The sequence below is a fragment of the Cnephaeus nilssonii genome (genome assembly GCF_951640355.1).
Source record: "Cnephaeus nilssonii genome assembly, chromosome: 18".
Lineage (NCBI taxonomy): Eukaryota > Metazoa > Chordata > Mammalia > Chiroptera > Vespertilionidae > Cnephaeus > Cnephaeus nilssonii.
Window position 1 is genome coordinate 23,885,131 of NC_137089.1, and position 144,179 is coordinate 24,029,309.

Consider the following 144,179-nt stretch of genomic DNA (forward strand, 5'->3'; position numbering starts at 1 on the left):
TTGGGAAGCTGGTGTCTCTCAAAGGGAAGGCTCGGGCACCTCATACCAGGCTCCTGCGTAGGGGGCTCTCTGGACCTGCAGGGCGTCCTGTCTCCTCCCTTCTCCCTCCCTCTTCCTTTTCTCCCCACCCCTGCCCCACACTCCCTTCCTCCAGGCCTGGGCTTATATTTTTGCTGTGTCTGGATTCTCCTTCCTTCTTCATGACCTGTCCAGCTACCCTCCATCTCTAATAGAGGTGGCTACTCTAAAATAATTTATTGCATTATGTCTCCCCAAATCATCTGTTAACTGGGGGGAAAAATGATTTCCAGGCTTTATTTCACACCTGACTGTAAAAACGCCCCAGGTAATAATGACCCGAAGCCAGATTCAGGAGCCACTGTTCCAGAGCAAACGTTGGCAAACATCCAATCCTGGAGCGCCTGTTAAAGCACAGGTGGTCAGGCCACACCCTCCAGGCTCCCGATTCCCGGTCTGGGTTGAGGCCCAAGAATTTGCATTTCCTACAAGTTCATAGGGGATGCTCCTCTGGGGGCCGCTTAGAGAACCACAGGCCTCGGGGAAGCCCCTGGGTCAGGACTTACTGCCCTTTCATTCCTGATGTTTGTCTGCTCAATCACCACCAGGAGGTGTGCTTACGCTAACACAGTACAGAGGAAAACCCACATGCAGCACCATTTTGAACGGGTAGGTTTGTGATTCCACTTTCATTCGACAGCGATGCTCCATGTGCAAAGTTAGGGCCCACTCGCCAAGTTCAGCACAGACTCAGAAGTCATGCCACTCTTCTTGGATGGCTGGCTGACTTTTCTTCCTGAAGCCAGAGCTCTAGTACATAAGAGCATCAGGAGAAAAATCATCTTTTCATCACAAGGTGCTTTAAATTTTATAAAGGTGCTCAGGAAGAAATCCCTTCAGCAAATGCGGGGCATCTTTTGGGCTACTGCCCAAAATCCACGGAGGACTTCACAGCCAGCCTCCCACCCCTTTCCGCAGAGCACCCCACAAGTGCTCCAGTTCGCTGATACAAGACAGAAGATTGTCGTCTGAGATTTGCCACATCAGGGCTTCATCAAAATGCAAAATCAACACCTTCCCTTTCTCCCTCTTCTACCCCAGATGACTGCTGAGTTTCTGTACATTTGTGAATTCACAGAGCATGAACAGAGTGACATGAACATCGCAAATGCAAATGTCTTTGTTCCCAACAAATCGCTACAGCTCCCTTCCTTCTGTAAGTTGGGGAAGGGAGGGAATGGACTCCACACACCATCTCATTTCAAGTTCAGGAGGCAGAGACAGGTGAGTTTTCCAAAGCGTTTTGTCAGGAGTAGCTCTGACGCGCGCGCGCGCGCGCGCACACACACACACACACACACACACACACACACACACACCCTCCTCAAGTATTCTTTTTCCAACACTGATTTGTACTTTCATAAAACTGACATCTGCATCTCTAAAGAAATAACTTCACTGTCAAAAGAATCAAGCTTCATTTTATTTGCTTGAAATGTTTTCATCTCAGACCAAATTTAGAATCCCCGCCACCTGTTTCTACCACCAATCTCAGCAAAGCAGCAGGAGCTCACCTCTCACATCCACTTCCCTGCCGGGACGGTCAGGGTGACGGGGAGGCGGGAGGGGTTTTCATTAGCCCCCAACTCCTTGTTCCTTCTTGAGAGTGTGGAGCCTTTGTGCGCCAAATGCTACGGGGAACACACCTTATCGCCACGGCGCATCCATGAGCAGTGGGCATCTCACCAATAGAAAGGCTCAGCAGGTAAGGGGCAATCATCAAACTCTAAGAAATGTGATTTGTACACCTGCAACTAATACAAAATAATACTGAATGTAAACTGTAATTGAAAAATAAAACTTTGTCCCGTCAGTGTTGCTCAGTGGTGGAGCATCAACCCATGAACCAGGAGATCACGGTGGGATTCCCGGTCAGGGCACATGCCCAGGTTGTGGGCTCAATCCCCAGTAGGGGGCATGCAGGAGGCAGCAATTGATAATTCTCTCTCATCATTGATGCTTCTCTCTCTCTTTCTCCCTTCCTCTCTGAAATCAATACAAATTTTTTAGATTTTTAAATAATAACAATAAAAGAAATGCCGAGATGCAGAATAACACAAAAGAAGAGTAGACGATCTAGGCTATTTTGGAACCATTATTTAAAGCTCTCAGTGCCTGTTCCTATAGCTGTGAATGGGAGTGTTGGTGATGCCCAAAAGGTCAGGCTAGGCCCCCTTCCGCTTTAAAATTCTATTAACATAATTGCAATGTAACTTTTATTCTCCCATCGCCTCCTAAGGCTACACCTTCTCAAATCTCTTAAGGCCCAATAGCAAATAAGCCTGGGTGCATACCTCAGTTGGACTCAGTATTTTTGAGGATGAAAGCAACAGAAACCAACTCAAAGTGGCTGAAGGGGGAAACAAAAAGGCAGTGTTAAGAAGATTCAAATGTGGTTTTGTGAGACCCAAGGGCAAGAATACAAACATGCCTCAGAAAGGGACTGGAACCAGGAAATCCAGGCGTTAGGAACCGGGAAGCATTCTCTCACATTTACCCCTCTCTGCTTTTTCCTCTATGCTCTTCTCGGCTTCTCAGCCCTTTGTTACCAAGGGCTTAACCAGAGGTTAGATATTCTCAGGAAGCGAGCCCAGATGGACAACGGAATCCCTCAGTCTCAACTTGTGTTCACCAGAAAAGGGTTACTGATTGGGCGAGGTGTCCACCAGGGTCCAACGATACATGGACATTGGGAACTCATCACTGGGATCCTCTGCATTTAGGGGGTGGGGTGAGTTAGGGGGTCAAACAGTTCCCCAAATTGGTGGGGGGAGGGGAGACAATGGTTCACCACAAAAGGTATCATACAAATAGGAAGCTATTTTGAAACATAACTATTATTCTAGAGGTTGTGCCATGCACTGGGCAGAGAACCCAAGACCTGAGCTCTAGTCCTGGCCCTGTCTCCTAGGCGTGTGTTAGCTCTAATCGTTTTTAAAGTCCGATTTCACCGTCCCTGAGCAGTAATTCTCCTCCCTTTAGTATTCTCAGCACCAAGCACATTGACTACACAACACATTTGTGCCCCTTTCCCATTTCCTTCCAAATGAGAAAATATACAAGCAAGTGCTTTGTGAACTCTAAGATATTAATGTTGAAGATCGTTCTTAAAAGCCGCTTCAAATACAATGTAATTAGTCTATTCACTTTCTTCTCCAAGTATCAGGGTCTTCCGCCTCCGTAATAGGGGTCCCCCTTGGCAGACATGGAACATCAGAAACCACAAGCCAAAACAATGGTGCCCATCCATTAAGACCAGACTGGATATTTTACATAGGCAGCACATGCATTTTGTGTTTCTCTGGCCCATTGCCTCCTGAGAGTGCGTTTCTGTTATAGTACAGTGGCTAGAAGTGGAAATCACCAGCTGCAATTCCTCTCTGTATCTCATTAGAGGGCTAGTTTCCCCTTAATGCACATGAAGACCTTTCATTAGCAATAATGGGAGCTGCACGCATCCAAGAGAAAGAGACCCTCACCATTGTGATCTCGGAGATGAGGTTATTGGGACACTCGCCCGCCTGATTGCAGAATTATGGCATTCGGAGAGGCATGATTAGATCAGGGCAAAAAAAAAAATTAAAATCTTTGCAGCTATTTAAAAAAATGAAATGCAATTTAAAAACCTCAAAATAGAGAAGGGTAAGAATCAAAAATAAGGAAACACATGCAGATTGACTTTGGGAATGAGTTAAGCACGAAAAAGCCAAATGACAAGATAAACAAAGGTGGGGAAAGATTACCCAGGGGATTTGACAAAACAAGAACCGTTTCCAATACATACAAAGTAAAACGTTGGCAAGAGAGACTACGGTCCAGGAAGAAAAGGCGAGGACCATTTGCTGTCAGAAGCAGTAAACACTGCTGAAAGTTAAACAAATCCTCTGCCTCCATGTCCACAGAGAAAGATGGAAGATGACAGAAACGGCTGTGCCCTGGAGAAGGGTCAATGAAAAAAAATATTACGGAAGGAAGTAGAAGTGACACCTGAGTTTATGTCTTTGGGTTGACACAAATGCCAGAAGCAAGAATATATCCCTGCTGCAATTTGCGTTGATGGAGTTATTTTAAATAAGGATGCTTGGAAATGGGACACCCTGCATTGTTACAGTTTTGACCAAGAAATGGTAGAGCCTGGCTGGCATGGCTCAGTGGTTGAGCATTGACCTATGAACCAGGAGGTCATGGTTCGATTCCCAATCAGGGCACACACCCGGGTTGCAGGCGCGGGCCCCAGTTGGGGGCATGCAAGAGGCAGCAGATTTCCTCTCCCTCTCTCTGAAATCAATGTTTCTCTCCCTCTCTCTGAAATCAATAAATTATATATATATATTTTTTTAAGAAATGGTAGAGTCCCTCACTTTTGTCCAAATGTAAAACCAGCAATTTTTGGATTAACAGAGAAAGTCATCTTTTTCCTTTCTTTGTAGTACAAGATCAGTGGATCAGAATTTGCTTATACTTTTTTTCCAAGGGGACAAGGATGCACATGGAAAGAAACTATTAAAAAAAAACTTCTAGGAAGCACAGATTCAGCACCCCATCCACTATCCCTGCAGCTCACGAATGTTCCAGGGAATAAATTAGTGAGACCTGAGGCTGCATCCAATCTTTGGTAGACCGCTTACCACTGATTCAAGGATTGAAAATTGATGCCTAACTCACAGTTGTAAGAAATTCCAACATCAATCCCATGAAGTCAAATTGTGACTCTAAAAAACTGTTCATATGATTGATTAGCCTATGAGAACAAGGAGGATACAGGTCAAGAAATGTCTGGGGTAGACTAAATCCCTACAAGGTAGTCCACACTCCCCAATGCGGGAGTGGTGGCCCTGGGAAACCATTTCTGCATCCATGGACTGCATCCCTAAAATCACCATTGTGGGGTCAGTATAGCCATAGCGGGTACTGCCAGGAGCTGTGGGGCCAAGCAGGCTAAGGTGCATTATAGGGAGTGTCATCTATGTAAAAAGCAGCTCAAGGCAGTGGGAATGAGGCCACAACTGTTTGTTCCAATGCACTGTAACCTCCCAGTAGCTCTGGATCTCCATCTACTCGCGCCCAGTCTTGAGTAAGAATAACTTGGAGTCAGATTAACCCAATCCATCCAAAGAGGTTCAGACACAAGCAGGTTCTCACTACTCCAGTGCAGCCCTGGGTCATGGGATGCAGAAACCATCCACTGCTTTCCCCTCACCTTAGTCAGCATTATGATAGGCACACATCTGCATCCTTCCCTTTGTTACTTATCTAATAACCACTGTCAGCCCTTCCATACATCCCAAAGAAGGGAGGATGCTCTGATAAAACAAGCCCTATAGCTATTTTGGTTGGCCCCATTTAGTATTATCCCTTTAAGTACCCTTGCTCCATTTCTATGAAAGAACTATGATAGCAAAAGATGCCCAGTTAGAACAGAAAGGGAAACAATTGATAAATGGTATACTATATATTTAATTTAAATGAGGAATGTTTACTATAAAAATGGGAGTTTACAACTCAAATAAAAAATTATTTCATAACATCCTGATATCCATACCAGAGTTCTATGCCAGCACAATTTGAAAGTGAAGCCAATGTAGGTTTTCTAAAGAACGTTATAAAAAGCGTGAACAATGAAGTAACATTTTAGAAGACACTAAATATGAAATATTTAGATTCTGTAAATGAGAAATCACAACAACCTCCATTAATTAGGGTAATATTAGATAACCACATTTCAATTTCCAAAAATGGGGGAAAAAAGGTTTTACTTTACCTTGATATTAAAAGGATAAGGTATTTTGGGCAGTCTAAAGATTCATTCCCTCAGGTATTTTTTAATTAAGCATAATCTGTTTTCTAGAACCTTATAAGGCATTATCAATGATTACAGGGTTAATGACAAATGTTTTTACTTTTTTGATTCATAATTTTCATTTAGATTAACATACTAGACGTTTCTGTCTTTTCTGTCCTTGGGTAAGTGAATGATTTATTAGACCTGGTACTCAGTTTATGAGCTTTTCTCATTTCAACTTGAAGAAACTGCAAATATTTATAGAAGATGAACCACATGTATTTGTTCCTGAAAAATGTCAGAATGTAGCACTCACATCAAATGCAGAACAGAAGCTATTCCCTAACACTACATACTGTGGAGACATAATTCCCATTGACATGTTTTCCTAAACAGTTTTCCCACCACAGTAATTCCTAATTCAAAAATGACTGCCATCTCCCATTAAGCATGTACTCACGTATTACTGAGTTATGGGTATCTAAACAGTCATATGGAATTTACACCAAAAAAATTTTAAAAATCACACCTTTAAAAAACATAATTGAATTTTGTTAAATTAATTTTATACCAGGAGGAAAACAGTAATTAAGCTTACATTTTGAACTGATTTTTCTTCATTTTGCTCTGTTACTTGAAGGGTGCTTTGTTCAACTCAATAATATGTATTTCAAGTCCAGGCAATTAGAATGCAGGGAAGTTAATCAATAGAGTATACAGTCCACAAGGGCAGGGACCATGGCCAGTTTTGTTTATCGATAATAACCCTCTGCCTAACAGTAATACTCAAACAGGTGTTGATTCAAGTAAGAAATCACATGTGAGCAAATGTTTGGATTCTAGAGTGATCAAGGACCTGGGCTTTTTAAAAGCAAAAACCTGCTAATAACCCCATAGCCCGAATAGCCTTGAGTGTCTGCTACATACCACCACTGTGCCGTGTGCTTCACCCAGTAAGGCTAAGCAACTGGTCTAAGGACAGACACACTAAAGGGAAAAGAGCCAGATATTGATCAGGCTGCCTGATCCCAGAGGGCCCCCCCCCCCCCCCCCCCCCGCTTCCAAAACAAAACAATGTTGTTGAAAAGAGAATTCTCACCTTCTTACCCTTTGTCCGCTCCTTTTTATTATCATCTTCCAGGATCTACTTCTTCAAGGTGAAAATCACCACAAGTAGCACAGGCACACCACCACCAGCAGGTAAGTCTGACTGTGGAATTACACAAACAGCGGGATCTTTGATGATCTTTCAAACACAAAACTAATAAAAGTTTTTCTCCAATGTACTACTGTCTTCCCAAATCTTCCTTCCTTCCCCCAAACCTGCTTTTAGAAGAATTTATATCATGGTATGGAAAAGATAAACATGAAGTTCTAAATTTGAAAACAGACACAGAAAGAATTTCGTTTTCATACAAAATACAGTCCTTTGGTAAAGCGATTTCTTTCAAATACCTGTGCCCAATGGCCTATGGGCATGAGGACTGGCCAACCATCACCCGAGGAAAAACAAGGCAGGCGGACCTCTGGGAAGCTCCCTGAGCGACTCCAGCCCGGGGGATGGGGAGGGTGGGGAGGGGGGCCACGACATGGAGCCTGTGGTTCCAGGGGCTTGAGCGATGAAGTGCTAGGATTCACACTGGGTTCCAGGCCTCTGGGTCAGGAGTTGGGACAAGCAGTACTGGACTGTGTGGTTGAGAGGTGGCAGCTCAGGGGCAGCCAAGGTGATGGATGGAGGTCAGGGCCTGGTTGAAGTTTCTGGTGAAGACATTTATATTTTGGAAATTAATAGATAGAAGAAAGACAAAAATAAGCAACTAATATGTCTCAATCCAAATGAGCAAGCACTCAAGATTGTTTAATTAATATTTTATTATTGGCTAGAAAGACTTTTCAAGATGCAAACATATTTCTTCCAAGAGCTGCGCCACTGTGATCTCAAGAGTCCACATTAACTCCTTTTCTGGAAACTTCCTTTTCTTAGCTGTTGTATTCTTGGAGAGCCTGGGCCATGAAGAGTTTGCCTAAGTTCTGGGCAGTGAATTCCTTGATGTTCTGGCAGTAAGTGTTAATCTGGCCTGTGCATTTGGGAAAGTGAGAGAGAGAATTGTAATGTTCCTCAAATTATAAGATGATCTGGAACTCAAACAAGGTCAACACAACACAGAACCACCAGTATTTTGTTTTGTTTTGAGTTAAGAGGATATAAGAATCAATTCTATTTTTCCATAGGGATAATAAAGATTAGAAGTTCTTAAGCTCTCTTCTGCTCTTGGTTACATAGAGAAGAAAAATTACAACTTTGAAAAATATCATCAGCAGTTAAAAACATATTAGCTGTCAATCAAAATGTACTGACTATGCAGCTGAAATTAATGCTGTACACTGTAGAAAACAGCACTGGTCTTGTTAGCAGGTAGAAAGAACTGCAAACTAAGCCGACCCACCTGACCCAGGCCTGAGCGAGTACAGTGGTTTCCAGTCTGTGCTCTGGAAACACTGAGCTCTCCTCTGCCCCAAAGCTACCACAGAGCAGAGCAGACAGAATCCCCATGCAGAAAGGACACACACTGCGTTTAAGTCATAAAACTAATGATCTAATCTGCTGCAATAATTACATATCTTCTGAAAGTATGAGAAGTACAATTCTGCTTGCACTGGACCTTAAGTAAGGAATGTGTCTCAGTTTCTCAAATTTAGTTTATGTGGGTACAAGAAAGCTTTATAGAATTTAGATTTTCCTCCACCCTAAAAATAGATCAACAGAAATATATCAATGGGAACTGTAGAAGATCAGCTTTTCTTTGTGTAGGATTTTCAATCCAATAAATGCCTCAAATAGTATTTAACGTTTAGTATATAGAAATAAGGTATTTATAGCTAGTAAGATCATGAATGTTAAATATTCTAAATCAAGTCCTAGAGTAGGAAATAAAAACTCTGCCACTTAAAGGAGGTGTTAAATGTTAAGTACCCCCAGAGAAAGTCCATCCAGAATTGCATTCGTGTTGCTACAATTTAAGTCTAAGTAAGGGAAACACTGGCTGTTGAATCAGAAAACTCAATTCAATTCAAACTCCCACACAGACTTGGGCTCAGTGCTGTGCTCCAACAGGAAAAGCAAAAGGCTCCAGCTCAATGACCTGCTACGTTACGAGACTGTAAAAAGGTTTTCTTACTTCCCATGAAAGATAACACAAATAAAACCTTCCCATTTTAGAGAGTTTATAATGCCATCTCAAAAATGTTCAGAGAAACACAGTGAAGCACTGAAAGGACCTGGAAAATAAAAGACTGACAAATTCTTTAATTTCAGAAATTACAGGTACTAGACTCAAATTCGTCATTCAACCATGTTTAATGCATTAGCTTTTATGATGTACATTCTCTGCTTTTTCAAATCTCTAACTGCCGTCTACTTTCTGAACAACAGAGAAGACCGCCACATTTGCGCTGGCTGACAGTACCTGCGATGAGCAAAGAATCCATCCTGGCTGGGGGCTGCAGCGGTTTGAAGAGTTTGGAAAGATCCTCCTCCGGAAGTGGGGGTTCTCCTCGACTCTGGCGCTGCATGTTCTCCTGCTGGCGACGCTGCTGATACTAAAATTCAAGGGTAAAGGACTTGGTTATTTTTCTCTACCGGAGGAGAAAGAAAGCTCTAAATTCCAATCTGGTTTATCAAGGGTTAATTTTTGGTAACTCTTGCTTCTAAGAGACTAAGTATTGCAACCTTAGAAGAAAATTCCTTTGCTGTAAATTCCAGTAACTCTTAGCTTTAAGAATCTATGACTAGCGATTTGGAAAAACAAAACTGATTATGTGAGAAACAGGAGGCTTACGAGGCAAAGCAGCTCAAAGATTAGTTAGTGCAGTGGTCGGCAAACTCATTAGTCAACAGAGCCAAATATCAACAGTACAACGATTGAAATTTCTTTTGAGAGTCAAATTTTTTAAACTTAAACTTCTTCTAATGCCATTTCTTCAAAATAGACTCGCCCAGGCCCGTGGTCAGCAAACTGAGGCTCGCAAGCCACATGCGGCTCTTTGGCCCCTTGTGTGTGGCTCTTCCACAAAATAGCACGGCCTGGGAGAGTCTATTTTGAAGAAGTGGCGTTAGAAGAAGTTTAAGTTTAAAAACTTTGGCTCTCAAAAGAAATTTCGATTGTACTGTTGATATTTGGCTCTGTTGACTAATGAGTTTGCCAACCACTGGCCCAGGCCATGGTATTTTGTGGAAGAGCCACACTCAAGGGGCCAAAGAGCCGCATGTGGCTCGCGAGCCGCAGTTTGCCGACCACGGAGTTAGTGCGTGAAAAGGAGAAACGTGACCATTTATGACTATGGGGTAAATGACAACACTGTTAAGTACGAGTCATCTTAATTTTAATAACTAAGAAATGGAACTACCACAGTGGAAATTCTTTCAACTATCCCTACTGACCAAAACAACAATACTGATGATGTTGTTATTATACTAGAGGCCTGGTGCACGGATAGTATTTAACGTTTAGTATATAGAAATAAGGTATGCACCAGTGGGTCCCTCAGCCTGGCCTGCGGGGATCAGGCCAAAACCAGCTCTCCGATATCCCCCAAGGGGTCCCGGATTGCAAGAGGGCAGTTCTCGGGTGACACACCCCAGAATTGGACTCCCTCCTCTCTGGTTCCGGGTGCGTCACCCGAGAACCTCAGCTGCCATCACCGCAGCTTGGCAGCTCCTGTGTTGAGCATCTGCCCCCTGGTAGTCATTGCGCATCATAGCTACTGGTCGGACAGTCGCTTAGGCTTCTCTATATATAGACTAGAGGTGCACCTGCCTGAACCACTCTGCCTGCCTGCCTGCCTGATCCCCCTAACTGCCCTCTCCTGCCGGCTTGGTTGCCCCTATTAATTTTTTTATATTTTTTAAAATATGTTTTATTAATTTTTATAGAGTTAGAAACATTGATGAGAGAGAAACATCGATCAGATGCCTCCTGCACACCTCCTACTGGGGATATGCCTGCAACCAAGATACATGCCCTTGACCGGAATCGAACCTGGGACCTTTCAGTCCGCAGGCCGACGCTCTATCCACTGAGCCAAACCAGTTAGAGCCCTATTAATTGTTTTTTTTTTAATCGTATCCCCTTCTTACACAATTGTATTTGACTTCCTTATTAGCTTCTCCCTCTCACACAATTTTTCTCTCTCCTTTATGTAACACTTTTTCCTACTGACTCATCATTTATAAACTTTTATTTCCTACTTCTGTTCCATCATCCTTCTTCCCCATCTTTCTCCTACCTTCCTTCCCTCCCCACATTCCTTCTTTCCTTTATCTTTACCCCTGCCCTCCCTCCCCTTTCCCTTCCTTCCCACCTTATTTTTTTCTTCACTTCCTCCCTTGGACCTGCTTTGCTCTCTCCCCCATTTCTTCCTTCTTCCCATTCTCCTTTTAAGCTCTACTGGCTCCCCTTTAAAACTTTTCTTCCCTCCCACTTTCTCTCTCATCCTACCTTTGCAATACATTTGTCTCTACTTACTTCCACTGTTTTACTATCTATCTACCTGCCTAATTATTCACTATCATTTATTATCTTTCTTTTCTAACTCCTACTTTTAAAATCTGTCCCCAGTACACAACTATACTTGATTTTCATTACAGCTCCTACAGTTCACTCATACATCCTCTTTCTTTAACTCTGCTCTCTACTGACTCCTTTATAAAGTTCTTCCCTCTCTCCCTCCCTTCATAAAGCTTCCGTTGGGGGGGGGGGGGGCACGTTAACCCCCAGCCCAGGGCTCAGTCCCGGCCAGGTGTTCGCCGCCCCCCCTTCCCCGGCCTCCTCGCCGCTGTCCTGCTCCCATTCCCTGCCCGGGATGCCTGGCCCAGCGAGGGTGGCCGAGGCCCACGAGGCCCGGGCACTGCTGCTACCACAAAGCAGGTGCACCTCCACCCAGAAGGCCTCGGACCGTCCACTACTCCGTCCCGGACCTGTGGGTGCCTCCGCGCCAATGGCCTGCGCCAGGGGCCACCGCCCTCCTCCTGCATCTGAGCGGGGCTCCCACCCCGGCCCTCGCCGGGCGTACCTGCTTCCCCCTCCCCACAGTCGCCACCCCCTCCGGCGTGCAGCCCCGTGTTTCCTTCCCTTTTCCATTCCTGCGTCTTTTTCTTGTTCCCTTTCTGTATTTCTGTCTCTCCTCTTGGCCTGTCTGCATGCAGGCCTGCCTGCCTCTCCCTCTCCTTTCTTATCCCCTCCTATCGTATCCTATCCTACCCCAGGCCTTGCAGCTGCCTGAGCAGAGGGCGGGGACGCAGCCTGCTAATCCGGTCGTGATGTGACGCTGTAATGGATAATTTGCATATTTCTCTATTATTAGTATAGATTATTTTAGCAGCATCATCACTATTATTATATTAGTAACTACTATTAGTATTAACAACAGATAAACCTGTGCTTTAGGTCTATAGCTAGGAATGAATATTAGCTCAGATAATGCTTCCAAAACTTTCAAACTCTGGATTCCTATGAGTCTCTGAAGAGATGGTGGGATATAAATAAAGGTATAGAACACCTATAAACTTATGAATCAAATCACAATCAAGAGCTCATAGTTGTAGACTGCTTTCAAAAGCAGGGGGAAATAACATCCCACACACAGTCTTAAAATTTTAAGTTCTTGGAGTCCTACAAAACGAAGGGAAATGACAGCTCTTCTTAAAGTACAGAAGTAACTTGCTTTGCAGAGATTCCTATATTTAGTAGGGGTTATGAATGGTAAGAATAAACATCAAACACAAAAATTTAAGACATATTAGAATTCTGAAAAATATTTGTAAGATTGGTTTTCAGAATCAATAGTCGCATAGGTGACAGATTTTTCAATTTGACACCCCAGGTTGAGTTCTTTAATGAAATAAAGCAGGGTTTTTTCCCCTCAGTTATCAGATAGTTTCACCATCATCATCACCATTTTTTTCAGCTAAAATACTTTATAGATTTATATGCGTGTTTACAATTCTAAGTATGGCAGAAACAAAGAATTTAAATTTCACTAATCACTGATATAAAAAAATTTTAATACAACTGTCTCAGAACCACTTAGTTATGCTTAGAATTCTACTATTAACAACATCTAGTTTAAAGTGCATTTTAATGAATAAAAATAGTCATATACAAACACTTTCCCATATAAACATTCTGGAATCCACTTATCTATGAATCAAATATTAAAAACATTGTAGAGCAATACAGCCTCAAAACAACATTCCAGGAACTGTGAAAATCATGTGGCCTTCAGCAACGCTAATAAAGAAAAGGTTAAATGGCCATAACAGTATATGTGTATATGAGAGTCCTCAGGTAATTCTAGGGTTTTTATCTATATTATACCATCTATTTCACAGCAGTTGGTCTATTATTTCCTATCAAAATTGCTTGCTCTTAATCACAATAGCTCAGTTTTTTAAATGAACTGAAGATTGCTAACTATGCTGCAATGAGCCACTACCAAACCAATTATAGTTAGTAAAGAAATGAGCTGTGACACTCTAGAATCTCTTTGCCTCTGATTGTCTCAATAAATGTAACTCTTATTTGCATAACCTTGACATTACACTCTGAGCTTATACACTGGCTCTCTCTAAGACAGGTATTTTTAAGTACAACTTGTAAATAATATATTAGGAACATAATACATAAAGAATAATCTTTTTAAATATGATATAGAGCTACTAGCTTTATATCTCAATGCTTTATCAGAGTTAATTTAGGTCATTTTGAAGATGACTCTTGAAGCATCAAACTTAAAAATGAATTCTGTTTGTCGAATTTTTCGGTAATACCAACCTGGTGTTTCTGTTGTTGCTGTTTACTCGTGTTCCTCATGTATGTATTATATTTAACTATATCTTGGCTCATTTCATCCACTCTGTCCATCAGCAACTGTAGAGTCTTTCCCAAATGATTGCTGAAATGTAAAGTAAATATAATGACATGTCATGTTTTCAAGTTATGGCTCTGCCACTGCTCTGAGAGTTCTGAGATATTAAACTTATCTGCCATTTCCTAAAAGAATAGGAGCCTAGTACACCTGAAAGCAAGGGTAGAGGGAAGACTCTGAGTCAGGTTGGTATTTAACCTTCCATATCTGAAATAGCTCGGCTTCTTATTGTCAGAGCATTCGCATGCCAGGATAGGAAGTGTTCAACATACCTGGCAGGATATCGCCAGTGAGTTCTTTCTTTACAACCAAGTTTCAGTACTCCTGAGCCCTTTTCCTTAGCATCCCCTCCCCCAAACTGCACCAGAACACTTAAATCGGCAGCCATAGGAAGGAAGAACCATGCAAACAGACTTAACACTCCTGGCACACAACGTCTCTATCCAGTAGGTTCTAAATTAGCAGCAGCAGCAGCGGCATTGATTCTGTAAAGCCAAGTGCAGCAAGAAAGTGGGCTCCTTTCCTCTTGCCCTTCCTAGAATCTGTAGTGCAGTCACTTATACTTCTTTCCTTCTCCAAAAATTTCTACTGCAGCTCATTTACCAAAACTTTCTTATAACGTGATACTAATGCACATCACTTTATGTGCGTCACTGATGTCCCAGCTAGGACGGCGACCATCATACTGATTTCTGCCTGCAACTATCTCCTGCCATCGGAGGGCCTGCTACTACATGTGTGTACTATAAAGCAGCTAGCTGACAAACAGTACTCATTCATTCACTGAAGACCCATTACGTTCCAGTTCAGTGTTAGCAAATAGGGAGACAATAGTGAATGAGACATGCACGGTCTCTATCTTCACTGAGCTTGTAATTGATTGGGGGGGCGGGGTTTGAGAAGAAAGGGGGAAATAGAGAGACACTTTAAGTAGTACGGCCACAATATCACTCTAAGGAGATGACAGGGTGAAAGCAAAGGATTAGAGGAATCAGCCAGGCGAGAAGGAATGTAGGTGGAAGAAAGCACGTGCTGAAGGCCTGAGATGGGAGAGAACTAGACAGATAAAAGAAGAGGATGGCATGGCTGGAGGACAGTGATAGGGTAGAGAGCTCAGACAAGCACATATGGTAAGTCATTAGCTGCACCACACAGCGCCCATTAATTAACACAGTGTGAATGAGACTCTACACCTTCAGGTGGATGGTGCCCTGGAGTTCTACATGTCTGTGACGTGTTTTGCCTTAAATTTTCAAATGACCACTCTGGCCCTGACTGGTGTGGCTCAGCTGGTTGGAGCATCACCCCTTACACAAAAAGGTGGCGGGTTCAATTCCTGGTCAGGACACATACCCTGGCTGTGGTAGGCAACTGATGGGAGTTTCTCTTTCTTCCTCCTCTAAAATTTGGGACGGGACTGGGAGGGGAGGGGAGGGGAGGGGAGGGGAGGGGAGGGGAGGGGAGGGAAGAAAACCACTCTGGCTGCCATGCAGAGAACAGACTGGAGTGTAGGAACCAGGAAACCAGTTAAGAGTCTATTGTGGACCCTGGCAAGGATGTAGAGAAAATGGAACACTCATACATTGTGGTAGGAATAAAATAAAAATGTTGCAGCTGGTGTGGAAAACAGTTTGATGGTTCCTCAGAAAGTTAAACAGAGTTAATAGATGACCCAGCAATTCCACACCTTGGTATATACTCCAGAGAACTGAAAACATGCTCACACCAAAACTTATACATGCACGTTAATAGGTGCATTATTCATAACAACCAAAAAGTGGAAAAACCCCAAATGTCTATCAAAGGGTGAATGGATAAATTGTGCTTTATTTGTACAAAAGAATACTACTGAGTCATAAAAAGAATGCAATACTGACACATGAGTAAAACTGAAAAACATTACACTAAGTGAAAGAAGCCAGATATAAAAGGCCACTTACTATATGGTTCCATTTATATGTAATGTCCAGAACAGGCAATCCATACAGACAGAAAGTAATCAGTGTGGCCAGGGGATGGGGAAGGAGGAGTGACTGCTTAGTGAGTAAGGGTTTCTGTTCAGGGTAACGAAAATGTTCTGGAATTAGTGGTGATGGTTGCACAACACTGTGAGTACATTAAAATGGCTAATATAGAGGGTTTTATTCTATGTGAATTTTTTTAAAATATATTTTTATTGATTTCAGAGAGGAAGGGAGAGGGAAAGATAGAAACATCAATAATGAAAGAGAATCATTGACTGGCTGCCTCCTGCTCACCCCCTACTGGGGATCGAGCCCACAACCTGGGACCTTGACTGGAATCAAACCTGGGACCCTTCAGTCCACAGGCTGATGTTTTATCCACTGAGCCAAACCAGCTAGACACACACACACACACACACACACACACACGCCTCTACTGTGGTAGTACAGAGACAAACAGAGCTGGCTTGGCCTAGGGCAGGGCAGTAAGCATGGAGAAAAGTGTGCAGAACTGAGCAGGGCATCAAGAATCAAGGCGGACTCCCAGGTTCCTGCTTTAAGCAGTTGCATGGTTGGTTTCAGCATCAGGAACACAGAGACTGGAAATACTGGGAATGAATGAAAGTAAATCTAGTTAAAGTATGAATTCTATATGGATTCCATCTGTAACTTGAAGAAAATTAGAAAGTTTTTGGCTCTTTCTTAAATAGTAGAAGCACATAGAACTGGTGTGTCTGCTGGTGTATGTGTGAGTGTGTAAATAAATTTACTGTTTAATCCCAAGTCCGGCACTACCTACATAACCTTGACCAAGTGAATTAACCTGTCTAGGAATCAAGTGCTTTTTTCAAATTAAAGCTTTATTTCCTATTTATCTTATTTCATTGTAATTTTGTGAATCACTTTCAACTTTGTTTTCCCCATAGCTAATCAAATGTCCTGGTCCATTTCATTATATAGTCACACTGTTTTCCAAATAACTGCAGGGTTAAAATTTAACAATATTGTGTTATCTCCCATGTATCCTTCCAATACATGTTATCAAGTACATACTAACTTCGCCAGCACTGTTAAATACTAAGGGTTACACTCTGTAAGCCACTATTGCACTCAACACATTCTAGCGAGAAGAGAGGAAGGCAAAAAGATAAATATAACACAGTGGTGATAACTGCTATAACAGAACAGAAGCATAAAAGATAGTTTGGTAGATGAGATGAGACTTTCTGAATTATGTGACCGCTGAATTTTGAGATTCTGAAAAGGAGTTGGAAATGGGAGTTGGAGACAAGGCAGGCTGGAGGGGTCACTGCAGATACTGGGCACAGGCAGCATGTTCAGAGACTCCCATGAAAAAGCACAAGGCATTTGAGGAACTACAAGTAATTCGTATACCAGGAGAGCAGGAAAAGGGCAAGAATGGAGGAAATAAACAGCAATGAAACTAAGGCAGACAACAGTCACAGCGCTTAGAAGCAAGGACTCTTAGAAGCAAGGACTCTAATCCTCAATTGGAGGACAAAAAGTTTAAGCAAAGGAGTAAGAGGAACATATAATTTGCATTTAGCAAGATCACTGCAATGAAAAAGGAAAAGGTTAAAAGCAGGATGTTAGGAGACTGTGAGAGGAATGAGGAGCAGAAATAATGAGGTCCTGGCCTAAGGCAGAGATGTGGAAGTCAGATGAAGTCACTCCAGGAATGCACATGGGGAAGACAGACCCGAGGAACACGGATATTCAGGGATGGGCAAAAGAGGGCTCACCGTGGGGAACAAGGAGCTGAGGTTTCAGACTCCAAAGGTTATCAACATATTAAATGTTTAAGAGTCTGAAAGACTCTATGTTACATCTGGCAACATAGTGATAAAAGCATCTTCTGTGACTTTAGTGAGAGCTCCAACAACACAGAATAGATGGAGCACTAAGTGTTGAAGATAAGTGGGAAATGAGAAAACACACAACAACATGTAGAAAATTCTATTAAAAATTTTGACTATTAAAAAAAAGAAAATGAAGCAAAAGGTAAAAGAAACTGGATAATAATGGCATGCGGTCAAAAGATGTTCTTTTTGTAACTTCAATTTTAAAATGAGACAGACTTAAACAAGTTTAAATAACCTTTTTCTTAAGAGATGCACTTCAAATCTTTAGGGGTTAAGAGTCAATGTCTGTAATTTTCTTTCAAATGGTTGGGGAAGGGGAGAATACACATTTTTTATGTATGTAGATAAAGAGCCAGTGCAAATGTGGCAAGATATACAACTGGTGAATCTAGGTAAAGGGATATGAGTGTTCGTTGTATTATTTTTCTGAAGAGTTGAACATTTCCAAAAATTTCTAACATTGGGAAAAACAAGTCAATAAACATAGTAGAAAAGAAACAGCCCAGAGAAACTGAAGATATCTGAGGAAGGAGGGCAGTGGAAAAAATTTGGATACTGAGAGGGCAGGAGAGACAGGGCTGGGACTGGTCTAAGTTAATTACAGAATTTCTTGTATTTAATCTCATTTTAGAAGAATTGAGGCCCCCCAAATGATATTAAATGCAAGAAATGCCATAATTAACTACACGGTTAGAGTTGTTCAATACTAAGTAAGTCATTTATGTCTGTAAGTGGAACCATCAAAAGAGAAAGTTCATCGATCCTACGATCAGGGGAATGGGGAGGTGAGAATGGGGGTGCACAGTGACAGTGGAGAAAAACCATGAAAGCAAGTTACTGTCAGATGCAGAGGAAGACCTAGTATTTGTTTCTAGAGTTTAAATCTTGGAGGCTGACTACACTGTAGCAATGAGAAAGGTATTACTAGAATAGACCGTTCTGCTCCACCAAAAACTGTCTTTAAAGTACTATCATTATGTATTATAGGTAAATGTAATTATAGTGAAAGAACACAAACAAACAAAAAAGTCTAAAAAATCTGCACAATAGTCTTTGTAAGGCAAAAGGAATTAAGTGTAATACATAACTATTTCACAGATACCAGGAAATCACAGGTCCATTACCAAGGGCAATTTTATGGGGATCTTTTCAGTACTAGTTCAACTAGAATTCTGAAACAGGGAGTTATTGTTAGGAGTTTCAATAAAATAGCCTTTTCTTTTATTGCCAAGGAAACAAAGAACTGAACACAGATAACTTAAACAGATGTCAACCAAGACATGCAGTGATAAGTCGGCTCTGGCTACAGTACCGATTTATCTTTAATGTATGATGCCCACCCTTCATTTACTTTTTTAAAAAAAGGAACTAAAAACAATCATTTTTTTCATGTGTGAAAAGCTCAAGGCTTTTGTAACACATTTTTTAAAAAATTAATAAAAGCTGCTATAAAATAGCTATTACTAGAACTTTCATCTAATAAAATTAAAAATTAGAATTTTTTTAAATGAAAGGAACTGTAGTATGTTTTATTCACAGCACAGGCAAATTTACCAGGTAAATCAATGAACTGGTATCCACATATGGATTGTGAAAAGCAAGATCAAGCAAAATGTTTAAGGAGCTGCTTAAGAATAATTTCTGATGCGGTATCTTAGAAAAAAAATTTATGGCAACTGGCCTGATTAAGGTTATAAATTAAAATTTGAGATGAACAAAGTTTGTAAAGTAGTATTATCAATTTGGGTCAATTTAACAGTCCACTGATATAAACTTTGCTTCAAGTTTTCTCTCCCAACAGGAATACCAATTTACTCTTAAAATAACTTAACATGAAGAGCACAGGGCCTCTCTCCCTATTTCACATAAAACACAGAAGATAAACACTACCATGAAGTATTTGTCTAGATCTTAGCAGCTATGGAGAATTGGGAACGTTTTCTTGGCCATTATAGCTGACGCTTTGGATAAGCAAACATCACAAGCCACTGGTAATGTTAAAGCACAGAAGGGCTGTATGTGTTTTGTATGCTCAGTAAGGAAGCTTGGGAAAAGGTGAAGACATAAATTATATAAGCAAAAGCTTTCACATAGTAAATTTAAAATTTTTATATAACTATATACTTAATTCATCAAATTGTAACCCTGCTGAAAAAGGTTCCTAGCCCAAAGCTTTAAATACAGGTGTGCCGAATGGGTTTGTAAAGCAGTAAAGAAAAATACGACCTCCTTAAAGAGACGAACTGGAGAACTACCATGGCTATGTTTGCAGTTAAACGGCATATTCTTTAGTGCCAAATTAGTCTCGAAACCTGGCTGTCTCACCTAGCACTCGTTCACTATCCAGTTTCCTTCTCCTTCCCCTGTGAAGACTTTCTGGGCCTCTGTGGCACAGTCATGCAATGAAAAGTGGCACTTCAACCACAGTTCTGCCCATCCCAGACCCTGGAGAAGACACCGGGCTCTCTGGTCCTTCTGGGTTTATCCCACTTGTTTTATGACAAGGAATCTTATAGTGTTCTGTTGTACAAGCTTCTATCTGGGATAACTGAAAATCTGATAAATAATTCTGTCCTATAATGGTTGCTTAAGAAAATACACTTTTTTTTTCTTTCAGCCATTCAAACAAATGCATATTGATTGACTACTGACTCTGTCCATTTAATTTCACTCTATGTATCTGTGGTTAACCTCCACCCACCATAAAACAATTACTAATATCAAGCCTAAAGGGCTTTGAAGAGAAGCTATATATAGGAATCTATTCATATTTCTGTTAAGAGAATAAATGGGGGAGGGGGTAATTTCATAAAGGAAATGATCTGTTTTGGAACATTTCAGTCAGTGTTTTACCAATATAATAAATAATCTTAGCAACTAGATAGCCAAAGCAGCCACTTGAAGGAAATTATGTCACCACTGTCTAAGATAGCAAGAGAGTGTCAGGTCCAGAAAATTCTAAGTTTAGCTGGAAATCAAACGGGAAGCTTTCTACTAATAAAGTCTGCATCTGAACAAGGGCAAGTGCCACCAATAAAAGAAAAAGTGTTTTTTTTGTTTTTCTCTTGAGCATTATTAAATACCCAGACATAGTACCATAGCCTCTGAGGGCAGTGTACAATAAATAACTCTGAGCCAAATAAAAACCCTCCCCTATGGGCATTTACCTTATCAGAGCAAAAATGATCCAGCAGAGGCTGCGGACGGTTGCTAGAACAGGAACTAATTTGTATTCAAACACTGCTTCACTTTATCTGTTTGGCATTTTTCCTGGGATCTTAGCAAGCCAGGACAAGTACTACATGTTGTTACATGTCTTAGTAACCTCCAAATGTGCTTAAGTAATTCTTTTTTCTTGTTTGATAGGTTAGAGTCTGAATAAAATAATCTTTTGCAGCAAGTGATAAAAAGGCACTTTCATTAGGCAGGACCTCTTACCTGCTAGCAAGACTGAGCAATTCATGTTTATCTGCTACAGCTGACTTCTTCTCAAGCTCCCACATTAGGACGTTGATCAGATGTGAATTTTTAATTACAATCGGCACTTCTTCAAACATGTGCTCAAAGGTGATACTTCCCTTTTTCAATCTGTGAAGCGTGTTAAAAATACTTTAGTCTGGTGGTCAAAATTAAATGTTAAATTGATTATTTCATACATTTTCCTTAATTACAGGCCCTCTCCAGGATCTTTGTTTCATTAGAACTCTCTAAAAAGGGAGAGAATGTTTTAAAGTCAAGCATAACTCGAGAGATTTGAATAACTGAAAATGATCTGAGTTTGCGCTATAAGCCCAGAAAATAAGATTCTTGGCAAAAAAAACTATTCTCTCTTTGTAATCAGGTATCTTCAAAATTTACTTGATAATAAAATGTAAGTGTCATAGGAAGTTATGCTATATAATCTATCTCTAAAACATTTAAAATAGCTAGAAAAGAGAAATACTCAAGTTTTTGGCACGTTCACTTTAAAAGCCTACTGAAATGAGGAGATTAACAACTAGCAGAATACTACTCATAGAATACTGCACATGAATGCTTCACATTTGAATTTGCAAGAATGCAACTTCTCATAGTTTAGTTATAGCTACCATACCCAGAAACTCTTCATGAGTTAGCTTTTCTTTTTAAATTCTTTGCACCTTAGTTTCAAAAGAGAAACTAGCAATGAACTGTCTGTTGATCCTACATGAAGTTAAAGCCGCTATAATAAGAATAAAAATTCCTATAATGAACACAAAATGAAGAATTCTGATTATTTCTTAGAATTTAACATAAATAATCCAATACCATAGTGTAGGATCACAAAACAGCTTTATTGATTAATTCTATGCATACTTGCACCCGTATTTCCAGTAAGCCAAATTCCTTACTGAATCTTTAAAATGTATACACACACACCCCAAAAAACAGGAGCTCAGAAAATAAGACATACAGCACACAACCAGACTGACACAGAGTTTACAATCTGATAGCTGATGATCGTTCATTCCATCTCCCTTTATTTAATCATTTTTTCTTCAAACCCAGTAGCTAATTAATTCCCATTCCAATTGAATTCGCCAGTGGTGAGAACAACAGATGAGACATTCCATACAGAGCAGTTTAAACATGGAAAGGAAGAAATCAAGTGGCACTCGGCCATGCAGAAAACTTCTACCGTCGACATGGCAAAAACATTTCCATGCCACCGAGGATTCAATAAATGTGGCAAACTAAAATCTTAAATAAAAGAAAAACACCCAGTCCTTTACTGTGTGCCTTATAGGCCCCCAAACACTTACGCTTCGGGAGAAAAATCCTTCTCTTTGCAAACTTCCATCAGTTTGGGAGTCAGTCTGTATGCCTTCAGTGAGAGAGACCCTTGGGCAGTTTTTATGGGATCTCAAATGAGAAAAAGAGAGAAAAAAATTACTAAGAATTTTGTCAGGACCAGTGCTTGAATGACATTGGTTCTAGGCACATTCTGTTACTTAGCATATAATCTTTACAAAATGAAGATCAAAATAAATAATCAGAACACAGTTTGAAACAGATTCAAACTAGTATAGCAAATAGGAAGTGAAAATGGAGGAACTTATCCTATTTGTAACAGGTAGAATAATTTCCTCAGCTAGAACCAGCAATCATGATGAAAATCAAATATATGTTCTATACATTTTATATACATCTGTTATAATTAGAAGAAAAACACTGATGAATATTAAGTATTAAAATTCAGTGCACGCATCTGTGTGGTTCTTCGGTCAACTAATTTAGATGAATAGCCCTGCAAACAAAATTTATCCATATTAATATGCATTATTTAAATTTCTTGGTTAAAGCAGATTTTTAAAAAAAATCACTAAAGTCAAAGTGCTATGACAAAAGTGTCTTTTTAGTTTTAGAGAAACTCATTATGTCAAAACTAACTGCTTAAACAGTCCATGAGGAAGGGAGCTTAGCACTTGCTGCATGATAACGGCTCCGGCATGCCAATATTCGCCTAAAACCTGTGTTAACATTCATGTTGTCTGAAACTTAACACAGTGAAACTTTTAGCAATAGGTGATAAAATGAAAACCAAAATAGATTGAAACAAGTGGAAAATTCATCAAGGTCTGATGATGCAATGTTTCCAGCCAATATAAGTACACTTTAACAACTTGTTCTTTACTGTAATCCAATTGTTAACATACTGAAACAATTTTGGGGCAGCTCATAAGATTGATCGTATTCATTAGTATTTTTTCTGACAGATACTCAGGACGTTACATTTACTTCTCAGCTGGAAACTATATGCAAGTCTGCCAGATATGGCAAACTGTGAGTGTTTGGGGAGGGGGAAGGCTATAAAGCTGTTAAATTGCCTACAGTTCTGATACAGCACAGAACATCTGGTCTGGAGAGCTTGAGGAAACACCATTAAATAGGCCGAAAAGAAAAAAATCTTTGTGCTAAGAAACAGTCCAGGTTTTGTACGCTGCTGTCAGAGGTATAAAAAAAACTTGGCACGCTGTGTTATGATTGGTCAGTCACGTACAGAGCCAGACACTCCAGCAATCGGGGTTTGTTAGACATCTGGTCTAGTTCCACCAGCCCCTTCAAATGAGGGAGGGGAGATGGAGGAATAAAAATGAAGCAGCTACTCCAGCATTCCAAAATGTACACATCAGGGCTCTGATAGCAAGAAAAATAAACAGAAAGAAGGAAACCCTGTCTAGACTTAGCTGCTGCTGAGGCTGCTGCAGAAACAGGGTTGGTATTTACTTGAGAAGGCCTGCCAGGCTGCTCTTAGAGGCAAAAAGACAGAAAGCAAAAATAGTAGCAGTAATAATATTAAGGGAAGAAAAGAATAATAAAGGAAACTCCTACAAACCGTAAATGAGAACAACAGACTCTTCAATGGCATGCTGGTAGCTGAACTGAGAATCCAAGAGCGCCCTGGTGACGAACGAGCCGTAGTATGTGGACTGGTACCAGCCCACGTGGAGATGGTCAATGTTGACATGGCGAAGGCTGCGCATCATCTCCATCTGATATTGGACTAAACAATGGGGAGGAGGGGGAGAAGAGAGAAATTACTGAATGATGCCACCAATGTAATTTCTGTACAACTATTTATTAGCTAATGGGAACAGGTTTCCAGACTTAAAATTCATTCAGCTCGCATACAAAGAAAAAATTAAGCTTTCAAATCATTTTAAATCACTGGGACTTTCCTTTTTTAATCAGTGAAAAAACATTTTGTAGAAAAGGTATTAAAAACACAATAATACCTGTGCTAAACAAGCGATTATTTATTAAATGTAGTTTCCACTCCCCCTTTGAAAAAACTTAAAAATAGTATATGCTTAAGAAAAAAATTTGTGTAATTACTAAACTGGCTGTAAGAAATTTCATTGGAATCAATATGTGAGAATTGTTATCAATGTCTTCTTCAACACAGCTTTGAGAACTGAAAAGTTAAAACCATTAAGAAAACTAATGGGGAAACAATTAATTACCACATTATTTAAATATGAACAGGATACAAGCTGTAGCTGGCTTAAAAAAGAAGAATTCATTTTTGCCTTCATCTGGTGCCCCCTGCTGCATATGCTAAATTTAAAAAAGAATTCCTTTTTCTTGTTGCTTTGGGTTAAGTAATAGATAATATTTTTATTAGAATAGAGTTTTATTTTAATCTCCATGTATGGAATAAAAAGATTGGATGACTTTTGCTTTTGTCATATTAATAACTACAATGTATATAATAAAGCAGCATTACTAGAAAAATAGGTGCAAACTGACAGTAAATAAAACATTAGAAGAGCAATATAACCCAATAATGAATAGCAAATATGTGATACAGTAGAAAATTTTATAGTCAATATAACATCTAAGCTATTTCTATATAATGAAAGTATAACTATGTTGAGTAAATATATTTCTTAATTCAAAATCTAACCATTTCATTTTTAAAGCACAATCCAGTTTCAACAAAAGTAAGGTTATATGTCTATCATTTCCTTGGTTATAGCACTACAATTTCACAAAGCAAACAAAATTCAGGATCATAAAGTGTAAAAGAACCTCCCTTGGATGGATACAGTCTTATTCTTCAACACTTGTTACTAGGCAAAGAAATTATAAATCTGCTTATTCCAAGGGAGGTTCTATTTCTCATGATTAAAAAATGGCAGCCAACTCATCAACTACTCAAGAATTACACTGATGCCCTCTCCGGTTTGGCTCAGTGGATAGAGCCTTGGCCTGGGGACTGAAGCTTCCCAGGTTTGATTCCGGTCAAGGGCACATGCCTGGGTTGCGGGTTCGATCCCCAGTGGGGACATGCAGGAGGCAACCAATCAATGATTCTCTTGCATCATTGATGTTTCTATCTCTCTCTCTCCTTCTCCCTTCCTCTCTGAAATTAACAGAAATATTTTTTAAAAGAATTACAGTGTTGTTTTTCAATTTTTCCTTTTATACACAATATGATGGTCTCAAAAAGAGGGACAAAATTAAAAATAATAGTATTATATCTATCTTTCATCTTAAATTTTGGTCTCTTTAGCCACACGAGACCCCTTCCCCAGCTAGTTTAACAGATTCATATCAGCCACATAAATTTAGGACAAAACCACTGCTATGGCCTCTTACTGTTTTAAAATTCCGTAACTTTTTGAAAGTAAAGTAAAATCAGATTTGGCCAATAAAATTTAATCCAATTTGGCTTACAAATAAAGTTTCAATATCACAAGTAAAGGGAGAACCAGACAAATTACCATTTATTTTAAAGGGATAGGAAAGAAGAGATGGGGAGAGATTACCAAGCAATTGACAGTACAAACATGATTTTCTAGGATGATTTTTAAACAATCAATACTTCCAAAGCACATGTTAAGTGTACCATATAGCTATAACATAGACCGAAGTTAGATTCTACTAACTGGCAATAGTAGCAAAGAAGAAAAGAATTGAATCTAGAGATCAAGGTTCTCATGCCAGCTCTAAGATTTCTCCCGTGGGGAATTTTGCTGGCCAGTTAATGATCTTTCTCTGATGCTTAGTTTTCCCATCTCCAGAAAGATCTGAGCTCATCCCAGGCAAAATGCTATGACTCCACACTGTTCATCAGATATATTAACTATAAGTAATGATTTTTCTGTAAACTAAAGCAGGCCCTGAGGCAGCATACATTAACACTTTCAAAAGCAATGCATTTCTCTGAAAGATATTCTGTAATATCTTACTAAGTCTCCCCTTCAGTAGCCTAAATACAACAGATTTTACAATAGCATTTTCAGTATGCAGACCGTAAAAACTCTATGATCAGTAGCAAACCTCCAAATTCGTCTTCATCCAAAGTCTTACCTTCCTTACAGCCCCCTGGATAAGGAAAAGAATGAAAATGAAGTGTTTCTCTCAGCAAGGGAAGAGACTAAGGGATGAGGCCTGCCATCCTATGGAGTTACCTACCATCCTCCACTGTATTTATTTCTGAGAATCAGAATATAGAAATGGAGAGATATTACTGGGGACAGGGGGAGGCAATTCCACTTTCTGCTTCTACAGCTCAGAAAACCATGACACAGATTTTGTAAGACTTTATTAAAAACTTATTTTTAATGTGGTTAAAATTATCATATGTCCTAAATATTATAGATGAATATAAAAATTTAACAGTTAAGATCAACGAGAGGCGAGTTGACAAAAATGCTTTTGAAAATCTAAAATGCTATGGAATTTCGCTATTACACACACAAAAAAAATATGTGCTGGGCCTATTCTATGTGAAATTTCCAGACATTCTCTATTTTGGTTTGGAATTAACATCGCAATTTTAAAAATCAAACAAAACAAAAACACACAACCTTAAAAAAAAAAAAAAGATAAAATGTCCTCTTGGAGACCCCACACGGAAAAACAAGGACTGCAAGTGATCTGTGACAAGATAAGGATGGGGTGCTTGAGCTCCAAAGTAAAGTTGGGGACCACTGAGGGCCAGTCCTCTCCAGGACTATTCATATGAAGCGCCAAAAATTGCATGGTTTGAAAAGGTCATTTTGATTCAATAAAATTCTTAAAAAGTGATATTTTTTTCTATGTATATACAAACCAAGTAACAAGAAACAACTCACAAACAGCCAAGTGAATTGCTTTATCTCTGCAAACTTTTAGGTCTGTGTCCTTCTGATATATAGTCCTTGTCTTCCTTAATCCACACAGTTTTTTCTCCTCCTCCAACCCAAGTTTTCAAAAGTCCAAAACCAAAAACCTGCAAAAGCATCCTGGTAAACCTAAGTAGAGATAAGAAATGTAGAGCAGACTGTCCACTAAACCAGTGTCGCCAACTGATAGTCCACGGACCACTGGTGGCCCGTGGGGTCAGAAAGGTTGGTGACCACTGCATTAAACTGTCTCAAAACTGTGCTTCCAGGCAGCACCATTAATGAACAGATCTCAGCCACCACACCTACTTACCCCTCTGGCCTACAGAAGAGACAAAGAAAAAAATCCTGAAATGGTGACATGCCAGTAAATTTTACAAGAAAAATAAGGACCGGTCATTCCAGATTCTGATCTCCGGAACAAACGCCATTGCTTGTGTGACTATGCTAGTCTCTCTCAGGAGTTCTATTAAGGGTGGCTAGGTATACATACAAGAAACCCAAATGAGCTATAGCACTAATATACCAGGTACGGGGCACAGGCTCATACTATCTGGAAGTGACTGTGACAATGCTGTGTCAGCCCACAGGCTCTGGCAAGTGGGAGCTGGAGCTGTTTGCCTTCTCATGCCCAGCCAGCCTCATGTTCCTGGGCTGGAGTTTTATTTAATAGGAGGATATAAAAGATGTGACTAGACATAGATAAGGTTCACTCCTATCTAGGGAGTGCCTCACACCTAAGAACAAAAAGAATCTCTTCAAAGAAACAAGAGGAAAAGGAAAAATGGGGCCCCTTGACATAAAGTGCCTGAACTCCACATTGTTGAGTTAATGCAGATCAATGAAGTAAGAAACAAGCACTTATAGGCAACTTTGTAGAGCTGGTCCAGGTTAGACACGCTTTCATTTTCGTTCTAAAGTTCTCTTATTTAACAGAAACCCAAGCAGCAATTTCAACCAATGATACTACTTCTGAGTTAATGGCTAAATAATCCTGGGGAATTTCCCAAAGATGAATAGCAAGGGGAAAATTTTTTTGAAGGGGGGACTATTTTAGAGTTTATGATAATATTCAACAGAAGGGCTCAGAACTGCATAGTGAAAAGTTTAGAAAAGAGCTTTTTAAACATTTGTAGTTTAAAAAGCTAACACCCTATTGAAGTAGTACACAGCAAATGAAAATCAAAGACAAATTAGTAGTTACTACTAAGCCAATTCCATTTTCTACAAAAGCTACACTTAGATGTAACTGAGGTGGTGATACAAAACTTTGAAGGATTGTAAAAATGAGCTGAAGTTTTCTAAATCTCTCCAACCTTTACAATTGTCTTAATTTGTTAAGTCTCTCGCAAAGAAGAGTCTGGTTTACAAAACTAAATAATTTTCCGAAGTCTGGCATCAATATATTCACATTCACTTTTTCCAGATACCCTTTGCAAAATAGTCAATTTTAAATTGCTGAAAACTAAAACTGTCTTAACTGAGGCAGACTGCCCAATAACTATTCCTTTCAAAAATCCACCACAGACAGGCTCAGTGGTTGAGCTTCAACTTATGAACCAGGAGGTGATGGTTTGATTCCTAGTCAGGACACATGGCTGGGTTGCAGGCTCAATCCCCAGTAGGGGACTTGCAGGAGGCAGCTGATCGATGATTCTCTCTCATCGCTGATGTTTCTATCTCTCCCTCATTCCCCCTTCCTCTCTAAAATCAATACAGTAATATATATTTTTTAAATCCACCACATTTGTTGGGCTTTCTCTTGTTTTATCTCCAAATATGAAAACACTGAAAATAATACGTTGTCCTATATTTAAATGCTATAGAATTACTCTGCCAAATAATCACCAGGCGTTTGAGATTTGAGTTCTCCTGAAGATCACTGGGGAGGACATGGATTAGAAGCCTTTCAGTAGGAGTCGAATAATTAGCTAGCATTCTTTTCACCTTCAATTCCTCACTCTCATTTTTAAAGTTATCTTTTTTATTTCATTATTTTAAGGAAGCCCTCATGAAACAAAATTTCTCACTGAAAAACAGGAACAAAGAACAGCCCATAGTTGGCCAGGCTAGGGATGAGCAGAAAGTAGAAAGTTACTGGTACAGCTGCAGCATACTCTAAAACTCGAGCTCTCTCAGATCAAAGGGAAGAAAGTGTTTTACAGATATCTCATTAGGGAACTCTTAAAGGACAAAGTAACTTAATTTAAATTTTAAAAATTTAATGGATCTATTGCCTTAATGATTTAATATTATATCAAATCCAAATTATTTTAAAATGTTATAAAATTATATTTGAAACATATAGACAGTATAGCCTGAAAGGAAAGGGTAGAGCTAAGCACCAAGAAAGAAACTAGCACTTAGTGAGCACTTATTATGTCAGACTTCCTGCTAAGTGATCTACATATGTTATCTGACTTTATTCCTCACAATAACTCTAACGAGCTAATCACGATTATTGAAATCCTTTTAGAAAGCTGTCTCCCACAGCTTGTAAAGTGGCAGGACTCAATTTTACTTCAGAATTTGACTTCAAAGCCCAGGCAACCACCCATTTACAAAAATTCATCTCTTCATACTGGCAAAGTATAAATTATTTCTGAATAAATAAAGCATAATAAAGAAATACAACAGAAATCCACAATTTCGAAAAGTTTTCAGAAACCACCACATGTACCTGGTTTGATACTAAGTTAGCCAATAATTCAGCACTCCAGTAAGATTTTAAATGATGAAACTACCTTCAAAGATTTTTAAATGTCAAAGTTGATAATTATCGCAAATATGTAATCAAACTCCTAAAATATTTCATTCTGTGTTACTATTTGAAACTTATGCCAAGACTGCTTTATAACTAAGAACTGGCTCAGATCACAGATGACCTGTACAAAAACATCAAGTAAGGGAACAGAGACCAAATCTAGTAGTACACACTCTTTCTACTACTTTGTACAAAGAAACAAATTAAGCCCAATCAAGAGATGGCTTTAAAAGCAAACAAACAAACAATGCTGAAACAAATCAATGATTTCAACAAACAGAATAGGGAAGTGAAATACATCGGAATCTCCTATCTGTTCTATGATGAGGGCTAACCCATGCAGGACTGTTAAGAAAATAATCATAAGCCTCTTTCCCAGCAGCACCATGGGACACCAGTGAGCACGGGAAGGCTAGGAACTGTGAAGGCTCTGCTCCATTATTTAACAAGACAAACGATCCTGTACTTTTCTCTTCATATCAGATTTTCTGCCAAGCTGCACATACGTTTCAGGCAATGTTCAAAGCTAGTAGCAGATGTAGATTTACGCAAACAGAATGTGCATTTGGAAAAAGAATTAAATACGAGTCTTCTTTGGGTGGAGAGAACAATGGAGTACACACATTTTTTAAAACTTCCATATTATCTTCACCCAGTCTGTATCACATATTCATCCTTTTTTTCTTTCAATTAGTACATGTGTTATAAAGGCCACACCTATGACTGCCTAACAAGTGTGGTAACAGTTCAATTTTTCACAATATAGTGTCCAATATAATTTCTACTCTACCTATTCCATTTAAATTGGAGTAATAAAAATACTGCCTTTCTTAATAATCTTACAGAAAATATTTAAGTAGTTCATTTGTCCTAGGTGGTTTAATTTCTTCTTTAAAATGTTGATGAATTCTGACAAATAATCTCTTCTTAATACCAAACTGAGAATAAGGGAATGGGAGTAAGGGGGCTATCACTTCATCTTTTAAACCTTATAAGAGTTTTGAAAATTATTGGAAATCAGGTCTTAATGTGTCTCAAGAAGTCTTCTATGAAAGGAACTAGATTCTTCACAGAAAATAATAAAATAACACGTACAAACTGTAACAAATTCATTATTATCATCTTATTCAATTCATGAAACATATCCAGAAGATCCTATTTCTTTGAGGTTATAAGAAGTTGAAATATATATGCCCTTCGTCATGAAAACACATGCACGTAAGTGGATATTAGAGAACAGCGACTAAGTTAATTAATTGTACGATGCCATTTGAGATCTGTTTATACAAAGTGAATTCACCTTCATGGTACCAAGAGTTTTAGACCCCTTACCTCTCACCACGAAGAAGTCTCATTTAAAGAATAACCTACTGGCCACTGCTACCTCTTACAACAATTAAGAGCTTGATATATTAGAAGACCAAATGAGAATTTAGAGATTTAGAAAAATATATTTTTTTCATGCAATAGACTCTTTCAAGAGGACAGGTAACACCCGTGTCACATTTACAGCTCTATATCAGGTACTAGATTAATGCTGGCAGTTAGGTGCTTATTAAAGTACTAGAGGCCCAGTGCACGAATTCATGCACGGGTGGGGTCCGGCCGGCCTGGCCCCAATCGGCAGATCAGGGCTGGGACTGTCAGGAGGAAGAGATGGCGGGAGGTTGGCCTGCGGGCCTACCCTGATCAGGGTAGTGGGGGCCCATCTGGGGCAGGGCCAGCTGGGGGGAGGGGCTGCAGGAGGTTAGCCGGCTAGCCTCACCCCCTATTGGGGTAGGGGGAACAATCAGGGGCGGGCCAGTTGGGGGGAGGGGCTGCAGGTCGATGGGGTATGGGGCTGGCAGGGGGGGAAGGGTCACCCCGCCCTTGATTGGGGTGGGAGAGGCCTATCAGGGGCGGAGCCAGCTGGGGGGAGGGCCATGGGAGGTTGGCTGGCCAGTCACACCCCCTGATCAGGCGGTTTGCTGGCCGTCAAGTGGGCATCATAGTGACCAGTCATTCTGGTCGTTACAGCATTGCGGTCCCTGGATTTATATATATATAGATTCCAAAAGAAAGGAATGTTTTAAAAGCACGATTATTGTTAATGCACTAGAGAAAAGTCAAATTAGGAAATTAGGTATCTCCATCTTACCATCCATTTTATGATATTCACAAAGGACATGAAGTAGCATGAAAACACAAAGTAATCAGTAAAATCAGGGCCAGAGAAAATGTGAATTAGAATACAGAAAGTGGAAACTAAATGTGTGTGAGGCAAAGACCTACAAGGTAAAGCAAGCCACGGATATTTTAATTAAAATATATAAATTTAGTCTGAGCACTCTGGCAATCACAACAAAGAGAGAAACATGGTCATTTACATTATCCAAAGGGAGAAAAACATTAGATCTCAAAATAGCTAAGACTTCCTCTAGTTCTTAACCCTAAAGTAAAATTTTTATGTGGAAAAAGGAACATTTTCATGCAATTTTTTGAGAAGCAGAAGGCTTTTCTATAATAGGATAATCAATTACCCTTGATTTACCTTTCCTATCAACCTAGGTTTTTTTTAACGTAAAACAGAATGGCCACATTAGTACTTTTCATAACACAAAAAAACAGTTTGTACAAGTTATTCCCCACCTTCCAAAAGGAGTAAGGGGCTACCAAAAGGAATTTTTTTATTCTGTAAGTTGTTCAAAAAGCAGAATGGGATGTATCACTAGTGAGTACTAAATATTCAAAACAGAGAATAATAATGACTTTTTCGAAGTACTGTTTGCAGTGAACAAACTGTTTGGGGGGTGAGGGGGAGGGAGGTCTGAAACCATTTACTAAGTACCACCTGGACGGGAAATCTGATAAAATTATAGTGACATCCTCTTTTAAAAAGTGCTCCCTCTTCAATATGGCTGCCCAAGGAGCTGGTGGTAGTTAACAAATTCATCTTTCTGAACCTTAATTTTCTCACCAAGAAATTGGTGGTTTCAACTTCCAGCCCTATGATGATGACAATTTTTTTTAAAGCTTTATTTTTATTGATTTTTAGGGAGAGGAAGAGAGAAACATCAATGTGAGAAGAGAACATCTATCAGTTAGTTGCCTCTTGCATATCCTCGATCAGGGAGGGAACAAGCACACAACCCAGGCATGTGTCCTGACTGGAATTGAACCCAGCAACCTTTCGATGCATGGGATGACACCCAACCAACTCAGCCACACCAGCCAGGGCTGATGATGACGATTTTAACCTTTTGTACTCAGATGTCGAGTGTGACTCGACACCGTTAGCATTGGTAGCAGGAATCGAGAAAAAAGCAAGCGAGTGCAAAGGGTTAAAAAACTAACATCCAGTCCAGATGGTCCTTTACTTAATGAGCATTTTCAGGGGGAAGTGTCATAGGTACTCCATTCTGTAAAAGTATACACTGAATTTATCAATCCCACCTTCCACACCTGCTACTTCTATGTTTTCTCTCTCATTGAGGGGCTCTGAGTCATCTATCTTGACTACTTCTCCCACTCTAAGCTCATACAGTCATCTACCTTCTTGGAAGCTCTCAAATTTGTTTTCTTCGAGGCAAAAATCATTTAGAATGGTTCTAAAAAATTTAACTGGCATGGAATGATGAGATGCTAAAAGAAAAAAGGCAGAATATAAAACTATATATCATATAAGGCCAATATGTAACTCCTTTCTCCTAAAGAGGAAGACTGGAAAGAAATATACTAAAATGGTAATGGCAATAGTTCTCCAGGGAGTGAGGTCATAGATGACTTTTGTTTTCTTACTTATTCTTACTCTTATTTTCCATGTTTTCTTTGGATGTGTGATTTTGTGTGTTTTTGGCAAAAGAATTATGCCATACATATGATATTAAGGGAGTATGTACACCTATACTGATAGAATTCTCTTTTGCTGGCCAACTTGCCTTCTGGATATCAGCACTCCTAAACTATGGAAGCAGAAAATAGGATGGTGTACCAGACTACTTACTTAGAATCTGAAGTTTCCAACCTGGTCTGAATACCATCTTCTATAGATCAAATTGTGACCCAACCCAAATTCATATGTTAAAGGCCTAACCCCCAATATAATAGTATTTAGAAATGAGGACTTTGGAAATAATAAGGTTTAGCTGAGGTTATGTGGGGCCCTCACAATGGGATTAGTGCCCTTATAAGGAGAGACACCAGAAAGCATGCAATCTCTCTTCCTCTCTCCCCCCTCCCCCTCTCTCTCTCTCTACCTGTGTGTGTGTGTGTGTGTGTGTGTGTGTGTGTGTGTGTGTGTGTCCCTACAGTCAGTACTGAAGACTGAGGTGAAGACACAGTGAGGAGGTGGCTGTGAACAACCAAGGAGACAACCCTCACCAGACACCAAATTTGCTGGCACCTTAATCTTAGACTTCCAGTCTCTAGAACTATGAGAAATAAATTCCTATTGTTTAAACCACCCAGTCTATGGTATTTGTTAAGGCAGCCCAAATTAAGAAAGATACCATCTTTATCACACATTAGCTGTGTAACCTACTACAAATTATCTGAGCTTGGATCTGCTCCACTGTAAAATGGGAGAGAAAACAGTATACTGTAGTTAAGAGGTTTAAATAAAATCATTCACAAGAGCTCAATACACTGAATAAACTAAAAAAGAGCTCAACAGATCTGCAACATCACCTATTATTCAAAAATGCTACCTATAATCCAGTTTAGGTTAGTTACCAGGGTCAAAGAAAACGTTTTTGGAGAATTGGGTCTTGACTACAGTGATCCTAGAGTGTTGTGCAAACTTATCCCCTTTTTCCATCTCCATATTGGGAGTAGGAAAAAAATCAGGAAAATGGAGAAAGAGATTAGAGGTTGTATATGTGACTTAAACAAAAAGGACTATGAATTTGTAACATCCACTTTATGAAATAGAATTTATATGTACAAATGTGAATATGGTCAAAAGAACAATCTACCATGAAAAGAAATTATAAGAGGGGAAAAAATACTTCTTAGAAAAAAAAACCTATAAGCTAATTATATTCAGTATAATGAAGAAAAGATTCAATAACAAAGACAAGGTACAGAAATTAGATTTCAAGAAAAAGTAATCTTGGATGTTCTATTATTACTGTGCACATAACAATATAATTGCTTGTGCTCTGTAAGTTTCTATCTCCTGATCCTATTTATAAATCTTCCAAACAAAGGAAATAAGCTCTCTGCCCTCTCCCCAACAGGTGACTTTAAAAACAACACTGAGAATGGGGGTGGGGATGGAAAGGAGGACCGAGTAGCAGTGCCAGCTTACCCAGGGGACTCAGTAAAGGTTATTGGAAATACAGCCCACCCAAGTGAAGTAGCTAAACAATTTGGATTAGAAAATCAGTATTAAAGGTGCTATAAGAAAAAAGCCTGGCCTTAACCGGTTTGGCCTAGTGGATAGAGCATTGGCCTGCAGACTAAAGGGTCCCGGGTTCGATTCCCAGTAGGGGTGTGCAGGAGGCAGCCGATCAATGATTCTCTCATCATTGATGTTTCCATCTCTCTCCCCCTCTCCCTTCCTCTCTGAAATCAATAAAAATACATTAAAAGAAAAGAAAAAAAGCCAGAAAGACATAATCTTTTAAAAGTATCCTTAACTGCAAACAAAAGAAGGGAAAGCTAGCAAGAATTAAAAGTGACAGAGATTATAGAAAAGAAAAGGTTAGGAAGGGCAAATAATTTCCTTTGGAGTATTTAAATCAGAGAAACAGAGGTACTTATAATTGCACTCTTCATTCACCCTCTCTTGTCCCCATCTTTTTCCCTACATGCTCCGCTTTGTCCAAACTTATTTTTATACGATAAGGAATACAGAGTTACCATGCGGAGAAAATGATCAAGCAGAAATCTTCACAGCAACCACAATAAATCTGAGGTTAGAAAACTTGTGGCTTGTTTTTAAGGAGGCCTGTAGCAATCGCCTTTTCCCAAAAACATATGCATATGCACCTGTAGAAAAAGGATCCAAGGCTTTCACAAATTCTCAAAAGGCCTCAAGATTCAAGAGAATAACCATGACTGAGATGCAACAGAGAACCATCCAAATGTGGTCCTGGCTCTTATGGAACTTCATTCCTTTGTATGTACCTGGTGGGGAAGAAGGGGAGCGGCTAAGTGTGCGTCAGTAATCAATTCAGTTCATCGGCAGCCAATTAGTAGCACAGATAGCACTGAGATCACCAAAGATACACCATAGATAAGAGCAAGAACGATAGGCCAAAGGTCCAGAGAACACCCAGCTCTCAGCAGGAGGAGACCCAACAGAATGTCACTCTTATCCTTGTCCTATCCAGAACAGGAAGTCTACCATGAGGAAGGTGGATGAAGGCTTCACCTAAATCACTCTGTGATCAAAACTAGCAATTCCCAAGGGGCAAAGGAAAATAAATACATGCTCTTACCCACAAGGTGATATGACTAGAGCTAGTAAGGTAAGACTATTCTAAAGGCCAGGAGTGGTGATCCTAGCAGAGCAGCGATTTTCAACCTTTTTCATGTCAAAGCTCACAAACAAATTACTAAAACTCTGAGGCACATTAAAAAAAAATTTAAAAAAAAGATTTTCTTGCCAATCTGACCAAAAAAAAGGTATAATTTTAATTCATTCACACCAAATGACTATTGTTGCATTGGCTGTTGTCACTTTTTTTTTTTAATGTGACAAGCTAAGGGAAAAAAGGTCAGTGCCCCTGACTAAATAATCATCTACTGCACGTTTTAAAAATTCTTGCAGCACACCAGTGCACCAAGGCACACCAGCTGAAAATCACTGCAATAGAGAGATAACCCTTCTCTATTTGTCGGAAAGTGGGTCTCTAGCAAAAATGTTACATTATAAAAATATGCTCAGCACAAATGGTACTCTGCTAGGTAACAAATGCACCTTGGAGGTATAGGCTCTACAGGTACACACTAAAAACCAACCTCAAGCAATGCAGTAGTCCTGTTATCTTTTGAAGTTTTTACAGAGAGCTCTCTAGAAGCCACATGTCGAGTCAGTTGTCATTAAGTAATCTGAAGCTCCTGAAGATGCTTTTCTATGGAGAGCCTCTTGGATTAGAGAGGAAGATGAAATACAGTGTAAGCCAAGAAAATTACTGCAGAAAGATGTTGGAAGGCTACAAAACAGACCAAATAATTCCCTTCCGCAATTGGCAGGCAGGATCCTGCCAGATGTTTGAAATAGAATTAACCTTTATGGGCTACATTGATAGAAATAAAAATAAACTGCACAACTATAAATAAATAAATATCTAGGGAAACACAAATAACTCTCTGGGGAAGGACTATCTTTGTTTTACTTTCACTGAACTTCTTTCAGATCATTGCCCCCACCCCATCCTACCAAAAAAATTGTCCCAGCCCTGAATGATGTCGCCAAGTGGTTAGAGTGTCGGCCTGCACCTGATGAGTCACAGGTTTGATCAAGGGCACGTACCTGGGTTGCAGGTTCAATTCCCAGCCTCAGTCAGGGCGTGATGTGTCTATCTCACCTCTCTCCCTCCCTCCCTCCACCCCCCGCCCTTTAAAAATCAATGGAAAAAGTATCCTCAGGTAAGGATTAACAACAACAACAACAAAATGTGTCCCAGACTGTAGTGTCCACTGCTACTGGGCCAGCAGCTATATTGAGGCTTTTGAAAATGTGCCAAAGGCAGATTAAACAATACCTACTTATAAAACTAAGTTTAATCAGAGTATATGCAATATTTCAAAGCATTTTCAAACCGTAACAACACCACCAACACCCTCCTTTATCTCCAAAGGATGTATGTCTGTTCCTTGCAGAGAAGATTACAACTCAGTTAGATAAAGGCATTACAAATGGCTTATAGATGTTTCCTCCTCTTATTTTGGGGAAGAAAATCTTGAACAGAAAATTCATACATTCACATGACAAGTACTGATTCCAAGCTCTGATGTGCCAGACTTTTAGGTGCTGTCCAGAATAGGATGATGAAGACAGAAAGGTTCCTTGCAGCTGACATTCTAGTGGAGAGGAAAAGATAGGACACACAGTGACATTCCTGAGACTACACAAATGCTTAATGTTCCCTAAGGGGGGGGGGGGGGGGGGAAATCTGGGTAATCCCATATAGTTATCTGGGCCTTTAAAGTAAATAAACCATTAATAACTACCAAGAAGAAATCAATCTTCAAAGTCAAAGGCCTGGCTTCTTACCTTGCAAAATAATACAGTGCAAAAGAGTAGTTGCAGGATGAGAAAACAGGAGACCTGCACTGCAATTCTGGCTTTGCCATTAACTACAATGAAGCAGAGGAAACCCGCCAAATAACCAAACTGCCTGAAAAAAGTTTTAAAATCAACCAATTTTTAATTTACCTCAAACAAAAAAATGATTTGATTTAATGTTTATCACATAGTGATGGTTATAATAGTAAATAATAGTCAAATTACCCTTGAAAGAAATCTGACATTTTAAAAGAGTTAAAGCAGGTACCAGATAAGAATCCTCCACAAGTAAGTTTTGAAATTTGAATTATCTCTATTGTGTCTTCAAGTGCTAATAGTATATAGATGGACAAATGAAAAAAGTCAGTTTCACTAAAAATATGGTGTAGGAACCCTAACAACAAGAGTGGCCAGAAAGGCAGCAGTAACAAAGACACAGTTTAAGAAGGGGCAAAAGGCCCTGGCCTGATGGCTCAGCCGGATGGCTCAGTTGGTTGGAGCTTTGTCCCATGCACCAAAATGTTGCAGGTTCAATTCCAGTCAGTGGAGGCATTAATGAGAGGCAGCTGATGGATGTTTCTTTCTCTCTCTCTCTCTCTCTCTCTCTCTCTCTCTCTCTCTCTCGCCCTTAGGGTCAAAAAAAGAAGGAGGAGGAGGAGGAGGAGGAGGAGGAGGAGGAGGAGGAGGAGGAGGAGGAGGCACAAAAGTTCTAGACTCAGGAGCATATGGGGTTCCCCACACAGGAAACAGGCCCAAGGCTAACCCTGAAGGAGGAGGAAGAGATTGGTAGATTTTTTCCTCCCAACACTTAAATTTTTATTTCAACAAGCACTGGAACACTGCATCTCAAAATTTATCATCTACAGATCATTTAATGGACATTCATGAAAACCACCAATTTCAAGTTTTAGAAAGTTGTTATCCTAATTTTAATTATATAAATAAAAGTTTTAGTAAATTAAAAACAAAACAAAACTGCCGCGTATATCTCCGACAGAGACGATTTACATCCATCTCCAGGGTTTTAATATACACCCTGGAGATCAATGGCCTGCATTACAGTCAGGAGGTTTCTTTTCTCATTCTATTACTATGAAATTGGAAGCACCTTAATCAGACTCAGGTCATAAGGAAAAGCATCAAGCATTTTCAGGATCCTACATATATGGACAACAGAGACTCCAAAATTATGGAGATTTCTCATTAAATCTCTGTCCAAGGAACACACTTTACTTAAAAATTAATATTTCAATTGGAGAAATTCTGGGGACTAGATTGTAACCCTTGATTTCATTAAGCTCTGGAACTATTCCTAACCTACTGCAGTATTTAGATGCAATGGGAACACTTTACTCATCCCAATATCATAACCCCAAAGTTAAAAGTTGTAATACTTTCACTCACAAGTAATTCTGTAAAGCTACTCAGGGTACTACATGTTTAGCTAAAACATGCCACTTTAGCAAATTATTTGAAGGAATGGAAATAGCTTTTATTGGCACTGACTGTATCCTAAAGAAGGTTTAACAATGTAATCTCTTCTCCCATGTCCAAGATTCATGCAGGGATCTTTCTCCGCACAGGCAGTATGAAATAGCAGGTCATTCGATCTTCTGCCACACATTTCTCACTCAGCATAGACTAAAGGTAAATACTCTCAGAGATTGCAATTTAATTTTATTTTTCTCACTATTTCCTTCCATGCAAAGTAAGATTAGAAAGCATAATAACATTATTTCATCAAGTCTAAAACTCCACTGAGTATAATAAAAGACAAGAGGGCTGGCAATTTTAATTATAAGACACCATGTATTAAAAATGCATCCTAATTTCATAGACATTCAGGTGCAAAAATAGAAGGAGTGGAGAATGCAGCTAGACAGTGGGCACTGTGGTACCAGTGGCCCTGTCTTGCCAAAAAACAGAACTGTACTCTAGCAGTACTGATCCCAACAAACCTCTTCCAGCCTTTATCATAGCTCACAAAACAATTATTCTATGAGCTATAATGAATAAATAAATAAATACTCTTTTCTCTGGATAATCAAAAACTTTGGGGACTAGAGGCAAATAACTCAAGAAGTCAATAAAAATCTATTTCCAGGCATGTGTCATAGTAATTCCTATTCACACTTCCCCCCCCCCCCCCCCAATTGCTTATGTAAATCATCACATTCTTAAATTCACCATATACAGATCCACAATCCACTTAGAATAGGGTTTCTCAACCTGGGTACTACTAACATTTTGGGGCAGAAAATTCTTTGTTCTGGGAAGCTGTCCTGTGGAGCGTAGAGTATTTCCCAGCACCACGACTTCTACCCACCAGCTGCCATTAACACACTCTCAGGTGGTGACAACCAAAAATGTCTCCCCAAACAGTGCCCAATGTTCCTGGAGCAAACCCCAACTCTCCTCAGGACACTGATTTAGGCACTGGAGTCCTGTTCAATTGTCACAATCTTGTTATCCTGAGATGTGGTGATTATTTTTACCATTTTTATGATTGAACTAGAGGCCCGGTGCACGAAATTTGTGCACGGGGGGTGGGGTTGGGGTGGGGGGTCCTCTCAGCCCAGCCTGCATACTCTCCAATCTGGGACCCCTCAGGGGATGTCCGACTGCCAATTTAGGCCCAAATCCCGGGTATCGGACCTAAACCGGCAGTCGGACATCCCTTTCACAATCCAGGACTGCTGGCTCCTAACTGCTCACCTGCCTGCCTGCCTGATCGCCCTAACTGCCCCCCACCCTGCCAGCCTGGTCGCCCCCAACTGCCCCTCCACCCCCGCCGGCCTGGTCGCCCCACACAGCCTGCTGTTCAGTTGTTTGGTCGTCCCTCACTAACCCCCCTGCCAGCCTTATCGCCCCACACAGCCTGTGTTCAGTCGTCTGTCCGGTTGTTTCGGTCATGATGGCCCCTGGCTTTTTATATACTAGGATTAACCACGCTCCCCCCATTTCTGAGATGGAATTACAACACAACAAAAATTAAAAATCCAAATTCAACTAACAAAAATATGCAATTGATGTAACCAAAACAAGCTACCCTATTAAACTATTACCTGAGACACAATGACCAACTCACTATACTTTAAGAATTTAACCATTTCTAAGAATGTAGAAGAGTCTTCTAGGAAAGTTGTAATCAATCTTACACCTTAATGTGTAAAATTGATATGAACACAATGGTTTCAATGCCTCAAATTTGAGGATAAAAATGAAAATTTTTAAAAAATGTTTCTTTTAAGACTTAACTTATAAAATTCACTACTATCTAAGTGTGATATAGCCCAAGAACAGGCAGAATTTTTAAAAGGTTTAGAAAAACTAGAAACAGATACATGTACAATTGAGAGCCTGAAGTTGGGGACCAATTACAGCAATCATACCATCTCATAAGCTTGTCTCTTGGTACACTACTAATAATAATTATAGAAAGGACAAGAGCCCTAGCTGGTCTGGTTCAGTGGATAGAGCATCAGCCTCCGGACTGAAAGGTCCCGGGTTTGATTCTGGTGGAGGGCACATGCCCAGGTTGTGAGCTCAATCACCAATAGGGGATGTGCAGGAGGCAGCCAATCAATGATTCTCTCTCATCATTGATGTTTCTCTCTCTCCCTTCCTCTCTGAAATAATAAAAAAAAAAAAATGGTTTGTTTTTTTTTAAAGAAAGGATAAGAGGTGGGTGGACAACAAGTCTGAACCATATGTTAATTAATACAGCAGTACTAATATACATGGCAGGCAAGAGAAAAGCTAGACATGTACTACTCATCTTCCAGGCTTTAGCTCAGAAGTCCCTTCTTTCTGGAAACTTTTCAGGTTCCCCAAGTTCAGGTTAAGTGTCCCCACTTTGTGCACCATACTACTGCTTTCACAAGATTAGCCCACTATGCTATAGTTGCCTTGCTATATCTACATTTTTCCCAATGAAGCCACTGTGTCCCAAGCACCAAGCAAAATACCTGGCACAAATGGGTGCTTTAGTAAGTTAGTCCTTGTTAAAAAAGATTTGGATGAATTGTATAACAGCTCTCCTTATGTTATACAAGAAGAAGAATAAAATAGCAGATTTATCCAGAGTAATTAATATTAAGGAAAGGAGAAAAAAATCTTGAAAGTAATCCGGAACACTGCAAAGATTCCACGTTATTAGGAAGTTCAATGAGCACTGTACAAGACTGTCTCTGAATTTAGAAAGGATGACTCAACATTACATAGCAAATTTTACTTACGTCTCTTTTAGAATAATGCACTGTAAAAAAAATAACGATAATATTTACAATTATTTTTAAATAGAGAATTTTACTTCATTGGGCTTATTCAAAGCAACCCATAATTCAACAGTATTTGTAATCAAATAAATTTGAACTAAAATATGTAATTTTCACCTGAAAAATGTGACTTTAAAAAAAATGCCACTTATGGTTAAGATGTGGTTTAATCACAGGATGGTGTATATTCCAATATGGCTGGATCCCAGTTTACACTTGTCCTGATGTTCCACACGATTTGGCATTGGTTTGGGACTGAAGTGTCCCAGATTGTATAATAAAGTATAGGGTCACACTCAAAATGGTACTCCCCTATACTACTACTAACAGCAACAACCTTTAAGGAAAAAGGCTAGTTCTGCCTGGCCAATGTGGCTCAGTGGTTGAGTGTCAACCTATGAACCAGGAGGTCAAGGGTCTGATTCCTGGTCAGGGCACATGCCACGGTTGCTGGCTCAAATCCCAGGAGGCAGCTGATCAATTATTCTCTCCCATCATTGATGTTTTTACCTCTCTCTCCCTCTCCCTTTGTCTCTGAAATCAATAAAAATATATGTAAGAAAAGAAAAAGGCTGGTTCTAAGAATGGCTTCTACCTACTGAGCATTTTAATTTATTGTATTTTAATCAATAAATCAGATATTCCCCATACTTCATTAGTAAGGTAGGTATTAGTTAAGTGATCACCACAACTCAAAGGTAGACTTTCCTTTGCTGGAAATCAGCAAAAATTGGGGGGGGGGGGGGGGGGGGGGCGCAATACCAAGTTATGTTTCTAAGTGATCATCAAAAATGTTTATAATAACAAAAAATGAGATACTACCTAATTCACAACCATGTGTTCATACCTTCAAAAGTTTATAGTACCACTTCCACAATGTTGGTAAAGATCATTTAAAAACACAATCCTATCTAATAATAGACAAGTATGCAAATTGACCATACCTCCAACACACCCACAAGCCACGCCCACCATCCAATCAGAGCGAGTATGCAAATTAACCCAAACCAAGATGGCTACAGCCACAGAGAGCAAGGTTTCCTAGGTAACAGAGGAAGCCAAGCTTTCCGCCTGCCCTTGCCAGGCCTAAGCCTCCACTCAAGCTACAAAGTTTCAATTATAGAAGGTAAAAAAATTCAAACAAATGGCGGCAGAATGGAGCTTGAGAGAGCAGGCCAGGATTGCCGCCGGCAACAGGGGAAGCAAAGCTTTCTGCACACCCTGGCCGGCCCCACCCGCTTAAGGCAACAAAGTTTCAATTATAACCCCAACACAAATGGCTGCCGGCCTCGGAGGGAGCCCCAGGCTTGGCTCTGCTCCAGGCTACAAAGTTTCAATTGTAGAAGGAAAATAAGTTCCAGATACCAGGGCCTCCACTTGGGTTGCCAGGGGTCGTGGCCGGCCTGCAAACCACCACAGGCCCCTCACTCAGACCGCCCCACACCCCAAGGGAACCCCCACCTGATCCAGGACGCCCTTCAGGGCAAACCAGCTGGCCCCCACCCCTGTACCAGGCCTCTATCCTATCTAATAAAAGAGTAATATGCAGATTGATCATCACTGCAACACACAATATAGCTGCCCCCATATGGTCAAAGATCCTGCCCCCATGTGGACACAAGATGGCCACCACAAGATGGCCAGCAGGAGAGGGCAGTTGAGAGGCACCCGGCCTGCAAGGGAGGGCAGTTGAGAGGGACCAAGTCTGCAAGGAGGGCAGTTGGAGGTGATCAACCCTGTAGAAGAGGGCAGTTAGGGGTGACCAGGCTGGCAGAGGAGGGAAGTTGGGGCAAACAGGCTGGCAGCAGAGTGGTTAGGGGGTGATCAGGCTGGCAGGCAGAAGCGGTTAGGGGCAATCAGGAAGGCAGGCAGGCAAGCAGTTGGGAGCCAGCAGTCCTGGATTGTGAAAGGGATGTCCGACTGCCCGTTTAGATTCGATCCCACCGGGATCGGGCCTAAACGGGCAGTCGGACATCCCTCCAGGAGTCCCAGATTGGAGAGGGTACAGGCTGGGCTGAGGGACAACCCCCCCTCCGTGCACGAATTTCGTGCACTGGGCCTCTAGTATGTAATATAATGTGAAATAGATACAAAAAAATAAGAACATTAAAAATTTTAAAGCATATTTAAATATTTAGAAGGAAAAAACATCAAATTATTTAACCATCATTGTGTTAAAGAGACAAGATGCAGAATTTTTCCTCTTTTCCAAATTCTCTGAAATATTGTTCTATTAGTTTTTTATAATCCAAGAATCATTTAAAAAAAGAAAAACTTAGCAAGGGTTAAAAGTTCAAATAGAGTACATTCTGTTCTCTAACTCATAACAAAAATCACATGCTCACAAAAGTGATAGTTAAGTTTAAAGACATAGATAAGAAAGAGAAAAACTAGAGTGGTGCAAGAATTTGAGGAGTTCAGTAACAGAAGCATTTCAAGAGGTAAACCAGATGTTTCTAAGGAACTGCACAGAGGGTCCAAGACACAGAAATTCATAATGTCGAAGGCTATGATCTGATCAAAGAGCATAAAAGTCGGGTCCATTTGCTGCAGAACTGTCCATTACACTGAAGGGATCAAGCCACACTAAGCTCTCAGCAAAACTCAAAATTAAAATCAGTTGAGGATTGTTAAGAAAGTACAGGAAAGATGAGAAGACTACTTCCTCAAGAATTTCATTGGGAAAAGGTAACTTGGCAATCAGTTCAAAACACAGAGGTAAAAAGCCTAATTTAAGTGAAAAAGGGTCTCATTTGAGGCCATAAAAAGTTACTAAGAATAATTAGCAAATATGCATTTTATTTGATTTCACTACCACCATGTCTTTCTCTCCAAGCATCTCTCCATAGATTAGAAAATGTTATAGACACTTTCTCCAAGGACTTCAAAAAGCAGATGGAAAACTTTAAAAAGACATTCCTATCCCCAGAGGCAGCCCAGTTCAAATGTCCTCAAAACACTTTACAGGTCACATTTCAAGACGGTAGGAGATGCATGTTCTGGTTGAAATACTCATAATAGGTAAAAAGTAAAAATTATTCTAAATGTTTGGTCTATATCTAATAAATTTACCTTCCTTACAAAATTAAAATGAAATTCTATTAAGGACATGAACAGCAGTATGAATACACTTGAGCAGGAAATGTTTGATATGGGGCAGTGGGGAGGGAAGTCTTATTTTCCAGTTCCCCGTTATTTCTCTTCAACAACCTCACCAAGGAGAGATATAAAAATGAAATGTTGCGATATATTGTTTGCTATGGTAGTAACACATGACCTTTTCCACAGAGACCTCTGCTTAGATGATAATCATCTAACACTGAATTATGACTAGTACATTAAGTGCTTATCTAGAAAAAATCAACTAAACTTGCATAAATATTTAAGGTCAACATATCTCAAAGTACCTACCATCCTACTAAACAATAACATTTTACAGATGGAGTCATAAAACAAAAATTTCAATAGATATCTGCTCTCAGATCAGGAATAAAAGTGGTCAGAGCCATACCCCATACATTAAGCAGAACACCTTTTCCTTGTTGCAATGCCCTATATAATGCATTTATCGCCTTAATATGCCCATTGTTGAGCTTCACTTATTTATTAGTCTTCTTGCGCTGCCTTAACATAATATCACAGACTGGGTGGCTTAAATAACAGAAATTTATTTTCTCAGTTTTGGAAGGCAGGACACCCAAGATCAAAGTGCTGGCTCATCTGATTCCTGGCAAGAGCCCTCTTCCTAGCTTACCTGCCTTCTTCCTTGTGGATGGAGAGAGGGTACCAGCTCTCTAGTATCTCTTCTTATAAGGACACAGATTCTATCGGACTAGGGCCCCACCTCATGATTTCATCTAACCCTAGTTACCTCCCAAAGACTCCAAGTAATATCACATTAGGGTTAGGACTTCGACATATAAACTTTGGAGGGACACAAACATTCAGTTCATATCAACTTCTAGTTAACTTTCTCAATTTAGCAATGGTGTGCATACATAGGGATAGATGACATAAGCTAAAAAAGTTAATATAAACTCCAAAAATTTTTGAATAAAAAATGGTTGCTTTCAACAGCTACAGAAAGGACTATAAGAAAACAATATCAAACTTAGGCAATGCAAAAAACATAATCTTTGGTTATCGTGACGATTCTTGATTTGTAAATGCTAAGGTTGCGTCAGCACTGAGTAATCCTAATATATAAAAAGTCAGGGGCCGTCACGACCGAAACAACTGGACGGACGAACGAACAGCAGGCTGCGTGGGGCAACCAGGCCGGCAGAGGGGGGCAGTTGGGGGCGACCAGGCCGGCAGGAGGGACAGTTGGGGGAGACCAGGCCAGCGGGAGTGGTGGTGGGGGGGTAGTTGGGGGCAACCAGACTGGCAGGGGGGGCAGTAAGGGGCAACCAGGCCAGCAAAGGGGGCAGTTGGGGGGAACCAGGCCAGCAGGGGGGGGGGGGAGCAGTGAGGGGCGACCAGGCTGGCCGTGGGGGGGGGTAGTTAGGGACGATCACGCAGGCAGGCAGGTGAGCAGTTAGAAGCCAGCAGTCCTAGATTGTGAGAGGGACATCTGCCAGTTTAGGCCTGATCCTGGGGATCCCGGATTGGAGAGGGTGCAGGCTGGGCTGAGGGGACCACCCCATCCCCCTGTGCACAAATTTCATGCACCGGCCCTCTAGTTAATAAAAGAGCCTGTCGCTGTTCTGTTTTAATCTCAAAGAGAAGCATTTATGCTACAACCACTACAGAGAACCACAATGACACCAATGGAAAGGATCAAGTTCTCACCAGTGGAATTCTCACAGACATAAGGGCTTTTTCCAAAATATTTTATTCAAAACAGGAAGAACAGAGAGTGTATCTTCTGAAACACATCCACTATAAAACTGTTCTTGCTGGACGCCCTAAAGTGAAGATGTACAGCAAACACAAATAAAGCAAAGTTCCCAAAAGAAAAGACACTGTGATTCTCCCTTTTTTCAATTATTAAATTATCCAACAGCTATTCTATTCCTTGTATTCCAAAGAAACAAGATGATACATTTCTCCTTAGATACTACTGCTGTTTTTTCAAAGCAATAATCCTTAAAGTTACATAAAACTGCTGGACCATTACTGATGAGAAGGAAAAACACAGAAATTTGGAATATCATGAAATCTCTTCCAGACTCAGAATTATGACTAGTGCTAAAAATCAAAGATTGAAGAAAATAGATAAGAAAATACTTCTTTTGAACTATAAGCATACACTAGAGGAAGTATGCATAGCACGAAAAGAACACAGAATTTTACAGTGTTTATAAATCAACATCCTGCAGATGTTATGATTAAGAATATCCACAATTTGTTCAATTATGAAATGTTTTAAGTTGTCAAATTAGCAAAAAACCTTTCATAGCTGCTTCAAATGCTCATTTGGAAGGAGCATGTAAATCATAAATATTTGTTGCACAATCAACAAAGAATATGACTAGTGTTTATTTCATAAGGGGTACTTCTTGAAATATATATTTCCCAAACTTTTTCATACAGAATGTAGACACAATATCAACTAGGAGAAGATTTATAAAATGTAGCTGCAGCAAATTCATTTGATATTATGCAAATCACCCAGTCTTTCAGGTTATAAAGGACTGTGACTTTTCTCTCTTATTTATAAACAACCACAGTATGTCTAAAATAAACATCAAATTCTGATTTCTTATAGTGTTTGATACAAGAAACTAACCAGAAGTTTGCCCTAAAGAGAAACAGAACATCTGGTGAATGTGTAACATGCTTCAGGACCACATCTGCTGCGAAGTTAGCATTCCAGTGTGATAGCTGTAATCTCCATGCTAAGTGGTAAAAGCATAACGGAGAATAAAAAGGTACTAAAAAGCATCTTCTTTAGCCACAGAGTGCTTTCTTTTTCTCAGCAATGTGCTAACAACTGGGCCTCACAGAGTACTTGGAGAAATATTTCTGTAATAGGTACACACCAGTTCAAAACACTTACCTATTCAATATACTGTTCTACCATGTGAAGGCTGATTACAGCCGTCTCCCCAGTATATTAATCAAGACAGGATGTATGCTATTTCTTGTCTATGATTCATCACTCTACTCTACTTTTATTTTTCAAATCACAATAAGACAATTTGGAGTAGAAGAGAAAAGGAAAACAGAGAAAGTGCAGATGACCAGAAGAGATGGCATTATTAACTCAAAATAGGCTACTTGCACGAGCACACCAGACTCAGCAGCCTTTCTCCTCCATTTACTTTTAACTTTCAATGGTCTGCTATAAACAGCAACAACAAAATTCCATGCTTACTGCAATATAAATTGCCTTACATTTGTGACACTTTTAAAAGCCCCTACTGTGCCATGAAAGGTTCCCAAACAAGGAAAGATCTGCACAGCAGGGGAGGAACCCACTTACATTTTCTAACAGCTGTAAAGGATCAGTCCCCTAGAGTAACAGAAATCAACTGCAAACTGAAAAGTGTTTAGAAATAAAATGTTTCCATCACCTCACACTATCAGCTACTTCCATTAGTACCCATGACAGAGACACTGGATTTTACCCAGCATTTTAATACAATAAACTTTACTGGCAGTAAAAAAGAGAATACAATTACAGACTAGTTCTACTATTAAACACAGGAAGTCATCAATGAAAAGAATGAACTTGATTTCCCATTTCTGCCTCTTCACTACTGGATGAAACAACTAATTACAAAAGCCTTAGGGAATAGTTTACAAAAGTTATTTATGAAACTTATTTTGGGTCCCATATTCTGAATTAAAACAATATTACTTAAGTATAAAACATTTATCATCACATCAGGAACTGATTTTATACCAAGTTCAAAGTCAATGATAACTTCTATGGATTTAATTTTGTATGTTTGTGGTGGTTCTGTGGATATCTTGACTACCTACTAATCGGAAAGGATAACATGTCCTGGAAAACAAAAGATGAATGACCACTGGGCTCAAATCATCCATATTACATGAAAAATAGGAGGATGTAAAAAGATACTCAAAGTCATTACAGAGTGAGTCCCAACTCCAATTCCAGATGATCTCTGCCAGTATTTTCTGAGCAGCTATCTCTATTTTTAGGCTCTGAGGTAAGAGCTGACAGCCAGCCATGAATTAAGACTCAGTCCTTGCCTTCAAGCAGTTCACAGTAGGTAAGAGAGCCACATGGTAGGCAACAATACCATGCAATAAATTCAACAGAGTATAGGGTGCAGAATTAACAAGAGAACAATGTCAACTAGGCATTAGAAAAGGCTTACAGAGGTTCAAAAAAATCTGTGCTAGGTTTTGAAGGATGGTTAAGAGTTTGCCAGACAGAAAAAGTGAGAGCAGTCTTCTGGCCTGAAGAAACCACTATGCAAAGGCATAGAAGTGTGAAAGAAGTTTTAGGGAACTCTATAGAATGTACACAGGAGAAAGAACAAAAAAAAGGCAGAAACATAGGCCTGAGCCAAATTGCAAAGGGGTCCATCCAGGCCAGGGAAACTTGAGGTGCTAAAAAGGGGTTTTAGGTAGGTGAGTGACACTCTCAGACTTCTATTTTAAGGTATCTCTTTGGAGTGTATGAAGGACTAATAAGAAAAGATTTGGGCAAGAAAATCCATTAAGAAGCTATCTCAGTAATTCAGGCAAAAGATGAAAATGATAACCTAAAGTTAGTTAATGTGAACAGACTGAGCAGTTAACATGAAACATCGAATATTCTCAATAACTTTACTTGCAATCTGCAAGTTTTCAAAGAAACAACTGCTACAATTTATAATTACACTAGAGGCCCAATGCACGAAATTTGTGCAACGGGCTTGGCCCTCACAGCGTCCGGAAGGTCATCTTGCTGTCCGATCTAATTAGCTTATACTTTTATTATTATAGATTATTATAGATTATTTTGTTACTATATCATCTAAGGACAAATAAATGTAGGAATTCAAGAAAACTGATTCAGCCATCTGATAGGATTTATAAAGTGTTTTCTACTTGGCTCTGATTTTTTTTTTTTTAGAAGGAAGGGCCAGGAGACATTTGTTTAATCGGGGCATTTATACAGGGTTTTAAAACTGCACATTTCCAAAGTGTTTTACCATGATTGCTCTTTCATTTCTGAATAATTTTCAAATCTATTGAAAACCACCTACCATACATTTTAAAAACTTCTAACTATGAGGGGGGATGCTAAGTTATTTATGTACTTCATGATTCCTTCTGAAGATACTTATAAAAGAAAGGTAGCCACAAAAGCAATCATTCATTCAAATAAGAAACCTAAAATGCCCAAGACACTAATCTAGAATGAGTCAGCTCTGGCTACTGCCCGCTTATAGTTATAATACAAGCTAAGGATAGTTAAAAATAAGTACTTCAGAAGGAGACACATTCTGACCACAACTTAAATGAAGCACAACAATATGTTACTGGTCAATGCAAAGCAATAAAATAATAAAGATAAACATCATATTTAGTTGGCCCAATTTAACACACAATTTCCCTCATTTTTATCTATACTAGAGGCGCAGTGCACAAATTCGTGAATGCATGGGGTCCCAAGGGGGGTGGGGGGTGGGGGGGGCAGGCCATGATCGGTTCTCCAGGTGGGCAGTGGGACACCTTTGCCAGCCCGGGCGCTGTCGGGATTGTGCCGGTGGTGCTGGTCCTCCATCAGTGCCTGGCCCATTCTCCAGAAATTGGACCTGCAGGACTACTGAGGGAATGAGTGGCTGCTGCCAGGCTGGTGGGCAGCTGGGACGGGTCAGTCAGCTGAGCGATGCTCCCACTGTGGGAGCGCACCGACCACCAGGGGGCAGCTCCTGCGTTTGGCATCTGCCCCATGGTGGTCAGTGCGCATCATAGCGACTCATCAACTGGTCGTTCTGGTTATTCGATCATAACAGTCACTTAAACTTTTATATATATAGATATAGATGATATTCACTTTACTGGAAAAAACTAAAGAAACACCTGAATACCAATGGAAAAGTTCCAAAAACTTTGCAACAAGCAACTACTGTCAAACTCACCACAAACACATTAGACAGTAGTGAAACGTCTTCTCCAAGTACTAGCTCTAAACACAGAATGGCATCTAATCTCTCCAGTATTCAAACCTTAAATAAGGGTTGTAAATGGCCAACTTTAACATACTAAATGTTTTAACATGTCCAGGGCTCTTAAAAATCTAGAAATTTTACATAAAAATTGGAAATAATCCAAATGCCCACTGAGGATAGAATGAATAAATAATGTGAAATAGTCACACAATAGAATGTAGCAAGGAAAAATGAATGAACTACAGAGGATGGCCCTCACAAGTACAATGCTGAGTAAAAGAACCAAGACATGAAGAAAGTCATTACATTTATAAAGTTCAGAAACAAACAAAATTAAATTCATAATGCATACAAACATAGCTGATAAAATTATAAAACATTAAGCTTCAAAAAAGTCAGAATACTCATTACTTCTAGGGGAACACAGGGAGATGTAATCAGGCAGCATAACAGGGAGACTTCTGATGCTACCCATGTTCTATTTCTTGACTCAAGAAGTAGTGGCTATGTGGATGTTTGCTTTATAATTAGTCACCAAAGTACACTTCTCCTGTGAATATATTTTGCAATAAAAATGTTTTTAAATGGAATATTTAAAAACTTTAAACGAGGCAAAAAAGCTCAGAATTAATGAGTATCTAGATTTTCAAAAAAATGTCCACACAGAAATGTGTATACAAATGTTTACAGCAGCATTATTCATAATAGCCAAATGCCCATCAATTGATAAATAGATAAATAAAATGTGGATTATTACTCAGCCATAACAAAGGATGAAATTCTAATACATGCTACAATATAGATGAACCCTGAAAACATGCTAAAGGAACTTAGCCAGACACAAATGGACAAATGCTGCAAGGTTCTACTTATAGGAGGTACCTAGAAAAAAAGTCCAGTTCATAGAGGGGAAAATAGATTAAAGATTACCAGGGGCTTGATGGGGGGGAGGGGTGGCAAAGAAGGAATGATAAGTTACTGCTTAATAGGCACAGTTTCTGTCTGCAATAATGAGAAATTTGTGAAAACAGTGGTAATGGGTGTAAAACATAATGGCTATAATTAATGTCACTTAATTGTACACTTAAAATTGTTAAAATGACAAATTTTGTTTTTGTATTTTACCATAGGTATATAAAAAAATGAATGAAGAACTGATACGTGCTACAATATGGAAGAATTTTAAAAACATTATGCTAAGTGAAAGAAGTCAATCACAAAAAAACCATACAATATATAATTCCATTTATATGTCATGTATAAAACAGAAAAATCTATGCAAATAGAAAGTAGATTAATGGTGGTTTAAGGCTAGAGGTGGAGGCTGGGGGATGTGACAGCTAAAGGGGTCAGGTTTTATGAGGTGATGAAATGTTCTAAAAGTGATTATAGGGCCCTAGCTGGTTTGGCTTAGTGGACAGAGCATCAGCCTGTGGACTGAAGAGTCCCAGGTTCGATTCTGGCCAAGAGCACATGCCTGGGTTGTGGGCTTGATCCCCAGTAGGGGACGTGCAGGAGGCAGCCAATCAATGATTCTCTCTCGTCATTGACGTTTCTCTCTCTCTCTCTCTCTCTCTCTCTCTCTCTCTCTCTCTCCCTCTCCCTTCCTCTCTGAAATCGATAAAAATATATTAAAAAGGAAGGAAGGAAGGAAGGAAGGAAGGGAGGGAGGGAGGGAGGGAGGGAGGGAGGGAGGGAGGGAGGGAAAAAGGGAGGGAAAAAGGGAGGGAAAAAGGAAGGAAGGAAGGAAGGAAGGAAGGAAGGAAGGAAGGAAGGAAGGAAGGAAGGAAGGAAGGAAGGAAGGAAGAAAGAAAGAAAGAAAGAAAGAAAGAAAGAAAGAAAGAAAGAAAGAAAGAAAGAAAGAAAGAAAGAAAGAAAGAAAGAAAGAAAGAAAGATGATTGTAGGGATGGCTGTACATACCTGTGAATATACTAAAAACCACTGAATTGTACTCTTTAAATGGGAAAATTACATGGCAGAGAAAGTATACTTCAATGAAGTTGTTAAAAAATAGTAATGTGTAAAATTCATCAATACAGGTGAGAATAATTTTTCTAGCCTCATGTTTAGAAGTAATAATGTAGATGGTGGAACAATCCTCCAAATTATATTTGTAAATGAATACAAATTTCTGAATTAAATAAATATGCCCATCAGCAGAATGCAGGAACAAGTTACATTCTTTCATCCAATCATTAATTACAATGAGTGTTTTTAGAACAAAGAACAAATAGAGCCAAAGAAAACAAGCATAATACACAAGAGCTGAGTAATACAGATTGTATATGTTCAGATAAGATAGATACAATGTGATGCAGATAGTTACCTTAATCCTTCAAAGAAGGAAGCATTAGCTAAAACTAACTCATGGAGCTGTATTCCAGCATAGTAACAGAGTGAGAAAATAAATGTTTCTCTCCACATTTCCTCTATTTATCCCATGATTGTGCCCACACTGCCTTTATAGCAATAAGAAAATCCCATCTAATGCAAAGGTCTTAAAAACTGGAATTAATCTCCTCAAGGCGTTTGCCTAGTTGTGCATAAGTACCGTATTTTCCGGCGTATAAGACGACTTTTTAACCCAGGAAAATCCTCTCAAAAGTCGGGGGTCGTCTTATACGCCGGGTGTCATCTTATAGGGCGGGTATATCCCAAAGTCTATATTTTAACTGGAAAAGTTGGGGGTCGTCTTATATGCCGGAAAATACGGGTACCTTTTTTTTTTTTTTCCTGAAGGTCCATCCATACCTTGGGAGAGAGGGGTGTGTAATGGCCCAGAGCAATGTCCAAGCCAAAAGAGGATAAGAAAAGTAGTCACCAGCCAAAACCGGTTTGGCTCAGTGGATAGAGCGTCGGCCTGCGGACTGAAAGGTTCCAGGTTCGATTCCGGTCAAGGGCATGTACCTTGGTTGCGGGCACATCCCCAGTAGGGGTTGTGCAAGAGGCAGCTGATCGATGTTTCTAACTCTCTATCCCTCTCTCTTCCTCTCTGTGAAAAATCAATAAAATATATTTTTTAAAAAATAATAAATAAAAAAAAAGAAAGGTAGTCACCAGAGGGTGGCTGGCAAGGGGAGTCAGAGACTCAGTCAAGTGAAGAAGGTGGGGGAGTGGGGAACAGTCAGCATCTGAGCAAGGTAAGGAAGGCAGGGCAACCCAAGGGTGGGTGGTCTGGCCAACTGGGATGAGGAAGGTGGCATGGGAGATGGGATGGCATGTGGAGAACTTGAAAAGGGGAGGAAGGCAACTGCACAGGTAAGGTGCAAATGCAGACATAGATCAGTCACATAAAGGAGAAATTAATCAAATAAATAAATGTATTATAATTTGGGCCAGTATTTTCACTGCCAAAGAAGGGAATTACTTATATGGAAAGGGCAAAAACTAGAATAAACTCTGTTGTAGTGCACTGGAGTTGGACATTTCAGTGTGAACTCATGGTTTCAGTATAGGTAAATACAGAAGTAACATATTTATCTGTATGTTATTGGTGAACTTAAACACATACATCCCATAGGTCTGTCAGGATAAAAGGTCCAGAAGTAGTGCTACTTCAATAGCAATGAGCACACTCAGTGCCCAGTTCTTGTCTCTTAAATAGCATTCTTCTCCAGGAGGATATAGGGCTCCTTTGAGAAGTAACTCTGACACCCCCACCCTGATCCAGGATACCCTTCAGGGCAAACCAGCCAGCCCCCACCCATACACCAGGCCTCTATCCTATCTAATAAGAGTAATATGCAAATTGATCATCACTCCAACACAAGATGGCTGCCCCGTGTGGACACAAGATGGCTGCCACAAGATGGCCAGCAGGGGAGGGCAGTTGGAAGGGACGAGGCCTGCAAGGGAGGGCAGTTGGGAGGGACCAGGCCTGCAAGGGAGGGCAGTTGGGGGAGGGACCCAGGCCTGCAGGGGAGGGCTGTTAGGGGCAATCAGGCTAGCAGGGGAGGGCTGTTAGGGGCAATCAGGCTAGCAGGGGAGTGGTTAGGGGGTGATCAGTCTGGCAGGCAGGAGTGGTTAGGGGCAATCAGGAAGGCAGGCAGGCGAGCAGTTGGGAGCCAGCAGTCCTGGATTGTGAGAGGGATCCCAGATTGGAGAGGGTGCAGGCTGGACTGAGGGACACCCCCACCCCCACCCCCACCCCCCGTGCACGAATTTCGTGCACTGGGCCTCTAATAATAACTATAATAACCCACTGAATAAAAGAGGAAACCATTAGTATTTATAGATATAAGTAGGTATTATGATTAGATTGATAATTTTTAAAACAGGATGCTTACGAAGTTTTAAAATATCCCTCCCCCAGCCCAGACAGTGTGGCTCAGTGGTTAAGCATCAACCCACATGAATCAGGAGGTCACAGTTTGATTCCAAGTCAGGGCACATGCCTGGGTTGCAGGCTCAACCCCCAGTAGGGAGCGTGCAGGAGGCAGCCGATCAATGATTCTCTCTCATCATTGATGTTTCTATCTCTCTCTCCCTCTTCCTTCCTCTCTCTGAAATCAATAAAAACATATTTTAAAAATATATATGTACTAGAAATACTAGAAAATGGTTATTGCCTGACACTATTCAAACTTTTCTAGCTCTAATATCCTACATAATAAAAGCATAGTATGCAAATTGTTCCCTCGACCGGGAGTTTGTCCGGGAGTTCAACCAGGGGCAGGGCTGGCCAGGGGAAGGGAGGGAGGCCCCAGCCGGCAACTGACAGCTGCTAGGGACCCTACCAGTGCACGAATTTCATGCACTGGACCTCTAGTAATTAATAAATAGGAATTATGATTGAAACTTAATAGAAGATCAGCATATTTCATGACTGCATCAAGGATCAGACTCCATAGCACAGCAGAAATTATTTCTGCCTAAAATATAGAGTTCCATGATTAGGGCTTCAAAATACTTACAATACAGTTGTTTTTTGTTAGCATGATATTGAATTTCTATTATACACTCATATATTTCATCATTGTATCATGCTTACCCTTCTTGAGAAAAAAAAAATCAAAATAATTTGTGAGGGTAAAATTGATGAAGTGTAAATATGATTACAAAATATATGAGGCAGAACAGCCTTGCTCCAAAAACAGAATGAAAAGCAGAGAAACCAAAAATTAAAAAAAATAAAACAAAAACAGTATATACAGCCAAACACAAAATGCAAGCACACCAAGCCTCCTCATCACATGCTTGTTCATACAGTAAGGGCACAGAAGTAGTAGTGGCTTTTCCAAAAAGTTGCAGATTTCCTTAAAGGGCCTGGATAAAATTTTTTTTAAATAAAGAAGACATTTTTAGATTTTTAGAAAAGCATGTTTTTTTAAATGCATGCCTATTTGAAGACCCAATGTTGCCTTTACAGACTCAAATGCTGGTAGTTGCTGGCTTTCCACCTCTGTTCTACTATCAATTCAAATGCCTTCCTACAGACTGGAAACAGTGAAGCTCACTCCACCAGTGAGCCTATAAATTAAACTGGAATCGTCAGGATGACCACACCTTCTCTGTCTATACTCAAGCCACTGTCCCATTTCCTACAAGCAGGTGAGGCTCCCCTTGCACTACGTTACAGACTTACTTTCTTACTCCCTTCACCGGAAACCACTAGCTGAGCCTGTCCTCCTCACTGAATTAGTAATGGTTTGTGTTTCTTCCCTCAGGGCCTAAACCTTTGTTTGTTCCTATTAAATATCACGCTGTTTAAAAATCTTCTAAATTTTGACTTGCCCTGATTATTTTGAATTATACAATGCAAATTAGTCTACTCAATAAGGCTTGATCTTGAAATTTGATAAGCATAATCTCAATTAATTAAGTTAAATTATTGCTGTGGTGGGAGATAAGGCCCTATACATTTCATTTGCCTCCAGGTGTACAATAAACCCAAAATTGATGCCAAAATGTACCTAAAATTATGCATTTGTAAAAAATAACAATTTCTACTCTGCACTGCCTTTATGTTTTACATACATTTTCACTTAATTCCCAGAATAACCCTACTGGGTAAATGTATTATCACAGTGACTATCAGACCAGATATAAGTACAACAAGTCTAATTCCAGAGCCTATGCCTCGACTACCACTCCTGAGGGCCACTATCATGACGACTAGATAGCTATGATTTCACATACAAAATAATTATAATAGTAGTTATTTTTACCATAGCTTTAACAAGTGATCAATCTGATATAAATTTGACATGGCTGATTATTCAAAGAAGTAAACCATACACATTTCTTTTAAAATGAGCTTATGCCAAAATTTTCCAGATCATAACAAGCCCAGTCTATACAACTCAAGTTGGCTGTCACTCACTGATGCAAATTACTGCTTTACTCAGAAGGCATCAAATTTCTCATATCTACCCCTTCTCTTCATTCCCATTACCAATGCTCTTCCTTCAGTCTAATATTTTTTCTTAAAATAGATATGAGCATTCTCATAATACTCACAAAAAGCCTGCATAGTTGCCCACTGTCAATGGTACAAAAGGCCAAACTCTTGAACAAAATGGTCACAACTATCTCCATTTTACAAATGAGGAAACTGAAGCTTAAAAGACTAATGTTTAACATATCTCTCATGCAATAGCTCTTATTTCAAAATCTCTCTCTACCACCTATCTCTTTCCCCATGTTGTAAAATCCTAATTTCTCATGTCAGCTCCTACTTCTTTAATGCTGCCAACCCCTAAATTTCATTGTTTCAAGTTTTCTTTTTTATAATGAGAGATTAAAAGACATTAGTGTTAATAGCAGTAGCTCATCTTAGCAAAGGACAGAGTGGGGCTGTTAAGAATTTGTATATAGAAATTCTGACTTGCCCTGATTACTTTACACACATATGTATATATGTATACACACACACATGGGTGTGCATACCTAAAACCATTGAGTTACAGGTGCACTATTCTTAAATCACCCAACTATTATCATCTTATGAATTACAAATATATATATATATATATGGCTTAGATGATATTCATTTACATTTATTACATAGTTCAATTTCCCAATACTTTTTGTCATCAGTAAAACACTCAACATCTGATCCCTCTAAGCTCAAAAATCTTTTGCTTAAATATCACCAAAACAGTTTAATGAACATACAGGTGCTATGATTATGTTCTTCTAAGGGCAAGGGCCCATAAGATCAATGGCAAATGACAATGCACACTTTTTTTTTTAATGGAAACAATGAAACAGAAGGCAGAATATTTTAACAGTCTTAAGTAGCCATTGATAATCTGGCACTAGAGCAAGAACTGCTTAACTGCCCAGGGAAAGGAGCAGGTGAGAAAATTCATCCTTTGGGCTGGTGGCAATGGCAGCTGAAACAAAAGATTAAAACTCAATTATCAATCTCCTAAAATCTTCAAGTTCTTTCAAAAAATTCCCCTGCACTTTTTAGCTACTACTTAGCAAAGAATCAATCAATGGTCAAATGCAAGCATGACTTACTGTTTTTGTTTCCAGTGGATCAACCAACAAGAAAGGAAGAAAAGGAAGGAAGATTTATACAATTAGAAGGGAAAGGCATCCATAAGTAAAATGCGCATCCAACAGGGAAGTTAAGTTTAGCACACTTAGGGTTCAGAGAGTTCCCTTTTTAATGCAATAGCTAGGTTAAACTTAACATTGGCACTTTTAAACACCTTTTTTGAGAAATAGGAAGGGATTTTCTATCACTGCTAATTTACTTAGAAATTATATGCTTTCCCAAGTTAAGTCCACCCTTCTAAATATAAAGTATGCTCAAAACATTTAACCAGCTATCTTTAATCATAAAATAAGACTTCTGGTCTAAATTTATTTTTTAAAATTCTTTTCTTCTAATCAGTTCTCCTTCAAAGCTAACAAGAAAAAACACTTTTTCTAAATACTGTATTAAAATTAAAAAAGAATATATTCCCTAATCACAAACAAAATTAAAACAAAGGAAACTAGAACAGTAAAATTTTTTGTCATGTTATTCAAACACTGTTAATACTGTTCCACTTCCTACAGGATCAAGTTTAACTACTTTAGTTTTGTATTCAATTCACAAACTCTTTTTTTCAGTTCTAGCCATTCATCAAATATTTTATTGAGCTTTTACCATATGCAACTATTCTACATACAAGGGAAATAACCAATCAGTCTTAGCCCCTGAGCTCAATGAGCATCCAGTCTAGTAAAAGTGAATAATAATTGAAAAGATAAACTAGCCCTAACCAGTTTTGCTCAATGGATAGAGCGCCAGCCTGTGGACTGAAAGGTCCCAGGTTCAATCCCGGTCAAGGGCATGTACCTTGGTTGCGGGCACATCCCCAGTAGGAGGTGTGCAGGAGGCAGCTGATCGATGTTTCTCTCTCATTGCTGTTTCTAATTCTCTATCCCTCTCCCTTCCTCTCTGTAAAAGATCAATAAAATATATTAAAAAAAAAAAAAAAGAAAGAAAAGGTAATTAAAATATAGTCTGATAGTACTCAAAATATTTATTACTGGGTGTTTTTTTCATACATCTACAGAAATTGTTAGATATTCCTTCCACCAGAAGGTGCAACTTAGCTCCCCTACTCTTTGAGTATGGGCTGGACTTAGGAGCTAACTCACTTCTAGGGAAAATCAGTAACTCTTCAATGGAGAAACCTGGAAGTCACCCCTTAAACCAAGTGAACAAGGTTAACATCACCAATACTAAGACATGTTGAGAGAATGTGATGAGAAGGCACTTCACTTCTATTCTTCCTCCAAATCCATAACTTCAATCTAATCATAAGAAAACATCAGACAAGTCCAAATTGACAATGGACAAAATAGCTAAGAGTACTTTTCAGAAGTGTCAAGGTCAGAAAAAAGAAGGATAAGACACATAGACGGAAAGAGACTGAAGAGACCATGACAACTAAATGCAATATAGTATCCTGAATTGAACCTTGGAACAGAAAAAAATCTAAATAAAGTCTATAATTTAGTTATGGTGTTATACCAATTCTTAGTTTTGACAAATGCACCGAGGTTATATAAGATGTCAATATTAAGGGAAGCTGGGTAAAGGGTGTACAAGAACTCTTTGCAAACTTCTGTAGGTCTAAAATTATTTCAAGTTAAGAGATTTAAATGTATATAGTCTGATAAGTACCATCAGGGATAAGCATGCAGAGCATGCAGCGAGGGCAGGTCTCAAGGATATTGGGGGAGGGGCGTGTGGGGGGCATAGAGGGGAGAAGGGGGATGCATGTCCGAGGATAAACCAAGTCCTGAAAATATAGAGTTATCAGCAGGGGTGAGGAGGAAGAATACCATCCAGGAAAAAGACACATTTTGGTTTGGGTGGGAAACAAAATGGTTTAGTACAGCTGACACTTTCCTTAGAAGTATAAGAGATAAGCTCAGAGAGAGATACAGGAACCACCTATCTTCAAGATGCAGCTCAAATTCCACTAGTTTAACCTAGTGCTGAAGTTACTTCTCTTTTGAAATCATTTCCTATACCAGTGGTCGGCAAACTCATTAGTCAACAGAGCCAAATATCAACAGTACAACGACTGAAAACCGACTTCTGCGCATGGGCCACGAAGTTTCAATCGCACTGTACATGCGCGCCCGCACGTGGTATTTTGTGGAAGAGCCACACTCAAGGGGCCAAAGAGCCGCATGTGGCTCGTGAGACGCAGTTTGCCGACCACTGTCCTATACCAACCATTTGGCTATAACCACATACTGCCTGAAACAACAGTATAGTACTTACTTCATAAAGTAGCCACAGAATTAAATGAATGCATATTAAGTGCTCAGCACAAGGATTGGCACATGGCAAGTGCTCAATAAATGTTAGCAATTACAACTGTGGTTGTAATGTTATCGTTACCAGTATAATCTAATCTAATAATAGACAAATATGCAAATTGACTGCACCTTCGCTACGCCCAAGCCACGGCCACCAGCCAAGCCACGCCCACCAGCCAATCAGGACAAATATGCAAATTATCACAACAAAGATGGCGGCGAATTTGCATATTGTGACAGCGTAGAAAGAAGCCAAGAGCTGCAGAAGGGAGCAAAGCTGCAGAGAAGCAAGCAAGCCGGGGGGAGGAGAAGGGAGGAGCGGAGGCAGGGCCGGGGGAGAAGGAAGTTGAGCAGGCGGGGCCGGGGGAGAAGGGGCGGGGCCAGGGGAGAAGGGAGGAGTGGGGGCGGGGCCAGGGGAGAAGGGAGGAGCGGAGGCGGGGCCAGGGGAGAAGGAAGGAGAGCGGGCTGGCGGAGAAGGGAGGAGCGAAGGCGGGGCCAGGGAAGAAGGAAGGAGAGCGGGCTGGCAGAGAAGTTAGAAAAGCAGGGGGGCTGGCAGAGATCGCGGGGCAGGGGACAAGGGAGGAGAGCAGGCAGGGTGGGGTAGAGTGCAGCAGGAAACCCTATTGCAGGATTTTTCCTGCAACGGGAACGCTAGTAAACAATAAGGATGAAAATGACAACATTGAGAGCATTGCCTCCCAGTGGTTAACTTTCAAGGCTTTTACTTTGTAAAGATCTTTCCCAGTTAAAAAGATAGAGGAAAAAGAAAGCCTGTTACTGCTCTTACTAATAATAACTAGTAAAAATATCTATTTTACTGATATTAAACTCTTGATGTACAGTTGCTGTTTTATGCCGTACACAGAAGAGTGAGGATAGTCCACAAACATGAAGAGATCCTTGGAGCCAATACTCAAAGTTTAAGAACTGCATAAAAGGGAAGTCAAAGGAATGTCCCTAAAACTTCAATATATATTTTCCTAGTTTCTTAACTTTGATAATTTAAAAGCTGGAATGTTTCAAACATCCAAGAGAGACCAGAGAAGCTATTTAAGGCTATTTTAAAGTAAATTATTTCGAACATTTATTTCTTCGTCTCTTAAATAAGTATCATAGGTTGTGTGCCAATATGTAGCTCTCACACTGGTAGCATACTCTATGACAGTGGTCAAAGTTGTATTTACCCTAAATGTAAAATTCCAGAGAGTTCCTCTATTCAAAAGGCACTTTGCAGTGGAAAAGAACTATGCCAATAACACTGCATCACCCCATGAAAAGTTAACTGCTATGCCAAATATTTCTGATACTGAAATGCTGATGAGCTACTATGAATGTTCTCCAACATCTGATTTGTATTCTGTCAGAAATAGATCCTAATCCACCTGCATGATTTTAGATACCCAAAAGTATATTGAAGATGGTATAGTATGTAAGTAAAGCAAATGTCCTTCTAATCTGTGTGGAAAGTTACATATTAAGGCACATAATATATAAACATATACCCAAATTTTAAAAATAATAAAAAATAGACACCAGAAAAATTTATTTATGAAGGTTATCTAGTAGCATGGACAAACTTTCTTGGAAAAATACTATTACCAATGACCCTAAATACCAAGCTCAGTTTCCATAAATATTTCTAATGCAACACCAAGGAGAAAGTCCTGATTAAGTTACAGAATTATGAAGAGCATGATAGTCATTAATTCAGCTGGTTTACTACATATAACTTAAAACCCTTCAGTATCGTAGTCTCTTGCTGCCTTAATGAGTAAGACCCTAACTCGTATAAGGCTCTGAAAGACACAGCCCTTTAATGTCTCATTTAGCAGGATTTATTCACACATACTAGCTTTCTGAGAGTTGATGAACAATGTCAGGCTCATTCCCATTTCAGGAGTGGCCTGTGCACTTGGTTTGCTTCTACTCCTAGCTCTTCACACAGAAGCTCTTTCTTATCCTTCACTTCAAATAAATTCACTTTATCCTTCAGCTAATATATCTACTAGAGACTCTCTGAGGGACCTGTTTAAGGTGGGGCACCACCCATTAAAGCATCTGTTTATTTCTTCCATAGTACTTAGCACAAATTGCAAATATTTTATTTGTTTAACTGTATATTATTGTCTCTCTCCTCCACATATTCATCATGTTATCCAATATCTGGCAAAGTTCTGCTAAATGAATGAATGAGTGAATGAATCCAACAAGTTGCAAAAACTATCCTTAAGACAGGGCACAACAGCCTAAGGAAACCCACCCATGAATGGACTATTCTGCTGGAAGAGTGAAGTGAAGTACATTTACTTCACTCATTTCTATTTTTAGCAGATCTTAGTTTTAATTCTCTTTCTTAAGACAGCCCTAAAAATATTAGTTCACATCTATATCACATTGACTATTCCAAACCATGTATGTACTTTCAAAATGGCCCAAGCAGCTCCCTGATTTAAAATCTTAAATATTTAATATTTCAGTAAAGCTGGTATAAGTGCAGGAATCCCCCTGGTGGTTACCAATGGCTTACATTTTCTATACCCATCTGCTCTGCCACACATACCGTTATCACAGAACAAGTGCTTTTTATAGCGATTCAAGAGGGAAAGGAATGACAAACAGAAATTTAATTATCCTAGAATATGTTAGATATTAAAATTATTTGATACATGAAGCCAAACCCTCAAAACGTGTATGTACCCTTGAACTCAATCTTTTGCCATTTCTTCCATCTCTCTCTCTCTAGTATTCACCTTTTCAATTCTTATTGCTACTATTCATATTTCATTCAAATCCTCATTATCTGCCTGTTTTTCCGGCCTCTAGTCACAAAATATTGATTTTATACTATCACACCTCTGCTGGGGAACCTAGGATAACTCACAACTGCTTCAAGTTTTAAGCTTCTTTTCCAAGCATCAAAGCCTTCCGTAATCTGACCCTATTATTATTTCAGACCATTCCCCTAAACTAAGTCTTTGCTCTTATCAACACATCTTCTCATTTCTCTAAGCTTGTACCACATGCTTGTTCCTAAATCTAACCCTCTGCCTTTTACATGAGTTCATCTTGCCTAAATCAATGAGTGTTCACATACCTCTAAAACTTAAAAGTGCTACTACCTTATTTTAAAAAAATAAGAATGTTACAAATTCTTGTACGCAATCTTTCCAAGGTTCAAATCTTTTCCTATTTTTAATACTTTTCTTCTTTGTCTTATCAGAGAAAACAAAAAGGCTGTTGTTCCACTGCCAAGGGCAAATCATTATTAAAAGAAGACCATCTTAAGTTAGCCCTTAACCAGATTTAAAAGTTACACTGGGACATGGAAACTTCAAGCCAAATTACAAGTTGTTTAAGAGTACTCAAAAATCAAAACTGAAAATTAATGAGTATGCGAATAAATCTACAAAGCATTTTACATGTATTATTCAAAATGGCACTTAATAATGATTATTATCATTATGCTAGCAGTAATTTAATATCTTAAATTATTAAATATTCCCTGTCCTTCCTTTACTAGTCAAAATGAAAATTTATTTTCCCAAGCCAAAACATTTGCTTAAATACATAACAAAGATACCATTAAATACCTGTAAAACACTACTTCTATAAAAAAGAAAATTAGTGGAAAGTCTGTTGATTTTGATGACTAAAAATTTCATTCATCTATTTTGGACTAACTAAAGTATAAAATTTCAAGTTCAAAGACAAAGCAGGATGATTTATCAAACAAATTAAATTCTGTGATTAGTATAATTCATTCATTATGGGTGAAGTAGTTAAAAATCTTTCCATAAATTCTCAAAGATGTTCATCTCAATCACTTAATATCAACTAAAGGGAAACCAATAGCAATACTATATTCTCAAAACATGAAATATATATTTTAAATGTATATATTAATACCAAACAATAATTATACCCAACATCCTTATAGTACTCCATTACCACATGATAAACAAAAGTGTGATTATGATCCAAGCAAAAACTAAAAAGAAGCAAGGTCAGAAGAACGTGATATTCAACTGCTATACTTTCAGTTTTTCATTTTATGTTTAACAGATTTTCTCATTCTAAGACTTTGCTTAGCTGTTAACTTGCACCTATGCAGAATTTTTGACTTGGCAAGAGCCTTCCTTTTCTTTTCTTTTTTTTTAATCTCTTTGCAGTGAGAGAAACTATGATCTAAATCACAAAGATGACAAGAAAACTTAGCAATTTAAATAGACAAGCCTTGAAATAATATTGTGATCAAAGTATCAAGCAGCCTAATAAAACCCAGGTGGCTCAGGCTTATCATATATGGTACTCATTACCACAATTGCACTACTTAATCTACTTCCTAGTGTCAACAAAAACTCTCTGCTATTAATTCCCCCCAGTTATGGATCTGCTTAAGTTACTGAAGGTTGCTGATAAGACAACTCTTTGTCTAAAAAAAGTTTTAAAGAGTGCAGGTTTCATTTTAAATGTTTTAGAACTGGAGCCATGCTTGGTAAAACCACAGAAACCACAATGGCTTTGTATTATTAGTCATCTATATAAGGTTATGTTAATTTCTAAGGAGGTACCAGATGATTCATGGTTAACACAGTTTTATAAGGGTTCACATGTTTACCTCAAGAAGGTAACCATATGCACACAAAAAGAACTATTTTACAAGTTATAAACCTCAGATTGAAATGAGATTTATCCAGTGACAAAGGTATACAGGTTAGATTCTGCCAGTCATGTCCTCTTACTCATACACAAATTCTCCATCATATGGATCCCTGTTGGTTACAAATTTAAGATTTCAAAGCATTTTTAAAAAGTATTTAAATGTTTCTCAGAAAACTTGTTTTATAACATAATTTGTTTCCAAAAAGATTCCATTTAAGCAAAGTAAAAATACTGTGATTATCAAATCTACCTCAATAATGGTGGCAAACACTGAAGCAATAAAAAGTTTATAACAAAAAAAAATAGGGAAAAATAAGATAATGGAAGCATGATCATTGTTACTGTCCCTGGATTCCCCAGTTGGTCTCAACCATAGGTACCAAGATATCTGAAAAAGTGTATTGCGTAGATCTTGCACACCTCCAAGTCACAGACAGCTAGTTGTACTGGTTACAAAGGAAAATCATTAACTTCTCAGTGTTCCATGAGTGGCACCCAGTGTTTACAGATTCCTTACAACTAACTGACCCATTTCCTTTCCATGCTCCCTTCTCGTTCACTCTGCTTGTGCAGATGGCAGTCACAACAGATTGGAAGCATTGTACAACATACCACTAACCATACTGTGTAAAGGAGGAAATTCACATGACCAGCTTTATCAGTATTGTCTAAGTCATCTGCAAAGCAATGGATTTTACAAAGTCTTCCCGTGTCATCAATCAGACATTGATTTCTTAAGTCAGATTTCACCATCTACTCAAACTGTTTATAATTGCCTTCAGTGGCATTTAATAAGAATACATTTTTCTCCTGAACCTACACAGATCAATCTACATTTTCAGTTAGTTTCTTTATTCCATGTAACAAAATACCAGAAGGTGTTTTTAACCTGCAGTATATAATTGGGTTTAAAGTACCTGAGCTGACTATTTATATTCAACTACCACTAATTTCGGTTGAACTGAAAACTACAATTGCCCTTTATTTTTATTTAATACCTGGTGTATATACATTCAAACTTAGGAAACTTTCTTAAGTCCAGTGTTAAAATTAATCATTTAATTCCAACTGTGCTGATAGTAAATGATAAGTAGCCTTTTAAGTTAATATATCATGCCTACAAGTCACAAGTGCATGGCATCTGTATCATTCACTCAGTGATTTTGATACAATACATCTGTATCATTCACTCAGTGATTTTGACAACCCTTCTAAATTGTAGGGTTCCTAGTTTAGGATTTGCCACTAATTTTAGCCTTTGGTCTCTCTGGGCCTCAGTTTCCCACCTGCTAAAAGAATTACACAACTTCCATCCTGGCCACGTGGCTAAGTTGGTTGGAGCATCATCCCGTACACCAAAAGGCTATGGGTTCCATCACAGTTGGGGCACATATCAGAGGCAGCCAATCGATGTTTCTCACCTCTCTCTTTCTCTTTCTCTTTCTCTCTCTCTCTCTCTCTCTCTCTCTCTCTCTCTCTCTCTCTCAAATCAATAAACATATTCTCAGGTGAAGATAAAATGAAATAAAAAAGAATCACAGCCCAGCCAGCATGGCTCAGCGGTAGAGTGTCAACCTTTGAACTGGGAGATCACAGTTCAATTCCTGGTCAGGACACATGACCAGGATGTTGGCTCAATCCCCAGTAGGGGATGTGCAAGAAGCAGCCCATCAATGATTCTCTCACATCACTGTTGTTTCTCTCTCCCTCTCCTTCCTCCCTGAAATCAATTTAAACACACACACACACACACACACACACACACACACACACACACACACACACACACATATATATATATATATATATATATATATATATATATATATATATATATATATATATAGAATCACAGAAGTTCCTATTGTGGTTTACTCCCCAAAAGTGAAAACTGAGGCTGGAGAGACCCATTGTTACAATCAGTGGTCAGCCAACTTGAAGAGAACTTTTACCTGAACTCAGTCTAAATTTCCTTCCTATTATACCTTTCAGAAAGTTTGCAAGATCTATATATATATATGAATGATTTTAGGAATTTTCTCAACTGAGAGCTATAATGGTATATGTGTACAGTCATCATGTCCAAATATGCAGAACTGACTACTATAATTTTTTACCAGATTGCCCATATTGTGAGGAGACAATTTGGAAATACAAATCTGGATTGTGACAAAACATCAATCTCTCTGTTAGTCATATCAAATATCTCCTAAAGAGCAGGGAAGTAACCCAGATTTTTATAGTTCATGTTATATCTATACCATCCCATTCCCCATTTTATCACCAGAGAAAAGGCTAATATCCATCAAGGTATTACATTACCTCATTTCACACAACCTTTCACTCTCTTCTAGCACTGAATCTCCTTAATGTTTTGTTTTATCTGTGTAGTAATGGTGGGAGTGGTAAGAGGAAGAAAAGAAGAAATTGTAAAATTAAGCAAAGCCTGCAGAGTGGCTCAGTTGGTTGAGCATCATCCTGTGCACCGAAAGGTTGCCAGTTCCATTTGGGTAGGGGCACAAATCTGGGCTGTAGGTTAGGTCCCCAAAGTCAGGGAGATGGGGACCGTACAGAAGGCAACTGATCACTGTTTCTCCTCCTCCTCTCCTCTCCCCTTCCCTCCCCTTCTTTTCCTCCTCTCCCCTTCCCTATCTTTAGGCATGTGTCCTCTCGTGTTCTCTCTCTCTCTCTCTCTCTCCCCTTCCTCTCTTCAGGCATGTCCTCGAGTGAAGATTAAAAAAATAATAATAAATTTAAAATAAAATTAAGTAGAAATAATTCATATTACCTTAAGAATTTTGGTAATATACTTTAAAAACTGAGTACATTTACTTACAAATTCAATTACAGACAAAGAAACTTTAAACTTTTGGGAGTCACTGCCAAGTGAGCTAAAAAATAAAAACAAAATATTCCTAATATGAAAATGAAAACATGAATAATTTTTAGAAACAAAATTACTTTACAAAGCAATGGAATACCTTTGAATTGCAAACTTTGAGATGTATAGATTTGCACATATACATTTGTAAATCAAATCATTCTCCAACTAAACAAAAATGTTTCACCTGAATAGCTGCATAATCTCCACTTTATACTAATAATCTGACTTCACTAACATAATGTGCTAACAAATCTTCCTATGCTTCTATCCAAATATACTGCTTAGAACAGCTAAGTGAGGATAGGGTGAGGATAGGGTGGAGATGCAGGGGTGCATTATAAACCTATGCCATTCTATTGTTACTAAAGTCAAAATAAATATTGCCTTTGTTTTCAAATATATTAGAAAGCATCTAAAATGTACTTGGGAAAATTAATGATTAAAAAAACAGCAAAAAGTTCTCATGGTGAAATAGAGATAAAGGTATGAAAACACCTCTCTGAAACTAATAATAGGTAAACCATGAAGAATAATTTTAAACAGGTGAAAGTTTCAAGAGATATGAAATTTTCACCTAGTGAGAAATACTAGTATAAAACAAAGAGAATACTTCATTAGCATGACTAAGGAACCACTCTTAATATAAAGGGCACTTTGGAAAATTCAGTATTGACACCAAAATATCTTATCTCATTATAATTCACCTATCAATCTACAAAAGTTGCACATCAGTTGATGTATTTAATTGGGGGGTGAAGCTTGGTAGCACTTCTGGGTAAGGTAGAAAGCAAGCTTAAATTGTGTTGGTTAGAACAATTTTTGAAGAAAAAAAAGAAACAGAAATAGCAAAGATCTTTGGTCACACACTGTAACTGTGGCTTTCTGACATTTTAATTAGTGCCAAACACTTCATTTTTAATGGTTATTATCTTAAAGTTTAGAAGTAAATTCAATTATCTATACCTAATGTTGTTGTTGTTCAAAACTAGGACAATTTTTATTTAATTAAAATTTAAACCACTGGGAATAGTAATTTAAGTATTACATTTTTAGACTTGGGAAACTTTGGAATTTTAAATACTATTTAAGTACTATAGCCACCTGTAATTTTCAAATCTTAAAGTATTACTTTAAGTCTGCACAAAATTTGAACAGGTTTTACTTGGCTTCGTTCCAAACCATAGCACTTACACTTTAGGGACCAAGGGAAGGTATAGTGTAAAGCGCTTTAATTTCTTTAAGCAGAAAATTCTTTACCTTGACCACATTTCCAGTAGTATATCCTTCCATGCACAAGAGTTTATCAACTCATTTAAAACAAAAGAAAACCCTTAGTTTTAAAACATGAAGTAAACGCAAAAATATTTTTCCAGCTTTCAAAATGAAGCTAGACTTTGTTCCTACTCTTATATTAAGACACCCAAAATGAAAGAACAAAAAAGGCATAAAAATACTGGAGTTGATGCTTCATATTTGGATTTTACTTCTTGTATTCTTAATCACCTTAGTAAACCAAATACTGATCATACAAAGTAAGTTTAAGGTTAGTTTTATATCAATCAAAATACTTTAAGTGAGCAATAGTCTAAAGTTAATTGCCCTGAATAGTCAATGATAAATCATTAAATGTGAATGATTTAACATTTTCAAGATACTATCATGAATAACAACAAAGAGATCAGTTCCCAGAATTATAGCCTAATTCAGTGTACAGATTCTCTCTAGTTACTGGCCTACCCAATGTTTCATTTTAAATGAAATACATGAATTTTATTAAATATTTAAATTTTATTAAATATATATACTAAATATTTAAATACAGCTGAGTGCAGCATGGGTCCCAAGTTTGTATAAACATGTCACTAAGTTCTTGTCATGAGTCCCTTCATAGATCAAGAGCCCAGACCTCAAAAACAACTTTTCTACTGGATATAAAATCGGCAACAAAATTTGAAAAATACTGTCAAAAAACAATTATCTCAACAGTAAGAATGACAAGTTGAATCTATATTACAGAGTTTATTCTTTATTTCTAGAGATGCTTGTGTTATTTATGAGGACTAGAAATGTGAATAATTATACATATCTCACAAGACATAACTTCCTTAAAAAATACTTAAAAAGACAATTGACATCTACCTACAAAATCACACTTCACCCCCCCCCCCCACACACACACACACACACACACTCACTCCTCTGTGAAGGCACTCCCAAGAAGAAGAATTAGTAGCTCATAGCTGGATATTCCCATCATTTTTTGTTTCTTTCCTCACTCTAGACTTGTATCAATTCTGATTCCCAATTCTTTATTTACACACTTGTCTCTCCCAGTTAAAATCTCTCAAAGCAGTAACCAGAATTTCTTACCTTTGTGTCTTTTTCACCACCCACTCATATGTAATTTGCTGGGTAAAAGCTGAAATGAATTACTTAAGATTTTTTTTCTGAGATATTTGAACCATTTTATCATACCTCCAACTTAATGATTTGAGGTCACAAAGTAAACATGCTCCTACTTATCCAATAAGTTTCAAAACATTCCAAAACTGTCCAATTTATCCAATATTTCTACCAAGAAAAGCTTTTTATAAAAAATGCAATAAAAGAAACCAGATTTTTAAAATTTTCTATTTATTAATTTGAGAGAGTAAAAGGGAGGGAGGGAGAAAGGGGGAGAGAGACAGAGAGAGAGAGAGAGAGAGAGAGAGAGAGAGAGAGAGAGAGAGAGAGAGAGAGAGAGAGAGATTTGTTGTTCCACTTATTTATGCATTCATTGGTTGATTCTTGTATGTACCCTGACCAGGGATCACACTGTAACCTTATGTATGGGGACAACACTCTAACCAACTGAGCAACCTGACAGGACCAGAAACAGGATTTTTTTTTAAAAATGAATCTGTCAAACAGATCACAATGCTCACTGATCATTGATACAGATAAAAGATAATACAAAATAAGTAAACATCATGTCTTTTTACAAAATGTACCCATCTGTCTAAAAAATATGAAAAGCTTTCTCTATCCTGATTCAACACTTCCCTGAACTCAAAAGCAATACAAAGCCAAAATAGTAAGCATCAGCTAGGTTTCAAGCAGTTTTGCACTGGTGTGGACTGCAGGCAAACTAAGAAAGAAAGGTGAGTCTTCAGGAAGCAAGTAATTAAGCAGAGATTTTTTTCCAACTTAGAATATAACTTACTTATATAGAAAGTATTGCAAATAATATAACTACACAAACCTACTCTCGCTGAACCCAGTGATACAAAAACAACACCTATGCTGTGAAAAATTACGCTGAATACATTTTATTTTAATTACATTTTTGCCAACTCACATTTTAAAAAATCTGTTTTAAGACTCTTCACCATTGCTTTTCTTTTGGAAGCTTAATGATAAAATAATTATGTACAGCAGTCAGCAGTATTTCTTACTCTAACACCAAACTTAAGTAATAAAAAAGAAAACAATTTTCAAGTACTTAAAATTGAACAAAAAAGCTACAAGCTGTGTTTATATATTACTTCATTGTGTGGAATTATTTTAGTAATTACAAATCTGCACACATTAATATTATCTGAATAAGACATCAATTCATTCCCCTAACTGCATTTTTTAGTAGTAAAATACAGTCTCCATGCTTCATTTTGGAAGGAAACTTATTTTACAGTCAAGGATCATCCTTTGGGCTTGACTTAAAGAAAGCAAAATAAAAAATTTGTCTGCTCCAAATATGAAAATTATGGATTTGGCTCTGATGCAGAATAAAGTAGGCTTCTTATATCACCTGCAATATTAAATTGATTTAGTCTGCTGAAAAACAAGACAGTGAGTTATTGGATCTGTGTTTAATTCAGTGCACTTTATAACATATTTAAGGAATTCAGTTGTATAAAACAGTATCTGAATCTTATCAGATGAAAATATTTTTCCCTGTTAGCAAGCCTCGGGTTGCATGTCTGAGAAAACAAATTAAGTCTCTACTTCTCCTAAGCTTGATAATAGTGCCCCCTAATGGGAATTTTAATATGAGTTTTTCTCCTCATTTTTTTAAGCCTATATTCTCTAATGTGAGCAAGTTATCTTACTTGCAACTGGAAAAGTGAATTGTTATATAAAAGTGTATCCAAGATTTAAACCACTCAAAGGAGAGTTATCACATGTTCAACAACAAAAATGTGAATTCATGGTAGAAACAAAAAGAGAAAAGCTTCATGCCCCAAGTTTCCTTGATTTTGATCAATCTATTGAACATAATCTAAGGCAGCACTCTTCAAAATGTTAATCTTATAAGGAAATTATTCTTCAGCTATGTTTCCAGTACTCAGTAAAAACAGTATGTACTCAATAAATGGAAGATATTACGAAGTCAAAAAAAAATGTGATGAGAAGTGAAATTATTCAGTGTCATAAAGATCCTAATAAGTAGAGAGCTTTAATTCCCACCCAAGTTTATAGGCCTCACACCATTTCCTTTCCACAATATCTAATCACAAGTCTGCAACCATGAATTCATTGCCTTTCTTCCCTATTATCTATATATAGACAGTTCCCCTAAACAGCGGCAATTCAATATGTAGGGGTTTTCTTAAAGAAAAAAAGAATTTAAATTAAAGCAAATACTACCTATTCTTATACTTTCCAGACGTACCAGTGAAACAAACATCCAGTAATAGCAACATTTTAATTACAGTGCCCACAATACATTCTGATCTCAGTCAATGTTAAGGGAAACATGTAGAAGAAATAACCAACCAACAAAAGGTCATCAATTTGTGATGAAAAGAGAGAACTAGCACCTTATTCTTCAATCTAATAGAGGGAAAAGAAGAAAAAACTGTATATACAAAATGGCTGATCAAAATTTCTTAAAGGGTCAGACATTTAAAAATTCAGGCTTGGTGCCCATATGGTCTCTGTCACAAGTACTCAACTACCCCACTGTAACAGGAACGCAGCCACAGAAAAGAGAGAAATGAATGGACATGACAGTGTTCCAATAAAACGTTACATGTAAAAGCAGGTCCAAGAATTCTAATTTGCCAACCCCTAATTTAAAACATCTCACTGTTGGACCACAGGTTTAAAATTTATACTTTCCCTGAGGTACAAAAAAAAATTTTTAATTTAAAAAAGAAGAAAAAGGTAAGCAACTCAAAATACATAATCACTAAAATTATGAAATAGTTGGTGAGTATTTTACTTCCATAAGGGAGAAGACAGAAGAAAAGATCCTTCCCTGGAACTGGTGGGCCAGCTGGCGCTTGCAGAGCCTTGAGAAGGTTGCCCCTTCTCTGGGCCTCAGTTTCCTCACCTATAAAATTAAGCCTAGGCACACGCTTCCTACACAGGAAGGTAGAAATCAATGAGAAAATAAATATTGCCCTGCCCTAGCCAGTGTCGCTCAGTTGGTTGAGTGTCGTGCACAGAAAGGTCTCAGGTTTGATTCTCGGGCAGGGCACATGCCCAGGTTGTCAATCAATATTTCTCTCTCACATCAATGTTTCTCTCTTTCTCCCCTCTCCCTTCCTCTCTCTCTCTCTCTCTCTCTAAAAAAAAATAAAGAATAAAGAATATATTTTTAAATAAATAAAAATAAACATCAAGTGCTAGTCCAGTGCTTGCTCAACAACAAAAAATCATTCCCTGGCCCAGCTGGCATGGTTCAGTGGTTGAGCATTGAGCTATGAACCAGGAGGTCACAGTTCGATTCCCAGTCAGGGCACATGCCTGGGTTTCAGGCTTGATCCCCAGTGTGGGGTGTGCAGGAGGCAGCCAATCAATGATTCTCTCTCATCATTGATATTTCTATCTCTCTCTCCATCTTCCTTCCTCTCTGAAATCAATAAAAATAATAATAAAAAAAGCTCTACTTTTTCCAGAGCAAACTTTAAAAAATTATTTAAAAAAAAAATCATTCCCTGAAAATATTAGTTTGAGCTGGCACAAAATAATGGAAAAGCAATAAGCAAAACAATGGGTTTTTAGCATAAGTTAAAATAATATGTAAAAGTATTCTATTCCAGGATATAACCATACAATAGGAAAATTTAGGGGGGGTATATGGAGGTCCCACACTTGTTGATTTCAAAACATATTACAAAGCAACAGCAACCAAAACAGTATAATCTCTATATATAAAAGCCTAAGTGACCATCGCAACCAAACGGATGACCGAACAGGCTGCGTGAGGCGACCAGACCGGCAGGGGGGTGAGAGGTGACCCAACGACCAAGCAGCAGGCTGCATGGGGCAACCAGGCCCACAAGGGGGGCAGTGAGGGGCAACTAGGCTGGCAAAGGGGGGCAGTGAGGGGTGACCAGGCCGGTGGCGGGGGGGGGGGGGGGGGGGGAGGGGGGAGATTGGCAGTTGGGGGCGACCAAGCCAGCGGGGGGGCAGTAAGGGGCGACCAGGCTGGGGGGGCAGTTAGGGCAACCAGGCCAGCAGGAGGGCAGTTGGGGGCGACCAGGCCGGCAGGGGTGGCAGTAAGGGGTAACCAGGCCGGCGGGGGGACAGTTAGGGGCGACCAGGCCAGCAGGGGGAGCGGGGAGGGTGGGCAGTTAGGGGTGACCAAGACAGCAGGGGGTGTAGTTAGGGGCAATCAGGCAGGCAGGCAGGTGAGCAATTAGGAGCCAGTGGTCCCGGATTGTGAGAGGGATGTCCCCCAAGGGGTCCCGGATTGGAGAGGGTGTAGGCTGGGCTGAGGGAACACTCCCCCCCCCCCCCGCCCGCCCCCGTGCACGAATTTCGTGCAAGGGGCTTCTAGTCCTATATAATAAAAGAGTAATATGCAAATCAACCGAACGGCAGAACAACCAGTAGCTATGACATGCACTGACCACCAGGGGACAGACGCTCAACGCAGAGTAGTCAGAGCACTCCATGGGAGCACCACTCAGCCAGAAGCCGGGCTTACGGCTAGCAAGTGAAACAGCGGTGGCGGGAGCCTCTCCCGCCTCTGCTGCAGGCAAGAGGTAAGGAGCAAGGGGTCCTGGACTGCAAGATCCCCAGATTGCAAGAGGGATTATCTTTAATACCACCTAAGCTGGCAGGCGGACATCCCCCGAGGGGTCCCGGACTGCAAGAGTGCGCAGGCCAGGATGAGGGTCCTCCCCACCCCCAGTGCATGAATCTCGTACACCGAGCCCTCTAGTACTAGCATAAGAGTCCTAGAAAAAAATAGAGGAAAGAAGCATCATAACATTGGTCTTGCAATGATTTCTTAGATAGTATAGCAAATGCAAAAATAGACAAGTTGAATTACATAAAATTAAGAAGCTTATATGCAGCAAAGGAAACAATCAACAGAATGAAAAAATCTATGAAATGGGAGAAAATATTTGCAAACTATATATATATAATAAGGCATTAATATTTTGCAATAGAAAAAGAACTCATTCAACTCAAAAACAAAAACTCCTATAAAATGAGCAAAGAACTTGAATAAACATTTCTCCAAAGAAGTCATACAAATAGCCAAGAAACATATGAAAAGATATTCAACATCACTGTCAGGGAGATTATTTTCCACTAGATTTTAAAAAAATCTTTAGATTATCGCCCTTGGCCTTTGGTAAGTTTTTAACTATTAGCCTTTGCCAACAAAGCAATTACACCTATAGCATAAAACTGAAAATAATCTTTCTGAAAAAGAGAGCTCAACTCATTTCTTCATAAACTTTGTCAAAATACCATAGAAAAAAATGGATGTTGGACACATAATGATGATTCCTGTGCTTCACAATGTAAAGCTCCTATCCAAACTACTAAAATAAGAATCACAAATTCCAAGTAAGTAAAGGCCAAACTAATGAAGTTTTTTATATGCATCCTCATTTCAGAGAATTTGTATAATTTTTTTTAAAAAAAACTCAGAAGTCAAGTGAACTAGGCCACCCTGATAGATTATTAATTGTATTAATAATCAAATGTTATAGTGTGAATTGTATTAACCTTTTGTGTGCACTGCAAAGACACATTTGGGATGAGTATGCTTACCTTCATCGAAGTCAGCATCATCTTCTGTGTGCTGGGGGAAAGGAAAGCAGTTGGTGATTTCAAGCCGATCTTCTACAACCAGGCCCAAAAGCACTCCTTGAACCACCTCAGTGCCTTGTCCTTCTTCTTGATAATGTTTGATTATCTTTAATACCACCTAAAAGAAAATATAGAAACAAGCTTATACACCATTCTTATAGTTTACATTTCCTTTATTTCAAAGAAAGAATAAATCATACTAGTGGGTTTCAAAAACCACGAAATTATATAATGGACTAACCAAATTTCTTACAAATCATTTCCTTTACCCTTACACAAACAATAAAGTGCACATAGTCTAAATGTACATCTGAAACTCCTCGAGTTAGAAGACATGTCAAAAACATCCTCATGCAGCACTCAAGCCTTTCAGGTCAAGGCTCCTGAGGGTCTGGCATCCAGTTCTTTCAGTCTAATCAAACAATATCACCTTGACCTGAGGTTATTACAGAGGAAATGATCCTGTTAACTTCCTGACAGAACCATCAATAAGACAGAAGTAAAGACTTCAATTATCTGAATGCCTGAAAGCAGAACTGTTCCTCTTACAAGTTCTCAACATCTCAAGATGGTTCCTGAAAAGAGCATCTCACTAGTCAGAGGAAGCAACAACAGGAACATGTAACAAAGAAGGATCCGACTGGCAACAGAGAACACAAAGCAAAATCCAAGACTCCAGCACTACCTCATTTTCCTCAAACAGAAAGATACACCAAATAACCTCTAAGGATAAAATAAACAACTCTTATATTTCCTGTAATATTTCTATAAAGATAAGGAGGTAACCACTGTACCATTGAACAAGTAAAAGTTCACAGTAACAGTAACCATCTATACTAATAAAGGGGCAATCTATACTAATAAAAGGGCAATTTGCAAATTGGTCAGGACGCCCTCACAGTAACGACCAATCAGCAGTCTGCATGGGGTGAAAAGGCCGGCAGGAGGGTTAGTGAAGGATGACCAAATGACTGAACAAGCAGGCTGCATGGGGCAACCAGGCAGGCAGAGGGGGACAGTTGGGGGGACCGTAAGGGGTGATCAGGCTGGTGAGGAGGGAGAAGTTGGGGTTGACCAGGCCAACAGGAGAGGCAGTTGGGGGCGACCAGGCCGGCATGGGGGGGGCAGTGAGGGGCGACCAGGCCTGTGGGGGGGGGGGGGGCAGTTGGGGGCAACCAGGCCTGCAAAGGGAGGGCAGTTAGGGGCAACCAGGCCGGTAGGGGGGGCAGTGAGGGGCGACCAGGTCAGCAGGGGGTGCAGTTGGGGCAACAAGGCCGGCGGGGGGTGGGGGCAGTTGGGGGTGATCAGGCTGGCAAGGGGGGCAGTTGGGGGCAACCAGGCCGGCAGGGGGAGGCAGTTGGGGGCAACCGGGCCAGCAGGGAGGGGGGGCACTTGGGGGCGACCACACCGGGGGGGGGGGGGAGGGGGAGCAGTTGGTGGCAATCAGGCTAGCAGGCAGAGGCATTTAGGGTTGAGCAGTTAGGAGCCAGCAGTCCCGGATTGTGAGGAGGATGTCCGACTGCCGGTTTAGGCCCAGGGATCGGGCCTAAACCAGCAGTCAGACATCCCCCGAGGTGTCCCGGATTGGAGAGGGTGCAGGCTGAACTGAGAGGACCACCCCCCCCCCCCCGTGCATGAATTTCGTGCACTGAGCCTCTAGTTCTATATAATAAAAGCATAACATACTAAGTGTCCAGTCGTCTGGTCATCCATTCAACCAATCAAAGCGTAATCCTCTCTAATAAAATGGTAATATGCAAATTAACCATCACTCCGCTACATAAGCCACGCCCACCAGCCAAGCCACGCCCGCCAACCAATCAGGGTGAGTATGCAAATTAACCCCAATCCAAGATGGCTACAGCCACAGAGAGCAAGGTTTCCCAGGTAACAGAGGAAGCCAAGCTTTCCATAGCCGTTGCAGGCCTAAGCCTCCACTCAAGCTACAAAGTTTCAATTATAGAAGGTAAACAAATTCAAACAAATGGCGGCAGAATGGAGCTTGAGAGAGCAGGCCAGGGTTGCTGGTGGCAACAGGGGAAGCAAAGCTTTCCGCATACCCTGGCCGGGCCCACCCGCTTAAGGCAACAAAGTTTCAATTGTAGAAGGTGAATTAACTGCCACAGAAATTGCTGCCGCCCCAGAAATGGCTGCCGCCCCAGGCTACAAAGTTTCAATTGTAGAAGGAAAATAAGTTCCAGATACCAGGGCCTCCCCTTGGGTTGCCAGGGGGCGTGGCTGGCCTGCAAACCACCACAGGCCCCTCGCTCAGGCCGCCCCACACCCCAAGGGAACCCCCACCCTTATCTGTGACACCCTCCAGGGCAAACCAGCTGGCCCCCACCCATGCACCAGGCCTCTATCCTATCTAATAAAACAGTAATATACAGATTGATCATCACTGCAACACACAATATAGCTGCCCCCATGTGGTCAAAGATCCTGCCCCCATGTGGACACAAGATGGCCACCACAAGATGGCCAGCAGGAGAGGGCAGTTGGGAGGGACCAGGCCTGCAAGGGAGGGCAGTTGAGAGGGACCAGGCTTGCAAGGGAGGGCAGTTGGAGGTGATCAACCCTGCAGGAGAGGGCAGTTAGGGGTGACCAGGCTGGCAGAGGAGGGAAGTTGGGGGCAAACAGGCTGGCAGGGGAGCAGTTAAGCATCAACCAGGCTGGCAGCGGAGTGGTTAGGGGGTGATCAGGCTGGCAGGCAGAAGCGGTTAGGGGCAATCAGGAAGGCAGGCAGGCAAGCAGATGGGAGCCAGCAGTCCTGGATTGTGAGAGGGATGTCCCAGATTGGAGAGGGTACAGGCTGGGCTGAGGGACAACCCCCCGCCGTGCACGAATTTCGTGCACCGGGCTTCTAGTATGTTAATGATATGCTAAGGCTGCTCAACTGCCTGCTATGATGTGCACTGACCACCAGGGAGCAGTCATTCAGTCGACCAATCACTATGACATGCACTGACCACTAGGGGGCAGACGATCTGACTAGTAGGTTAGCTTGCTGCTAGGGTCCGGCCGTTTGGAACTGAGACAGGCCGGACATGCCCTAGAGCCCTCCAGCAGTCCCTCTCCGGCTGACCAACCTCCCTCATTCCTCTCCGGCCCCGATCGTGCACCAGTGGGATCCCTCGGCCTGACCTGTGCCCTCTCGCAATCCAGGACCCATTGGGGAATGTCGGAGAGCCAGTTTCGGCCCAATCCCACTTAATGCAGGAGCTGCCCCCTGGTGGTCAGTGTGCTCCCACAGGGGGAGCGCCGCTCAGCCAAAAGCTGGGCTCACGGCTGGCAAGCGCAGCAGCGGCGGCGGGAGCCTCTCCTGCCTCTGTGGCAACACTAAGGATGTCAGACTGACGGCTTAGGGTGCAGGCCGGGCTGAGGGTCACTGCCCCCCAAGTGCACGAATTTTGTGCACTAGGCCTCTAGTTAATAATAAATCCTACAATGTGAGGTGGTTAATATATGTAAAGCGCTTTGAATAGTACTCTCCTCCCTCCTCCGTCCCCTTCACTCTCTCTAAAATAAATAAATAAATAATCAATGAAAAAATATCCTTGGGTGAGTATAAATTTAAAAACAAACAAAAAGTCTTCTACTTAAACACTGCCTCAATTTTAACAAAAATGAATTTTAAAAGGATTGAAGGAGGAGCAATGTAACCAAACAGCACAGCAACTTGATATGCCTGTCCACAGTCAATGCAACTTTATCAGCATCAACAGAAGTACAGTGCTCCAAGAGGAATTATCTCATTTTGCAGCATAGCTGACCTGTTAATATTCAGTTCTCTACTATCACCAAAAAGTCAGTACCCAAATGAGAAATGAGAAAAGCACAGTGGTTTAACTACCTTGCAAAATCAGTGAGTATGAATAAGTACACACAGAAAGGGGTAATTATAAGACAGAAAGCTTAAAACCCTGTGAGGACAAGTCAATGAATTAAAATTTCTCTCCAGAGTAGGGGCAATCACAATGAGCACTTTCCAAATACTGAGGCACCAGAGGATGTGTCTTAGAACAGCGGTCGCCAACCGGTGGTCCCTGAGGTCCGAAAGGTTGGGGACTGCTGTCTTAGAAGGCAAGCTTAGGACCACAGGTGATCGTTTCAGGAAAGAAGTTTTCCACTTTAAGGATGAATTCTCTCTAGCATTTGTGGCTGTCCAAAATAAAAAAGCCTTCAGGAAAGGCATGATGAGCACGAAAATAATTTCCAACTAGAGTATATATGATCTTGCCATTTTAATATAATCTGATGAAATAAAGCATTGGGGGGGGGGGGATACCATTTTTATCAAAACTAAGCTGACATTCTTCAATCTGACATTTTATGGCCTTCCTATTTCCTACATACACTAAAAATCTCAATTCTTTTGTTCCAAAATAATGTGGTGGAATTATATTACAAACTTGAGAGATGTTCAAAAGAAATCCCTGATCAAAAATAACTAATTGACATACAGGCAGGGCTTTTCATATTCTACATAAATAACCAGAAATTTACTGTATACATAAAAATGTTCCATAGATTATGGGTACTTATAAGTGACTGAATCAATGTTCTGCTCATTAAGAGATGCTTTACTCACCTGTGCCTACCACAGGTACTGGCACTTAAAAGATACTCAAAATACATTTGCTGAAGGAATGAATGGTAAACATTTATCGATCATTTATGTTATGTCAAGCAGTCCTCTATCTTGCATGCAATGACTCAAATAATTCTTATAAACACTCTATGAAGTCAGTAATATTATTTTCCCATTTATTTGACAGATAAGGAAACAGATATCTAACAGGTTAAATCAGAAAAGTGATCTCACTTCTGACTCCAAAGTACTTTTAGTTACAGCAGTTCACAATAAATGAGTAACTTTAAGTGTCCCATAAGGGTTTATAATAAGAAGGCTGAAACAGATAGAATGCAGTGGCAACAGGTGTGGAAGAAATCCCTGTAACTAGGTGACAGAAGCAGCACTTTGTGCATGGAGTAGTTCAGTGTCGAGTTACAGGGTGAGGGAGTAAGACAGACTACAGGGAATGGTGATGAAGGTCAAATTTGTCCTGCCCTAATCACTAGAAGTCAAGTAGCATCAGCAGGAAACCTCCATTAGTTGCAAGAATGCAATGCAGCTTTTAATCATCACCAGCACTATTCTCACAAGCCACAAGATGGGAATGTTCTGTCACAAAAGTCCCCTTTCTGTCCTGCTCCATGTCTTTTTTCTCCCTCCAACTAATCACATGCCTCTATCCATAAAACAGTGCTAACACTTTTAATTAATCTTGTTTATTGATGCCATGCTGCTTGTTCTTACTTAAAAATAGATATATGGAAAGCTTAATAGTTGTCCAAAACAAAAACATGCTCCTTTATTATATTTTGTTTATAAAGTGTCACAAATGACCCCACATACTCAGGAGCTTTATAACAGCACTTGTTCTCAGCTTATCAAAATGACCCGAGGAGTCTTAAATGAAGAGGGGTCTTACAGTCATCAGTATTTAAAAAACAAAACAAACAAAAAGAAACTGATGCTGAACCCAACCTCTGAAACTCAGAGTTAAATGATCTGAGCTGGGACTCCTATATTGTTTTTTCTTTTTCTTTCTTTTTTATTTTTTTATTTTTTTTTTTTGGGGGGGGGTTGGGGGTTCCCCTCCTATTTGGTTTTCAATTCTGCAGGTGATTCTAAAATTCTACTTCATTCTAACTTTTTCTTTAAATATATTTTTATTAATTTCAGAGAGGAAGGGAGAGGGAGAGATGGAAACATCAATGATGAGAGAGAATCATTGATTGGCTGCCTCCTGCACACCCCATACAGGGGATGGAGCCCGCAACCTTGGGCATGTGCCCTGACCAGGAATCGAACCATGACCTCCTGGTTCCTTCCTCCAGGAACCATAACCTCCTGATGCTCAACCAATGAGCCATGCCGGCTGGGCTTCATTCTAACTTTTAATGAGAGTATGGACCAGCCTTCCTTTTCTGTTTTAACTCCTCAGGTGATTACAATGCACATAACCGGTTGAAACACAACTTTCCTTTCCTGTTTTAAGACTCCCTGTGTTGCTGAAAAGTGAGTACACTGAGAAATACAGGCATAAAAGTGAACATTTTATTTATAAAAGCATAAATATTACCCCCTCATGAGCGGTACTCAAGCCCTTGGAAGAAGCTCCACAGTATAGAAATGAGAGGAAAAGTGCTGCTGCAACCCATCTGAGAAGCATGCAAGTGTCCCATAGCAAAGACTTAGGCTTCATGGCATGACCCATATTTAATTAAGACTGCTTATGAGTGAATGTTGACCAGGTTCCTTTATCCTATAAAACTGTGGGTAAAGATCTTTCTATAAATTATGCTTAAAGGAATGGAAACTGAGCAGCAGAACCTTAAATTACCAAATTCTTCTACACCTCCCAAACTGTCATCGTCAGGCTCTAAATGCTTATTACCCTCCCTGATTTGCCCCAAAGAGTATTGTTCTATGAACAGGTCAGCTGTCTCTAGAACTGTCTCCAGCTTTGAGGTTTACACATTCTCAGTCTGGGCGGGTCTTAGCAAGGAATCCCAACTTGCAAGATAGTAAACAGATGTCCTGTCTGCTGAAATTACCCAAGAGGAACCAATTTTTTCTATTATTATTATTATTCAGTGCAGACAATTTGAAAGAGCAAAGCAGACTATTTTGTAATTTCTAAGGAACACATTATTTTTTAAAGTGTCGGGCTTTTTTCAAAAAGACTACATACAAGCAACAAAAGATTTCACTTCTAAGACAGAAAGTGTTCTCGATATTATAAGATAAATACAAATAATAACCTAAAATATCCAAATTAATTATACCAGGAGTCAATAAACCTAAAATCTGAGTTAATAAGCATGATGAATAAAATCTTCCATCCTCCCTAAAAAGGAACATTTATCAGAATCACTAAAACCTTTCTACCAAAATCATATCAAAAACTTTCACATACCAAGGAACAATTTAAATCTGGCCAAAATAAAAATTATGCTGTCTGATGAATTAGAATAATTTTCTATCAAACATGATGTCTACAAAAACTAGTTACTACAGAAATATTTGAAAGCCTCGCCCAGAATCACCAGAATTCTGCTATTTTCAAATTCTTTTGTTCACTCTGTAATACATTCATCTAGCTATTTACTTGCCGAGTGACTTTGAAGGCTAGTTACTTCTGCCAGGCCCTGGGAAAATGAAACTGAAACACATAAGGCCTTTGCTATCACAGGCTCATATTTTAGAACAGCAAGTCACAGAGCCCCTCTATCACTGTTAAAAATTATTGAGGATCCGAAAGAACTTTTATATTGATATTTACATATTAGAAATTCAAACTAAAAAATGTTCAAAATATTTATTTAAAAACAACAATAACAAATGCATTGCATGCTAACATAAATTACATTTTATGAAAAATAACTATTTTCCAAAACATAAAAAACTGAATCTGGATACAAAATTGGCATTGTTTTGCATTTTTGTAAAACATTTATATTTCAAAAACAAATTTTAATCAGGACAGATGACATTGTTTTACATTTTTAGAAGTCCTGTTAATCCTATCCCATCTAATAAAATAGTGATATGCAAATTGACCATCACTCCAAGACACAAGATGGCCACCCCCATGTGGTCAAAGATGGCTGCACCCATGTGGACACAAGATGGCCACCACAAGATGGCCTGCAGGGGAGGGCAGTTGGGGGTGACCAGCCCAGCAGAGGAGGACAGTTGGGGGTGACCAGGCCAGCAGAGGAGGGTAGTTGGGGGTGACCAGGCTGGCAGAGTAGGGCAGTTAGGGGTGACTAGGCCAGCAGAGGAGGGCAGTTGGGGGGAGACCAAGCCAGCAAGGGAGGGCAGCTGGGGGGGACCAGGCCTGCAGGGGAGGGCAGTTGTGGGTGATCAAGCAAGCAGGGAGGGCAGTTAGGGGTGACCGGGCCGACAGAGGAGGGCAGCTGGGGGAGACCAGGTCAGCAGGGGAGGGCAGTTGGGGGGGACCAGGACAGTAGGGGGGGCAGTTGTGGGGGACCAGGCCTGCAGGGGAGGATATTTGGGGGGGACCAGGCCTGCAGGGAAGGGGAGTTGTGGGGGACCAGGACAGCAGGGGGGGCAGTTGTGGGAGACCAGGCCTGCAGGGGAGGGCAGATGGGGGGGACCAGGCCTGCGGGGGAGGGCAGTTGGGGGGGACCAAGCCTGCAGGGGAGGGCAGTTGGGGGGGACCAGGCCTGCAGGGGAGGACAGTTGTGGGTGATTAGGCCAGCAGGGAGGGCAGTTAGGGGTGACTGGGCCAGCAGAGGAGGGCAGTTGGGGGAGACCAGGTCAGCAGGGGAGGGCAGTTGGGGGGCACCAGGCCTGCAGGGGAGGGCAGTTGGGTGGGGACCAGGACAGTAGGGGGGGCAGTTGTGGGGGACCAGGCCTGCAGGGGAGGATATTTGGGGGGGGACCAGGCCTGCAGGGAAGGGGAGTTATGGGGGACCAGGACAGCAGGGGGGGGCAGTTGTGGGAGACCAGGCCTGCAGGGGAGGGCAGATGGGGGGGACCAGGCCTGCGGGGGAGGGCAGTTGGGAGGGACCAGGCCTGCAGGGGAGGGCAGTTGGGGGGGACCAGGCCTGCAGGGGAGGACAGTTGTGGGTGATCAGGCCAGCAGGGAGGGCAGTTAGGGGTGACTGGGCCAGCAGAGGAGGGCAGTTAGGGGAGGCCAGGCCAGCAGGGGAGGGCAGTTGGGGGGGACCAGGCCTGCAGAGGAGGACAGTTGGGGGGGACCAAGCCTACAGGGGAGGACAGTTGTGGGAGGGACCCAGGCCTGCAGGGAAGGGCAGTTGGGGGGGCGCGGCAGGCCAGCAGGGGAGGGCAGTTAGGGGTGACCGGGCCAGCAGGGGAGGGCAGTTGGGGGTGACCGGGCCAGCAGGGGAGGGCAGTTGGGGGCGACCAAGCCTGCAGGGGAGGACAGTTAGGGGCAACCAGACTGGCAAGGGAGGGCAGTTATGGGTGACCAGGCCGGCAGGGGAGAGCAGTTAGGGGCAATCGGGCCAGCTGGGGAGCAGTTAGGCATCAATCAGGCTGGCAGGGGAGTGGTTAGGGGGTGATCAGGCTGGCAGACAGAAGCGGTTAGGGGCAATCAGGCAGAGGCAGGTGAGCAGTTGGGAGCCAGCAGTCCTGGATTGTGAGAGGGATGTCCAACCGCCCGTTTAGGCCCTAAACGGGCAGTCAGACATCCCCCAAAGGGGTCCCATATTGGAGAGGGTGCAGGCTGGGCTGAGGGACACCCCCCTTTCCCTCCCTCCATGTACGAATTTCGTGCACCAGGCCTCTAGTCCTATATAATAAAGAGAGGAATATGCTAATTAGCCATTACGTCCTGAGGTGCAGCGACCAAGCGCATCACGACCAGATCACGGATCAGCAGGAAGGTGGGTCAGCAAGGTACAATCCGGCTTTGGAGAGCTATAGGAGGGGGCAGGGCAACACACTATTGGGGGGAGGGGGGCGGGAAGAACCACAGGAGGGCTGGGCAGCAGGCGGAGAGCTACAGGAGGGCAGGGCAGTGGGAGAAGAGCTACAGGAGGGTGGCAGCGACCTACTGGCGCGTGGATCCGTGCACAGGCCTACTAGTTTCTAATAAAAGACAAGTGGATTCTCATCTACTTCTGCATTCAATCTTTTATATCACACATCATGTAGCATCTGGAAACCTCTATTAAACACTGACCAAAGAATGAGTAAAAATGACAATGTTTAAATATTACCATAAAAAGTTTTCACCTCAGACACCCTCTCTAAGAATGTTGGGGAATTCTCTCACTTTAAGAACCACTATTCTAGAATGGCAATTATGAAAATTAATGTGATTACAGACTGTGAAAAGTGATATGAAGAAAACTAAAAAGGAGAATGCAAGGGAAGTAACCATTAGGAGCATGATGGGAGAAGGCCTCTCTCTGAGATAACAACTGAGCAGAGAACTAAAGAACAGGGGGTCAGCCTATAAAGGCCTGGTGAAGAAATTATTTGCCAACTATGGATTTTAAGTAACAGTTTAAACAAATATACTCGTATCTGCATTTCATAAAGTACACAAGTTATACTTTAAGGGAACAAGGAGGCCTAGGGATGGATGAACACTAAGATGGGGAGTAGTACATTTCATGTTTTAACCAAAAGCACTGGTACATAAATAATAAACCCAATCTACTGGCAGAAACAATTATGTCTTAAGATATCATTACCTAATTCAAGACTAGCAATTTTACATAATTTTTGTTGATGAATTATGAAACAATATATATATATATACATATATATCTCCTACCTAATAATAGACAAATATGCAAATTGACCGCACCTTCGCTACGTCCAAGCCACGCCCACCAACCAAGCCACGCCCACCAACCAATCAGGACGAGTATGCAAACTACCCCAACAAAGATGGCGGCTAATTTGCATATCAAGACAGCGTAGAAAGAAGCCAAGAGCTGCAGAAGGGAGCAAAGCTGCGGAGAAGCAAGCAAGCCGGGGGGAGGAGAAGGGAGGAGCGGAGGCGGGGCTGGGGGAGAAGAAAGAAAAGCAGGGGGGCTGGCGGAGAAGGCGGGGCGGGGGAGAAGGGAGGAGCGCAGGCGGGGCGGGGGAGAAGGGAGGAGCGCAGACGGGGCCGGGGGAGAAGGGAGGAGCGGAGGTGGGGCCAGGGGAGAAGGAAGAAGAGAGGGCGGGCTGGCGGAAAAGGGAGAAAAGCAGGGGGGCTGGCGGAGAAGGCGGGGACAAGGGAGGAGAGCAGGCAGGGCGGGGTAGAGTGCAGCAGGAAACCCTATTGCAGAATTTTTCCTGCAACGGGGACACTAGTGTGTGTGTGTGTGTGTGTGTGTATTAATAACACTATATAAAGTCCTTTCAGGAAAGGTTTACCATGGCTTTTAATCAGCAATAATACGTCTAAAGAGTGACAGGGTCAATCTTTACCTGGCAAATTTTATAAGCTACCACCCAAAATTCTTCTAATAAAGGTAAAAGAATTTAACTCTCTTAAAGGTCAAAGAAAAGTTCAGGGTTAAAAGTCAACTACTTAAGAAATACACATGAAACCTTCAGGCTTTGAAAAATGACAATTTGAAGTACTTTAACCTTGTCTACGCCTGTGTACCTGTAGAAATGTTGAATAAACTGTATTTTTAAAATGTTTAAACAGAGAATCAACCAAGCTAGAAGAGGAAACTACCCAAGCATTAACCCTGTGAGTTGATGCAGCACTGCACAACGGAACATCTCACATAGATATAATCCCCAAGAGCTAGGAGCTGGATTGCAACCCAATCTCTGTCCTGGGTCTGGAGATGGGGTTTTGAACTTGCCTAAGTCGAGCAAGTGAAAACTGAGATTCTTCCAAAAAGCTAGAGCTCCATGAAAACTGTTGATGAAAAGGAAGAAAACAATCATTTCAATAGCTTACAGTTAAATATAAACTTACTGCATAATCCAAATTCCTATTCCTAGGAATTTACCCAAGAGAAATAACATATCCAAACACAGAGATATTCACAAATGTTCATAGTAGCATTATTCATAATAGCAAAAATGGAAAGTAATCCAAGAGTCTATCAAATGTAGACAGATAAACGAACTGCAGTATACTCATTCTATGGAATACTACTCAGTAATAAAAAGAACAAAATACCAATACAATGACAGGAATAAAATCTCAACATTGTACTAAGTGAAAGAAGTCAAACAAAATGCTACCTACTATGATTTCATTTATATGGAATTCTAGAAAAGGCAAAACTGCTAAGTGGTGGCCTGAGACCAAGGTAAAAGGGAGGATACTAACCAAAGGGCACACTCTTTAGGGTGAGGCGACTCTTTTATTTTATATCTTGATGTGGTAGCAATTATACAATTATTTACAACTCTTAAAGTGCATCATAATGTACTTTTAGATGAGTGGATTTTTTTGTGTACAAATACTTAACTCTAAAAGACTGCCCACACTTTAGTCTGTCTAATGAAGGAATAATTTATATGTGTAACCAATCCCAATCTCATTCTCAATTTCAGAGTTCAAAGATCCCTGGAAATACTATAAGGAACTAGGTTAAGTTTCTACATTATGTATAATATTATATCTATATATATTACACAAATTTATAATAACAAGCTTATAATAGGCCTCGGTTATCAAGTTAAATTGTATCGTTTTTTAGAAATCAAAGTATAACATTTAGAATTTTCTATTATTTTAATGTATTTTAAAATTTAATGTAACTACATAATTAATGGATCATTTCAGTTACCTAGAAAAACCTGCTATATAAAATTAATTCACTAGAAAATAAATGTTTAACCCTCCCCCACTAAAATGATATGGTTAAAAGGAACAATTCACATTACCCAAAGTTCTACATGAACAAGTATACTCAAAGTGTATAAGTACTAAAAGCGAACATTCAAACCTGAAGGCCACAGATGAGCTTGAAAAGTTCTAAGAACCTCTTAAAATCATATGCAATATTATGTGTCTATGTACGTAAGGGCATTTCCTGGGTGAGGAAGAGAGGGAGGTTTGTTGCATTCATCAGATTCCCAAAGAGGCCCATGAAAGGGATTAGAAATGGCTTTAAAAATTAATAGTAATAAGAACCTATTATATACATGCAGTTATGTTTTTATGTTTTTGTGTAAAAGAATGGTGTGGAAGGACATACTTTTTCTTTTATGAACCTTTGTATTATTTACTTAGTTATAGTAAGCATGTATTTGTTTTTAATTCAAAAAACACTAGATAAAGAAAAAAATTAAAAGAAAAGATTTTTAAATACAGCAATCACTGCAATTTACTGCATGGAATTTCACAAAGAACAAATTAATATAATTTCCTTTTTTGACATTCCTACTGAGTTGACAGCATGGTGTGGCTGTATCTTGATTTTAGCATATTCTTTTGGGTATGTTAAAAAAAATATGAGCTGAATAAGTAGCTCTGAAAAGACGACAAAAAGAGAAAATCCACACACTGCAAGCCTGAGCCCCTGCTGACTTTAAATTCTTATCTCTTGTTGATATGGTTACTCTTCAACTATTCAAATTTGCTACTGCGCACATATATACAAATTACCATAAAATATGTATATGTACACACTATCAGGGGAATATAGATTGGTTTTTAACAAGCAGAGAGATCTGTTTAAGAGAAGCCTAACATAAACCAATTATACATCAGCAAACTATGAACTCAAACTTTGTGCAAACTGATGATAATAAATCTTCACCAGGAAAAGAAGCAGGTTTCCCACCATCCTTGAAATACACATAAAAAGGATGTTGAAAACCAATAAAATTATTAGGGACAAAGTAATTTTATATTGTATAATACCATCTATCATTTTTAGCCTTCCTTTATCAAGCTGAGTTCATTGAGAATGCTCATAGATTGCAACCTGTATGGTGCACCTAGCAAATACTGACTCTTACTTGTTCATCTTTTTAAAAAAACTCACAGATGAAGAAATGCTGAAACTATTAAAACATTTTACCACTAAAACTAATAAAAAAGAAAATCAAGTATTTTGTGATCACAATAGTATTTTAGATATGATCCTATTAAATATTATTAGACTCTGGTTAGTTAGAGGAATATGCAATTAGCTAAAATAGGTATGAAAATCCTATAGAGATAAGTCAGTCAGTAACTACCTATAACATTATTGCAAGGATTAAAAAGTAATACGCCCAAAGTACACAATGCATATTAAATTCTCAGTAAAAAGTTACAACTACTATTATTAGAATAAATATTCCAACTAACCTCCTTCATTCATCCAACCATCTATCCAACAAATATTTAGTGAGTGACTAGAATGTGCAACATATGGCACTGAGACTTGTCTCCCCACAACGTTCAGAGTCTATTCCTCAAAGGATGTAACTTGTTAAATGCTTATTAAAAATCAACCACCTGACACCAACTTACATTTTTGTTAAAATTTATTAGTCATATCGACCTATAGGGATTTAGGACAACATTTTAAAAATCTGTATTAAAAAGTCAAAAGTGAGATTAAACTGATTTATTCAAAATATTTGTGTGTACATGTGTTTGTATGTATGTATATGTATTTTCAAATATGTGTATGTTTCCTTATAAACATCATTATCCTTGCTAAAAATAAAGATTAGATCTACTCCAAAGATTCTTAAAAGTCAGAAATAAAATGACAAACCCGAAAGTACACCAGTTGCTGGCCAGTTGGAGAAGAGGAAAGGGGAGGATGCATGATTCCTAGCAGGCTTTATTCCAGTTTTATAGATTCTGGGAGGTAAGGTCCACAGCCTGAATTTCTCACATCAATCACCATCAAAGAACAGCTATTACTGTAAAAGAATTTTAGTCTCAAAGAAACTGTAATGTCACAGAATCTCCCCTTAGCATGTTCTGTAAAATCAATATCTAGACTTTCATTTAATTCTGGCATCTTTCAATGACTGGTCTGTGAACTTGGCAGTTTTCTTATTTGGTTAAGCCTAGATCATTTCTTCTAACACTGAACAAAGAAGGTAGTTATTGCCAAAATGTAAATTCAAAAAGCAGAAAGCAGCAATAGCCTTAAATTTAACACATTTTATGGCTCGAGTGGGATTGGGGTTCCATTTCATAACTGGCTAAGTCAAATAATAAACAGGATTTAAATCATTGCTGTTAAGTTTTGATGTGAAAGAATTTTAAGGAACTTCAATGGGGGGAAAAAGATATTTTGCTCTGACACATATGGGATTAGTTATAATGCTCCAATACACTTAATCAATATCACTTCTTCAATATTTCAGTTGAAAGAGCATATTTCATTATTATTCTCTTGGATCTAATGCTCACTGATAGTCCACAGTTTTAAAGTTAAATCAACTAATAATTGCTGGAAAACGGGGAGAAAGGCAATGTAGCCTCAAGAAATTCAACAAAATAGCACTGCTCTCATCATAAAAATCAGTCATGACAAACTACAATGATGCAATCAAACATACAAATGTATAATCGCAATTAAAACAATTACATGTTAACTGATAATGATGTGCAATTCATAACATTAAGTTTTTACTTTAACAACTCAACATAAACAACCTGCAAATTTTCACACACGTAGCTAGAAAGTAGTTTTCTAAAGTAAAAAGAGTGCTAAAAAGGCTTAGCTGGAACAAAATTTCTTTCCTCCATCAAAGAAAACAAAAAAATGTCAACACTATTATGAGCTAGCTGTCTTCTTCCTAACACATCTAGTTCATTAAATTCAGAAGCATGGATATCTGAGTGGCTTCTCGGAGAGCGGGCACACCAAGACCTACAGCAGCCCCAGGTGGAAGGTGCAGGGCAGTTCTCCCATCCTGACAGAGCAGGCACCTATGAAGACCGCTGACAATGGTGCGCGTGTCCCCCACACCTGCCGCATGCTCCCCTCAGCATGGTCTGGCAGTCCCCAACTGCCCCTCACCACCCTCTGCCAGCCCCTGACACTCTAGCAAACCCTAGCGAGAACAGCCAGGTGATCCAGGCCCACTCCTCCTATATTATTTCTCTCTTTTTTTTTCACTTAACATATACATGCACCCAGGTACACACAACCAAACACACAGTACTCTAGAAATGTGAGTAAACTCACACAACAACTAGAAACATGCTTCCATCGGAACTCCTTTTAGTAGGAGACAAAAAAATTTGGTTGGAAATCTCTAATCTTTGTAAAATCAAGTTTATATATGTAAGCGCTTTTTTTTAAAACCATAACATAAAATTTACCATCTCAAGAATTATTGTGTACAGTTCAGTAGTATTAAGTATATTCACACTGTTGTGCAACAGATCTCTAGAACTTTAATCCTGAAATATTGAAAGTATATACCCATCAATACTCGTCATTTCCCCGGCAACTACCCTTCTACTTTCTATCTCTATGAGTTTGACTTCTTTAGATACTTCATGTAAGTGATCATATAGTTACAATATTTTCTCTTGTGGTAAGAACTTTTAAGATCTCTTTCAACTTTCAAATATGCTTTACAATATTAACGATAGTATATTAGATCCCCAAAACTTATTTTATAACTGAAAGTTTGTAGCTTTGCCTCCCTTCACCCATTTGGCCCACCCCCAACCTCACACACACCAAAAAAGCATGGACCACTGCATAATTAGAAGGCCTTTCAGTGATTTGGGTTTTGTGTGTGTTTTTTCTGCTTCCTTAACAGGAAGTAGTGCTTCCTAAAACAGGTCCAGAAGGAAATATTAAAGAGTAACATGGCTGCCTCTGAGAAGACGGTGGTTGAAGACAGAAATGAAAGTTTTCACTACGTACTCTTTTTTGCCTTTTGATTTATGTACCATGTGTATCCAGTGTAATGGCTGTTTCATTAAATAGGTTTAATAATTAAAAGGGCTTTAGTTTTTCAGTATAAGAAGTATGCCACAGTAATGCAGGAAGTGATTACTCACCTTCTTTCTCCTGTAGAAGATGATGGGCTTGAGACAGGCCACCCCAAAATGTCCCATAATGGCATATTGATTACTTTGAATTAAAGTTACTTGACAAGCAGCCAGTGACAGAAGCACCTTGAACCTCCACTGTCTCCGTGAGTGCAAGAAATAAATCTCCCCTGTGAAAGGTGCCCTCCCTGCTCCAGGAGGGCTGAGAGACACCCTTATCACTAGAGCTAAGAGATCCAGAGCCAAAGATCTTCTATAAACACTTTATTAATTTACCACCCAAGCCCAAACTTTGTTCAGACTTCTCACTAATACCCAAATCTTGCTTAGATTCCTTTCGCAGGAGCATTAACTTTTTTGTCCTATGAATTCTTCACAAATTGTTTCTTTGTCTAAAAAATATTAAAAGGTGCCTGGTTCAATCACTTCTTTGAGCCTCATTTTATGATCTGAGCATCATATTATAATTCTCCCGTGCACATGTATTAAATCAGTTTTTCTATTTAGCTTGTCTTGCTTTATTTTTAGTTTTATTACTAGTCCAGAATTAATTAGTTTTATTATTAGTCCAGAACTAATTAGTCTAGAAGAACTAAAACAGAGTAGAGGGGGAAATTCTCCCCCTCGCCAATGAGGTCGTTCGAAACAAAATTGAAGATTAGGCATATCTGCACAAATTTAAAACAGGGGTTTTCTTCTAGCCAAAGGGAAAAAAAATCTTGGTTTTAATTGTTTTAAAGACTACCCTTAAACCAAACTTGAAAACAGTACCTACAGCCATCTCTTGGCAACTAAAAGCAAAAGGTAAAGAGGATCTTAAGCTATAAACTTTGGTTTTGTGTAGTGGGTATTTCCAACAGGTTTTTGCATTCTAGGACTACAATTGTCCTTTTAATATGATTATTTACTCAGCAGTATTGTGTGATGGTCAAGTACAAAATGGAATCTGTAAGGCCAGCCAGTCACATGAGGCCTTTCCAATAGTTCAGGAAAGAGACCAAGGTTTGGCAGCAGCCACTGAGCAGATCGGACTCCTTTCATTCTCAGCCTCACTCCACTTCTGCAACCATGTCTGACAAACTTGATATGGCTGAGACTGAGAAATCTGATAAGTCAAAAGTGAAGAAGACAGAAATGCAAGAGAAAAAACCCCACTGCCTTCAAAAGAAATGACTGAACAGGAGAAGCAAGCAGGAAAATCGTACACATACCATCAATATGCACTGTACGTTCCACAAGTATTGCCTTCTTCTTTTAACTGCTTAACTTTGTAAAATGCAAAGAGGTTCCATCAAGTTTAAATGACTGAGCTGCCCCTTTTCCCATCAGAGAACTACTGACAAAGAAGGAGGCACCTGCCTCTCCATTTGCCTGTCCGGCTGGCAGAGAAGGAACAGCGCTCATGTGTTGGTGAAGGAAGAAGCTCGGTGGGACAACAGTGAAATCCAGAGTAAAAATCAAGCTGGTCCAAGATGTCCTACAGGCTGTAGAATGCAGAGTAACCAGAATGCCGTTTTCTTTTGGTTAAAATCCTTTTAATTATTGGTATGCACAATTTTTTAAAAATATGCAAATAAAAACATTTTGAAACCAGAAAGGAAAGCAAGAAATGAAGAGTACAGACAATACAGTTATAAGATTAAAATATAAGTGACCTTAAGAGAATCCAAGGAAAACTAAGGAAAAATCAAAGACGATACCAGAAGTCTGGGTAACTTGGTGTTATCACTAACAGACAAGAAATATTTACTGAACTGAATCACTTTAATAAGCATACTAACAAGCCTGCTTAATTTTAAAAATAAAGACAAAGATTTTTGAAAATCACAATTTTCAGTGCCAAGAAATAGCACAGCACTCCAATACTCTGTAGTGGGGGGCGTGAACTGAACCATATATACAACTATTCTGGAGAACAAGTTGGCAAGATACTTAAGAAAATGCATAACCTTTAACCTGCTAACTTCAATTCTGGGTATTTACTAAAGCATAGGAAAAACACTAGAAAAGTAAACCCCAAAATCTTAATGGTGCTAACCAACCTCATGTTATGAGCTTATAATCTAGCTAATTATCATTGTGTGGTTTTTTTTTTTGTGATTTTTCCAAACTTGGCTTACAAATAATGTATACTGGTTTTGTGTTTTTGTTTTTAATATATTTCTGTTGATTTCAGAGATGAAGGGAAAGGGAGAGAAAGAAACATCAATGATGAGAGGGAATCATTGATCAGCTGTCTCCTGCACGCCCCCCGACCGCCCCCCCCCCCGCCCCGCCCCGGCCTCCTGGGGATCGAGCCCACAACCTGGGCATGTGCCCTTGATTGGAATAGAACTTCGGACCCTTCAGTCCACAGGCCAAAGCTCTATCAACTGAGCCAAATCAGCTAGGGCTGTTTTTGTTTTATACCCTTGACATTTAGGTACTATTTAGGGGGAATATAAATCTTAAAATTGTATGCCAAAATACAGCTGATATTTAGACTCAAAGAGTCAAAAAGTTTTGTATTTTGACCAAATTAATACTGAGTTACCATTATTTTGCTGAATCAATTTTTTATTTTTCTTATATGCTTGGGCTTGGTACCAACATTAAAAAAAAAATACAGAACACTATTCTGGCACAAAGCAGTATCCATTTCAGCCCTTTCAGGTTTAATGGAACAATACAGTTTGCTATCAAAGAGATGGATGTGTAAATTATACTGTACTTTGCTATTAAATCTTAATCTTTACAGGATATAACCATTTTATAGAATGATCTACAAATAGAAGCTTATGAGAAAAACTACAGCTTTTAGTATATTTTGCCTTGGAGTATATTTTTTCATATATTGCCAAATTAAGTAATATCCAAGTACCATACTTTCAATATTTTACAAAAACAAACTTGTAAACTAATTTACAAGAGAAAAGCAAATGCATCTAAATTTTCATCTAAGTGCTGAAATCAGAAGCTCTCATCAGAGAAACCAAGGTAGAGTTGGTAGAGTAAAAGTGAGAATATTTGACCACAAAAATAAGAACTGGCAAAACCCTCTTCAAAGCCCAATGCTCTGTAGAGGCTTTTCTCCCCAATACTGGGGCTAGAACTGAGCTAAAAATCCAGAAAATGCTGCCAAGGTTTAAAACACCTAGAGTTGCTCAGCCAAACACATGAAATCCTGGGTATAAAAGAAGATGAGAAGTTATAATTTTATAGAAACTAGTTGAAGTCAAAAGTGACAAGAAATCAAAAGATAAGAAGCCAACAGTCTGATGTATCCTAACTGTGCACCCCCGCCCTTTAATGTCAGAGAGTAGGCATGTGAAGAGAACTGTATGCCATTTCAGCTAGGCCAGGCATGTTGCAACAACTCAAGTTAAAATTTTTCTTTATATTCCATTTACTTGGCAAAGCATCCAGTTTGGAATCCCACTATAACTAATACCAATATTAAAATCCATACCAACAACTAGAACTATTATCGACAATGCTTAAACATCATTAGGAAATTATATATATTTACTAGAGTCCCGGTGCACGAAATTCGTGCACGGGGGAGGGGGGGGCCTCAGCCCAGCCTGCACCCTCTCCAATCTGGGATCCCTCTCACAATCCAGGACTGCTGGCTCCCAACTGCTCGCCTGCCTGCCTTCCTGATTGCCCCTAACCGTTTCTGCCTGCCAGCCTGATCACCCCCTAACCACTTCCCTGCCAGCCTGATTGATGACTAACTGCTCCCCTGCAGGCCTGGTCACCCCTAACTGCCTTCCCCTGCAGGCCTGGTCACCCCTAACTGCCTTCCCCTGCAGGCCTGGTCACCCCTAACTGCCTTCCCCTGCAGGCCTGGTCACTCCTAACTGCCCTCCCCTGCAGGCCTGGTCTCCCCCAACTGCCCTCCCCTGTAGGCCTGGTCTCCCCCAACTCCTCTCCCCTGCAGGCCTGGGTCACCCCTCCCCCATCTGCCCTTCCCTGCAGGCCCGGTTGCCCCCAACTTCCCTCCTCTGCCAGCCTGGTCACCCCTAACTGCCCTCCCCTGCAGGCTTGATCGCCCACAACTGCCCTCCCTTGCAGGCCTGGCTCCCCCGCAACTGCCCTTCCCTGCAGGCCTGGTCGCCCCCAACTTCCCTCCTCTGCCAGCCTGGTCACCCCTAACTGCCCTACCCTGCAGGCTTGATCGCCCACAACTGCCCTCCCTTGCAGGCCTGGTCCCTCCCAACTGCCCTCCCCTGCTGGCCTGATCGCCCACAACTGCCCTCCCTTGCAGACCTGGTCCCTCCCCTGCTGGCCATCTTGTGTCCACATGAGGGCAGCCATCTTGTGTGTTGGAGTGATGGTCAATTTGCATATTACTCCTTTATTAGATAGGACAGAGGCCTGGTGCAAGGGTGGGTGCCGGCTGGTTTGCCCTGAAGAGTATCCCAGATCAGGGTGGGGGTTCCCTTGGGGCATGGGGCGGCCTGAGTGAAGGGCCTGTGGTGGTTTGCAGGCTGGCCATGCCCCTCAGAGACCCAAGCGGAGGCCCTGGTGTCTGTGATTTATCTATCTTCTATAATTGAAGCTTTGTAGCCCTGAGTGGAGTCCAGGACCGGCCAGGGTGTGCGGGAAGCTTGGCTTCCTTCATTGCCAGGGAAACCCAAGCCCCCTGCTAGCTCCATGGCCACAGACAACTTGGTTGGGTTAATTTGCATACTCGCCCGATTGGCTGGTGGGTGTAGCAGAGGTACGGTCAATTTGCATATTACTCTTTTATTATATAGGATTACAGTAAGAAGGCAATGCATTATCCTCATATTAAAGCAGAAGATGGGGCAGAGTAGGCTAGAAGGGATCAATGTGCAAAAAAAGCAGACATATGTAATGTTTTCAACAATAAAAATTTTTATAATAAAATTATCAAGCAGAATAAACTGAGGCCCAGGGACACTAATTCAATCATCTCCTTCATGAGAAATGCTGTGTATGCTAGGCTCCTTAAATTATCCCAAGACAGCTACAAGAAACAACACTAGCAGTTTGTCATCACTACTGTACATGCCATGAACACAGGAGGCACTGTCAGAAAAAAGTTGTTAAAGGCAATAGATTTCAATTTCAGTAAGCCCTCTGACCTTAAGGAAAAGGAACAATGGCCAGAATATCTGCAGGATTTATCCAAATATTGGAAGTATACTGAGATGGAAAAGTCAGATGGACTTAGTTAGGAAACTACATTAGGAATACCTACTAATTCTTCCTCCCTAACTTCCCTTAATATACCTTCTGTTTTCCTCAATGTTTTCCCAATATCTTAACCTGTGTGACCCAGAGACTAAATGTTGCCTTTTTCCAACTTGAGATTATTTACTAAACTAGAGGCCCAGTGCACGAAATTCATGCCCTGGGGGGGGAGTCCCCCCAGCCTGGCCTGTGCCCTGTCACAGTGTGGGAGCCCTGCAATTGATCGCCCCAAAGAGGTAGGCCCCACCCATCCAGGGCTCCTCGATGGATTGTCCCAAAGAGGTAGGGTGGAGCCGGGACCCCCAAGACCCCCACGCAGGCCTCGCCGTGCGGAGCCGGAAGGAGGCAGGACCCGCAGGCAGGCCTCGCCACGCAGAGCTGGGAGGAGGCGGGACTCCCAGGCAGGCTCCATGCCGCGCATGCAGTGCCAAGCCCAGCCCCAACCACCTGCGCATGCCCACTGTGCGCTCAGCCATCTTGTGACGACGGCATGAGGGCATCATGGCGTGACAACCACTTAGGCTTTTATTAGTAAGGATTGATTTCTTTTAGCTATAAATATGACAATTACATACTAAGATTATGATATTAGCTTTCTCATATATTCTTGAGGACCTTGTCCAGCATGGGTCAATAAACTATGTTCTTAATGATAATACTAAGGCATCAAAACATGGCTAAGCTGTGTTCAATATTTTCTGGCTATAGGGGCAGAAAGTTATGTAATACAGTTCAGAAAGATTCAAACTTAAAATGGCTAAAATGTAAAAATTGATGTTGAGTTTCAAGTTATCCCACTGAACTATTCACACATGTAAAGTAACTTATTCTCCACTAAAGTCAGAAAATGAAGGAAGGAGCCAAGAGCCATACAATTTTTATTTTTGTTAAAATGGTAAAAGGCCAAACCATTTTCTATGTAAGACCAGAATTTGAACAAGAGCTTCCATTTCATAGAGGTTAACAAGCTGTTATCTAGACTCTGTAACTTCATATTGTTTCACTCACACACACACACACACACACACACACACACACACACAAAATAGTGATACATATCATAGCCTCATATAAGCCCTTTATAAATCTTAATTATTCATTTGTTCACAAAACACTTTGATCAACATTTTCTCATTAGAGCTTAATAACCATCAGGTAAGTAGGGCAGAGATAACATCTACCCCCAAAGCTATCACAGGATCAGATATAACCTAATCAAACTTGCCTACACAGGGTCTTGTAAACAGCAGATGCTTAAGTAACATTAGTGATTTTTCTTTATTTTTTTAAATTTATTTTATTGATTTTTTACAGAGAGGAATAGAGTTAGAAACATCGATGAGAGAGAGAAACATCCATCAGCTGCCTCCTGCACACCCCCTACTGGGGATGTGCCCGCAACCAAGGTACATGCCCTTGACCGGAATCGAACCTGGGACCCTTCAGTCCACGGGCTGACGCTCTATCCACTGAGCCAGACCGGTCAGGGCAGTGATTTTTCTTACTTATAACAACAATGACACCTAAAAAGACAAAGAACTATGAGCAAGTTTGTAAGGCTAACTGGTCTTCTAGCCTCACTCGCGTGCTCTTTTCTCACCAACACACTAGCATTTACTGAACCAGTTTCCTCACGATTCATTTTCAAGAATATTTCTGTACCACGGGACTGTAATAATTGATTCACAATATTTGAGTGCTTTCTACGTGTTGGTCAATGTTCTAGACACTTGTAAAAGTTGTAGTGAACAAATCTGGCGTTGGTCCTGCTCTCAGGAAGTTGATATTTTAGTGTGAGAATACAAACAAGCAACAAGTAAATAGTGATATAAGAAGGGTCAGTGAACTGATGAGGAAGGACACTTTAGATTAGTCAGAAGGTCCCTGTGAGGTGACATCTGAGCTGACATCTGATGACAAAAAAAATATATGGAGGGCAGCCAGTTTGGCTCAGCAGTTGAGCATCGACCGTGAATCAGGAGATCAAGGTTTGACTTCTGGTCAGATACATGCCTGGGTTGTGGGCTTGATCCCCAGTAGGGGGCATGCAGGAAGCAGCCAGTCAATGATTCTCTCTCCCTCTTTCTGAAATCAAAACCATATTTTTTAAAAGAAGTATATATAACTCTCACTTTTTCATTTATTAGTAACATTCTCCACCTTACTTCCAATAAAGGAGGGATAAGGTAGCTAATAATTTCAAACAATAAGGCAACTTTTTACATAAAAGGGAAAACAACATTTAAAAGGTAATAGATTTTGCCCGATGGTATGGCTCAGTTAGTTGAATGTTGTCCCATGCACCAAGAGGTCACCGGTTCTATTCCTGGTCAGGGCACATGCCCAGGATTTCAGACTCAATCCCCAGTAGGGGGCGTGCAGGAGGAAGCCAATCAATGATTCTCATCATGATGCTTCTATCTCTTCCTCTCCCTTCCTCTCTCTAAAAATCAACACAAACATTTTTTTTTTAAAGGTAATAGATTTTAAGCACTGGAACTATGTAAGACACAAATGTTTTACACTTTAGCCTTCAGATTACCATCTCAGTGACAAAGGAAAAATACATAAACAGTAAACCATTAATTAACAGTGTATGATCATATGCCAAGATGAATACAAGCCATCATCATAAAAAGTTCAGAGAAAGGAAAAGATCAATGTGGACCACAGCAGTACTTTTCAAACATTAATATGCTATAAATCATCTGATACACTAGGTCAGGAGAGGGGCCTGAGATTCTGAGATATTTTATTTCTACCCTTCTAACAAGCTACCCAAGGCCAATCTGCTTGTCTTGCTGGTCCATGGACCATATTTTATAAGTATCGTAAGTATAATGCACACTAGTGGCCCAGTGCATGAAATTCATGCATTGGGGGGGGGGGGGGAGTATCCCTCAGCTCAGCCTGCACCCTCTCCAATCTGGGACCCCTCGAAGGATGTCCTACTGCCAGTTTACAGGGATTAGGCCTAAACCGGCAGTTGGACATCCCTCTCACAATCCGGGACTGCTGGTTCCTAACCGCTCACCTGCCTGCCTGCCTGATTGCCCTTAACCACTCTGACTGCCAGCCTGCTCGCTTCCAACTGCCCCTCGCCGCCGGCCTGCTTGCCCCCAGATGCCCCCCCCACCAGCCTGATCACCCCCAACTGCCCCCTGTGCCACTCTGCTTGCCCCCGACTGCCCCCCCTGCTGGCCTGCTTACCCCACCTTCCCTCCCCACTGGCCTGCTCACCCCCAATTGCCTCCCTGCTGGCCTGCTCACTCCAAACTGCCCCCCTCACTGTCCTGATCACCCCCAACTGACCCCCACTGATGGCCTGCTCACCCCCAGCTGGCCCCCCTGCTGGTCTGCTCACCCCCAATGGCCCCCACCATTGGCCTGATCACCCAAAACTGTTGTCCCATCCTGGCCTGATCACCCACAACTGCCCTCCCCTCTTGGCCTCTAACCACCTCTACCTTGGCCCCACCACCATGGCTTTGTCCAGAAGAACGTCCAGAAGTTCTCCTGGAAGGTCTCCCAGTCTAATTAGCATATTACCCTTTTATTAGTATAGATAAGAAAGATAAGATTCAAAGTGGTTTGGGAGCACAAAGTAGGTTTTATATAAGTTCAACAGAAGAATTAGCTTGATCTTGTCTAGGAACAATGAGACCACTTGACTACAATGAAGATCCACTCCTCCATCCCAAAAAGATGTGCTGAGCACTAATTCTGTGCAGGGTACAGTAAAAGACATATTGACAAGTCTAACAGAATGGACAATTAAATGGAGATACCATTTCACACAAGGAAAAAAGCCATGTAGTTATTCATTAACAGTCAGATAAAGAAATTTGTTATATCCATACAATGAAATGCTGTATAGCAATGAAAATGAATGAATTGCAATTACTCTAGAATGGACTAATCTCAATCATGGTGTAATATATATATGTGTGTGTGTGTGTGTGTGTGTGTGTGTGTGTATGACACAGAAAAACATACTATGATTTAATTCATTCATATGTGTTAATATAAACAGGCAAAACTAAACAAAATGTTTAGGAATACTTGTGTAGTGAAGCTACTAAAAAAATTACTGAATCAAAGATCACAATATTGTAGTGATAATAGGGTGGGGAGAAGGGATAGGAGAAAAGGATGAAATGAAAAGGAGCTTCAAAGATATTTGCAATGTTCTGTTTCTGAGGCTGAATAGCAGGTGAGTGAATATATATTTTGTGATTATTCAAATTACTAGAGGCTCGATGTACGAAATTTGTGCAAGAGTAGGCCTTCCTTCCCCTGGCTGCCCGCACCAGCTTCCCTCTGGCACCCGGGACCCAGGCTTCCCTCGCAGCCCCAGCTTCATCCGGAATGTCGTTCGAAAGGACATCCGGAAGGATGTCAGGGAGGATGTCCGGTCTAATCAGCACATTACGCTTTTATTATTATAGATGTATTATAGACACTATTTTGCATGTATGACATTTTGATTTCCTTTTTACACTTCTTTGCTAATGTTATCCGTTATATTTTTAAAGACTTAGGAAATTGGTGGTGGCAGATTCTAAAAGCAGTGACTTAAAGAAACAGTGGAAGACTGCTAATAGAGACAATTTTTAACCATTGACTTCAAGAGGAAAAATATGGGGATTAAGAATGGAACACAATGCTAAGAGACAGAGCTGAACATTTTACCATGGGAATGTCTTGAAAATGTTAAGACATTAAGGGAAAGGTAATATTAAAGAAACAGAGGAATTGATAAATAAGACCAAAGGTAGGAAAGAAAAGGTTCAAGAATATAAGAAAAAAAATAGGTCGTGGCCACTATCAAGATGTCAGGAACAAATAATATTAAACATCAGGCTTACCAAACAGTTCTGTGTGGCTAGAATGGACAGTTCCTAGGAAGTTTGGAAATACTAGGAATTAAACCTAAACACAAAAGCAAGGACATCTTGGTGGGCCTTGAACTCATTGCAAAGTCACTGAAAACATTTCAGAAAGGCAGTTACCAAGATCTGGACTTTCACATACTTTTTATAAAAGTATAAAAAGCAGACTGAAGAAAAGTTTACCCTACTCTCCCCTTCCAATAGCCCCCGATTCCTAGATCCTTCTCGACACCCAGGGGTAACCTACTTGTCTCCCAGAAAAGTTTTTCTCCAAGTCCTCTCCCCCGAGCACCTCAAAACAAGACCCCAAGCATCTGTCACACACACCCCTAGCCTCGGTCCCCTTTCTCGGCCCTCAATTCCCCCGTCAGACGGCAGAGAAAGCTGTAGCGCCTGCCAAACCAAACGTGGAGACGAAAGAGGAGGATTTTCAGGGAAACCCTTGGCCCAGCCTCACTTAGCCCAGAGGGGAGGCTGCCGGGGAGCGCTCCAGACGGGACCCGGCTGGGAACTGGGCTCCCCGCGTGGGCCCGGGAAGACGGCACCCCACTCACCAGGCCGTCTATCTGCACTTGCTTCACGGCCGAATCTCCGGCCCCGCCTTTGCCCTTGCCTTTCCCTGCCGCACCGGTGGCGGAGCTGGAAGAAGTGGTGGCCGAGCCGGTGCCTTCCTTGCGGGACGCCATCATTCCAGCGGGACAGGAAGAAAGAGAAACGTGAGTAACCGGAAGCGGAAGTACAAGCTTCGCGTGACGTCATACGCAGTGCGCCGTCCGAGGGGCGGAGCGGGGAGGAAAGGCTAGAGTAGGGCCCCGCCTCCCTCCAACTCCTTCCCTAACGGAATCCTTTGCACATGCGCATTGTGCGTTTGAGGCTTTCCAGATACAACGCTTGAAGACAAGTAGACTTTTTTAAAAAAAAGACTTTGTGACCAACACGGCAGAGATTGGAATGGCGTGTCTAGAAGCCAAGGAACCCAAGGATTGCCGGGAACACCGGAAACAAAGGGAAAGGCATGGAGCAGATTCTCCTTTATTGCCTTCAGGGAGAGCATGGCCCTGAGGACACCCCAACTTCAGGCAGTGAGACCACACATTTCTGTTGTTTTAAGCCATGCAGTTTGTGGTACTTTGTTATAGCAGCCCTAAGAAATTAATACAACTTATTTATGTGCTACTGCATTGGTGTATTATGCACATTATAAAACATCCACTGAAATAGATACTGAAAAATGTGTAAAGATGAAAAACTAATGTTTAAAACATTAGTCTTGTTAACTTGTAGTGTACAAAGAGTTTGAGATCAATGACATTGAATATTTGCCGTTTTTAATCTTTTTATTTTGGGGGAAAATAAAATGTTCTCCACTTTATGTTTAGTCTGTTTCCATTTAGGCTATTGATATTAGCATTGTAATTCACACTTATATGGTGTCCCATGTGTAAAAATGCTTTCACTTCTAATTTTTTTATTACCCCAATTCCCAATCTTGCAAACTATGAAGAGTTTCACTAACTCCCATTACAAACATTAGGAAACAGACGTGAATTATCCAACCTTATTCTGTTCATTACTGGTGAGCAGTATTGCATTTTGTCTTATGTAATTTTAGATAACGGTCTCTAACCACTTAGATTATACAGAAATTAATTTTTTTTCAGAATTACCAGAATAGACCTTTGCTGCTGTTAGTTTCATGTAAGATTTACATAAGAACCAAGAAGTAATTTTATGCAAAGTGTTGAAGTATGATGCCAAATATATTCCGTAAAAATAACAGACTTAAGTGTGAAATACACATCTAAAGTATTTATTTATTTATTTAATCCTCACCCAAGGATATTTTTCCATTGATTTTAGAGAGAGTGGAAGACAGAAATAACGATGTGAAAGAAACACATCGATTGGTTGTGAGGAGCCTGCAACCGAGGTATGTGCCCTTGACCAGAATTGAACCAGGGACCCTTAGGTCTGCAGACCGATGCTCTATCCACTGAGCCAAACTGGCTAGTGCCAAGTCTCAACTATATAAAGGAATACTTGACAGCTTTAGAAAACCATCTTAGATAAGGAATTTATAACTTTGTCTGCTTCCAAATACATTTTGCCTAGTCCTTATTTGGGAAATATTTACTTATTCAATAAATATCTAGGCAGAACTGATGAAGGGTATTTCCTGCCCTGAGGTTTTTGTTGTGAGGGTCTGGTTTCATATTACAATCTGGGAACAGAAACAGTTATACCTGAAAAATTCCTAATGATACAACATAAAAAGTTGTATCCATTATTTTTCAAGTACACATGAAATATTTATCAAAACAGACCACAACCGGGGCCAGAGAGAAAGTCTCCACAAATTTAGAACTATTGAAGGTTGATTGTAGTAGAATTACACTAGAAATCAGTAAGAGAAAAATAATCAAAAAGAAAAGAGAAGAAGAAGAAAATCCCTCATGGAAGAACCAGATCTAGAAGTTTGTGCCTATCATTGGCTAGCTGGAATTATGAGCACCAGAAAGCAGGTTACTTACAAATAACAATACATTTATTAATTGCCTTATCCTACTATATATATGGTTTTGTTTCAGAATTACAATACCAATATTACTAGTCACAATAAAACTGGTAAGTAAAGTTTTAAATTCCTTTGTAATTTTTTAGCCTTGGAAATATCCCACTAAGATTTTCCAGACATGTGTGCTAATCACACTACATAGGTTCCTTCAACCTAACCCAAGACAGTGCATGTGGCCCCTGTGCATGAAACAGCCCACAGCCATCCCCAATTTACAATGATTTGACTTAAGATATCTTTTACTTTATAGTGATGCAAAAGTGATTCACGTTCAGTAAAAACCATACTTCAAATTAATTAATAAAGCAATTAATACTTCAAATTTTGAATTTCGATCTTTTTCCAGGCTAGCAATATGCGGTATGATACTCTCTCATGATGCCGGGCAGGGCAGTAAAACACAGCTCCTAAGTCAAATTGAGATCTGGATGGTAAGTAATCAATACTTTACAGTATACTGTGTTGCCAACGTCTTATGCATATTGTGTTCTGAGCATGTTTATGGTAGGCTAGGATAAGCTATGATATTAGTTTAGGTGTGTTAAATGCATTTTCAGCTGAGATATTTTCAACTTATAATGAGTTTATAGGGACCTAACCTCATCATAAATCTAGGAGCATCTGTACAAAGAGAGGGAGGGAGAGACACATGAAGTAGAATTTGAAATAGGAAGTCAATATAGAAACAATGTCACTTCCTTCATTTGGATTTCTGGTTTGCTTTTTATCTCACTGGCTACTCCCTTCTTCTGTCACCATTGATGATTTCTCTATCCTTCCCCAACTTTTTAATATTGAAGGAACTGCACCAGAGTTCTGTTCTTCTACATCTTTGTTCCCTTATCTCTACTCCCTATCATGGTGATCTCATCCACTCTCAGACCTCTAAACTTCATGCATATACTGATGAATCCCAAATTTATATTTCCCCAGACCTCTCCACTGAACTCCACACCAGCATGTCTATCTGCCTATTCAACATCTCCTCTTAAATGTCCAACTGGTACCTCCAACTTAACCTTTGTAAAATTGAGCTCCAACTCCCCCCCCCCAAAAAAATTGTTCTTCATATAGTCTTCCCCATCTCATTTGATGACAGCTCTGTTTTTCTAATTAATAAGACCAAAACTCTTGACTCCTCTGTTTTCCTCTCACCCTGATCCATCAGATACTCCTCAAGGCTTAATCTTAAAATGTATTCAAAATTTAGACTTCTTCTGAGAAGATGTAAAAATATTTTTCCCTGCTCCTCCCAATAAGTGCATCTAAACCCCTGGGCATTCTAGGTAGAAGAAAAATTAGAAGACTTTGCAAGGTGAAAGAAGAAGGAAGACTGGCTAGGGACATTGGGACCCAAAGAATAAGAGAGTTGTGATTGCCACTTATGTTCCATGCTTGGAGCTGAAGTCCAGTGACCTGGAAACACCAACAGGTACAAACAAAACAAAACACAACACAAAAAGCCTCCAGTAACTGCACTCTGTCAGTGGCGATTATGTGGAGAATTTGACCTTTAACCCTTATCAGACCATAATGAGGCAGCCACTCCATCCCCCATAGCAATAAGGAGAACATCAACCCCATGAAGGAAACCTGGAGAGCAGTAATAAGGCAATCCTACCCCTTTCATCCAGGAGGTATTACTGGAAGCCTCGTTGGAGCTGGAACTTCAATCCCCCACCAGTGACAAAGAACTGTTCCCACTCCTGAGAGAATCAGTGAAGGCTGAACATGGAACTTCTATTTGTACCCTCATGGGGCAGTAAAAGGAAGGACTCCCTCCTTCCATTGCCAGAGCTATGTCAGAAAAAGCCAACTAAAACAGGAGGCCTCAAGATCCAAAGTTCCATAACAAAATGTGCAAAAATCGACGCTTCAATTGAAAAGTCATCATCTCACCAAGAACCAGAAAGATATCAAACTGAATGAAGAAAGGCAATCAATAGATGCCAACACTGACATGACAGAGATCTTAGGGTTATCTGTAAAGATTTTGAAGCAGCCATCGTACAATGTTTCAACTACCAATTATAAACACACTTAATATAAAATGTTTCAGCAAAGAAATTGAAAGTCTCAGCCAAGATATAGAAGATATAAATAGGAACCAAATGGAAATTTAGAACTTAAAAAATACAATAGCTAAAAATAAAAACTCGATGGGCTTAACAGAAGAATGGAAAGGACAGAGGGAAAAAAATCAGTAATTGGAGATGCAACATAGAAATTACCCAATCTGTACACAGATGAACAGAATATAAAATGGTACAGCCACTGTGAGAAAGAGTATGGCAGTTTTTTTTTTTTAAATTAAACATAGAATTACCAAATGGCCCAGCAATTCCACATCTAGGTATATACCCAAAAGTATTGAAAGCAAGGATGTAAACAAATATTTGTACACCAATATTCATAGCAGCATTACTCAAAATAGCCAAAAGTTGAAAACTATTCAACAGATAAATTAATAAACAAAATGTGACATATACATAAAATTGAATATTATTCAGCCTTAAGAAGAAATGAAAGTCAGATACATGCTACAACATGGATGAATTTTAAAAACATTATGCTAAATGAAATGTCAGATACAAAAGAACAAATATTGTAGGATTTTATTTATATTAAGTACCTAGAATAGTCAAATTTATAGGGAAAGTAGAATAATGGTTACCAGGAGTTGGGAAGAGGGAGGAATAGGGAGTGATTATTTAATGAGTGGAGAGTTTCAATTTGGGATGGTGGAAAAATAGTAATGGTTGTACACAATGTGGACACACTTAATGACACTGAACTGTACACTTAAAAGGGGTTTAAATGTTAAAGTTTGTGTTATTTTTCCACAATAAAAAAAAAAGTGGACTGGAACAAAAAAAATGAACAGAGCCTTGAAGAACTGTGGAACTATAAGAAAAAAAAACTTAAAAAAATAGTCCTGCCCTGGCCTAGTGGCTCAGTTGATTGAAGCATCATCCATGCACCAAAAGGTTGTGGGTTTGATTCTGGGTCAGGGCATATACCTAGGTTGCCGGTTTGATCCCCAGGGCAAGAACAGCAGGTAACGACTGATGTTTTTCCTCTCTCTCTCTCTCTCTCTCTCTCTCTCTCTCTCATTTCTTCTCTCTCTAAAATCAATAAAAACATGTCCTCAGGTGAGGATAAGTAAGTAAATAAATAAATAAAATATAACAATCCTGTCATAGAAGTCTTAGAAAGAGAAAAGAAAAGGAGCAGGAAAGTAATTTAAAAAAAGAAAGAAAAAGAAAGAAAGAAAGAAAGAAAGAAAGAAAGAAAGAAAGAAAGAAAGAAAGGGAGCAGGGATTAAAAGTTATTAAAGAACTAGCGCCTGAAAACTTCCTTAATATTAGGGGAAAGTCATAGCCTACAAATTAAAGAAGCTTGAGCAAATTCCAAATAGGATACATCCAAAGAAATGCACACCAAGATATATCAGAGTCAAACTTCTAAAAGCCAAAGAAAACATCTTGAAAGCAGCAAGAGACAAGGCCTTACTTTTTAAGAGAAAAATAATTGGAACTAAAATGGATTTCTCGCCCTAGCTGGTTTGGCTCAATGGATACAGCGTCTGCCTGCAGACTGAGGGGTCCCAGGTTCGATTCTGGCCAAGGGCACATGCCTGGGTTGCGGCCTTGATCCCCAGTAGGGGGCATGCAGGAGGCAGCCAATCAATGATTCTCTCTCATCATTGATGTTTCTCTCTCTCTCTCTCCCCCTCTCCCTTCCTCTCTAAAATCAATAAAATATATTTTAAAAAATAAAATAAAATGGATTTCTCAATAGAAACCAAAGACCAGAAGGAAGTTGCATAATATTTTTCAACTGCTAAAAAAAAAAGAACTCTCAACCTAGAATCCTGTATTCAACCAAAATATTGTTAAGGAATAAAAAGGAAATCAAAACATTTTTTAATAAAAACTAAGAGAATTGTTACTAGCAGTCCTACCCAAAAAGAATGACTAAAAGTAGTTCTCTAAAAGGAAAAGTAACAATAAAAGAAAGAACCTTGGGATATCATTAAGGAAGAAAGAGCACAGTAAACAAAAATGTGGGTAATTACAGTAGACTTTCCTTCATTTGAATTTCCTAAATTTTTGAGGGTTAAAGCAAAAAATTAGGATAGCAAGAAAGCCAACTACTGTTATAATTATTTTACTTACCTTAAATGAAGTAGATCTGGTATGAGAAATACTTAATAAAAAACAGAATATTCACACAACTTTCATAATTTAATGTGAAACTTTAGAGGCTTGATCTAAGTCTACATTTCTGGCCATGCAAGTATCTTCTGTGTGAAAAATATGCTAGCTCAAAGACACATTAAAAACTTCACCTCCACTTCCCATTTATGTTTTACAAGTTCTGTGCAATTCCTATGGCTACTAGTAATTCATATAGGAAATAAAGGTCAGTAATTATTCTGACTAAATTTTTAGTGCTGGTTTATACTTAACACTATCCACACTTATATAGGTTATATAGGTTTCATATTGCACACAATTTATGACTATTATGATTATTACTTTAGATCTTAATATAATGTATTCTCACCTAAACCAGGATTGAAATTTTTAAGTAAAATATTCTGGACTGGCCAATATACCCTTCCCTGCCCCCCTCCAAAAAAAAAAAAAAAGGAGTTTTTTAGGCTGCATTAAGGAGAAAAATCCTTCACTATGTTTGGATTGGAAAGGAAGCCTACTCTAAAATTTGATTTTAAATAATGATTTGGGGTGATATTTTGATTTTTACTGGGGACAGTTAACACTGAGTTAGTAGACATGTTTTAATTTGGGCTTTATTTTTAAGGCTTTCAGATTGCAGCACATGAGGCTCCAAGCAGCAACTAAGTGCTTTGGGATCATTCGCCCAAAGATTAAGAGGCTTGTATAAACCATAAAACCCTTTATAAGAAATAAGAATCTATTTTAAAATAATCATATGAACTAAACTTATATATAAAAACATATTGAAACTTAAATATACTCATGTGGCAAAAATTAAAGAAATGCCTATACTGCCCTAGCTGGTTTGGCTCAATGGATAGAGTGTTGGCCTTCAGAATGAAGGAGCCCAGGTTCGATTCCGGCCAAGGGCACATGCCTAAGTTGAGGGCTTAATCCCCAGTGGGCGGCGTGCAGGAGGCAGCCCATCAGTGATTCTTTCTCATCATTGATGTTTCTATCTCTCTCTCCATCTCCTTTCCTCTCTGAAACCAATAAAAATGTATTTTTTAAAAAAAGAAATACCTATACTGCCCTTTTTCTTTAGTTGTTTGTAAGCACAGCAAACCAAAGTGCAAAGCAATGTTTAAGAGAATTGAGTTCTAAGGGTTTCTCACCTCATCACTTCTAAAGATAAAATGTACTTGTCCTCTCTATCACACAAGATAGGAGTATTTAAGAGGGTTGTTAAATTGCTGAGTCTAAGAGAACAAGAGGAAGCAGCAAGAAAGCATAGACAGACTGGGTTTGAAGAGAGTTGGGAATGCTGGTTGTGGTAGGTGGTCTCTGATTTGCTCTTCAGATACACTCACCATCCTTCTCTACCCTGATCTGTGATTCCAGGAGGCTGACCTTTAATAGCTTTTTCAACTAGTCTCTCTTGCTCTGTGTCTTCAGATTGGATTTGGCCAATGTGAACTACCAACAGGAGGTTAGAAGTCAGGAGGAAAGCAAGGTAAGAGTATTTACTTCCATGAACCCCCTCAGTGGCTGCCATTTGTCTATTTAAGGTCACAGCTCTTGTTGGGTGGCCTTCTGTTACAATTACAGCACATTCTGAGTTGCAGTCTGTATGCCCCCTGAAGCCTAGTAGTGATAATACAGGCTTCCCACAGTTGCTAGCCTCAGGGTATTTCATCATCTCTTGCTTTCCCTCCATTCCTTGCACATTTTAAAAAGTAGTCTCTTGCCCTAGCTAGATTGGCTCAGTGGATAGAGTGTCGGCCTGCGGACTGAAAGGTCCCAGGTTCGATTCCAGTCAAGGGCACATGCCCAGGTTGCGGGCTCGATCACCAGTGGGGGGCATGCAGGAGGCAGCCAATCAATGGTTCTCTCATCATTGATGTTTCTATCTCTCTCTCTCCCTCTCCTTTCCTCTCTGAAATCAATAAAAATATACTTTAAAAAATAAAATAAAAAGTAGTCTCTTCATTAAATGCTATTCCATCACTTTTTTCAAGCGTGTCGTTAATTTTCGGCTAGGACTCTGATTGATACATTGGTAGTGGGGAATGGGAGAAAAGTCAAGGTAGTATTAGGATGTGGTAAACTGCTGGAGAGAGAGATAGGAAGAGGTTTTCAAAGCTTTTTACACCATTCTATGAATGTATCACGACTTATGTGACTCCAATAAATTCCTATATTGCATAATTATTGTGGCTGAGTTCCTGTTTCTTTGCATCCATATCCAATATAAGGGCATGGCTATAGATAGATGTCTGGAATTTACATGACTAGATAAGACTACCAGGATCTATGTGGGTTGATTATGTCATATTAAGACATTTCTCTTATGAAATGAGAATCAACCCAACCCAGTGTATCTGCTAAGTTTTTCTAGAAATTCAGTCACTTGCTATAGTATGAATTTTTACTGTCAGGTAGGTCAATATTATTTATCTTTGTAATATTTCCTTTTATTCTCAGTGTACTCTCCCTCTCAGGGGCATGCCTACACCTTTCCCTTCCCCTTCCCAGGTGCATTACCTTTGCCTTTCTTTTTCCTAAGCTCCAATGGCCCTTCTAGTGCTTCTGTAACTTGTTTCCTGAGCCTGTGCAACCCAGCTGGCTCACTTCTACTACCTCTATAACTTTCTAAATAAACTTTCTCTTATAATTTGGAAAAAAAATATTGCCTAGCTGGTGTGGATCAGTGGTTGAGCATCAACCTATGAACCTGGAGTTCATGGTTCAATTCCAGGTCAGGGCACATGTGGGGTTGAGGGCTCGATCCCCAGTAGGGGGCATGCAGGAGGCAGCTGACCGACGATTCTCTCTAATCATTGATGTTCCTATCTCTCTCACTCTCTCTCGCTTCCTCTCTCTGAAATTAATAAAAACATATTTTTTAAAAAAGGATCTTGGGAGACACCAAGATGGCAGCATAGGTAAACACCTAAACTGCTGCCTCGCACAACAATTTCAAAACTACAACTAAAAGACAAAACAGACAATATCCAGAACCACAGGAAGGATGGCTGAGTGGAAATTCTACAACTAGAAGGAAAGAGAAAAGCACACTGAGACTCACAGGAGCTGTGGAAGGCAGAGGTACGAAGGCGTGTGCACGGAGAGGGCTGGCAATTGAGTACGCGGTTGGCTTTCTCAATCAGGAGGGAGACAAAAGCTCCCAACTGCTCTGAACTCCAGTTCTGGGCAAGACGCTGGGGACCCAGACTCATACGGGGAGAAACTGGACTGTCTGGCAGCGGGCGAAACTCAAGGGCAGCTTTCTCTCAGAGGTGCTTGCAGCGATTACCACGGGACACTGAGACCAGGGGCCTCTTAGGACAGGGCTGATGGGAATCCATTGTTGTTTGCTCTTCCCTGAGACTCTGCCCCATCCAAGCTGAGCACAGAGGCTTTTGCATATGAATGGCCTGGTCCTCTGAATTCTAAACTTACCTAACAAAGTGCAGCTGAGTCAGTGAGACCCAGAAGATCCAAAGGAAGGCCCAAGGCCCCACAGCAGCTTGCATTGCTTCACAGCTGGGCCTCATCTGGGCACCTCCAAAACCCAAACAAAGAAGAGGAATCGGCATATCTCTCCGTAGCTCCTGCTGGGTGGCCTCAGGCAGAGGCTAAATTAGCATCTCCTTGGAGAACCAAGAGCCAATGTACCCAGGGGTCAGAGTGAGACCATCCAGATTACAACTCCTCAGATCCATAAGGGACACACTCAGGGGGCAGACTCAGTGAGCACCAAAGCCCCACTGAAGCAAGTCTTGTCTCATAAGGGTGTCTCCAGCACAGAAGTTCTCCCATTGTAGACACAGCTGATCCTCACAGCCAATTGGCCTGGAGGTCAATTCCTCCCAGTGATACCAACAACAATCAAGGCTTAACTACAACAAGACTGCACACAGCCCACAAAGGGGTGCACCAAGAGTGTCCACCTCAGGTAACTGAGGAGGCTGAGCCACTGGGACCTATAGGACACCTAGCACACAAAGCCACTCTATCAACACAGGGAAGCAGCCAAAATGCGGAGACAAAGAAACAGGTCACAAATGAAAGAAGTGGAGGAAAGCAAACGGCTGGATATAGAGTTCAAAACCATGGTTATAAGGTTACTCAAGAATCTTCTAGAAAAGGCTGATAAATTTAGCGAGACCCTCGAGGATATGAAAAAGGACCAACTAGAAATTAAGCATACACTGACTGAAATAAAAAATAATATACAGAGATCCAATAGCAGAATAGAGGATCGCAAAAATCAAGTCAAAGATTTGAAATACAAAGAAGTTAAAACAGCCAACTGGAAAAGCAAAATGAAAAAAGAATCCGAAAATTTGAAGATAGTGTAAGGAGCCTCTGGGACAACTTCAAGCATACCAATATTCGAATTATGGGGGTGCCAGAAGAAGAGAGAGAGCAAGATACTGAAAACCTATTGGAAGAAATAATGTCAGAAAACTTCCCCCACCTGGTGAAAGAAATAGACTTACAAGTCCAAGAAGCGCAGAGAACCCCAAACAAAAGGAATCCAAAGAGGATCACACCAAGACACATCATAATTAAAATGCCAAGAGCAAAAGACAAAGAGAGAATATTAAAAGCATCAAGAGAAAAACAGTTAGTTCCCTACAAGGGAGCACCCATACGATTGTCAGCTGATTTCTCAACAGAAACTATGCAGGCCAGATGGGAGTGGCAAGAAATATTCAAAGTGATGAATACCAAGAACCTACAACCAAGATTACTCTACCCAGCAAAGCTATCATTCAGAATTGAAGGTCAGATAAAGAGCTTCACAGACAAGAAAAAGCTAAAGGAGTTCATCACCGCCAGACCAGTATTATATGAAATGCTGAAAGGTATTCTTTAAGAAGAGGAAGAAGAAGAAAAAGGTCAAGATAAAAATTATGAACAACAAATACATATCTATCAACAAGTGAATCTAAAAATCAAGTGAATAAACAATCTGATGAACAGAATAAACTGGTGAATATAATAGAATCAGGGGCATAGAAAGGGAATGTACTGACAATTCTTGGGGGGAAAGGGGTGTTGGGGGTGCGGGAAGAGACTGGACAAAAATCGTACACCTATGGATGAGGACTGTGGGGGGGAGGGGTAAGGGCAGAGGGTGGGGTGGGAACTGGATGGAGGGGAGCTATGGGGGGAAAAAAGAGGAACAATTGTAATAATCTGAACAATAAAGATTTATAAAAAGAAAAAAAAAGGATCCTGACATCATCTATACTAACAATAGAAGAATATGCAAATTGTCCAGGACACCGTCACAGTAACAGCAATGACCAGCAGGCTACCTGGGGCGACCAGGCCGACAGTGGGGTTAGTGAGGGATGACCAAACGACTGAACAGCAGGCTGTGTGGGGCGACCAGGTCGGCAGAGGGGGGCAGTTGGGGCAACCAGGCTGGCAGGGGGGGTCAGTAAGAGGTGACCAGGCCAGCGGAGGGCAGTTAGAGGAGACTAGGTCAGCAGAGGGGGGCTGTTGGGGGCAACCAGGCCGGCAGGGGGGATAGTAAGGGGTGATCAGGCTGGCAGGCAAGTGAGCAGTTAGGAGCCAGTGGTCCTGGATTGTGAGAGGGATCCCGGATTGGAGAGGGTGCAGGCTGGGCTGAGGGGACCACCCCCTCCTCCCCCGTGCACGAATTTCATGCACTGGGCCTCTAGTTACTTAATAAAAAATATCTAAGCAAATAAATAATTTGAAATATATATATATTTCCTTTTATTCTCAAACAGAAATTTGGGAAAGTACAATAATTCCTTCAAGAACCAGTGGTTCAGTGCATTGTTACAATTAGATTCAGATTGTTATATTTAAGCATCACTCCAAAAGTGGGTATAAGCCATCACTATAACAGTTTATATAGCTGAGAATTCAGATATCAATTAAAATTTTCTAACAAGAACCTACTACTTTCCTGCGACAAATAGGACAAGTAGAGTTGTCAGACAGCCAGCGATCAATACAGTGCACATGATATTCATGGGAGCAAGGCAGTATGCGAAGCTTGTTGCCTTCTGTGTACTCTGTAATACAAATGATACACACTTTCAATGTATCATTTTTAGCAAAAGGTCTTATAGCCAAGTTGTCAATCTCTGCTTTGCTGAGCCCTGTAGGATGGTTATCATTATAATTCAAGAGAAAAAATTGATCAAGGGAGGCCCAAGAGTCACTTTCATCTGACGTTATTGGGGTCATAGATCTACTGTCACTCCAGGTTTCTGATGAGTGTGGTGAGAATCTTCTTTCATCACTGCCTTCAGAGAACAGTGTGCTGATTTCTGAATTTTCATCACTGAAGGAGCTGGAACTGGACATCGGACTGAAGCTGGAACTGGACATCAGACTGGAGCTGGAATTCGACATCAGACTGGAGCTGGAACTGGACATCAGACTGGAACTGGAATTGGACATCAGACTGAAACTGGAACTGGATGTGTAACTGGAGTTTGAACTAGAAGTCAATGTGGAATGTAAACAGGAATCACAGCTAGAATTTGAGTTGGAACTAAAACTTCTGCCATGAGAACTATCTCTTCCATTGGGTGACTCTGCCCTTTCCATGTATCGACTTGGGGCTGACTGCCTAGGCTCTAAATCACTCTCACTGTCCATAAGATTACTTGAGTCACTAAAATATGTCACTGTCTGCCTTAATGTGCTTTGAATTGCACCAGATATTGTATCACTTATACCTGTACTTAAAATTCTACAAATGGGAATTCCAATGGTACTAACATAAGCTCTCATATCTGCCTGTTCATAATATGAAAACATATGCCTAAGTTCTCCTTGTTCACTTTCTAAAGTGACCCTGTTATTTGGTATCTCAGATGTTATTTGAGTTCTACTAGTTATGCTGTCTCTCTCAGAATATGCTACAGGATGAACTTGTCCTACTGCACAACAGAGGCATATTGTTGGATATATCTGTCTCAATCCATAAGATTCACCATCACCAGTTGTGTCTGGAGAAGATTCTCCTTGAACAGCATTCCTTGTCCCAGACGTTGCAAAAAGATGCCTATGTTGCAATTCAAGTGCAGCTGTTCGCTGTCTCGATGTTTCTTGGTGCCCAGATCTAAAAGCTCTCTCAGTCTCACTTACGAAAGGCTGCTCAAAAGTTGGAGATGATGCACTGTGGTGGAATCTTTGTAAAAGTTCACCCAGTGAACGTGGAGGTGACCTACTTTCAGTTCTTGCTCTGGTTCTACTGTGGTCTGGGCTTCTGCTTCTTGCTCTTTTCTGACCTCTAGTAGGTGGGACTTTTACTGATGGCCCTGGTGTACCTTGTTCTGATTTAGATGGCCTTGTAAATCTTGATTCAGATGGTGCGTTTTCCACGTGACTGTGGCTATTTTCCACATTTTCTCTTCTGGGAAGTCTTGTAGATGGTGCATATTTATTCTCTGCACTTGGACTGCCAGAACTGAATCTGAAATCACGGTGTGGATTAGCCTGGCTCACTTCTCTCCAAGGTTGGTGTTCTCCTTGCCCACATATCACATTTTTAGTTTGCTCAACAGAGTTCAGCTGGTCTCTTATAGAGCCACTCTTTGGAGATGATTGACTATGATGAGGACTTTGTGAAATTTGATCCAATGAACGTGGAGGTGACCTACTTTTAGTTCTTGCTCTGGTTCTACTGTGGTCTGGGCTTCTGCTTCTTGCTCTTTTCTGACCTCTGGTAGGTGGGACTTTTATTGATGCCCTTGTTATACTTTGTTCTGATTTAGATGGTCTTGTAAATCTTGATTCAGATGGTGCGTTTTCCACATGACTGTGGCTATTTTCCACGTTTTCTCTTCTGGGAAGTCTTGTAGATGGTGCATATTTATTCTCTGCACTTGGACTGCCAGAACTGAATCTGAAATCACGGTGTGGATTAGCCTGGCTCACTTCTCTCCAAGGTTGGTGTTCTCCTTGCCCACATATCACATTTTTAGTTTGCTCAAAAGAGTTAAGCTGGTCTCTTACAGAGCCACTCTTTGGAGATGATTGACTATGATGAGGGCTTTGTGAAATTAGACCCAATGAACGTGGAGGTGACCTACTTTCAGTTCTTGCTCTGGTTCTACTGTGGTCTGGACTTCTGCTTCTTGCTCTTTTCTGACCTCTGGGAGGTGGGACTTTTATTGCTGGCCTTGGTGTACTTTGTTCTGATTTAGATGGTCTTGTAAATCTTGATTCAGATGGTGCGTTTTCCACGTGACTGTGGCTATTTTCCATATTTTCTCTTCTGGGAAGTCTTGTAGATGGTGCATATTTATTCTCTGCACTTGGACTTCGAGAACTGAATCTGAAATCACAGTGTGGATTAGCCTGGCTCACTTCTCTCCAAGGTTGGTGTTTTCTCTGCCCACATATCACATTTTTAGTTTGCTCAACAGAGTTAAGCTGGTCTCTTATAGAGCCACTCTTTGTAGATGATTGACTATGATGAGGACTTTGTGAAAGTGGATGCAGTGAACGTGGAGGTGACCTACTTTCATCTCTTGCTCTGGTTCTACTGTGGTCTGGGCTTCTGCTTCTTGCTCTTTTCTGACCTCTGGTAGGTGGGACTTTTATTGATGGCCTTGGTGTACTTTGTTCTGATTTAGATGGTCTTATAAATCGTGATTCAGATGGTGGATTTTCCATGTGATTGTGACCATTTGCCACACTTTGTCCTCTGGGAAATCTTGTAGATGGTGCATATTTACTCTCTACACTTGAACTGCCCGAACTGAATCTGAAATCACTGGGAGGATTAACTTGGCTCACTTCTCTCCAAGGTTGGGGTTCTCTTTGCCCACTTGTCACATTTTCAGTTGGTTCAAAAGAGATAAGCCAGTCTATTAAAGAGTCACTGCTAGACACATCATCTGCAGAATTTCCTTCACCTGTTAACAAAAAAGTGGGGAGCACAGAAAGGAAATACCAAGATCAGAGCCATCATAGGATAGCACTCTGAAACGTTGTTTCAAAAACAAACTAAAATGATGATAAATACTCATATCTTGTAAACGAATTTTACATTTATAGAATTAATATTTTGTAAACCACGCCGCAAATTGAAAGTTTCAATTCTATCTGAAAGATAGAGATAATCCTAGATAACTTTAGGGTATTGTTTTATTAAAAATGAATGTGGAGGAGTTCTATTTTTAATAGTTCATCATATACATATCCTGAGAGAGGAATGTCAAGTGACAACAGTTTTTTCACTCCACTGTCAAAATTTACTAATGCAATTAAACAAGACAAATACCAGTTAAGATACAGTGCTTGCTATTTTTCTTCAGTTTACATTATTATGTAATTCTCATTAGTCCACATTACTTCTAGGCTTTTGACTTAAGTGCTTTTGGTAATATATAAAGTTGTTTTAAAATATAAGACTCTTATAGCCATTACCCAAATATAAAGAAGGTTTATAGGTTTAAAAGTATTGGAATACTTATTAATGTTACCAGTATTTTGAATTGACATGAAATTGAAGGTTAGATAAATGAGTAGACTAAACCTAGCATAGTGCATATAGGATCATGTTCAAGAACCAAACTATTTCAGTATCCTTTTCATTACATAGTAAAAGTCTCTACTTCACACTGGGAGAGAACCACCAGCCCTGAGGTTAGAGCAGGGTTTTTCAACCTTAACACTACTGACATTTTGGCACTATACAATTCTTTAGGGAGCTATCCTGTGCATTGTGGAATGCTGGGCAGCATTCCTAGCCACTGCCCACAGGATGCCAAAAATATATTTAGATGTTGTAAAATGCCCCCAATTGAAAAATACTTGATTAGAATATGAAATACTTGTTTTTTGCTGGTGAGGAAGTCATATGTCTATATAGAAAAAAATAATTCAGGTAGAAGGAGGAATTTTCCATTGAGGTGGAAAACCAAGGAAAACATCAATAGGCTATTTCATAAATAAAACCACCCAAATGTGAATGTGAATGGGGGTGGGGGGTGGGGGAGTCCTTGACATTCTCACCAAAAATGAGTAAATGCTAGGTTTGTGATTTGTTTGTTTGTTTTTTGAGAAGTTACTTAGCACCAAATTAATTTGTGCCACTCTGTATAATCTCTGGTTGACATTCACTGTTATGAAGTTCCTTATCCATCCCATCCTATTCCCCTCACAAAGTATACCTGTATTTTCACCTGAGTTGCCCAGTAGGTTTTCTTTAACTAGGTGAAGTCTTCTCCGCAACTCTTCTTCTGTACTTTCACCTGGGTTGCCTAGCAAATTGTTACCCTTCATAAGCTTGTACTCGTCTTCACTCAGGTTATTCACAAATCGATAGAAATCCCGAGCTAATCGGTTCGTCTGACTTCTGCGCTGCGCCGCAGATTCATCTCCATCATCGCCAGAATCTGAGTTTTCCATCTTGATGAACAAGTGGAAAATTATCAGACTCTTACAAAATGATGGTGATACACAAACAAACACTTCCTGCTTCGGTGTCAGGATACGACTCAGTCGATCCCCTGATCCACCTCAGCTTATGTTTCTCTCACCTCTCCTACTGCTACAGTTATGCAGCTGCTGGTGAGTCAACTGTTGAGACCCACCTTTATACCAAGCATTCTAGTCATTGTTGCCTAGGCAACCATGATCTTCGCCATTGTTACCAAATTGGGACCTCATTCAGGTTAGGTTTCATTTCAGTCCAAACCAGCAAATGTTGACAAGGGCTTATTGTGTACCCAGCCCAGTCCTTCACCTCCTTTAACCCACATGAACCTACTCTCAGGCTTTCGGGAGGCTTTTCAGGCTCTGATAAGCTCTAGTTATTTGTATGTTAAATTATAGACCCCAGATGCAGCTAGTTACAGTATATATGACAGCCTCTTTCAAATGCCATTCTGCCCTAGCCGGTTTGGCTCAGTGGATAGAGTGTTAGTCTGCAGACCAAAGGGTCCCGCGTTCCATTCTGATCAAGGGCACGGACCTCAGTTGCAGCCTGGGCCCTGGTCAGGGCACGTGCAGGTGGCAACCGATTCATGTGTTTCTCTCTTTCTTTCCCTCTCTCTTCCACTCTCTCTAAAAATCAATGGAAAAATACCTCGGGTGAGGGTTAAAAAACAATGCCTTGCCAAAGTCATCCTAGTGCAACAGTTTTCATTTTCAGGTGCCACGGGATTTCTGTCTTTTCTCCTCATAATTCCTTAAATCATAGATACTCACTGAGAAAGCCCACATCATTTTATATTTCACCAGGGCCATAGCTGACTGTTCAACTGGGTCCTCTCCCTTTTATAAAGCCTTCATCTTGTATTACACAACTCTTCTGTTGTGGATGGCGGTGGGGTTCTTGTGGTGTCACGAGGAAAAGCATTTCCAGGGACCCTCAAGAAAGGATGAAGTCTGATGGCAAAATTTATTCAGGAAGCAAAATTAAAGAAGTTCCCCAATGTTCCATCTCTGTCCATCTTGCCATGGAAAACCAGGGCCAGAAATAGAGTCTATGTCCAGAGGTTCTGTGCCATATTAAAGCTTTTCAGTCCAGCATTCGGCTAACTTAGCTTGTGTTCCAGGCTGCAATCCATTGCTGTGCTGTGGTATCCAGGCTCCCACCGGGGGCCTGTGTTTGGAGTCTGCATGGCTCAAGACCATATGACTATGGAGAGAGAACAGGCGAGTGCGTGGAACAAGCATGGGCCACGAGCAAAAGAGAGAGAGCTTTGCTCACCTGGAATTCGGTATGCTCAGGCTTGGGAGGAACCAGAGCTTTTCAAAATAACCAGTCAGCTCCCAGGTTAGATTGACGGGCCTCTATGGTCGAGCAACGCCCCTGTGCCATTTTTCCTTTTACTGAGCATGTCCCTATCGCCCCATGCTCCCTCCTACAAACACACAATCTAGTACTGGAGGAGGGGAGTGAGGGGTTTAATCCCTTGAAGGGACAATGCTGCAATTTCTTGGGGTGTCAAGCTGTAGCTTCCTGGTGAAGCAATCAGGCCTCTGCTTCCCAGCTGAACATGCTCAACGATGTCTCCCCCTTTGCTTCCTTTCCCATCAATAACTAGCTGACTATGGTAGCACTTCAAGCTTCTGTTTACAAAAACAAAAACCCAAAACATTAATTACAAATTTGGCTGGTTTTCTCTCATGCAAAGAATCCCTTAAGGAATTCTCCACAAATGCATCCAGTTTCATTTTTTTTCTCATCAGTATTGTAAATATTACTTAAACAAAACTAGCCAGAACATCACAGACACTTTTTAAACAGATCCACAATAGCTATTTTGCCTTCCATAATTCATGCTGACCTTTGCTGATTTTATTCCATGTACGTTAGTGCAGCCAGGATGGCTTGGTAAAAATGATGCTCATTTGCAATCCTATCTGAAGAAGACCTCTAAGAGTTTCTGGACTCATTAATATTACCAGAACTTAACACTTGCTTGGAAATCCTTCATTCAGGTTGTTCGTGGAAGGACAAGATTTGGCTGCTAAATTTGAGACATTATTCCATTTGATTTATTTAATAATTAAATCATCAAACATAAACTGAGTCAGTTACCACCCTAGCCTTCAGAGATATGTTAACTGTTGCAGCAGTCTGTACTCCCAAGTAATTCACAGTCCAGGTGAGGGAGACATCACATGGAAACTATCAAAATGCAATATATGCTGTAATAGATTTATTTATGTAGTATGGTGTAAGTGTGAGAACTGTCTGATGATTATTTAATGGGAGTTGGGAAATGTTCATAGTGATATTACATTTAATTCTGAATCTTTAAATATTATTGTGAGTTTCTACAGATGGAGAGTGGCAGTTGGGTATGTGTTGGTGAAGAGAGACTATGTCAGACAAAGGAATAGACTTAAGAGACCTTGGCTTATTTGGGTAACTGTGGCCACCATTTGGGGGCTGAGGTGGAAATGTTTTGAAATTAATCCCACAAGGAATAATTGACACAGAGTATAAATTGAGGTGTGTTTTTTTTCCCCCTATAAGAAATAGGACACTGGTTAAGATGTTTTATTTTAAGAAAAAACAGTGAATTTTTGGTTTTGCCTGCTTAGCATCCACCTAAAATACTTATGATAATAAGACCCTGATTTTCCTGGGAAAAAACCCAATTCTCCAATCTTAGCCCTGTTTGTTTAGGTTAATTGAATTCATTGTCATGGCTAAAGGAAGAACACATGATGCAGCCATGTCCAATTAACTTATCTCAAATTCCTGGTTATGGTAATTGTTTAAGCATGGGCTGTGACCTAAAGTACATTTAAAAGCTAAATTTGAGATGTTAACTAAAATGAGAAGTCATTTTCACTATGGTTGCTAAGCTGGTAATAGGTAAATATAAAGATGTTCATGGCTATCCTGTGTACATGAGAATGAAGAAAATCAACAAAAAGCGACAGAGGAAAACAAAACAGGAAAAGATCCAGATACATAAGAAAAAAATTGACTTATATGTGAAGCTAGTTGTGCCATAGGATTTTTAGATCTTGTAAACATTGTATTTCATTTTTTTAATATAAGGTTGTGAAGGATTGGGAGGAACCTAATAATTGCAACAGGAGAGTGATATAATCAGTAATCTAATTAGATATCAAAAAGTAATTTTAAACAAATTTTCCATGTAAGACTCATTGGCTGTTGTTTATTCTATGAAATTAGCAAAAATTAGCCCTAGCCTGTTTGGCTCAGTGGATAGAGCATCAGCCTGCAGACTGAAGGGTCTCTGGCTTGATTCCAGTCAAGGGGACATGCCCGGGTTGCGGGCTCAATCCCCAGAAGGGGGGCATGCAGGAGGCGGCCGATCAATAATTCTTTCTCATCATTGATGTTTCTATCTCTCTCCCTCTCCCTTCCTCTCTGAAATCAATAAAAATATTAAAAATGCAAAAATTATAACAGTATCAAGTGTGGTTCTAAATATATGTAGAATATTTAAAACAATTACATAATTAAAAAACAGTTGGTTAATGGGCATATGAAGGTAAAGTTTCTATACTTCACTTAAACTGGTGAAATGACTTAACAGTAAACTAATAAGTTATTCAAATCTAATATAATACCTAGGAAACCACTAAGAAGTTTTACAAAGGGCTACACTAAAAACATTCTAGATAAATCAATATGAAAATTTAAAGAATATTCAATAACCACAAAATGCAATAAAAAGAAAACAAATAAAATGAGAGAGAATAGAAAAAAACACACAAAATAGCAGTCTTAAGTCTAAATATATTAATAATTAGATTACTATAACTGTTCTAAATATACCAATTAAAAGACAACTATTGGTTGAATGGATAAAAATGACCTAACCATAGGCTGTCTAAAAGAAACTCACTTCAAATATAATGATAAAGGCATAATGAAAGTAAAATGATAGGGAAAAAGATATCATGCCAACATTAATAAAAAAAAAAAAGCAGGAATGGACAGATTATTATCAGATAAAGAAGAATTCAGAGCAAAGAAAATCACCAGAGACAGAGGAAGACATTTTATAACGGTAAAATGGTCAATTACCAAAACCACCTAGCAATCCTAAATGTGTAAGCCCCAACAACAAAATTGAATTTATGTGAAGAAAAATTCATAAAACTCAAAGGACAAATAAACAATTCCACCATCATAGTTGGAGATATCAATTTCCCTCTCTCAACAGTTAACAGAACAACTAGAAAGAAAACAAGAATCCTGTATAAAGTAAATAACATCAATCAGTAGGATCTAATCAACATTTATAAAACATTCTACCCAAAGACAGAATACACATTCTTTTTTGAATGTATTTTTATTTATTTCAGAGAGAAGGGGAGAGGGAGAAAGAGATAGAAACCTCAATGATGAGAGAGAATCATTGATCGGCTGCCTCCTGCACACCCCCTACTGGGGATCGAGCCCACAACACAGGCATGTGCCCTGACAGGGAATCAAACTATGACCTCCTGGTTCAGAGATCAACGGTCAACCACTGAGCAACACCAGCTGGGCTACACAGTCTTTTTAAATGTCCATGGAATATACAGATCATATCCTGAGCTATCAACAAACTAAAAGCATTGAAATCATTCAGAATATGTTCTCTAACCACAATGGATTCAAAATATAAGTCAAAATGTAAAGATAACAAAAAAACTTGCAAATACTTGGAAACTAAACAACATACTTCTAATAACCCATTGGTCAGTGAGGAAGTCTTGAAGGAAATTTAAACACACACACACACACACACACACACACACACACACAACACACACAGTGAACTGAATGAATGTGAAGATATAAAATGTCAAAATGCATGGGACACAGCTACATGAGTGCTGAGAGGGAAGTTTATAGCTCAATGCAAACATTATAAAAGAGGAAAAGTCTCAAATCAATAACCTAAGCTGCCTCTTGAAGATCCTAGAAAAATAAGAGCAAAATAAACCTAAAGCATGCAGAACAGATTAAGTAATCTAATGAACTAAAGTAACAGATTAAAGCAGAATGCTGAATATATTCTCTCACCCAAAAAAGGTTGGTCACAACTATAAGTTGTACTTCTGCCACCCCACAAAATGCAGTTTGTTATTGTGGGTATTAATTTCACTGTTGATATTCAGTTGGTGGATAAAATAAATTTACCATTTCCCAACAATATGTTTGAGCTGAAGTTTTTAATGTCCTTCTATATTTGCTGAAAATAATTTCAAATTTAGTCAGATGCAATAAGAGAAAGGATGGTGAGGGCCTTCCAAAGCAAGCTGTGGGCCCTGCCCATGGGTGAGTACTGCATGGAGACAGGAAGCAAAGGATAGCTTGCCATACCTGAGTGAACACAATGAAATAAACAGTCTCCCTAGTTCTGCTTTTGGAGCATAGTAACTCTACCCACAGGGGAAACAGCCCAGTGAATGTCACACTGGACCATTCCATGCCTTCGAACCAGTCAGCGCAGGAGCTGCTTCTCCTTGCTTGGCTGACACTTACTGAAGTATCTTGAATGCAATAAAAGGAGTCAAGACATCAAAGAGGAGCCCAAGAATTTATCAAAATGTCAATTTATTCCTATTCAATTGTTGCCTGCTTCCAGATCTCTGTGGAAGGCAAGGTACCTTTGAACACCTGACAGCCTTGGACCTGAGCTGAGCCTGCTCTGCTCTCAGTGGTGTTTCAATAGACATAGAGCACTACTGCTCAGAGCTCCCAGCCAGCCTCCATAGGACCAACTTAGCATCTGGTGTGAAGGAAAAGGGTGGAAAGTAATCTGACCTTTCTAACTACTGTCTCCTTGGGAAGTAACTGCATTCATGGCATACGACCCAGGGGTGGTTCTGCTCAGGTACCCATTAGAAACAAAGGAAGCAAGGAAGAACCATCTATATGTATAAAAGCCTAAGTGGCTGAATGACCAGTCGACCAGTCACTATGACATGCACTGACCACCAGGGGACAGATGCTCAATGCACAGGATCGGGCTCCCTCCTGTCTGGATCAGGACTGTGGGGATCCGGCCGAAACTGGCTATCCAACATCCCCCGAGAGGTCCTGGATTTCGAGAGGGGGCAGGCCAGGCTGAGGGACCCCAGCGGTGCTCGAATCAGTGCACTGGGCCTCTAGTATTCAAAAAAAGTTTTAAGTACAAGATTACATTTTTAGCTCTTGTGTTGATTATTTTCTAGGAAGGAGCACAGAGATCTTTTTTCCTCTGGAGAAAGAGAGAGTGTTATGTGATGGTTACTGGAGCTTCTAAAACATTAGATTAATCCCTTCTGCTTTAGGGAGTCCCAAGTTAACAGGTTGAAGTCTACTATCCAACACTACTCACTCACGAGAAGGAGGTCAGAAACTCCTGCTCTGCGGGAATAGTAGGAAATGGCAATAACTTTCCCATCACCCCCTGCCCAAGAAATATATGGCGCCATCACAATTAATGAGCCATGTCTAAGAAACAAAAACTAGATGCAAGCAAAGCCAGAAGAAACAACATATAAATAGGCCAAAACTAAAATTCTGGATTCAATTACTATATTTTTTTAGAAGTCCATAAATATTCATTTGACCAAAGAGAATCATTTGGCTTAAAACACTGAACACTTTGCTTAATATTGAACGTGAGTGGAAAAGACTCCTTTGGGAGACAGTTGAAAGCAGCTAATTGTAACAGCTACTTCCACATCCCAGCCTCTTCACAATAAGGATAAAACAAGAGTATACACAGAGCATCTTAAATTTCTTTAAAACAAGGTACCAAAAAGGTAAGACTATCATTTTAAATACATATTTTGTTTGCCTAGATTTAACAAATATTCCATTAGTTAATATGCTTCAGGCTACAAGTAACAAAATAAGTGGGGGGAAATCACTTTAAACAAGAAGGGGATGTACTCTATCACATAACTAAATGTCTAGAGGAGAGCATACTCCAAACAAAGCAGCATAACGACTCCAGTTTCATATCTTTATGATTCTCTTGACTCTGTCTTCTGCAATGTTTTGGTTCTGTCCACAGATAGACTACCCCATAATCTCAAAATACCTGCCAGTAACAATGGACACAAGGCACTTTAAAAAAAATGTTTATTTCAAGAAAAAGAAAACCTCTCCCTTGACCATGGAAAAAGAAAGTATTTCTCTTTAGTCTAATTGGGATCAATTTGAGTCACATGCCTCCTTCTGTGTACTTATGTGGAATGAGACTACAAGAGGTTACACTTGGAAAGGCTAAGTGATTTGTTCAGTATTATGAAAGGAACATTAGGGAGGGTGAAAAGGGAGCCAACAAAAAGAAAAAGTATTCATACATACGACTCAGCATGTGGGTATTTTCTATATATTTGCTAAAATAATAATTTTAAAAACGACATTTGACCTCCTCATCCTGGTATTTTGATTTATGACTTACAACTAATATTAAAACAAAGTGACCTTGCATTGAAAACATTTGCTCAGATTCGAAGAGGAACTTTATTTAGTATAATATCATGAAATTAAAACCTCGTATTGGTGAAATTCAATAATAAGTATGAGACTTTGAAATAATATTCTACTGGATTATTGAAAGCCTGTTTAATTTCTTGCCACCAGACGTTCAGTTTCTGCCCTGAAGTCCTCCTGCTGCTTAAAAATATATATGAAACCAAGAGTGAAAGGGTTGTCTCCAACATTTTGTTCAATATAAATAAAGGGTGTTTTTAGAAAATCCTTTTAATGCCATAATCTGACCTAATTTTTAATTTTTAAACTCCTTTAAGTAATAGTAATAATATTTGCTTACCTAGAGTAATTTTATAAGAATTCATTAATCTTCTAAAATGCTTTGATAGGTTAAAATAAAAGGCCCCTTACAGTATGACCAGTTTCAGTTATTATTTAATTAAATTTCAAATGGCAGTTTGTTATGCATCAAAGTAAAACATTTTGCTCATTGCTGCCACTTCTAAAGTTTTTGCTCCTCTCTAAGAGTTCGTGTTACCATTTTAATTATTACCATTAAACATGTTGTAAAATCCCAGTGGAGAGCACTATTCAGATCTGTGATAGTGAACTACTAAATTCCTTTCGACTTACTTCACTTGGTCTCTGGGTAATTTCGTTAAAATAAACTACTATAGCAAGAAAAGTTGCTAGTCTGATTTTACAGCCATATGACAACTGTTGTCTGATCCGGTTACTGTCTGGTTTAGAAATATTTTTGACAGACTTCCCTTGAAACTTTTTTTCTAAGAGACTGTTTCTCGGTGGTCATTTACCTGCAGTAAGAGGGGCAGTACCAGCTGGACCAACAGACAGAAAGTCTTGCTTACTTTTATTGACAACTAGATTGTCACTAATTACACTAATATTTCCTTGATGTTTCTTTTGCCCAAGCAGCTGGGGTATTTCATATTTAACTATCGTTTCTCAACAGGAGATACATCTCACTAACATACCCAGCTCAAATCAAATTGTTTATACTTTCAAAAGAAACAAATGTGAAGATAGCTTCTAGAGTATATAAAAAGGAATTAGTTTATTTTTCTTTGAGAAAGTATTCTACCTTTAACAGAAAACTTTTAAAATAGGGCTTTGAACCTATTCAAAGAAAAGGCAATTGTATTGGCAAACACTAACTTCAAAGTTTCATGGAAAACATCTGTTAGCATAAAATTCTCTAATTGTGGCAAGTAGTTTTAACTTTATCAATTAGGATTGGGTTTGGCTGCATATAAAAGAAATTGATTGTGTCAATGTAGGTTTATCCTTGGAGGAGGAGGAGGAGAAGGAGGAGGAGGGTAAAGGGTGGGGGAGGAGGAGGAGGAGGAGAAAGGGAGGGGGAGGAGGAGGAGGAGGAGGAAAAAGGGAGGGAGGGTGAGGGGAGGAGAGGGGGAGGAGGAGGGGAAGGGAGGGAAGGAGGAGAAGGAGGAAGAAGGGGAGGAGGAGGAGGGGGAGGAGAAGAAGGAGTGGGAGAAGGAGAAGAAGGAGGTCGCCATCCTCTAGAGTCTAGACTACCTCATGGTCTACAATGGGCTGCTAGGGTTCCACTCATCACATTCAACTCCAGGGAATAGGAAGGAAGGGGGTAGGGGAAAAAAATGGCCATCATCAAGCTAAGCCGGCTTCTTTAAGCAGCCTTTCCAGAAGTCCCTTGTAACACTTTCATAGCATTGGCTATAACTACATCATATACTTTTCACTGCACAGACACTGGGAAATGGATTCTCTTTTTCTGGCACATTACTGTTCAGAATAAAATCAGGGTTCTGTTACTAAAAAGAAGAGATGAGATATTGGGTGGCAATTCACAGTTTGTACCACATTTCCATTATGTGGTGCTTTTGTAGGAAATTTCATGTAGCCATTAAAAATAATGAATGAGAGCTATGCTAATTACCCAAGGATTGTTGGGTGAAAAAAGAAAAGTGAATAGAAGTGATAAAATATGGTTCGATTTTTAAAATAATATAGGGTGACAAAAATCTCTACATATATATGCATATACATATGCAAATGATAAACAGTTGACTCTTGAACAACACAGGTTTAAACTGCGTGGGTATACTTATATGTGGATTTTTTTCAGTAAATACACAGTCAGCCCTCTTTTTCCCCAGGTTTCTAATTCCAGGACTCAACCAACCATGGATCAAAACCAGCATTTTCCATCTGCATTTGGGAATCCACACGTTTGCAGAGGCGAGTGTGTGCAATTGTTCTACATCATTTTATATAAGGGACTTGAGCATCTGCAGATTTTGGTATCTGAAGGGGGTTGGGGAGTCTCCTGTGGATACCAAGGGACAATCATAATTAAGATTTTGAGGATTCAAAAATTATACACAGATTTTCAACTGTGTGGGAGTTGGAACCCCTAACCCCCAGTTGTTCAAGGGTCAACTGTATAAGTAAATGAATATGGAAAAATACACAGTAGGTTGTCAACATGTGTTATTTGGGCAACGGGAGAACAGATGAATATCTTTGTGCTGTTCCATTGTTCTACTTGTTATAATAGGCATGTGTTATTTTTGTAATTTGTAGTTGTTTTAAAAGATTTATTTACAGAAGTATTTTATTTAGAGAGTGTACTAGCTAGATAACATTAGGAAGAACATTGCTTTTTTTTGAGTTAATGAATGTTAAGTATAAATACTTAAATGTTTATAAGTATTTAAATATAATGTAAGGCAGAATAATATCACAATATATATCTTTGCTGAATTATCTAGTATTCTAGCATTTATGAAATTAAACAAATAAACTTCATGAATTGAATTTATTGTTTACAAATAGGTAAATGACATTTAGGCCATGAATCTTTCATGAAAAAGTCTTGTTTGGGAATTAGTCACACCTTACAGGAATAAGTCATTCTCATGTCAACTTGGCTTCATCAAAATTTCATGAAGAAAAACCTTCGAAATCATGTACAACAACATCACATTATAAATTATATTTTATCCAGACATAATAAAGAATATGAAGAGTATGAAAAAATAAAGAACAAAAGTCAATCCCCTACCTACCTAGCTGACCATCTGTTTGGCATAGAAAATGTCCTGTGTAGTGACCTGAGAAAAGAACTAGCAGCTATTAATCCTGAGACATTATTGATCCTGTGCCATAAGGCAAACAAACAAACAAACTAACTTTTTAATAATAATATTATAATAATTTCAAAGTAAAATCTCAGATTTAAACTTATATCCAAATACATCATCTAATAATGGCCATATTTGGTTTCTGCCTTGGTTGTGGTCATACTAGGTTATTTGGCATCAGGCCAAAAAGTGTTCAGTGGACCACTTAATAAACATATTATATTAGATAAACAATGATGCTTTACTGAAAGCGGTCATTCAGAAACACTAATATACATAATAATGACTTGGGGAAATTGTAAATAAATGTCGCTTCCTCTCTAAATAGTATTCCTCTCCCTCAATACTTATTCTGAATCAGAAATGGGCATTTTAGCCCTAGCTGGTTTGGCTCAGTGGATTAGGGTTAGGGTCCCGGGTTCAATTCCGGTCAAGGGCATGTACCTTGGTTGTAGGCTCCTCCCTGGCCCAGGCTTTGGCGAGGGCGTGTGCAGGTGGCAACCAATCAATGTGTTTCTCTCACATTGATATTTCTCTGTCTTTCCCTCTCTTTCACTCTCCCTAAAAGATCATTGGAAAAATATCCTTGGGTGAGGATTAACAAAAAAAAAAAAAAAAAAAAAAAGATAAAGAAAAGAAAAGGAAGGAAAGAAATAAAGAAATGGGCATTTTAAACCAGCACACCAAGATCTTTTTCTGCCTGTCTCAGGATCACGTTTTGAGAAACACTGATATAATAGAAAACTGTTTGAAACTTGATCTTCACCCTTATACACTGTCTTCATGTTTGCAAAATAAGGGTCAGGTGTGCAAATGGCACTGTTATAAACATAGAGCTTGAAAAAGTTATGCTCTAGTTTAGTAAATTTTTAAAAACTAGAATATGACTCAAATTCTTAGTCCTGGACCACATTTTTCTCAGTAGTGAAATATGGCCAATGTGATGGAGCTGGAAGATAAATCTGTGAGCCTATTTTTATAAATGTTTTAACTGTTTTTCAGGGCTGGAGTGGTATGATTTCTGTGGTGGATGTATAGTTAGAATGGGGGTTTGGCACACAGGAATAAAGAGGGGATTCAGATTGGAAAGTAGTGAGTAATTATACTCAAGAACCACAAGCCCAATCCTATAATAACTCTTCATGGCTTCCAATTCCTAAATTTATTTTCTGTTAAATGAAAGCAGTCATCTAAGTGATGTTGTGCTGGGAATCAGGACATTATAGAATATCTTAGTTCCAATTCCATAAATCTATATCTTCAAATAAAACCCCCAAGTACAAATAATACATCTCAATCACTTTGTAAATCATTTTTCTGTGTTGGTTCTTTCTCTCCATCTTTAGCCAAAACTTAGAGCTGGGACAGATTCCAGGTGAGGACAAAACTGCAAAATTCTATACTCCCCATTCTTTGGTTATTTTGCCATGAACTGAATCGGATACTTGGCAATTAGCCACGGGGGAACTCAAATTTTTCTAATTCACTCTCTTCATTAATCAAGTCGACCAAGTAATTTCTAAACACTCCGTCAGCTCTGTACCTTCCTGTTACTAGCCCAGTATGTAGTCTTCCTGCCTCAGAAACTATAGACATAAAAAGGGTTCTTAAGCCCTAACGGGTTTGGCTCAGTGGATAGAGCATCAGCCTGCGGACTGAAGGGTCCCATGTTCGATTCCGGTCAAGGGCATGTACCTCGGTTGTGTGCACATCCCCAGTAAGGGGTGTGCAGGAGACAGCTGATTGATGTTTCTCTCTCATGGATGTTTCTAACTCTCTATCCCTCTCCCTTCCTCTCTGTAAAGAAATCAATAAAATATATTTTTTAAAAAGGGGGTTCTAGCCCAGCTGGGTGTAGCTCAGCAGTTGAGCGTCGACCCAGGAACCAAGAGGTTACCGGTTCGATTCCCGGTCAGGGCATATGCCAGGGTTGCGGGCTCAATCCCCAGTGGGGGGCGTGCAGGAGGCAGCGGATCAATGATTCTCTCTCATCATTGATGTTTCTATCTCTCTCTCCCTCTCCCTTCCTCTCTGAAATCAAGAAAAATATATTTAAAAAAAAAAAAAGGGGGGGGGGGGGTTTAAAATCAATCTAGTCCTGCCAACCTATTTGACAGTTTGAAAGCTAAACCCAGCTTTCGTGGGTAGTAGTTAGAAGTCAAATGGGCTTGGGTTAGGACCAGAAAACGAAGCTCTGGATGGTTCCTCCCACCATACCTCATGTGGGCGATTCAGGAGGGTCTTAAGGGGAGGAGGAGATGCAAAAACAGTGGGACTCTGCCCTGACGTTTGGCTCCTGATTGAGGGTAGTTGGGGAGGGGGGGGAGGTCAAGTCACAAGAACATTTGCATTTAAGGGTTCCTGCGATGGTTCTGACACTAAAGAACCACGTGCCCTTTGTAAAGGTATTTAATATTTCATTTCTTTAGAGTAAGATAACGAGTACAAACCTGCGCATAGTTGTCCAATATACTTCCATCCCTTTCCTTGCCTCACTTGGGAATTATAAACATTGAAGAGACGAATATCGGTTAAATTACTCAGACTAGTGCCTGTAACATATTAAGGCTTAATATTACCACGGACTCATTATATGGCCAATCTTTGAAAGGCTGACTGCTTGCCAGGAACGCGCTGAACGCGGTGTAAACTTTTACTCTAGCCCATAACTGCGCATGTGCGTCCCGTCCCCAGTGATCGTCCGGCCCCGGGCCCAAGCTCCGCCCCCGAGGGGCGCCCCTTAAAGCGCGGGCACGTGGGTGAGGCGCGCGCTCGACCGAGGTGAGGTAAAGCGGAGGGCAGGTCGGAGGAGGGAGGCGTTTACTTCCGGGTCCACGGTCGCTTCCTTTCCGGGAGAAGCCGGCACCGCTGGTAGCGGGCAGTGAGGCAGGTGTTTGCGGCCGCCGGGTGGTCCCGTGGCCTCGGTCCGGGGACGCCAGGCATGAAGATCACGAGGCAGAAACATGCGAAGAAGCATCTCGGCTTCTTCCGCAACAATTTCGGAGTCCGCGAGCCGTACCAGATCCTGCTCGACGGTACCTTCTGCCAGGCGGCGCTGCGGGGCCGCATCCAGCTGCGGGAGCAGCTGCCCCGCTACCTCATGGGGGAGACCCAGCTGTGCACCACCAGGTGGGCCCGCTGGCGGGGCGCGGCGGGGACCCGCGGGGCGGCCGCCCACGGGGGGGTGGCCGTCAGGGCTGGCTCTGAGGAGGGAATGTCTACAGTGTAGGCAGAAAGCACCACGTCCCGAAACAGTCGGGATTCCTTAGCCCGGCGATCAAGACCACGTGCTTTCCATAGTCTTTGTCCCAGCCCTACCAGCTGTCATTCTGGGCCAGTTAACCGCTCTGAGCCTGGGATTTGTCATCTGTGAAAAAGAGACCAGAACTGCGTACAATGTCGCCGAAGTATCAAGGGAGGAGGCATAGGGTACACAGAGCATTTGTTGGTGTCTGAAACCTACCCCCTTTTAACTGGTTGCTGTTGCTTGCATGGCTTTTCCTAATTTAAGTAAGTAAAACAATTTCAAGCGTCACAACTGCCCTGCGAGGTAACCTCTTCGATTCCCAAAAAGTTAAGTCAGGACTGGAGGTGAGGAACTTTGCCTAAGGTCATTTGTTTATTCATCGGTCTTTTTGTTTTTGTTAATCCTCACCCTAGCATATTTTTTCATTGATTTTTAGAGAGTGGCAGGGAGTGGGAGAGACACAGAGAGAGAAACATCGATGTGAGACTCACGGAGGGAATAGAACCCAGGACCGTTCAATCCGGGGACCAATGCTCTATCCACTGAGCCAGACCGGCTGGGGCTGGCTATTCATCTGTCTTTTTTTTTAAGTGACCAGCCCTATGCCAAGCACTGCATCAGCCACTGAAGAAAACTTGGTGAACAGGACAAGCTCCCTGCCCTCCAGGCCAAGAAAGTGATGATGTGCTTGGGGGCCAGCTAGCTTCCACACCTTAGGATGGAACCTCGTGGGGGTGGGGAGGAGGGAGTCTGGAATCATGAAGGTTTCATAGAGGACATCACATGTGAGCCCGGCCACCGTTCAGTTCTGAGAGGAGGGACTATTTTGAGTGAAAAGAGATAAGTGAGGATCTTTTGGACAAAGGAATGGAGTTGTGAAGTGCCTGGGAAAGAGATTAGTTGGAAATGAAGTTGGGAAAAAGGTACATGGAGGCTAGATTATGAAGAACTATTATTAAGAAACGTAAGGGTTTTGGGTGTTTTTTTTTTATTGTAGAATGTTACTTTAAAAAATATTTACTTGAAAAAAGAAAGTTAAAATGACCCATAATACCACATCAGTGAGTAGCCACTATTAACACTGTGTATCTTTATAGATACACAGACACAAGAATGTGATCTTACTGTGCATACGGTGTTTGTGGCCTGCTTTTCTCACATAACACTCTGTGAACAGCTTTCCATATTTGGAACTTCTCAAGCAGTGCCTCAGACAGGGTATAGATACCCCAAAATGTTTGATCCCCTTAGCCTTCAGGGCTGCCAGACAAGTCCTTAGTTAACCTGTGCCCCTGAGTTGGTTGCTTGTCCATTTATTACCATGTGGCATAGAAATTGAACATTTTTAATACATTGCTATGACCTAAAAAAACAACAACACAAAAAACGTTGAGAAGTACTGCAGGAAATTGTATTCTATAGCATTTTTTCCTAAATAATTTAACATCTGAAATATTTCATACGCACACAAAAATAGGATCGTATATTGAAATGTCTGTCACCCAGCTTTTGCAATTATTGACATGGACAACCTTGTTTCATTTATCCTCCACCCCTCTTTATTGATAGTTTATTTTAAAGCATATTATGTAGTCAATTTTTGGGTATGTATCATGAAGAGATCAAGAATTCAAACAAGGCACATAAGCTGCATTTGTTTTCTATGTCTCTTAAGGATTTTAAAAACTGTAACAGTTCTCTTCCCCCCTATTTGAAATTTGCTATTTATGGTTTTAAGAAATGAGACCACTTGTTTTTCGGTAGAATGTGTTTGCTGCCACTAGTAGTTAGAAGGTTTACTCATATTCAGGTTTGAAGAAATTTGGAGTTTTTGTAATTTGATGAAGCAGAGCAGCAGAATGCTATCAGACAGGACAACTATCTTTTAGAAAAAATAATTGCAACAATATGAGGGGTTTGTTGGAGAAGCAAGAGAGAAGACAGGCAAACCTGTGTTGTGTTTGTCCCAACAAGAATAATGTGATCCTGAACCTGGAAGGGGGAAAGCAGGAACCTAAGGAGTTCTGCAAGGAGACATTACCGAGATAGATACCAACAGCTGATGGGGTAGGGGTCTGGGGGTCTGGGCAGATAATAAATTCAAAGAGATAGCAAGCCCTGGAGGAAAATAGTTTGACTTTAGATATGGTGAATGAAAAGCTGATGTCAGGACATTTATAGGATTTATTCAATAAATAGTTGGCAATTTGGGCTTGGAACGCAAAATAGAGGTTAAAACTGATGACTATAGAAAGCAAACTCTCTTTTTCTTAAAAAACAAAAACAAAAACACACTCGTGGGGTGACCAAAGGAGTCTGGTGAGGGCTGGCTAGGTTTGAAGAAATCTTTGACTCAATAGTCTTTATTTATTTATTTATTTATTTATTTATTTATTTATTTATATTAGTGTGATGGAAGAAGTGCCTGGGGAGCTTATTAAAATACTCTTATTTGATGCCCCCACAAGAGGTGCAGATTTGGGGATGAGAAACGAACTAGAAATTAATACAATTTAATATTACTGTCATTCTGGTATGAATTGTTTATAGATGACACTTGGAAAAACATTGGCTTATATTAATATGAAAATGCAGAGTGAAAGGAGGTAGTGGTTGTTTTGCAGCAATCTGATGTCTTGAGAATTTTTACTTTTCAGAACTGAAAATATTGTGAGGGTGTACCAATTGGTACTTGAAATAGAAGAACATAGCAGTGTGGTTGGGGCAAGGCATCTATTATCAAACTACTTGGATTCACATTTTAGTTCTACCACTTATTAATTTGAATGTGAGCATATTACTTGAAATCTCTCAAAATAAGATGCTCTGACATCAGGATAATTTGAAAGTAAGCTGCCAAACTTTGTAGGACTGTTTTGAGAATTAGCAAGGATTTATGTAAAGATCAAATAGCATGCTGCCTGGCTTATAATAAATACTCAGTAAATTTTAACTGTTATTATTGTTATTTCTACTTGGTGTATGAATTTTCCAGACATTTTAAGAGTGAAATTGCTACTGTATGATTTGTGGCTATCGTATTAAAAACTCAGATTGTATTGGTATAATTTTAGCTTTTTAAAGTTTGAGTGTTATTTTTTATACTTGCTTTATGTGAACACTTGATATAATCGTGAACCACTAATAACATTTTCTTTTTCAGGTGTGTGTTAAAAGAATTAGAAACATTGGGACAGGACTTATATGGGGCAAAACTGATTGCACAAAAATGCCAGGTTCGAAATTGTTCCCATTTCAAGAATGCAGTGAGTGGATCAGAATGTCTGCTTTCCATGGTTGAAGAGGGAAATCCCCATCATTATTTTGTGGCATCACAGGTGATACTACTTTTAAAACCAGAGTCGATTTTAATCATTTCTAGCCATACTTCATATGGTGCTGTTGATAATCAGAAAAAATTAGTGCAAGTGGTTTGCTCAAGTGCTTCGACTTTTTAAAAATACTAGCTTTTAAGTTAATTTGCAATCAATAAAAGCAGTTGTCATTAGAGAATTTGAGAACTTTAAGCATATTGATTTTCTTCTCAATTACTGAAGTTTCCTTTTTTAAAATAAAAATTTATTGATATACAGATGTGTTGACATGTTTTGAGTTCTTGAAGGGAAGATAAGTACAGCAAAGATTTTGCATTCTATGTTCATGGATGTCTTTTTCCTTGTTCTATATTTCATACTATTTTTTTAAAAGTCATGTTTCATGTTATTTGAGACTGTCCATAAATATGGAACTGCTTCAGGCTTTTAAAAAGACTAGGAGGGAGGAGAAGAGAGACTCTCAGGATGATATTAATGAAGTTCACTTTCATAGAGATTTGCTTAAATATGCTAGCAGAATTATAAAATTACATAATTAGAGGCAAAGCTGAATCTAGAATCTGAGTCAGCTAATTCCTACTTTATTTCTATTACTTCAACCTATGTGAGCATTCTGGAGCGTGATCTTAGAGCAAAGGCAAGGGACACCACCTAACATGTTTACCTTTGCATTGGTTTGTGATTCACGGTCCTAAAACAGCCATTTTCAACCTGTGTGCCCTGGCACATTGTTATGCCGCAAGAAGTTTTAAAATATGCAATACTTGACTATTTAGTCAGGGACACTGACTTCTTTTCCCTTAGATTGTCAAAAATGACAGTAGCCATTCGGTGTGAGTGCCCTGTCTTGAACCTTAAATATATAGGTCATAAAATAGAGTTGCATCTTATTGGTCACATCACATAATAAGGTTGCATCTGATAGGTTAATCTTGGTACCAGAAATTCTTATATATAAGTATAATACCTAATTTTTTTTTTTAAGTCACTTTGGAGCAAAAAGGGCAGGTAATTATTATTATTATTTGTAAATCAATCAATATTATACCTATTCTTTGTTAGATCAGCAAAATATATTTTTTGGTGTGCCACAGAATTTTAGTAATTTATGTGTACCATGATGTATATGAAAAAGGTTGAAGATCGCTGTCCTGGAATATTGATAAATCTAGTTCACATTGTTGCCACTTAACTCTGCTCAATTTTTATGTTTCTCTTCCTTTCTTTATCATAAAATATACTGTGCTCCCAATAGTGAGGCATACTAATTTGAAAAATAAAACCTGTGATTTCTTTTATTTTTCATATAACCCTCTTGAAGTTCTTAGAAACCTGTCTAAGACACCTCATTTAACTGGCATACTTGAACTAACTAATTCTTTTTTTCTTTTTAATAGGATCAGAATTTATCTATGAAAGTAAAGAAAAGGCCTGGAGTTCCTCTTATGTTTATTATTCAGAACACTATTGTCTTGGACAAACCTTCTCCCAAAACAATTGCCTTTGTTAAAGCAGTAGAGTCAGGTCAGCTTGTCTCAGTTCATGAGAAGCAAAGTATCAAGCAACTCAAAGAGGAACAGGGTTTAGTGAAAAACCCTGAACAGAGAAGAAGAAAAAAGCGCAAGAAGATAAGTGGCCCCAACCCCCTTAGCTGTTTGAAGAAAAAGAAAAAAGCACAGGATACAAAACCATCTTGCTCTGAAAAGAAAAGAAAAAGAAAAAGAATCCGGAACAGATCAACCTCAAAAGTACTTTCTGGAATGGAGAATGCAGAAGGATAAGGAATCCTTTGGATACTTTGAATGACATTCAAATGAGAAAAGTAGATTTCTTTTTAAAACTGTGGAAGTACTTAAAATAAAGAAAGGCCACACAAAAAACTAAACTTATTTTTGTAAATGAATATTGATCCATAAGCCTTTGCCTAAAATTGTAAATAAAAAACAAAACAATGAATGGGTTTAAGTGTGACAGTGTTCACTTTTCTTACTCTGATTTTGGAGAGTGTTCATTGATGTAAAACTTGTTTCTTTCTCACCATCACCCCTCACCCCACAACATTATATGCAAGTAGTTTTAAAAATCAAATAGTGTCAAAAGGCTTGTGACAAAAAAGCAATCCTCTTTCACATTCACAGAGGAAACTCTCTTTCAACTCATGTAGGGGTTATAGAATTTACCTTTTATATTTCCAAATAATATAAATTTGTTGCTACATTTTAATCCATCCATTATTGACTTTCTACTAGAAAAATTGAAATTTTGCTTGCTTTGCTTACTTCCCCATTTTCCAATATAGTAATATTTCAGTCTTTATACATCCTAAGTTCAGTATTTTTACTATGATGACTATAAAGCACTAAACCAAGTAGCATGCTATGATTAAATTTCTTATACTGCTTTTTTGTTATTCCAGAAGTTCATAATGGCCTCATTTCTTTTTAGCATCTGACTTGATCTTGCCAAATATTCTAATAACTCTAAAGGGCCTCATAGTACAATTTTTTCATGTGGTAATATCAGGTCATTTCTTACCCCTGGAGAAACTTCTTCTGGAGCCTTCTGTTCTCCAATGTCTAAGGGTTTTCTGCTGAGCATGTTGCTCAACTATCTCCCAGGCACTTCTTGTCCTTATCCAGAGGTCTACTTTTTCACTTCTGTTTCCTAGATTCATTTTACTATTCCTTGGTTTTCTCTTTTGCGATAGTGGAGCAAAGAGTGTGTAGGAAGTATGTTTTTTTTGAGGCACATCCAATGCGTCTACCTTCATATTTGTTACACTGGTAATCTAGCAAGAAAGAATTCTTGGTTGGAAATCATTTCACTCAGTTTCCCTGGAGAACTTATTATTTATAAGGTTCTGGGTGAAGGGCTTTTTTGGAGTTCCACTTGTCTAATAAGGAAGGTGGTTTTCCTTTAGATGTAAATGTTAAGTAGCAAAAATTACAAAATAATATTCTTAAGATTGACTATGAATATGTTATTTAAAGAGTGTCTAAAGGGTCAATTCAATTAGAAATTGAATAGTCAAACTTGTCTTGCATGGAACAGGCTGTCAAATCTCAGAAGGAAGGCCGGGGTAGGTAGGAAGAGATTAACCAATTAATTTATATGCATAACCCATGGACACAATAGTGTGGTGAGGGCCTGGAGGAAGGGGTGGGTTCCAGCTAGAAGGGGTCAATGGGGATAAAAGGGGACATCTCTAATACTTTTAACAATAAAGATAAATTTTTTAAAATAGTCAAATACCTTTTTAAGCCCCCTTTCAAATTTATAAATCATCAAGCCAAAATTAGAATGTTTTGCACCCTAAGATTGAAGTATGAAGTTGTAAAAGTGGAATCTGATTAATAGCTCCTGACTTTGAGCTACCTTCATGCATGGTTCTTAATCTGGACCATTAAAATAAGTATGATCAGGTATGACGTACATCATGATGAAATTCTTATTAATGTCTGAAATGAACTCAGAGCTGCTTTTATGGTGGAAAGTAGAATTATAGCTTTAATTACACTGGGAAGCCCAGCTGGTGCATCTCAGTGGTTGATCTTCTACCTATGAACCAGGTAAAGGTTTGATTCCTGGTCAGGGCATATGCCTGGGTTGCTGGTTCAATCCCCAGGATGGGGTGTGCAGGAGGCAGCCGATCAAGGATTCTTATCATTGATGTTTCTGTCTCTCTATCCCTCTCCCTCTCTGAAATCAATAAAAATATATTTAAAAAGAAATTGCACTGGGAATAACACACAGGCTGTATTACCTGGATAAGCCAGATTAGTGTTTGGATTGTTATTTCATGATTCTGTTTTCAGTTTTAAATAGGAACTTTTTTAAAGGAAGGCAAAGGTATGGGGAAAAATGAATATAGTTCTAGAGTTCCTCTGAGGAAAGAACACTTACCAATAATGGCAAGAGTTAGGATTATCAAATCAAATGTAGACAAAGTGATAAAGCAGATGAAATGTACACTGATGATACTCATTTCAATATGCTAAAATGTGTAAAATTTAGGTATTCCTCTTTAACATTTATTGTGATATTGATTTATATTACAAAATAGACCATGTCCACAGATCCTGGCTCACAGCTTCCAAAACTCTTGGAATTTCCTAAATAATCAGCTTAAAGGTGTCTGTTATGTTTGTTAATGAGGTGACTTTTGGAAAGCACCTAGGATGAGGGCTGGTTGTGATGAAAGTGTGGAATGCTCAGTTCCACCCCCAAACCTCTGGCAAGGGGAGAAGAGCAGGAGAATGTCTGATAACTTCATCAATCATGCCTACGTAATGAAGCCTCTGTACAAACAAACAAAAAACCCCAAACACATACAGAGGTTCAGAGAGCTTCTGGGTGGTTGAACATGTAGATTTGGGAAGATTGGTGTGCCTGGAGAGCCCTTCCCCCATACCCTGCATCACTTACATCTGGTTGTTCCTGAATTATATCTTTTTATAATAAACATTAGAGGCCTGGTGCACAAAATTTGTGTACAGGGAAGGGGGGGTGTCCCTCAGCCTGGCTTGCACCCTTTCCAATCTGGGACCCCTAAGGGCATGTCTGACTGCTGGTTTAGGATCAGGCAGTCAGACAACCAGTAAGATTGGGCCTAAACTGGCAGTCGGACATCCCTCTCAATCTGGGACCACTAGCTCCTAACCCTTCGCTGCCTGCCTGATTGCCCCTAACCGCCTCTGCCTGCTGGCCTGATTGCCCCCTAACTGCTCCCCTGCTGGACTGATCGCCCCTAGCTGCCCTCCCCTGCTGGCTTGATCACCCCCTAACTGCTTGCTCCCCTGCTGACCTGATCGCCCCTAACAGCCTCTGCCTCGGCCCCCGCCACCGTGGCTTTGTCTGGAAGGAAGTCAGACATCCGGAAGATGTATGGTCAACCCAGTCTAATTAGTATGTTACCTTTTTATTAGTATAGATAGTCTAGTAGGTAGTGTTTTCCTGAGATCTGTGAGCTGCACTAGCAGATTAATCGAACTGAGGAGAGGGTGGTGGGAACCTCTGATTTTTAGCCGGTCTGTTAGAAGCCCAGGTGACATCCTAGCCATGAGACGGGTCTGAAGTGGGGCTCAGGGGTGGGTCATGTAGGACTGAACCCCTTAACCTGTGGAATCTAATGCTACCTCTGGGTAGATATTGTCAGAATTTAGTTAAATTGTAGGACACTCAGTTGATATCAGCACTGCTTATATTTGTGGGGACTGCCCCCATATTTTGAAATTGGGTCCAAGAACCTCAAATATTCATTTATGTTTATTCAGTGCTGTCTGATTGCCTGTTAATTGTGTCTAAAGTGGAGAGCTGGAAAAGTCAACTTATTTTTATAAACTGGTCATTTTCAAATTAAAATAGTAAAAGTATAATGTATTACAAAATATTTAATATCTTAAAACTTTGCTTAGTCATTTATGTATTTGCCAGTAAAATTACTTTAAAAGATATTTCAGCAAAATGATCTCAGCTCTTTGTACTACAGTTCTTTTGTGGATATTAAGTATCTTGTAACACCACCCAGAAAATCCTTAATACTACTTGTTTTATTTTCTCCATACAATTTAGGGGACAGGGCAAGGGAGCCATGGGAGTCTGCACATGTGAGTATAATCCATTTTGCTTTGGAAACAAAAATGTTGAGAACGTCTGCTTCAGAAGGTAGCTACTGGGGATAAAAGTAGAATACATGTGTTTTGAACTCTTTGAAGTTTGCCAGACTGAAAAATAGTGTTTCTGAAAACCACTCTCTTTTATGAACACTTCAAAATAAAGTGTTTGCAGTTGAGTTTGGGCAGGATTATGTCTTCCCTATATTTTTTAAGTCCTACAGTCACTTCTCACCCTCCTCCTTTCTATTTATGCATAGAGTTAAGAGATTGTATTTATGTCTGTATCAATGTAAGGAAGATCGCCAAGGATAGAATGAATAATTTGTATTCTTTACAATGTTTTAAAAATAATGTCATTTAATTGTACTACAGTTCTTCTCTTAATTCTTAGTTTAGGTATAGTGAAAAATATGATAACTTGTTATATATATATATATATATATACATATATAAATACTCATTATATAAAACTATCACCTCTTTATGTATTTTTTGAGATCCAGAACTAAATGGTAATAAAAGCAAAAGATTAGGTGTCCAGACTGAGCTTAGGAACTAATTTCTCATCTGATCTTGATTTGGTGGCCTCCAAACATTTAACCATA

General features: G+C 39.9%; 3 protein-coding genes across 3 annotated transcripts; 1 reads left to right on the top strand and 2 right to left on the bottom strand.

Moving 5' to 3' along the window:
- Positions 1 to 7,701: 7,701 nt before the first annotated feature.
- On the bottom strand, positions 7,702 to 104,260 carry EIF3H (eukaryotic translation initiation factor 3 subunit H). Its single transcript, XM_079796036.1, has 8 exons — positions 104,101 to 104,260; positions 76,921 to 77,077; positions 23,989 to 24,156; positions 22,415 to 22,514; positions 21,072 to 21,221; positions 13,693 to 13,813; positions 9,328 to 9,460; positions 7,702 to 7,938 (listed from the first exon to the last, which is right to left on the bottom strand). The coding sequence occupies exons 1-8, from the start codon at positions 104,233 to 104,235 to the stop codon at positions 7,841 to 7,843; spliced, it is 1,062 nt and encodes a 353-aa protein (XP_079652162.1). The 5' UTR covers positions 104,236 to 104,260; the 3' UTR covers positions 7,702 to 7,840.
- Positions 104,261 to 116,236: 11,976 nt separating this feature from the next.
- LOC307114108 (E3 ubiquitin-protein ligase RLIM-like) lies at positions 116,237 to 120,724 on the bottom strand (the record flags this gene model as incomplete). Its single annotated transcript, XM_079796307.1, has 3 exons — positions 116,237 to 117,639; positions 119,047 to 119,226; positions 120,487 to 120,724. The coding sequence occupies 3 exons, from the start codon at positions 120,722 to 120,724 to the stop codon at positions 116,237 to 116,239; spliced, it is 1,821 nt and encodes a 606-aa protein (XP_079652433.1).
- A 13,496-nt stretch (positions 120,725 to 134,220) lies between these two features.
- On the top strand, positions 134,221 to 139,878 carry UTP23 (UTP23 small subunit processome component). Its single transcript, XM_079796369.1, has 3 exons — positions 134,221 to 134,506; positions 137,788 to 137,962; positions 139,357 to 139,878. Exons 1-3 carry the CDS (start codon positions 134,319 to 134,321, stop codon positions 139,738 to 139,740), a joined length of 747 nt encoding a protein of 248 aa, XP_079652495.1. The 5' UTR covers positions 134,221 to 134,318; the 3' UTR covers positions 139,741 to 139,878.
- Positions 139,879 to 144,179: the final 4,301 nt, after the last annotated feature.

Bases quoted from the DNA above. Each gene is read 5' to 3' on its own strand.
- EIF3H (XM_079796036.1), bottom strand. From the start codon at position 104,235: ATGATGGCGTCCCGCAAGGAAGGCACCGGCTCGGCCACCACTTCTTCC. The intron at 21,222-22,414 runs GTAAGTGTTTGG...CACGCTTCACAG, and splicing joins AAGGATTTTTCTCCCGAAGC to ATTGAAAAAGGGAAGTATCA. The intron at 9,461-13,692 runs GTTGGTATTACC...CTTGAATTTTAG, and splicing joins AGCAACAACAGAAACACCAG to TATCAGCAGCGTCGCCAGCA.
- UTP23 (XM_079796369.1), top strand. From the start codon at position 134,319: ATGAAGATCACGAGGCAGAAACATGCGAAGAAGCATCTCGGCTTCTTC. The intron at 134,507-137,787 runs GTGGGCCCGCTG...TTTCTTTTTCAG, and splicing joins ACCCAGCTGTGCACCACCAG to GTGTGTGTTAAAAGAATTAG. The intron at 137,963-139,356 runs GTGATACTACTT...TCTTTTTAATAG, and splicing joins ATTATTTTGTGGCATCACAG to GATCAGAATTTATCTATGAA.